Source organism: Esox lucius, chromosome 19 (assembly GCF_011004845.1).
Source record: "Esox lucius isolate fEsoLuc1 chromosome 19, fEsoLuc1.pri, whole genome shotgun sequence".
Lineage (NCBI taxonomy): Eukaryota > Metazoa > Chordata > Actinopteri > Esociformes > Esocidae > Esox > Esox lucius.
The window spans coordinates 31,969,459-32,113,637 of NC_047587.1; the positions used below are offsets into that span (position 1 = coordinate 31,969,459).

The following is a 144,179-nucleotide window of genomic DNA, read 5'->3' on the forward strand; positions in this document are numbered from 1 at the left end:
TTAAACAAACTTCTGATTTTCTTTTGAAAACAAAACTTTTGAATGGTAGTGTACCTAAAAACATAATTAAATGGCGTCACAATGCTTTTAGAAATTTAGCGGTGCATCTCTCATAACCATTTATTATCCAGTTGAGATTAATATAAAGGGCTCCAATGACTTAGAGATGTAGCAATGTTTCTTTTTTATTTGGTTATGAAAACATTCCATAACCATAGTAGCAACAGTCAAATGCATCTTTAAAACTGCTTTAGGCCACAAAAGGTTACTTTTCTGCTGGATTGAACCTACTGTCTGTGGCTTATGATTGGCTGTGATCTCCCTGGGCTTGGGTTGAAACACGAGGCAGCAAGATGTTATGTCTGCCAATCTCCAACTGCGTCTCTGGGGGTGGGCACATCATCAGAATAAACTAAGCAGTCAGTGTTATTAATGGTCACCTTCCAGGCTACCTGGGTCCCATATGGCAGAGTTCTCAAACCTTTTTGTCCAGGGACTGGCAAAGCATCGCCTTATTCCCCTGGATACGACTTGCTTAAAGAAATAATTGGTCATTTGATTCTATTAAAAACATTATCACTAAGTGGTTATACAGACACCCAGCCTAAAAACCCCAGAAGCATCCAAATAGATATTGAAACCCAGTGGCTGGAAAAAAAACTAGTAGCGTTGGAACCAAGGAATATTGATAAACACACCTAAACAAAACACTTCTTTGTAGGGTAGATAGACCAAATTGAAACCTGAAGTATTAAGGTCTGTGGTTTGTAATTATAGAAAATTAATGTAATATATTAAGATATTATTACAATTACAGTACAAGTATCAAAGATAAAAGTTCTCTGGAGATTCAAGATGTATGCAAGAGCAAAGATGCAAGCAGAAGTGAGGTTTATATCCCAACTCTGGTTTATATACCAACACTGAAGTTGTCAGGGTTGGTTAGCTATCATGAAGATACAGTTGGGAGAAAAATAATTTGATACACTGACGATTTTGCATGTAGAGGTCTGTAATTGTTATGATAGGTACAATTCAACTGTGAGAGACGGAATCTAATTGTATGATTTTTAAATAATTAATTTGCATTTTATTGCATGACATAAGTATTTGATCACCTACCAATAAGAATTCCGGCTCTCACAGACCTGTTAGTTTTTCTTTAAGAAGCCCTCCTGTTCTCCACTCACTACCTGTATTAACTGCACCTGTTTGAATTTGTTACCTGTATAAAAGACACCTGTCCACACACTCAATCAAACAGACTCCAACCCCTCTACAATGGCAAAGACCAGAGAGCTGTGTAAGGACATCAGGGATAAAATTATAGACCTGCACAAGGCTGGGATGGGCTACAGGACAATAGGAAAGCAGCTTGGTGAGAAGGCAACAACTGTTGGTGCAATTATTAGAAAATGGAAGAGGTTCAAGATGACGGTCAATCTCCCTCGATCTGGGACATCAATGATCATGAGGAAGGTGAGGGATTAGCCCTGGTTAATGACCTGAAGAGAGCTTGGACCACAGTCTCAAAGAAAACCATTAGTAACACACTACGCCATCATGGATTAAAATCCTGCAGCGCACGCAAGGTCCCCCTGCTCAAACCAGCGCATGTCCAGGCCCGTCTGAAGTTTGCCAATGACCATCTGGATGATCCAGAGGAGGAATGGGAGAAGGTAATGTGGCCTGATGAGACAAAAATAGAGCTTTTAGGTCTAAACTCCACTCGCAGTGTTTGGAGGAAGAAGAAGGATTAGTACAACCCCAAGAACACCATCCCAACCGTGAAGCATGGAGGTGGAAACATCTTTAGGGATGCTTTTCTGCATAGGGGACAGGACGACTGCACTGTATTGAGGGGAGGATGGATGGGGCCATGTTTCGCGAGATCTTGGCCAACAACCTCCTTCTCTCAGTTAGAGCATTGAAGATGGGTCGTGGCTGGGTCAACGACCCGAAACACACATCCAGGGCAACTAAGGAGAGGCTCCGTGAGAAGCATCTCAAGGTCCTGGAGTGGCCTAGCCAGTTTCCAGACCTGAACCCAATAGAAATTCTTTGGAGGGAGCTGAAAGTCTGTATTGTTCCCAGGCCAGCCGGGAATCATTGAATGTAAATAAACAGAATTAAAATGTATGATCCCTTCAGGAGTCATACCTTTACTTTAAGGGTTCATAATGCACTGCTCAAAAATTTTTAAGGAACACTTAAATCACACATCAGGTCTTGATGAAGGAAATGTATTGAAGATCAAAATCTTTACTGTACATTGTATAATTCGTTGAGAACAAAATTACGTAACAACGGTCAATGGAAACAAAACTCACCAACCGATTGAGGGCTGGATTCAAACTCACACCGAAAATCAAAGTAAACTATTCAAATCACAGTGTTCCAATTTGCATAGATTTCATCACAGCAACTCATAATTTAAGTCAGTAGTGTGTATGGCCCTCATGTGCCTGTATGCACTCCCAACAACATCTGGGCATGCTCCTGATGAGACGGTGGATGGTGTCCTGGGGGATCTCATCTCAGACCTGAATCAGGGCATCAGTGAGCTCCTAGACAGTCTGTGGTCCTACTTTGCAGCATCAGATGCACCAATACATAATGTCCCAGAGGTTCTCAATTGGATTTAGGTCTGGGGAACATGGGGGCCAGTCAATGGCATCAATGCCTTCAACATCTAGGAAGTGCCTAAACACTCTGGTCACATGAGGCTGGGTATTGTGAGGAGGAACCCAGGTCTGACAATGGATCTGAGGATTTCATCTTAACAGTAGTCAGGGTACCGCTGACTACCACATGGAGGTCTGTGTGACCATCCAAGGATATGCATCCTCAGACCACCGCCAAATTGGTCATGCTGGATGATGTTGCAGGCAGCATCGGTTAATGCCCTTCTATGGCCCTCTCCAGCTCTACTTGTGTAATGGAACGTCTCCTGGTATCTCTTCCATGCTCTTGAGACTGTTCTGGGAGATACAGATGTGCCATCCTGGAGAAGCTGGACTGCCCCTGCAGGTATCCCCTCATGCTAACTCAGTACTGACAAGGACACTAGTAAAACGCAAAACTAGAGAAGAATCAGTCAGGAAGGAAAAGGATAGAGCAATTGTCTGTGGCCACCACCTGTAAAACCATTCCCTTTTTGGGGGTTGTCTTGCTGTTGCCACTCCCATGCATCTGTTGTCACTTTCATTTGCACCAAAACAGAAGACACTGATTCACAATGGCTTATGCTTTCTAACTGGACGGATGACTATCCCTGAAGTTTAATTGACTTGGTGTTTTACTGTGATGATTACATGTTCCCTAAAAATTTTTGAGCAGTGTAGATCAAAACCTAGGGTGAATGTTTTAGGAGTGAAATGCTTGTGCCAACCACTAAATCGGGGACATCAGTGATGCGCATTTATTGGGGCAATCAGAGGGCTGAGTGGTCTCATTTGATAGAGGAGATCCAGGACAGTTCCCCAGGCTTTGAATGCTGTAAATTGGATAGTCCCAAGCTGTGCGGTGATAAACAATTGTCAAAAATGACATTTGTTCAAAAACCAATAGTCAAAAATGACATTTCACAAACTCGTTGCGTGGCACCAGTGGGGCAGACAGAAGTGGGGGTGATCTCGTTGGATAGGGGTGATCCAGGAGAGTTACCCAGGCTGAATGGGGAATATCAGATACTTTTAGCCCGAACAGCGGCCCAGGTTCCTGTATTCATAGATAGATTGTGGAGGCACACAGAATGTTTCCCAGTTTCCTGGACTAATAGCGGGGCATCCGTAGGGTATTGATGGGTGCTGGCGAAACAGGTTTCAAATGCTCCGAAACCTTTGCAACACTGCGGTGCCGAAACATAGTGTTGAAGCTAGTTTTAAAGTGACCAGGTCAAGTGATCAAAGCAAACGTGGTGTCGGTTACTCCATACTGTTTCGATCAAGTTTCAATCACCTAAGCCAGTCCCTGAAATAAAAAACAATAAAAATGGTCAGATTTCGAGAGTTGTTTTAAGTAGGAGACAGACATTACTATCAGAATGATTCAGTTGATTTGGAGAAATGGAGGGAGGACAAAAACTAACAAGATCCAATGTGTGAGAACATTTTCAAATTGTTGAACGTAACCTTGTGAAATCCACGATTTGTGAGAAACAACTGGGCTTCTCTTTTAGAGTAGCCTTTTACTGTTGCCAGACTAAGGCACACCTGTTCAATAATCATGCTGTCTAATCAGCATTTTGATATGCCACACCTCTAAGGTGGATGGATTATCTTGGCAAAGGAGAAGGGCTCACTAACAATATTTGAGAAAAATAGGCCTTTTGTGTACATAGAGAAAGTCTTAGATCTTTGAGTTCAGCTCATGATATATGTTCAGTGTATATTACAGAGGTATATTACATCAGTGGAATATGCATAATCTAGCATTGTTCTACAGCCTGATGCTGCATGGCTAGGCTGTGGTAGAGGTGTCTGCAGATGGCCCAAGATGTGCAAGGGTGGGATTCAAGTATTTCAAATGTGCATCAGAAGAGAGAAGAAGAGTATATGTGAACATTGAGTGTTACCTTATATTAATAAAAAAGCTGCTGATGGTGAAACTGTACAATAATAGCACATAAGCCACATTATAGCCTAAACACAAATAGCAAGAGTAATTACACCTAGCATTCATGCACAAAACATGTATTCAATGAGCACTTCTCTAGCATGTTGTTTGCTATAATACATATAAGAATAATCAATAATGAAAATGCAAAGGCTAACAACTATTAATTACAAAAGGGGATGGGAAAGGAAAAGCATTTTAATTGACTTTTACAGGAAGAGCTCACTAGACTTGCTAAGATGTTAATAAAATGTAGGCCTATGCCTGGTTTCCTGAAGCAGATAGTGGATGGTTCGTGCAGTACACTTGAAAGAAAGTGTATTTTCAAAATTATGCTATAGGTTAGGTTATTCCCCAAACACCTGAATAGTCTTTCCAACATTCCGTAGTGAATTTAAGGTAAAAGTAAGTGACATTAACTTTAGCTAGCTAGCTATTTAAATTAGCAAAATTAACTAGTATCGTAAGCTAGTTAGTAAGCTAGCTAGTAGTAACACTTCTCCAACAATAACTACTATGCAATTTGTTAAACTATTCATTCATCACAATGCCACGCCGAAACTAATAAAAAATAAAATAAAAAACTAATTAAAAAAAGAATGCCAAACTCTCCTGTGGAGAGTGCTTCGGGAATATGGGGTCCTGGGTCCTTTGCTAAGGGCTGTCAGGTCCCTGTAAGACCGAAGCAGGAGCTTGGTCCGCATTGCCGGCAGTAAGTCAGACTTGTTCCCGGTGCATGTTGATTTACCGGTCAATCTACGTTCCTACTCTCACCTATGGTCATGAGCTTTGGGTCATGACCGAAAGGACAAGATCCCGGATACAGGCGGCCGAAATGAGCTTTCTCCGCAGGGTGGCTGGGCGTTCCCTTAGAGAGCTCATGACCATAGGTGAGAGCTCGGTCACCCGGGAGGAGCTCAGAGTAGAGCCGCTGCTCCTCCACATCGAGAGGGGTCAGCTGAGGTGGCTTGGGCATCTGTTTCGGATGCCTCCGGAACGCCTTCCTGGGAAGGTGTTCCGGTCCCTTCCCACCGGGAGGAGACCCCGGGGAAGACCTGGGACACGCTGGAGGGACTATGTCTCCCGGCTGGCCTGGGAACGCCTCGGTGTCCCCCCGGAAGAGCTGGAGGAAGTGTCTGGGGAGAGGGAAGTCTGGGCATCTCTGCTTAGACTGCTGCCCCCGCGACCCGGCCCCGGATGAAGCGGAAGAAGATGAAGCTGAAGAATGCCAAATAAAAGTAACAAAAATACAAAATAATTCTAATTCTAATAAAGTTTTTTGGGGATTCTTTTTACTTTTGGAATATTTTTCAATGTAATTTTTGAATGAGTACTTTTTTTGCACATGAATTTCTTGTATTTTTGGAACCTTTAAAAAAATTTAATAATAATTGTTAGCTTAGGCAGAGAATTGACACCATAGCTTTGGTCTTTATCATAGTTTGAAGTAAGCTACAGCTGCTAATTTATCATGGTTCACGTTCAGTCTTCTTCTTCTGTGGGGTTTACGGCGGTTGGCATCCAGCGCTATTGGTGCATTACAGCCACCAACTGTAAAGAAGTGTGGGCCAGCTTCAGGGAGGATCTAAATTCTCCCTGCCAACCAAATTTTTCTAAGGAACACAAACAGACACCTAACCACTGCACCCGAACACCCCCTCCCCAACATAGATTCTAGACTCAACATGCTCACCCCCTCTGCCCTCAGACCCTGTTGCAACCTCTCCCTCTCATAGTGTCTGCACTGCCTCAGGACGTGATCCACCGTCTCCACTTCCCCACAGTAGTCACACAGTCCAGTCGGATGCTTCCCTATCATGTGTAGCGTGTCGTGCAATCCACAGTGCCCCACCCTCAGTCTAGTCAAAATCCTTTCCTCATCCCTACTCCTAACTGCCCTCCTTCCATCCCCAATCTCACCCTGTATCTGAAACAAGTGCCTTCCTTTGGTGTCCACATTCTACTGGTCCTGCCACACCTTCCTCACCTCATTCCACACAACCACCTTAGCCTCTGCCCTGCTCATGGCCACCACCAAGTCCACCAGTCCCCTCACCAGGGCCTGTTTCGCCAATTTATTGGCTGCTTCATTTCCAGTCCCCCCAACATGAGCCGGAACCCACATGAATGAGACCTGCATCCCATCCCTTCGTGCTCTATCCTGTGCTTCCAACACCCTGTTTAAAATGTCCTGCCGCCTAGTGGACTTAAAAGACTGCAAACTAATCAACACCTCACATGAATCAAAGCAAATAACCACCCTATCCGGTTTCGTGTCCTCCACCCACCTCAATGCAAACTGCACCGCCAGAAGCTCAGCCATGTAAACTGCCAAGTGAACCGTAATCCTTTTAGTGACACTCACACCCGCTCCCCTAACTACAAAACCTGCCCCTGTCAGACCCGTCCCTGGGTCCTTTGAACCATCCATGAACACAACTACACACTCCGGGTACCCACCCTCCAGGCGCCTCTTAACTACACACTCTGGGTACCCACCCTCTAGGGCCTCTTAACTACACACTCTGGGTACCCACCCTCTAGGGCCTCTTAACTACACACTCCGGGTACCCACCCTCTAGGGCCTCTTACCTACACACTCTGGGTACCCACCCTCTAGGGCCTCTTAACTACACACTCTGGGTACCCACCCTCTAGGGCCTCTTAACTACACACTCCGGGTACCCACCCTCTAGGGCCTCTTAACTACACACTCCGGGTACCCACCCTCTAGGGCCTCTTAACTACACACTCCGGGTACCCACCCTCTAGGGCCTCTTAACTACACACTCTGGGTACCCACCCTCTAGGGCCTCTTAACTACACACTCTGGGTACCCACCCTCTAGGGTCTCTGAACTACACACTCTGGGTACCCACCCTCCAGGCCACACCTCGGCAAAGCAGAGGCCCTACCGATCCTCTCGCACCATCTCTAATATTCAAAGATCCACCACTGGAGGCAAATGCAACCACGGAGGTCTTAATGTCAAATCCACTGTAGGACCAAATCTCCTCCCTCTGAACCCTACCCCTCTAGCCTGGGCATCCCCCACCCACCCAAAGCTCATGATCTCCCTCCCACCGTGTTCCCAGCACCCCAACAACACCTCTTTTGTAGGGTGCAAACCCCCATTTCCCTGCAAATTAACCCAGTAATTAATCAACAATTGCCTTCTCCTCAAATGTAATGGCATCTCCCCCACCTTCACCTGCAGCGCTGATACCGGAGATGTCTGAAATGCCCCACTACAAACTCGAAGCCCCTGTGCCTGCACTCTATCCAACCTTTCCAGAGTGCTCACTGCTGCTGACCCATACGCTATACACCCATAGTCCACCACCGATCTAATTAATGACACATACATGGTCCTCAACGCAGCTCTACCAGCCCCCCAACGTTTCCCCGTCAGGCAGCGCATCACATTCAAAACCTTCTTACACCTCACCACCATCTTTCTACCCCATCTACCGCTTCCTGAATCTTCCTGACAACATATGTCACATTTCTACCCCCATTCCACAATGCCCCATCATCAGCATACAGCGACCTACCTACACCTTGCTGAACCCGACAGTACACATCATTAATCATTATAGAAAACAGCACTGGACTGATCACGCTCCCCTGAGGGGTTCCATTCTCCACAGCAAATCTCCTGGACAATGCTGTCCCCACCCTCATCTGAATTGATCTACCAAACAGGAAGTCTTTAATCCAATTGTAAGTCCTGCCCCCAACCCCCATGATTCAGAGCTTAATTAGCAGCCCCTCCTTCCACAACATGTCATATGCTTTCTCCACCATTGCCTCTCCATTCATCTGTGCCTTCCTGACCTCCACCTCTAAACACAGAACAGGGTCCATAGTACCCCTTCCCTTCCTAAATACACTCTGATATGGAGCTACCAACCCCCTGCTCTACATGAAAAACCCACAATCATCCGTTCCATAACTTTACAGAGATGTGTTGTCAGTGCTTTCAGCCTATAGTTGGAAGGTTTTGTCTGATTCTTCCCAGGCTTCCTCATAGGCACCACTACGACTCCTTCCATGCCCCCAGTAGCTTCCCCTCTACCCACACTCTGTTAAACAGGCCCAAAACCTTGCCCAACACCCCATCTCTGAGATGAGCCGACATTACATAACCCACCTGATCCTTCCCAGGCGATGTCTTCCCCACCTTATACAAAGCCCTCCTCACTTCAGCCACAGTGAACAGCGCCTTCATATCTCCCTGTATATCCACCCTCCTGTCCAGTGCCCTCAGATACTCCCTCATCATTCCATCCCTTCCCTGTTGCTCACCGACAGATTAGTTGGACGAGCTATGTTCCCGTACAAACACTTTAGCCAACATTTCTGCCTTTTCTACATCCGACACCGCAACCTCATCCCCATCACCCAGCACTGGATAATCCCACTCCCTCCTCACCCCACTCATCCTCAACCTCATCCCCATCACCCAGCACTGGATAATCCCACTCCCTCCTTACCCCATACCTCCCCCACCGGCGATTCCCGTCCAATAGAATCACAAAAACTCCTCCAACAAGCCCTCTTGGCCTGTCCTCACCCACTCCTCCACCCTATCTACCTCCCGCCCCCGTCATCAGCTCCCATCAGCTGATCACTCACCTCCCGGAACCGTTTCTAATCTGCTCTACCAAACATCCACCTCCCAACTGCACTTTCCAACTCCTCCTTTTCCAGTCTCTGGCCTACTGTACACCTTATGGGGTAGTGATCACTCCCTATCGTCAAGGCCCCCAAAACCTCCCACACACAACCTCCTGCCACCCTACTGGAAGCCAACGTCAGATCCAATACCGACTCTTTCCCTGTCCTGACATCAATCCCAATCCCATCAAGTCCCACACCAGGTTGGCTACTTCCATGAACCCTTCCACAACTTGCCCATTGCCATCCGTTCGCAGCCCACCCCACAAAGTACTGTGAGCATTAAAATCCCCACACCACACCACCTTTTGCCCGGCTTGCCCCTCCACTGTTTCCAGGTCCCCCTGTGCCAATCTCAAACAGGGATTGTAATAGTTCACAACCACTAACATCCCCTTTCCCACCAACTAATTCTGTTTAACTTCCCTCTGCTCCCTCAGAATCTCATCAGTCCTAACCTCCCTGGGCCTCTCAACCCTCCTCCCCTGAACCCACCACAAAGCCTCCACATAGGACACTCTACACTCTTCCCATACTGGTGGTACCTCCACAGCCTGTTTCATTTCCACACATCCATCATACGCTACACTATGAGCACCCCCACAGCTACAGCAGGTTGGATGGACACCATCCCCACACTTCCCATAATCATGCTGTCCCCCACACCTGGCACACCTCTTCCCCTCCCTACAACCAGCAGCCACATGCCCAAATCTCTGGCAATTTTAACACCTCAAAGGCTTGGCCACATACGGCCTCACAAAATAACTCATATCCCCATGGTAACCGTAACCGTACTAGGCAGCACACTGTCCTCAGAACACAACAGAACAGACTGACTGTCCACCCGAACCCCATCCCTCAACGCTTGTAGCCTTTGCCCTTGCATGACTTGACCCTACCTTACGACCTCCTACCTGCTTCACCCCCAAGGCCCTATTTCTCTGCTCCTTTTCCTTACACACTATGACCAAATCCGCACCCTTCAACAATTTAGCCCCCACCACTTCCCTCACCTCCTTGTGGATTGCAGCCGTCACTTTCATTGTAATTATGCCCCTAACACCGCCACCCTCCACAAATGTCAACACTACCTTGTTTCCCATATCTATGTCACCTACTCCCGGCCCTTCCTTCCAACTACTCTCACCTCCCCTGTCGTCATTACTTTTCCCCAACTTTCCGTCTCTTGTTCCCCTCTTCCTCCATTGCCCTGTCCAACCTTTCCCCACCCCCTTTCGTACCTCCCTTATCCCGCTCCTTATACTCAGCTGTCTTGTCCTTACCTGTACCGCTATGCTCCATAGCAGCTCCACTCTCCCCTTCACTATCGCCCATCGCTGACCCAGTCACAACACAGCCGTGCAGAACCGCCGTCTTCCTTTTTGGATCCTCTGTGCACTCTGTTGAAAAATCAGAGTGCAAAGATCGGACTTCCTCTACGATATTTTAAAGTGTCTATTGGTTCTCTAATGGTGTACACACTTCGTCTGAAACCTCTGTGCTTTCACTATCGACATGTGTTTACTTCCTTCCCACCGCAACAGTCCTCCTACCACGTTGTCTGTCCTCCGTGATCCTTCCACTACAGTTGGTCCTGCGCAAGAGGCAAACTCATCAGCATCTTGTCTTCACATTCAGTGACACTCACTGCTTAAGATAACTGAACTCGTTCATCAGGTTAGTCTAAGAGCAGGGGGGCGCCGCTGCGGGCAACACAGAAAATATGGCCTATTTAGCTATCTAGTTATGTTGTTGTAGGGGCTTTTGCTTTTTTGTAATATTTTGAATTAATAGTATTAAAATATTATTAGTAAAAAATATATTAGTAAAACAATTGTAAATGTAAAAAAAGAAAATAAGTTGGGTATCCCTACGGATGGATGGCGCCTCTAGCATTTGCCTATCCCGCCTTTGCCACGGGCCAGCCCTGCTTGCAGTGTTGCCAACTTAGTGACTTTGTCGCTAGATTCAGACCCCCTTAGAGACTTTCTTTCAAAAAAGCAACTAGCGACAAATCTAGCGACGTTTTGTGGTGTTATTGGAGACTTGTTCTTACTCTTCTCAATGAGCAGTGGGTGCCGCCGTGGGCCCCTCCCCCATCTGAAAGCACTCACAGGCGGCCCAGTCCTCACACAGCAGTTCCTCCGAGCTGCAGTCAGAGCAGGAGATGTGAACTCCTCCGCGTCCAGACTGAAAATGAATTGCACATGCGCATGCCCCCGCTGGCTTTTCCCACCCATAATGTAAAATGTAAATATTCTTTGTCTAAAATAAATCACTGCAGTTCTTTTAATCCATGACCATGATGATATCTCCCCTTGTGTATCGTTCTAAATGAAAAAAAAAATGTCTAGCCTTTTGATTTTGACTTAAATAGCGCCCCCTTCTTTGATTTCTTCTTAGTTTTTTTGCTCAGGTGATTATTTCTTGTACATGGACAACATTTGCAAATACGCATGTATATCCTTTTCCCCAACAAGAGTTTTGTATGTTAAAAAAGAAAATCATTCATGACGCTAATGGGAAATTATGCAAATTAGGCGATGATGTCATTTAGTGACTTATAGCGACTTTTAGGACAGCCAGTAGCGACTTTCCTTACTGAGGAGTTGGCAACACTGCCTGCGAGCTATAGCTAATATTGTTCTAAATTAGATTGTTCTTAAAACCCAATATTTGCCAATTGATAGCTTCAATATCACCTCAAACAACGGTGTTGCAATGAGTTGTTTGGTTTTAAACATGGAAGTCATACACACTCCATGGCCCCAGATGATTTCACACAAACAACAATCAAAGTGATTTTCAAATGTTCTTTCTGGCACAGGACATACTTGTATCTTCTCGCTGTAACCTCCTCACAAGTTTGTGCAATATGTCCAGGAAAGAAGATTAATGTTGTTTGTATCTAGAACCATGGTTCCCCAATGTAATTTACTTGTCTACAGATGTTTAGACTGCAGACCAAACACAGTCTCCTTTCCTGGTAATGTTTAAGGACTAGTTTTAAATATTCTGGTACATTTTGAAATAATTTTATAATTATCTAGTAGAATACCAGTATATAATGTATTATCCTGTGATAGCTAAACCTGAGATGAAATGAAGATGGCTTAACAATCTATCAAGATCTTTCTTTCATTTGTTATTTCACATGACCTCACAGCTCCCCATTAGCCATATCTAATGTGGAGTGCTCACATCAGGTAATAGTTTCTGAATAACACTTTGATCTGCTTCACTTCTGCTGCCTCGGTCCAGACACATACTGAACATAGCAAGTCCCATACAGAGTAACTTGACACTTGATTTAGAAATGGAAATTGACAAGCTTCAGCTTTCCTCATACAGGATATGTTGCTCTCCAAATTCAGTGCAGAACAATATCAATCTTAGAAATACAAAGAGATCATGCATTGGCCAATTTGATCCTAACTATTTTGGTTGGCCTCTTCACAGTGACAGACAGAATATAAGCTATTAGTCACCCAACAGAGGGATTCTGTCCGTATGTGCTTGGTCTATTGATTGGTGTGATGTGTCCCTCTTCAGTGTTTGGCTTAATCAGTTCCACTGTCCCTGTTGAGTTGTAATGCCTCTTACTTTTAAGTTGTCTTTTCCTATAATATCTTTTTTGCTAGATGGCTCCCTGTTTTGAAATGATCAAAAATAATAGGTAATGTCCTAGAAAGGTCTTGTGGTGTATCTAAGCCATCCCTGTCCTCACAGGTGGACATTAACTGGAGGGGTGTGTAAGGTTACTGTTGCAGAAGTACTTATGTCTATCAACCTTGAAAAGTACTGGTAATGTACTTCGAATTTCATGGCTAATTGAGGTTAGACAGTGATTCTATTAGTTTATGCACATATTTGCGCAAAAGCCTTACTAACCATCACAATTGACTGAAAATAATTTCCATACTCTACAAATCAAAAATGTGATCAATGAAGACATTTTCTACACTCAATGACCCCAATACCACAAGAAAGAATAGAATAGAAATGTAATTAAATTATGTATAAGTGTATTAACTTTTAAACCATCGACATTTGACTGCAGTGTGAATGTTCATGTATTCACCAAAATGTCTAATTACTATGTCGTTCTGTGTGTTTTGATAGGAGTCAATATTCCAAACAGTTTGATTTTAAGAATGTAGCGATTTCTAAACATGCAATAGTCCTAATTAGCATTTGTAAATTATACCGTGTGTGATTTTTTTGCATGCAGGGACTTTCCAATTTTCCAATCAAGTCTTCCAATCAATACTTTAACTTTTCCAATCTGCTCTTATAGACTGACTTGAATTAATACTTCTCACTATCTTAACTGTTGGTTTGTGGCCTCTCTCTCTCCCTCGCTCTGCCTCCCTTTCTAACCAGTGATATTGTTATGACTGCCTCTTTCCTGCATAAAGTAAACACATACAGCACACCCCTAAATTCAGATGCTGTCCTATTATCAGAGATTCTATTCAATGACTCTGATTGATTTACATGATGACAGATCAACAGTATCTTGGTGTGGCATTTACAACTGATTTACCTGTCGGTTTGTGGCCTCTTTCACTCCCTCTTTGCCTGTTTGTTCATGTCTATCACTTTCCTGCCTTGATCATACATAGCATCAACCAAATTCTTAAAATATTGAACATATTTTTATGACCCATAGCTATATCTAGATAATTTATAACATCTAAACTGAAGAAAACTGCCAGCTGTGGTGTGGAGGCTGTTACTAAGAACCTCCATAGCTACTTACACTCCATTCTTGACTGGTGGCGGCTCGTCCATTATTTAGCTAGCTACTTGCAGACCCTATGGTGAAGACTAAGACAGATATTGTTCATATCATTTTGGCAGGTGTTCGTCCTTTTAAAGCAAGGAACTACTCAGTGTTATCTGGCAAGCAAGCTACTCTAACTTTTATTAGATAATTCTTGAAAATAAAGATAGCTAGCTACAGTAGCTACGTCTTAACAATGCTTTTTAGCCAGAATAAATGTTTTGTTCATTCGTTCTGCAGATATGAAAATGTACTGACGTTTATACATTTTGTACTTACTGTGAAAATAAAACTTATAGCTTTATAACTTAGCCAGCCTACACACACCGCTCGTTATGAAAGAAAAATAATGCCAGATTTGGTCGCGACGTGGACGTGACAGGATCTAACATGTAATTTTTTCAAAATGAATGCATTACGGAATAAACATTATAGAGTGGGACAATTTAACATGTTTCTAATATTGAGGGGGACATGTCGTCGTCGTCCCGCTGGTGGTTTTAGTGATTTGGGACCCTAGGCATGGACTGTTGGAGGCACCAACATCATCTATTTTTTACATTATTGTCCTTATCAAAGCCATACAAAGCCGGCAACATTTTGAACTTACCCTCTTTCTGTATTGTTAGATGGAACTTCCAAAGACACGCCCTTTCAGTAGAGTCAGTGCCGGTCCTAGCCTTTTGGGGGTCCTAAGCAAAATTTGATTTGGGGGCCAGCTCTCCCCTCGCAGCCCAGGGCTCACTAGCAGTCCAGGGCCCCCTAGCGGGCCCTAAGTAACCGCTTATGTCTCTTATGCCTAGGGCCGGCCCTGAGTAGAGTAAATCAATATAAAATGATTAAGCTAAGCTTCTACGGTAATGGAAACTCACACTGTTTTCCTCTTTCCTTATTTTTTTCTGTCCCACTTACTGAGCATTTCATATTTTAAAAACTTTGCTGTCCATCTCTTCCATAGTGTAGCATGCTAAGACTGACTGAATAAGCTACCTAATGTCTTTCGGCTTTCGACAGTGAGAAATAATATTGGATAAACCATTTGAGTAAGAGAGGGGGGTCGGTCTCAAACATAAATAATGTATAAGAAAGCTTGATTTAATTTGAGTATCAGTTTGAGTAACATAATCAGTTCTTAAGACAAAAAATACATATAAAATATATTATTATATTATAATGTATTATTATATTTTAATTATTTCAGTTTGAATTCACAGGGCCCTAGGCCTTCTGGGCCCATAGATGGCTGCCTACCTTGCCTAATGGTAGAGACCACCACTGGGTATGTATCAGACAGCTGTCTCACAAGAGCAATACAACTTCAATGCTTAAGAGATGTGTTGGATGGTGTTATGGATGATTAATGGTTGGTAGACTAGACTATCACAGCGTGAGTCATAATTCCTTTAAACCTGCTTGAGTGTTTTTCCACTATTCAATTCTTCCATGAGGGATTTTAGATCTACTTGAAATATGGTCTCTGTTTCATTTAGGCTTACCACAACTGTGTTTTTATTACAATGTAAATAACCGTAGGGGACAATGAACTTTATCAATATCTTCACCACTATTTAGTCATACATACAATAATGTGTATTAAATTAGACTTTAATGTGGCAAATCTTACAGGTTGATATCAACACTTAATGCAGGATGACTGTGGAAAAATCCTCCACTTTTTTTGCAACCAACAAGTATCAAGTCAACTAGCAAGTGCCCAATTAATATTACTATATTACTAAAGTTAGAATACCAAATAAATATTATTGTTGAACTAATTGATAACGTGTAAATTCTGTCTCTGGTGGCGACAAGGTGAATAGCAGAAACAATGTGTTTACAACTCAAACATAATTGATTTTGTCATGAGGATAGCTTCTGCCTCAAGACATGGGCAAGTGATGTCTGTGGTGTTTGTTTTGTTTGACACTAACACTGCTTTCCAAAGGCTTACCAAGAAACACTGGAAATGATGCATTTGACGCAAGTTATGTACAATGGACAGGTTACTCTGAGGAATAATTTGGTGTCGAAACATCAGTCACCGGGACACAGTCTACAAAGGATTAAATACAGCTCAGAGTAATACATCTGCACCTTTTTTTGTTGAGTGCTCCAAATACTCCTACTATTTATACAAATCAAGGAGGAAACAAAAAGCAGGACATTGTTCCTTACTAAATCAAGTCAAATTCATTGAATTTGACTCCAATCAAGTGCTAAAGACATCTCAAGAATGATCAGTGGACAAGGGATGAATCTAAGCTGAATTTCTTGTGTCATGGCAAAGAAAACATGAGATTTTCAATAAATGGGCACAGATTTCTAAAAAGGGGTTTTTGCTATGTTATTATGTTGTATTGTGTGTAGACTGATGCTAAAAAATACATATTTCCTCTGTTATAAATTAAATCTATAACAAAAACAGCAGCTTTTGAGTCAATTGTCCAATTACTTTTGGTCCCTTGAAAAAGAGGGGGCTACATATTAATGAACTGTAATTCCTAAACCCTTCCTCCTGTTTGGATGTGAATACAAATTAAAGCTGAGAAACTGCACTTTAAGTACATATTCATTATTAAACTGTAATCTGAAAATATTTTGGTAAACAGCCAAATAAATAAAACTTGTGTCAGTGTTCAGTCATTTCCGGACTTAACTGTATTGTAGGTAACATGTATGTAACATTGATTTAAAGTGATCATTGTTTCTACTCACTGGATCTTTTTCTTTCACATTCAGTGTAAACATTCAGTGTCATTAATATCAGAATGCAATGTTTTATTTAAAACAAGAAACGCTGAAATTAATATCATGTACACCATGGTTGCAACATTAAGCCAACCTCTTCCTGGGCATAATAAAAGGAAGATTATAAAGATATTTGTCGCCATCAAGAGGCCTTTTCTGTAGCTTACAGGGAAGTAGGGTAACATGGGACAATACGCCCGCCCTAAGATCAATGTTTATTTATTGAAACAAAAAGGTTTAGCAAGCAAGTTTATTTATATAGCACAATTCATACATAGAAGCAATTCAATGTGCTTTACAAAGAAAAAGAAAACAATACAATAGCATACAAACAAATACTCAAATGAAAACATCAAAACAACATCATTATAATAAAAAATAGAGTAAGAAAATATACAATTAATAAAAACGGTATAAAAAGTTATTTTTTTTTGTTGTAGATGGCTATGCTTAGGGGTAATGGATTTTAAAGTTAAATAAATGTCTACAGTTGACAGGCTGATTTGTATTTAATGAAATAAATTTTTTAGGAAAGGGGCATTTTTTGTTTGAAAAAATATCCATTGATTTACCAATGGCATGGGCATGGTAAAATGCCAGCAACAATTGAAAATACATAGGGTCACTTGATTTTTTTTTAGGATATCATCACTGTTTCCACTCTCCTAAACATTTACTACAATAAATGTTTACAATATACACTAAGCAACGTTGCATAATAGATTCATTTAATATTATTAATATCGCGTTTTACCGCGGACCTTTATTTTGAAGGCAAAATCCGAAAAACTTAAGTATTTTTGTTGCTACGGAAACTCTAATGTTGTGCGCGCTCATAACCGAAGCACTCTGGCCGATGCTAGCGTTGGCTATCCGAAGTGTGAACGTTGATGTTATAAAACACTACGTAAAAAAATAAAAGAAACATTAAAGAATTAGGTGAATAATATACACATACAAGTTCTGATTGTTAAATAAACTGATATTTAATCAAATTCGTTTTTCACTCGCTCGCTTCCCGTCATGGCCATGATTTGATCAGTTTATGCCACGCTACTCCCTTCCTGGCGCTGCTTGTGCCAATATGCATTTGACTTTAAGTGGCAAGCCGGAGTATATGTAACCAGTATGAGCAGCCACATGACAGATGAAAGGCGTTAATTTTATTGCGCACAATTTTACATTTGCCAAGGGGATTAACACAGACCAATGAACATTATTCACTTAATTATTAAGAATATTACCTACTATCAAATCCTTACACGGGAGTCATATTTTATTAGTTCAAATGTCAATTTTGCTGTGGGATCTCTGCGATAATACGGTCAAATATCGTAGTTGGTCGGACAGTGGTAATTAGCATATGACCGCAGCTTACTCCCCTTATGACCTTACCTAATTGTCATGCCGCATCAGACAGACAAATCTAATAATATATATATATATATATATATAGAGTTCTTTGCAAAGGCCACCCATCACTCAACTAACCCTGTGTTAATAATTGAATGAATAGAAAATGTTCATGGCTGAAAAACTCCTGCCAAATACCCTGGACAATCCTCTTGCCACAAAATTAATCTTGGTTTTCAGCTAAGCGAAAAACATCTAAATATGATGAATCCACTGGCAACTTTGGACACAGGAAAAAGAGTGAACTGGTTTGCTTACCACTTAACTTTCTATCTTTAATTGGAAAAAAATGTGCTGCAATAAGATTTCACTATTCAGCCATGTGATAATGCACTTGTTTACACCATTTTAAATTCCTATGACAGGATATGTTGAGTACAATATACCATGAATTAAAAAAATTGTCAGACAGTTACTATAGTTGAAGGGCTAGAAAAGTCAGCATACCTCTGGCATTGTAATAAATAGAAAAGTGTCATACTTCAATGGTACAATAACATTAAAACAGAATACAGACCAGAGTTATTAGGAATATGTTATTCAACATAGTTTATGAAACAGGCATGGGGGAAATAGGGAAGTTGAAACAACATAACATACAAACAGGAGTTGTTCCCCACAATAAACCATGGTTCAGAAACTCCAGCATTCTTAGCAGTGCCAAACGTTTCACAGAAAATGGCATGTATGCTTTAAACATGTTTTGAAGAAGGGAGCCTTGGTATGGGAATCTCCAGATTTACAAGTAAAAACACAGGTGGGCTTTACAGCCAATACAAATGAAAAGAAAAACACATTCAAACCCATCCAATGAAGTCATAGACCAAGATGTGAAGGGCTTTCCAAACCCGGTTTCAAAATGACAGTGAAAGCATAAAAAAGTGCACAGTCCACTGATTCTTTTCCAGCGTTTGGAGTCAGGTTTAGGTTCTGTATGTGTGTGTGCGCGGAGGTGGGAGTGCGTGTTATGTGCTCTTCATCATCTTCCTCTTTTTCAACAGCCTCTCTCTCCAGTCATCAGGTAAAGCCTCAAAGTTGGCATTCTTTCCAGCTTTTCCCCTGCAATCCAAGAGATGAAACATTAAGAAACTAGTTTACTCCAGCACTGTCTTCAAGAAACCAAAACAATCTCTCCCAACACAAAGACTGTTAGCAATAACTAGGGCTGCACAATTTGGATGAAATAAACAGGTGTAAACAGAGTAGATTCTTTAAAAACAACAGCATGTTCTATAAAACAATCATGGTAGACTGGATAGCTAACTTTACAATAAGCAGTGGCCTGTTATGATTTGTAGGGTTTATTTTTGAAAGTGATCTTACATTGTGATATTGAACTATACATGTTTAAACTGGAGTAGGCTACTGTACAACAGATTTGAAAAACAGTGGTAGGTGGATATTATTGCGATGTTTTTCCTGCTTAGTGAAAAGCCTTTAAATATGGATTGAAGAATGTATTTACTAGGGATGCAATGATACACTTTTACAGAACCATCCGGTACACCCCCTACGGTTCAATACACATAAATCGCAGTTACAATATGCCGGTCATTTTCCTATAGTTTCCAAAACATGCGTATTGCGCTGCAAACTACACACACATTGTAGATTTAGATCCACAGAACCAGATGCGTAGCTTGTGAACAGGTGAGGCAGGCAACTGCTTGGAGCTCCAGGCCGTTAGGGGGCTCCTGAGGGCTGAAACATTACTCCACAGCAATGTCTCAAAATGTGGCAGACGCAGTCACCGCAATCCCCTCCCCTTTAAACAACCAATGGATGATTTGCAATGACATCTCAGTAGGAAACCTCCCTAAAAGCTCCCCACAGGGTATCTGCCGGCTTCAGTAAATTAAATTGAATTTGTAGTGTCATTAAAAAAGTTTAAGACCAATTTCACACAAAAAATACATAAGGACACCAATTCAAGTACCCACTGTTGTTAGAGCAGTAAGGCTACTGCTAACAGGAATGTTACTGGCTGTACTTTGCGGGACTGTTGTCTGTGAAACGACCAAACAAAACTGAGAAATGCCGGCGTTTGTAAGGCACTTTTCCCACTGTTTTTATATCTCACACTTCATATGGGATTCCACAGTTTTAATTCCCATAAATGTGCCAAGTTTGAAAGACTTCTTGCAAAAAACTGTGGGCATAGTTTTCTTACCCTTCAACAGGTTATAACAGCCAATTATTTGAGCCTTGCTTACTGAAAACCAAACCTGTGGAGTTGATCTGCAGTTACTTAGCTAATATTTGAGCTACTGTGTTATTGTTTGTTGCTATATTATATAAGAGCGGTAGCCTGCATCGGTGTTTACCTGTGAGATCTGTTGTAGTTACTTATGGGTGCATTACTGACACTAAGCAAACAAAACACAAAAAAAAAAATCCTGCGTTGGATTGTAATCAATGCATGCAGGCACCAAACGCCACATGGGCATGATCAACATTGGTGTTTGAAATACAGCTATAGTTTTAAGTGTATTTTTCATATGACATTTTTTTCTCTGATAGCCATTTTCTTTTAAGGATGCGGCATACATTTTGGCTATGAATTCCAGAAATAGTGGCATTTTATGGCCAGATGAATACAGATTAAATTGATTCTACAGCAAAAAAACTGATCTGCTCGTTCAAGATTGTGTTGTGGGATGCTGTGTTATGACAAATTCATCATTGCCAATGTTAGCAATTGGATTTAGTAGTTGTGCTATGGTGAAATGCCCCTTTAAGGGTTAAAATACTTCCAAAATCTCTAACGCAGACATTTTGTTTTCTATTAATAACGAGCCCTGACCACCACTAGCATACTGCATGAGAAACCGATGTCCATGGCTCACCTGACACAAGTTTCTGATTAAAATATTGCACATTTTGAACCTAATTTGATTCATCGCATTGCCCTAGCAATCACAATATTTCAGTACAGGTCTGTGAATGTTTCAAGTTTTAGATTACGTGGTTGAGGCCTGACTTGGTGTCACAATTCAAGAAACTGATTATAAAGTACCAACAAAAAATGTCTAACAACAAATTCCACCCAACAGTTTTTTGTTGCCTAAGTGATTCAAGTGAATGGAGGGCTCTTACGTGAGTAGCTGCTGCTGTTTCCACTCCTCGATGCTCCTCTTGTTGAGCTGGTCCCTGTCCTCGTCACTAGAGCTAGACTTCTCCTCCTCGTCTAGCTCCTTCTGGATGCTCTGCCACTTCTTCACCAGGGATGGCATCTTTGTCTTGCTCTTCTTCGACTGGACACAGAAACCCGGGATGAAGTGGACCGCGGGGAGTAAAAGGGAGTGAGGGAGGTGGTCATTTTAGAGGTTTGCTGTGGTTTGAATCAGCTGGGAGAAGCTTTCCATTGAAACACAACACATCGAATTAAATAAGATTGTAATAGACCGTCACTTCTCATCAGTAGAGAGAACAGACGCCATTGTCCAGTATGGAGACACCAACCTTATCCTTCTTGAGTTTCTTGGTCTTGTCCGTGGGTAGGGTAGTTAGCCCCGTGGGCTCCATGGCCATCGGGGGCTGAGTGGGTGGTAGTGGGGGGCGGGTAGGGGGAGGCGGGAGAGGGGGGGTGGCGGGTTCAGAAGGCAGTGGAGGTGCAGCTACCGCAGACACACCCCAGTAGGCAGCTCCTGACATCACAGGGGCTGAGGACACAGGAACCAGTCACAAGGGTTTCACTGATCTCATTCACTGCCTCAACACAAAGGGAGAGTAGTCATCGTTCAGTCCGCTTTTTGGCACACAAAGACCAAATGATGATTTTATACCTGCTGTGGCAGTGGTTTGTGTGTAGAGGATGGCGTTGCTACCGATGGTTACAGCCTTAGTCAGGTGACCTGCTCCTGAAGCCTTGCGTTTCTGACCCTTACCAACAGAGGCTGTAGACTCCACAACCTGTGAAGGGAGAACACAGTCTAAGAGAAGCAAACACAGAAAGGCCACTGAAAGGCTGAAGTTCCATGGAAAAAATATGGCCTGTAATAACTGCAGATGAGCACAGGTCTGCCAAAGTTCACATTTTTTAGAAAGTGATGCTAACATGGAAACAGTCTACCACAATGAAGGGCACTTAATTAGACTAGGCTGTCAGAGAGTGTGCCATTTCACCAAACAACGGAGACCAGACAATTCCCATACCTTAATTCCCACAATTCCCTGGGGGAGAGGAGGCTCAGTTCCAGGTGCTGGAGGCTCCGTTTCCTCATCCTCCATCTCCATGTCCACCTCCTCGATCTCACCATCATCCTCCAGAGGTGGAGGTGGAGGCGGGGGTGGTGACTCTGGAGGCGGTGGGGGAGGCGGGGGGAAGTCGGAGGGGGGAGGGGGCTGGTCAGGGGGAAGAGGGGGCTGCGGCACTGACCAATAGGACGGAATGCCAGGCTGGGGGGAAGCGACGGTTGCCAAGACAGAAGCTCCTGCAAAACAGTAGAAAATGCAGAACTGTTTGGGTAAGCCATGTTGGTTTCACCTGTCAGAGGTATTTGGTTAAGTGGTTAGGGGGTTTTGAAACCAAATGCACATTGCATGTCTCTCATTAGAAAAAAAGTCTGCAATCACAGTCAAGTATAAATCTGCAAATGGTCTCAGCATTGAAAGACACGTAATCAACTAGTGGCATTTAACTAAGGCCACAGAATTTTTCAAGACTGGCAGAAAGAGGCCAGACTCCGGAGAATGGCAAGGGATTTTTCTGACCAACCTGCTCCTGTCAGGCCACCTGTGGGTAAGGGTGGAGGTTGGGGTTCCCCCTCAACTGACGCATTGGTCTTAGGTCCTTCCTCATTTTCCTCCTCCGGGAAGTCCCACTGGGAGGCACTGGTGCGGTCGTTGGTATAGAAATACCTCCTGTGCTCTCTAGAAGGGGGAGAACAGAGATACAAGGCAGAGTCTTAGCAGCTGGCCTCATAACTGGCTGAGTCACAGTATTCCCTGGGCAGGGTGGAGGGAGTAGGGGAATGGGACTGCCCCCTAGAGGACAGGTTGGGGAATGTTGGGCTGGACAGCCAGGTTAGCCATCCAGGAGAAGGGCCAGATTAGATAGGGAACCCACCTTAACTTGCTCAAAATCAAATCAACAAACCAAAAAAAAACAATCATGGGTCCTGATTGGGTCCTGCAAAGTTGATCATCAAAGCAGCTTTCAGACGATCAGAGTAATGATCCACATAATGGTTGTCACAACATACTCACACAGACAACCTTTAGCCCCCCCCCCCCCAAACCGATAGATGCCAGAAAGAGACAGCATCGTCATCATCAACTCAACAAACAAAGGCAGGAAAAAAAACAAACACACTGTTTAGATATTTTCTTTTTTTTTTGTTCTTTTTTTTTTTTACATCAGATATGTCTATCAATTTTCAGTCACTCAAGGAATAAAAGTAAAAACAGGAAACATATGAAATAGAGTTGGTCTGACCTGCTGGGTCCTCGTCAACGCTCCGTCTTCGCTTTAACTGAAGTTGTGTGTGTCCGGGGCCTCATTCTGTGTCACTCATTTCGCCCAGCAATGCATTCTGGGAGATGTAGTCCTGTAAAGTGTAAAGCTCCCACGCACAACCACCTTCCTAGCTACCATACCACCACCACTGACTGGACCCCCAAAACAGTCTACAGAGGCCCACCCCCCAAAAGACACGAGCCCCAGTGTGGGCTGTGGGCGGACAGGACAGGGGTCCTGGTAGTGTCAGGGGATCAGGCTGGCCGGTATGGCGGCTCCCTTATCACCACTGGCAGTGCAGTGTCAGCATTGCGTCACAGAAACCTTCAGGGTCTGTGTCCGTTTCATTTCATCCACTGGGATTGGTTAAGATCTCCCCCATATCAGGTAAAAAAAAGTGGCAACCCCAGCTCTGAGGGGGATCGTGGTCACACGGGGGTTGGAGGGGTGATTAGAGATGTTAAAGGTAAGGAGCGCGTACCTGTCCCAGTGGCAGGACCAGCCTTTAGGGGCGGCGTTAAGTTCATAATGTTTTATGTGCTCTGCGGCTTCCTGCAGCCTGCGTCGGAGATAGATCCCATTCAGTGCCCCCTCCCGCCAATCAGCGATTCGTGTCTGAAAAACAGAAGGACAAATTGATAACTGTTAAAATTGTAGATATTTTATATTGTAATATTCACAAGACTGATTCGAATTCATTTGGTTTCACTTTCAAAAGGAGCAAAAAAAGTTTGACATTCAAATGATAAAAATGCAATATCTACTTTTGGAATTTTCCTTACTAATTAACAAACTGCCACCAGATTAATGACTCATATTCGCACCAACAAGATATAGATATGGAATATTCACAGTAGGCAACACCATAAAATACAAAACATCTGGCTATGGAAAAGCAAAAGACAAAATGTAACTTGTAAAGCTGATTCAATTACCACAGACAACAACTCACAAACAATATTGGGAAATCTTAGGAAACAAGGGTGAGTTCGGAGCTGTGAAATGGCTTTTAGGGAGGGGGAGAGATGTGCTTGTTCTAATCCAATTGTGAAAGAAGCCCTTAACTACAGAGGGCTGTGCAAGCCAATTGAGTTAAGGTGCTCAGAAACAGAGCCCGGCAGGCGTGTCCATTCATTTTCAATTAAGACAGAATTCTATCCAGGAGTCCATGAAGGACACTTAGCTAGGCTCAAGTATTTTTTTTTTTTTAAATGTGTTTGCTGTTCTCCGGACCACAAATGCCATGTTTCCACTGGTGTTTTACCCTAAAGTACAGATTTCTTTCTGTTTCCACTGACACGGGCCAGTCGGCCACGGCCAAGTAGCCCGGCTTTCACTTGGTGCTTCAGGACTTAGGGTGGGGTTTGCGGATTGACGCGTTACGTGTTGTGAAAACACGGCATGTTGTTCTATTAGAATGGCGATGTTTAGCCTATCGTTTGTTTAGTCTTTAGGCTTCTCGTAATGGTTTTCATCTGATCTAACAAACAGATCCCTCATAAAATTAAGAAAATAAAGCAATAGTATAGGGCAGCAAAAAATGTGGTATGATACCATTGACTCAACAGAAAAACAGACCTCTGACAATGTAAAATTCCTCTGAATTAACCCAAAACCTTTATTAATCGTAGATAGTTTTGACAAAATCCAAAAAAAAAAAAAAAAAAATAGCTCAAATGCGGTATTGTAAACAAACTGAGCATGGTGTTATTGTTTATTTTACTACCAGAAAAATATTGCCTTTTATTTTTTGTAACCGGAAAAGTAAATTGCATTGATAGTTTACTCCTTAAGTCATTAATACCAAACGTATAGTGGAAACAGAAAAGTCGGGAGCCAACATTAGCATAAATCACAGGTGTGGTCTCTGCCGAACACTGCGAATCTCTGCCGAACACTGCGAATCTCTGCCGAACACTGCGAATCTCTGCCGAACACTGCGAATCTCTGCCGAACACTGCGAATCTCTGCCGAACACTGCGAATCTCTGCAGAAGACTGCGAATCTCTGCAGAAGACTGCGAATCTCTGCAGAAGACTGCGAATCTCTGCAGAAGACTGCGAATCTCTGCAGAAGACTGCGAATCTCTGCAGAAGACTGCGAATCTCTGCAGAAGACTGCGAATCTCTGCCAGGTATCGGTAAAGCCACTTAGACTATTTAGAGAGACTGACAGGTCCGTGCTGACGGCGGAAAATGACTTGACACAAGTACATGACCAATTTTACAATAACCAGTTGTAACTGCATTTGGAGAGTTCTCGATGGTAAAGGTGATTTCCCATGACTACCCTTACACTTACAATGGGCGGCTCGGCGCTCACTCAATACGCCCTGCCTCATTCAACACTGCATCAAAACCACGCTCCAAAAACATGTCTGGTCACCAGTAACTAAAACACTGTTACATAACAATGAACAACTGACGGGGTCAGGTTTTAAAAAACCAAGCCACAAAAACACTTGTACATATTTAACACTAAACGTGCATTTAACATTTTAAAAAGACTTGTTTTCACTTTCTTTCAAGTTTATTAATAGCTGCTATTATAAATGTTTCATAAAGCAAATCAAACGTTTAAATTGTCCCCGTTTTATGGAAATACTTTTTTTCTGCCATTCACTTCGCAACACACCCCATCTGAAGACGTTTTCACTACGACTGTTCATCTGACAAAGAGCCACAGTTTCACTCACCTCCGTTTGCAATAGAAGCAGCTGGAAATTAGAGATGGTTTTCTTATTGATTCCCAAAAACTCCATCTTGCTAGTTAACGTGTTGGCAAGTTCTCCAATCTGAAACTGATCAGATGAAATACAGCATAAAAATAGCATATGCCACAGTATTACTAATTTGCTTTTTGACTGTTCAAGTCAAACTGTCTTCACAACAGTTTAAGATTCAATACCTTTAGCTCTGGAGTTTCCACTTCCTCCTTCGGTGGCACTTTTGTAACCGTTTTGTCCCCAGTCTCCTCCCCGTCCTCCTCCTCCCCCCCCCCCAGCTTCAACCTCCTCCTCTTCTTCCATGGCCTTCTCTGGGACTTTGGAATGTGCTGCAAGAAACAAAAGGACAAAATGTACAACCACACAGGACAACCAAATCAAAACTATCGAATGACCAGAACCTCAATTTGCATTCATTGTCAAACCCTAACGGTATTAACTGACACCAACTAAAGAGCCCCCCCCCCCCCCCCCTCCAATTCGGGGCAGCGTAGTAATTATACTATTATAAATGTGACATTAACCTGTTTCGGTGTCTTCCCGTGCATCTGAGCCAATGCTATTTGAGTCGGAGCTAGGTGCCATTAGGAAGGCAGTCTTCCACTTGGACTTTTTCGGGAGCAGTGTAAGGAGTCCAGGGGCCTCCTGACTGGCCTCAGAACCGGGGCTGGAGCCCCCCGCACTGCCATCACCCTCCTCCAACGCCCGCAGCTCAGCCTAGGAGGTAAATGGACAAACCTTTCTTTCATTGTGAAGGACAACTCCTGACCATAGACGTTTGCATACTTTGATCTGCGGCTTCTTCAAAACTGTAATTCCTGGTGAAATAAAATAGTTAACCTTTTTCCTCTCCAGCGCCATCTCCAGTTCCACGGTGTCCTCCTCAGTCTCCACCTCCTCTGCATCGGAGTTCTCCTCCGACTGGTTCCTGCGCTGGTCTCTCAGGGGGTGCATTGGGGTGTCTGGCTCATTGAGAGGGGGAGCGGGGGAGCCTGGGAGGCTGTCCTCCAGAGTGTTGTTCCTCTCCTCCAGTCCTCCCACCAGCCTTTTTCTCCATTTCTCCTCGGCTTCTTTCACCTCTGCTGGGATGAGGGGACCAAGGAGGGAGGCGGCAACACCACGACGCTCCTCTTCTTCACTGGTCAGGGCCAGCACGCTTTCAATCACCTCCTGACAGCGGAGAGGCATCTGAGAGTTACACCCTTGCACACACTTCTGCCAACAAACAGACATCTGAGTATTTTGCTGGGATTTACAGTTAATCATTAAAAGGCACAACAAAACCACATGCCTTCTTCTTTGCCTTCGACGTCGGGACAGTGACATCAGCGGAGTGTTGTTCTGTATAGTAACCTGCGATTTGTGCGGCTCCATTGCCATTGGCCGTTGAGCTAGGGGACATAAATGCAAAATAGGTTAAACATTCAGCTTTACAGAGTTGGAACTTGAGTTATATTCTAATCGTATTAGTAGCACAGCATCTAAGACCTCACCTCTCTGCGTACTGCTGCAGGCCCTGCACCTGGTGAGCCAGGTAGTAAGGCAGCTCCCAGGCCACCTCATTGGTCTGAGTGTTCCAGTAATAGTAACAACCAGTGTTCTCATCCCACACTTCCTGCCAGTCACCCATCTCCAAACCTCCCACTGGTGGGTAAGAAGCGACAAGCAAAGATCTTAGGTTGGGTTAAAAAAAGGAAAACATGTAGAAAAAGCTGGGCAGACTACACACATTGCATCTCGGCAAAACAGGGTTTATTTATGTGATCTTCACACTGCCAGAGCTCAATAAAATATTTTCTCATGATACTGTTTTGTTCCTTCCCAAATTCTGACCCCCATAAATTGGTCAGCTACACAGCGGTTTGCTTAAAACACATTAGGACAGCAACCGAAGTGTAAAAGAATTGACCCTTTAATTCAAGTGCTTTAGCAAGAGGTGTCCGCACATTCAAGTGTGTCCGCACAACAAAAACCCACTGGATTGACAAATAGTTAGGATATCATTCTGCCAGGTAAGCATATCACACACTGAGCAAAACAGGGACATTCTCATTACCTCTTGCAAAGGTTGTAGGAAATACTTTACATGAATGCATTCTGTTCATGACTTATGGGCAAATCAATAAATTTTCAACAAAGTTGATTCTCTACAAAATGTAAGAGATTTGTTAGTGGCACAGTACCCTAAATGGGCATTCATTCCACAGGCTATAAATGGAGAAGGGGAAAACGTGCTAACATGCAATGAATAACATGAAGTCTCAACATCCACCCAGGGCATGATTTATACACCAACTGTTGTTTAAAAATATATAGATATTCCATGCTTAATGTATTTCTTGTGCGTGTTTTAGATGTGTGACTTGGCTATAGTCATGCTTATTCCCCTCTTTTAAAGTTAGAAATAACACTAGGCTACCGCTGTTACAGTTGCCGGACTTTAAAAAAATGCTATACTTTGAACAGCCTCTCTGCCTCCTTGGGCCAAAATAGGCTATATGTTTATTGTGAGAATAGCGACCCAGAATATTTTTGCATCGATCAAATCACAGAAGCATTACAGAAACACTTCACCAAGAAAATGTATATTGGAAGGAGGTGCAGCCAGCCTATTATGTTCAAAATAGATATATATTCTTCAAGGGACAGGCACAATCAACAGCAATGGTAAAATAATTCACCTCCAGCTAGTGAAGTGTGGGTATCATACTGGAAGTCCGTCCCAGTGCCGTCCAGCTCTGACCCCGTTTCAGAAGCATGTTGCTGGGCTTTGGGTTCTGGACGGGGTGGTGTGGGGGTTGGCAGGTCTCCCGTTGGCTCTTCTGAGCCTGGTTGCGTGGTAATTGCGTCAATTTCCTATTGAGACAATGGACAGTGATTTAATCAGGTTGCTGAGAGCATTCTGAACAAAGCAGGGAAACAAGCCTAAATGTGGCAATCACAGGTGTGTAGCGCACAAAGGCCAAAGATAAATTATACTTACGGCCATGAAGTTGGCAAGTGTACTGTCTATGTCTGTGGACTGGTTGTGTTGGGTTCTAACAGCGGGAAGCTGGGAGTCAGTATCCTCTTCATCGCTGTCATCATAGGCACCAAGGAGGGTCAAGCCCTCTGAGGAGAAACAAAGAGCATCTTTGAGGTAATGTCTGCAGTCAGTGTTTGTGCATCATTCATAACATGTCATGACACCTGAGGACCTGTAGTGTTTCCTCTCCCAACTAATGAATGAGCTTGACATTTCAGGATAACGGTATTGTGATGTAAGACCTAGGTCAAACCCTCGCAAACAAGTAAGTAGATAAGAATTGTTACACACGTTATTCATATCGTACCTGTGGCCTTAACTGCGGGGATCCTCATTTCTGTGTTTGCTTCTCGTGGAAAACTGTATCCATCACCGTTGCCCTCCTGTTCGTCTGCAATACACAAATAATTGAATAAGTCGTGGCTGAATAATGGTTATTTAGGTAACTACTGTATTCTAAGTAGAGCTAGAAAAAAATGTCTCATTCTCAACCAACTGTCATCATAGTTCTGGTTAGTTCATACATTTTCGCATCATACTACAGCAGGAAACCAATTCTCAAACCATAATGTAGCGTTTATTCTCAAAATCAACAATACTACAGAGTCGCGCACGGCCTAACTCTGGGCAAAACTGCTTAACATGCTAGCTGGCTAGGCTAACTACCTGGATAACAGCGTTTAGAACCCGCGGAAAACCTATAACAACGTAGGCAGTTACATTTCTACATAATCTTTAAAATAAAAAAAATAAAAACGTCGACCAACTAATTATTTAAATATAACGTCAGTGATCAAGTAAATAATACTTGCATTTACGTTACATGCATTTTGTACAGTTGCTACAGACTGTAGTTAGCTAAGCTACCTTAGCGACTAGGCCTATTTTGCTAACATAACTGGATAGTACGTTGTTGTTGGATAATCAGTCATGGAGAAATATGAGACCGGTTTTAAATAAATCACCAATCCATCGTAAGCCAAAATATAACATATGATGTTTTATGTTTTACCTTCGGATCCTGAACCTAACGTGTCTCTTCCACTGGCACCGAAGGTCCCGCTTCGAGGTGGGGAAAGCTGCAGTATTGTTCTGCGTCCTCCAGTTCCTGTGCGAGTTTTCTTTCCCATCTCAGCCTCTATAACTCGGTAGCGCGGATGGTGCACTACCCCACCGAACCAAAGGCGTTGCAGATTGTATGATGAAAAAAAAATTAGAAAGTATACACATCCGGTGTCAGGGGGTATTTACTAAAACGCAGCTTGGCGTCTTGTATTATCATTTAACACTTGGAATGCTCATTGTGTATTTTGTCTTCTATTGCATGGTACGGTAATCCGATAAAAAAGTCCAGCGGTTGTGTTGTCTAGAACAGGCCTTGTTCGTTAGGTTCTAATGCAGGCGACGGACGACTGACTGATTTACAATCACCATGTATCATAAATAACAATTCATTATTATTTTTACATTCAGTCAATCCAAATGTAACCATGATGCATTGCGAAATGTATTCTCTCAAACACTGACAATATTTCTATACTGTATTTCCCATAGCGTCAGTGACTGAATGGGAAGGTCCATTTGGGGCCATTTCCATGTTGAATTACAGTTCAATAGCCTGATTCTTAATGGCCAACCCTGTCATCAGGAGGGATCATGCGGTTACCAATCTGTTCAGAATTGATCAACCAATGAAGTTTGAGTCCTTACCAGATGACACTAAAATAGCAGACCCTGTCAATGGTGTTGTCCATGCAGAAACTCTCCCAGTTAGGTTATCTAAGCATCAATAACACTAATTTCATTGGTAGAATTACAAAGAGGTAAATTCATGGTTGCAGTATTTCATAAGTCTTTATTTGAAAATGCCTGTCAAGACCAAAATCATCATCACACATTTTGCATACAGTAGTGTACTGCCAACAAACTATTCGAAATTAAAATACAGTTTACAGCATATTTGATTACATTTGTTCTTGTAACCTTCTAACTCTGCATAATAGCATAATACTCTATCTCTGGGTGATGGTGAAAATAGTCTATGCCTAGTTTCATATATCTGGGTTTTTATCATAAATTTAAAGCTCCTGCGATAATATTAAAACCCATTAAAAGCCTTTAAATCAAATCTAAGGTTCTGTCTGACTAAATTATGCATAATTCTGGAGGAGATGTGCATAGCTTGACTTTAACCATCAATCATGGATATTAATCACCTCACCGAAATAAGCCTCGGAAGGTAGACATTTAATTTTGTAGAATTATGTGGAAAATTAAATAATTCTATGTAAAGTAATTAGTAACCTCTTGCCTAAGTAGTCTCAAAATTGCCTCTGTGAATTAACAGGTATGTGATGACAATATCTTTAATATCTTTTAATGAAAATATCTACTCAAAATGTTTTACACTATACTCACCCCAGCTAATGTTCATGAATAGGAACACCTACAGGTTTGGGGAGTAACTGTTATCACTTACACCCAATCTAATAAAAAAAAAATAATACTAGCTAAAATATAATCAGATTATATTTACTGAATTACTTTAAATAATGCAGTGAAAAATATGGCACCTTTATAAGATGTAATAAGTGTAGAGGAGAATTTTACTATTTCTCAACATGGTTTTGGATAGTTCCTCACCCTGAAAATAGTCTATGGGTCAACAAAAACTGTAATACATGTTTGTTTTTTCTTTGCACAACCAATCAAAGCTCCAGCTAACCTCAGGTCAAGGGAGGTCCGCCAGTCTAAGGCAGCTGCCTCCAGGGTACATGTACAGCTACATCAAGGGTTCAAATACATCAAGGGTCTTTCAAGAAGAACCCTCCCATCTAGCATTCCCCACAGTTTCTGTAAATAAAAAAATAAAAATGTCAGAAAAATCCAAATTAAAATGTGTTACCACCATTAGCTAAACGTCTATGGTAGTTGTAGGGGTAAACCTGTTTTTAGTGACCAAATCACCTTTAATTAAAATCAAACCAAATATGGTGTTGTTTTCTAATAGTTGGATGTGTACTTTTAAAGAAGTTAAACCATGTTTCATCTGATTTTCTTCTAGCACTGTTAAAATGAACTGACGTTTCTGATGCCTGTGTAAAGACAACTGAACCATGGTTTGCAGTTTTTTTAGGCTACATTCACGGTGAGAAACCTTTCAACGTTCATGTTGAAAAATATTACATTCAATCATACAATCTAACCATCAAATTGTACTTAATGGACCCTGTTTGTCTTTTCTAAACCCTGGTAAAGAATGATAATGGTAGCTGAAAGTAAACAGATGATTTCACTCAGTTCTTGGTCATCCTTTACAGTTTATTATTTTATTACCCATACAATTATATTATTTTGGATAGTTAACGAGGTATGTTAAATTACACTTAGAAACCTACCAACCCTGGACACTTAGCAGAATTTCCTCTTGTCTCAAAAAAATATTTTGATTAAAAAATCACCTGCAAAATAAACTGAATACTGAAGACAGACTTAAAAGTTAAATATGTAATTTAAGATTCTCCACACTATTCCATGTTTCATTACAATGGAAAACCAATTGTAACAGCTTATTATTTGTCATCTGTGTGTTTAGGTCCATATCACAGCACTGACCATATTTGGAACCCAACACCATCAGGCTTGTCTTCCTGTGTAGCATGCCGAGACATATGGCCTCCCTCCAGCAAGTGCTCCACTTGACTGGCATCCTGTCCTCCACCCTAATCACGGCTGAAGGTCAGATGCTTCCACAACTTTTTTCAAGTAGTGATTCCAACTCCCCCTCTAAGGCAATCTCTTTCACCTCAGTCAATGTCTCACACACTTTCAACCCATCCTCATCATCCTCTTCATCGTCCGAGCTGTCTGCCCAGCGTCCAACCCTCCTTACCCCCTCCGCAACCACAGGTGCGTTCACACAGGGGTTGTGGTCGTAGATTACCAGTTTTAATCCCTGCAAATGGGACAGACCGGGAAAGCGGCAGATTCTGTTGCGATCCACATCAATCACAGCAAGAAAGTGCATTTTGAGCAACACTGGTGGGAACTCACACAGTTGGTTCCCGGCTAGCCAGATGCTCCTTAGCTCCTCCAGCCCACTGAGTTCCATGGGCAGTTTGCTTATCTGGTTGTACCCCAGATGGAGGGTCTTGAGGTTGGGGAGGTTGCAGACCACACTTGGAAACTCAGTGAAGCAGTTGGTCTCCAACCACAGAGTATTAAGTTCTTTCAGCTTGCCAAGCTCCCTGGGGAGGCTCCAGAGTTGGTTGTTGCCCAGATACAGGATGTTAAGCTGGGGCAGCTGACAAACTGCTGCAGGCAGTTCCTCAAAACAGTTGAAGTCTAGAGCTAGGAGTTGCAGCTTCCTCAGGCCCTGCAGGTCTGCAGGTAGGCTACTCAGGTTGTTGCCGCTCAGGTAGAGCTTGACCAGCTCATTGAACAGGCAGGCAGCCATAGGGAGGCGACGAAGCTGCAGTTTGCTGAGGTCCAACGTCCTATCGACAGGCATCTCCTTCAGGTCACCCACCAGGAAACGCTGGCATCGCTCCGAGGGGATGAAGGCCACAGCTCCACGAATGACGTTCCCCATCATTAACAGCCTGTCTCCCAGAGATGCTGCCCCACACTCACCTCTGATTTAGCCGCAGAGCTGAGAAAAAGTCCTGAAAAGCCCATGCTTTATCAGCAGTCAAACCTGAAGTAGTTTTACAAAAGACAATAATAACACAAGAAAAACTTGAATATTTGGTTGAAAGACATATTTTTTAATTGACACACAGAAAGACAATTCCAATATCAAGCTACCAGTCTCGGCATCAAACAATTTTATGGTGACCCCCAGACAAGCAGGACATTGTACTGGACGGTTTAAATAAGAAAATACTCACTTCAGATATTCCTATGGATTGAATGGATCCTTCTCACAGTAAGACTGACACATTCTGTTTTACAGCTTTTCTCCAAGTAGCTGTATGCCGGTGTTGTGTTCCACCTAGTGAAAGTGATGTCGATACTCCAAGACCCTTGCACAGACCTTTATGTTGGCTCTCTCTCTGCCTGTGGCTCTTGGCTTTGCCTAGGCTGTTAAGCAGTAGCAAATGACGCGTAACTTACTCCTCCCCATTTGTGCTTAATGACTTTCGCCCTCGTCATAACACAAGAAAGGGGGTGGTGGGCATGGTCTGTGGTCTCTGGAACACAAGTGTGGGGATAAGTGTAAGAGGTGTTAACTGATCAGAAGGCGTGGAGGTGGTCTACATTCCCGGCTGCCTACAAGTCCTCACACAGCCTGGATGGCCATTCATTATTCATGTGTGTCTGTTAGCAGTGTCTGTCATGTTTTTGAGCTATGAACACAGTGTTGCAGGCAGCCGTAAGAGAGCCAGAGAGTGTTTTGGTCAAACTGGAAAAGCAGTAAATCATCAGGTGGTTTGAAGTGCTTGCTGCAGGGAGTGGAAAATGAAGGACCAGACTCCAAAAAAAGTTAAGAGGCATATCAGGGGCATGTAAATGCCAGAGTGGTCTGGGATTTGTCAGCTACAGGCTAGGCTGTGGCCACAGAGAAACATTGATATCATCTGTATCCTTGACTTCCAGTGCTTTTTCAATGGGAGCTGCAGGTTGCCGGACAGTGGAGATTACCCACCCCTATCCAGAAAATTCCCCTCCATGTTCATGGGCAAAAAGTATAAATTAGTTTTACTTTTAGCTGGCCTACTGATACATTAGCACCACACACACATGACCACAATCCAAAATAAATGAGTCCTAATTTGGTTTATTTTCTCAACTGCTTAGTCTACTATGCTCAGATGTTGACTTAGTGTGAACTAAGAATGTTTGGAGGTTATCACTATCACGAGGGAACCAAGCCACAGCTGGTTGATGATGCTATAACGAGCTTCCAGGAAGTGTACCATATGCAGTCTGATTCTGTTTCAATTCCTTTTTAAGAAGATTACAGTGGGACTCAATCACGGCAGAGCTATGTACTCTAGTGTGAGTTTAACTTGTTTTTGGCCATATATGTCTTAATCTGCTCTTACTGCAACGAGTGGAACCACATTCAATTATATAACCATATCAAGTAATTCTCTGTAAGCTGTTAGGTGTTATCATCCACAGTCTTGTTGGTATACTCTGAAGTATGACTTACTATGTTATCTTTTGTACTTTCATTGGTCTATTTTCTAACCAGATAAAGGGCAATAATTAAATTTCCTTTATCAGGCTTGAAGGGCTACGCTCTGTCTGCTCTGCCTTCATGTGCTCTAACAGACTGTTTTAGCTCAGGTCCTCCCTAAGCAGTCTATACACTTCACCTGGTGGCTTATGCCAGGCAGTCATACAGTACAATAAGACAACATAATAAGCAATATGTTTTTCCATCCACAGAATGTATTATGGTGAATACTGTAGGTTTAAAGGGACAACATATGTTTACAGATTGGCACAAATGAGGATAACATATAGAAACATTTAGTTAATGTTAAAAAACTATAATAATTATTAAAGATGCTAACATTTTAGAAATACACATATAGGAATACTGTTAAAATCCTTTATGGAATGAAGGTGATTCGTACCTAATGGGCGACACATCATAATGAGTTTCACAAACTTTGGTCTTGGGTGGCTTGGTAAAGCATGGTGCCTGAAAAGCCAGGGTTGTGGATTCCCAGTAATAAAAGCATATACTACTGCTTCATGTTGATCTGGATGAGAGCATCTGTTAAATTACTAACATGTTAAATATTGTGCACCAATATTTAATTCTGGTGCACAATTTACCACGTATAGGAAACTTTTAATCAACTTAGGGCTAATTTACATCGCATGAGAGAGAATCAAATGCTGGACTGACTTATCTTTTGTTGTTTGTGTTAATAACATAATTTATAATTGACTACATCATTTTTTTTGCCATTAATCTACACAGAATACTTAATGAATAACTGAAATATATCATGTACATACATATTCATACTCTTGTCTTGGCCATATCACTCCTAACTGAGCTCTGATGCATCCTGTGTCCTTTAAACATCCTTGAGATTCATTGAATTGATTGTAGATGTCTTTCTGTAGATTTCTAGATAGAATTGTGTCAAGACATAGATCTGGCAAATGAAAGTTCCCTGGAGAACGGTGGGTGGTCTGGCCAAACTAAGTAACCGCGAAAGAAGGGCTAGAGAGGCATACACAATCAATTAAAGGCCAGGGTCAGGGAGGTGACCAAGAACCCAATGGCCACTTTAACAGAGCTTCAGAGTTTCTATGCAGAGATGGAATAATCTGCCAGAAGGACAACCATCTCTGTAGCACGCCATTAGTCAGGCCTTTAGGGTGGATTGGCTAGACAGAAGCCCCTCTTGAGTAAAAGGCATTTGACATGCTGTCTAAAAGACAGGGCATGCGGAAAAAACATTAAACAATTTAAAAAAGGCATTTAGGTAAAATGTTGTGGGTGGGATGACTTGGACATTTGGATTTTACATTCCTTCATGCATGCAGGCTGAGACAAAGAATTGTCCTCATGGCAGAGTGAAACCAATGAGGTCAAAAAAGAGCTAAGCTTGATTCCAACTGTGTCTACACTGACTTGAATTGTTGGTTGATATCAATCTTGCAAGTGAGCAAAGTTGTTTGTGCGTCCCCTCAAGCTAAATCAATGGCAGAGGGGTCCGTTTTTGAAATATTGAACCAGCACTTAAGATGGCAATCAAACTGCTTTTGGTTTTGACTGGTTTTACTTAGGGGGAAAGTTGTGAGGGCTGGTGTTATGGCCCAGTCTGTTTTCATATTAATTATTGTGTTGTTGTAATGCAGGCCACATTCAAAACAATCAAACTGCAATATAAGATGGGTCAATTGTGACTGACTGATGTACAATAATAATACATATTTATGATGCAGACTGATCTGTAGATCGGTCCTACATGGCAGTCATTTTGATACAACAATTTTATCTTAGTTGCCATTTTTATGTAGTCAACTGCATGGCACTTCCAACATCATAGGCTTACCACTAACTCCAACCTGGTCATCTAGAAGGATCAGCCAATTAAGTTTAACGTTGCACCCAGGTAATTACATAAAAATGGCGATCCTCAGGCAAAAACTGCACTTTGGCCAATAGAGGCCTTTATTATTTGGATATCAAGTACATCTAGTTTGGACAAAAGGTGCAGGTTATCCCTTCAAAATGATAGAAGTGGGAAATGCTTATCACGAGTTATAGATTACATACTAAATTACCTTACTGACCATTATAGCCTGCTGACTATAATGGTTCGAATACAATATTGTATCCACTTTGTAACTACAGAAGTATAACGTTCATAACTTGTGTGCGGAAATGGTTAGGAGGTTGTAGAGAGGTCAGAGGGTAAGGCTATTCACCCAGGATTCTCTCGATTGTAGAATAAACAGCCATCTTGGATCTAAGAGGAGAAGGGAAATTAATGCGGTGAGGTTTCTCTTGATTTCCCACTAAAATTTAAAAACCCGTTTCGTCGGACTTAAATCGTTTCGCCCCAACATAGCTACGTATCACTGTAGTGCTTTCCGTTTGGTTCTGTTTATTTTGGGCCCGTTGGCGGATGTGAATTTGAACGGTCTGATGTGCTCTGTTTTTGTCTGTGGCTGCTATCGTAAATTGAGACCGAGAGGTACAGGGAACTGGATAGCAGGCCCAACCTGCACATCGCTACCTATAGGCAAGCGGACTGCCTGACAAGGGTTGATACATTTGTTGTAGCCAACTAGCTAGTTCAGTAATGCTTGTTGTTGAACTAACCAGCAAACTTTGCCGTGAACGCCAATTTGTGGTGAACGGTTTGCCGGTTAGGTATCTAACTAGCTATTAACGTTGTATATTATAGTCAGACTCGCGCTGACTGTATTGTTATCTAGCTCGCTGCCATAGCTAGGCAGCTAACTAGGATGGCTCTGGCTGGGCTATAGCTACTGTAAAAACATTCAGTTAACGTTGTTAGCTGAATAGCTTTAGCTAGCTAACGTTAGCGCTCCCGAATCCTTTTGATTCTCTATTTCGATAGTTAGGTAATCAACTATATGTAGTTCTTGTTGTTGGCTTGGTTAACTAAAGTTATCTATACCTGGTTAACTATAACCCATGTTTTGTGTTACCGACCATGGCATAGTTGAACGCTATAGCCAAAACATGCTACTGTACGGTTGAATGATAAACAATGTATCCTTTTCAGACGACTTGCCACGCAAATTGGGGGCAATTTAACTCTACAAAAGATAACGATTAAAATGTTGCCTGTTCATGTTGATACTCCTCGTGACAGCCAGTGTCTAGATTTCTAACGAACATATCAAGCCTCTTCCTTTTGTAACTACCGATTTCTAACTAATCACCAATTCAATGTCACACGATCCCCGTTTTATTAGATCCCTAATTCTATAAAATACGTGTACGGCTACTTAAATATTAGTCTATCGTCCCATTCCCCTTTATAAGGGACTCTAACTGTAGAGCATTATGCCACATTTGAAGTATTGTCCTGACTCTATGCTGTATCGGTTTTAGCGGTACATGTTCCTCATTGAACCTGCTTTATTTGTAATCGATAGACCGTCACAGGTTTGGGTGGAACGATCGTAGTTTACCGAAGAGTTTTCAAGACCGTTATAAATCCCATTGTTGCTACTATCCCCTTTTCAAAACTAAACATTAATTTATTTTGTTGTCTGTTTGGTTTTCACCTGCTTTGTCTAACTAATTAGTATTACAGTTGGACAACATGAGTCTTCAGACAGCAAGTAAAATAGCAAATACTGATATCCCTGTTTTTTTACATTTATAGTTAGATTTAAGTAATTTACCTGACAGTTATTCAGAGCGACTTACAATGTTTATTGCACAAATGTTTTGTGCACCCCCTCCCGAAACACACACACACACAAAACCCCTGCTTCAAACCCACAACTATTGTGTTGGTGGTAGAACTATTCAAATGAATACTTTCTGGCCCACTGCTGAGCAACACAAAACTATGTCCATCAGTCCTGTCTATTCAGAATCAAAAATAGTTTAAGTTTTACAACGTACTAGGAATTGATTCTGGTCTGTTGGTGCAGCAGTTTTGTACAATAGAAATAAAAACAAATAATAATAGTGGACTGAGCATTAAAACAGTAGACTTAGCATTAATACATTACTAAACAACATACAAAAAATATGCAAGTTGCAAGAATTGTCCGTTTTATTTTAAATTCTAGATACTGCCCAAAACTAAAACAAGTGCAGTCATTGGCAGAGTACTAATATTGTATGCTTCTCTGTGATAACCAACAATCTAAAATAGCTGAACATTGTTATTAACTATGTAAGCGACTGAGGTTCGTAGACTACTATGTCTCCAGTATCTGCCATGTTCACATGGTGAGAAAATGACAAAGACTTCTTGGACAAGGAAAGTTTGGTTTTGAGAATAAATGGAATGTGTTGTGAAATTGGTGCCACCTGAACAGAAGCTTGTTGATTTCGGCCATGGCAAAACGGCAGGGCCGCACAGTTTGGCAAAGGCCATGTTGCACAACAGTGGGATATCAGGACTAAAAGCTATATTATATGTGTTTTGTTGTAGGGCACTGTGTGCACTCGTTGCGCAAGGTGTGGGCGTGTTGTTGTTTGGTGGTGAGATGTGAGGTTGGACTAATTAAAACTGAAAGTGGAGTAGATCGTAGTCACTAACCGTGTGACTTTGTGTTTGGCTCCTGCAGTTCCTTAATAGTAAAAAAAAAGGGCAGTCTGGTATGACTATTGCTGTCAACAAAACTACACTTTTATGCACTTTTGTGGAATTGTGATGTAAAAACGTATTCCCACATCCCTATCTCTGCAGGTGACAAACGGCATGTTCAGTGCTACGAGAAAAAAGTTTGTAGAGGGGGTCGATAGCGACTACCCGGATGAGAGCATGTACTACAGCCAGCCGTCTATGTTCTCACATCGGTCAGACAAAGATGTGAGTGCTCTGTCTGCTCGATCGCACGTCCCGAGCACTGCTCCGTTTGAACTTGAAGTAAGTAAATCCACTTCTTGTCCACTTCTTTCTCTATTGTGAATGTGCTGGTTTGCTATATTTGCAAATATTTAATTATTATATGTTCCTCTCTTTTCCCTCCAGATGCTCTCATCTCCCTCCCCGTCATCATCAGGTCAACTGTCCCAGCTTGGTGCCAGTTTATATGGCCCACACAGTAAGCTTCCTCTGGTTTCTGTTTTTTCCTACTCTGCTTTTTAATGAATATATGTATGAACTTGGTGATGAAGTCATACCTGGATGTTTTTCTTAAGTTAGAATAAATAAATTCCAACACTTTTTTTGTATAGAGGGATTCAAAAGCACTTGGACAAATTCAGAATTTGTATATTACAGTATTCTATAGTTTGGTCTTTGGTCTCTATTACTATTTCCAGCCTGACCGTGTCAAATGCAGATTTAGTGTGTATATTTTCGTTTTTGTATGTGATTTTATGCGCAGGATAAAACAACCTCAGGATTTTGAGCACCAACCATAACCCCTCTGATTGTACTAGGCGTCAGCTCTTCCACTACTCACTCAGTCTCCTGAAACACACACAGCCCGACTAGGCATCGTATTTAAACCGTTCAGTGTTTTACGGGAATATTAGACTCTACGCACACTAGGCAGTAGCCCATTATTATGGTTTGGCTTGTAGAATGGCCTAGCTTATTACTGACAAACTCACACATCTGTCCTTTTTTATAGTTATTTTATTATAGTTTTAGTATACATTGATTGCTAGGCACAACATTTCAAGACTACAGACTACAAAGATTCAGCATACTACCCCAGCCTTGTGCTGATATCTTCTGATCGACGCCCTCTGTCCTGCTTGCTAGCTCCTTTCATCAGTCAAAGACAACATAACATCAGTTAATAAATCACTGCTGGATCACCCTTCCTCTGCTGTCCCTCCCCCTGTCAACTTCCTGTCTCTGTTCCCGCCCACATCCCCCGAATCCCACCTCTCCACATTCAGCCCCATTGGCTCCACTTACATCTCTAACCTCATAATGTCATCCAAGAGTACCAACTGTTCTCTTGATTCCCTTCCTACAGTTCTATTTAAAGCCTGCCTGCTCTTTTTCACACATTGTCAATCTCTCCCTCACCCACGACACTGTTCCCTCCAGCTACAAAAGTGCCGCAGTCGCCCCCATTTTAAAGACGCTCGGACTAGACGCCTCCATCCTCAGTAACTTCCAGACCATCTCAGTCCTCCCTTTCCTTGCCAAACTCCAAACTCACTTCCTCACCAATAACGTACATGAGCCTCTTCAGTCTGGCTTGCTTCCACTTCACAGTACAGAAACCGCGCTACTCAAAGTAGTCTGTGCCCTCCTCACCCCTGCTGATGCTGGTGCCCTAAACGTCCTGATGGTCCTGGACCTGAGTATCATCTTTGATACAGTGAGCTGTCAGATTCTCCTCCCCAGGCTCAGCGATCTAGGTGTTGATGGCGCTGCACTGGGTCCCAGAAAAAGTGCTATATAAGTTATGTATTATTGTTAATATATAACCCAAGGTTTCGAAGCCAGTTCCACTCCATTTTTTCATTGCAGCCTTCTAATCAGGCACTTATTTTTACCTTGGACACCAGGTGGGAGCACTTAATTGTTAGGTAGAACAGAAAAACCGCAGGCTCCAGACCTCATTGGGTAAGATTTGAATACCCCTGCTCTACACCAACAACTGTACTTCCAACAAGCTACTAAATTTGCAAATGGCACAACATTTGATGGTTTCAACACTTAATGTTCGCGGGTAACTGGCTGGTGTCCTGGTTCCGTCTAACCCCCACCTCTAACCCTTGATATTATGCCCTCACCTGTTAGTTTGTTGGCGCATTTTAAGTTCCTAGAGACCATGATGTTTCACAATCTCAGGTCTGGGGGATGACATCACAGCCATCACTAAGAATGCACACCAGCTGATGAACTTAACAGCAGCTGAATTAAAAAATCCTTTGGTTAATCCTGATCCGGCTGTCCATGTCAGTGGTGGAGTTCATCCTGGCCTCCGCCATCACGTCTGGTTTTGTGTCTGGCCACTGCAGAAGTAGACGGACTAGTTGTATGCTTTGCAGAACGGGTCGTTTGCTGCCACCTGCCCTCCATCCAGGTCCTACATGTCTCCTCGGCTGGATAATTGCTTATCCCTCCCACCCTGGACATCCAATGTCTCAAAAAATGCATGACCCATGAATCCAGAACATTCTGAACATTTTCTGGGGTTTTTTTCCTCCAGAAAATGTATTTTTCGGGAGGAAAAAGAGAGAATATTTTTTTCTCGTGCTGTAGATCAACCTATAGCCATTTACATGCATTCATTTCCTGTAACTGCAAAGGAGTACATCAAATGTAAATGCATTTATAGTTTAGTCTCCTCGTATCCTTTTATCTTAGAGTTACTGCCCATTGTTTGTCAGCTTTGTGTAGATGTTGTCGGTTCTGTCCCTATAGTCTTCAGATACACCTATCTTGTATATCGGGAAGGACCGCATTTTGACTTGAGTTGTTGGTGGCATGAATTCAACAACATGCTGGATATTCGTCCATGCTAAATCGATAGCTTTGCATAGTCTGCATATTTGTCGGCCACACATGCTGTGGAGCTCCAATTTCACCAGGTTGTGCGCTGACATGAACAACGCAAAAGGCTCAGGTGGTTGGATTTACAACACAATTATACTATATTAACTTAATATAATGTGCTCCATTACCTTCTCTCAATGTGCTCCACCTTATAATATTCTTTACCCTATGTAAAGTATTTTTTAAATATTATATAATCATTTGGTTTAGTTTATATTTTTCCCCACATAGATTTTCCTTTGAAAATGTGAGCAATACACAATATACACCGCAGACTTTTGTTTTGAAGGTAAAAAACTAAAACTGGAGTTCTTATTGTTGCTGCCGAATCTCTAATGTTGCATGCATGATGATAATCTAGAGTAGCCGATTGTAGCTATTGAGTTGTGACAGTTAGCTAGCTAGCTTCTTGCTTTTGTTTGCCGCACAGACGATGGCTACCTTGTTTATATCAATGTGACAACTGCCTACGGACAGTTCAACATTAATGTGCATGTTCACAGACACAGCCAGTTACGTTTCTCTGACCTCGCTTGCTAGCTTGATACTCTGAACGTCGGGTGCAGGATGTTGTTGCTCTGATGCTCATGCGATAGTAAACATCGTGCAATGGTAAACTGCGCTCAGATTGGTGAAAAAACATATTTCATAGAAATATTCAGTTTTTCTGGGGCACGGCATTGCAATTTAGCAGCAGCGGGGCGCCACTCAGATTACAATAAGAGGGAAACACTGCCAAAGTTGCTCTACTGGATTGAGATTTGTGAAGTTAATTGAAGTTTCTCTCCTGTCCCTGGAATCCCTACATGATAACGGATGCTTTGCAACATGTCACATTGTCCTGCTGGATGTATTAATTTGTAAGCTGGTAGACTGTTTCCATAAAAGATACACATGGTCATTAACAATGCTTGACAGGAAGGTAACCTGGCGTAGTCTTCTCCTGTAGCCCATCCATTTCAAGGTTCAACTCTGTGTGTTCGATGAGCACTTCTGCACACCACTCTTGTAAAGAGTGGTTGTTTGAGTGTTTGTGGCTTTTCTGTTTGCTTGAGTGGGTCTGGCCATCCTGTTCTGAACTCTGTCATTAAACACGTTTTTCTGAGATGCTGGAACCATGACATCTGGCACCTACAATCATACCACGTTTGAAGACGTTTAGGTTCGGCTTCTTACCCATTCTAAAGTTTGGTCAAACATCAAATGCACCCTATGTCCATGTCTGCATGCTTTATATATTGACAGGAAGCCTTAAGATTTGCCTTTTCGTTAACATGCAGATGTACGTACTGATGTGGCCATTGAGTTTGCCTAACATTAGCAGCGTCATTATACCAGCATCTTCACATTAAGGAACATTTCCAGTGTGCTCAACTTAGCCTACTCATTTATAGCACTTTCCCCAGTGATTTCTTGTGCAATGCAAGCTAATGACTTGCCAGGTACTGCATTGTGTGATCCAGGCTACAGCATTTGATTACTGATGCATGGCTCTTGCAGACCGTAAAACCGTCCTGCTTGTTAACCGGTCTGGTGCCTGGCTGAGTGAGTGTTCGTGTTCTCTGAAGTAGCCTACAGCAACTAGTCTACTCTGTTTCAAAAATACAAGGTCTAGCTGCATTGTTTGGCCCATAGACCTTCCAATAACTTAAAAGGATGGACCAATTCCTTTTGTTGTAGTTCCTCCGCTAGTCTAATCACGCATATCTGCTAAGCAGACTTAAAGAGTTTTACCCATGTAATATCAGAACATATATATGCAGTAATAGTGGAATCAGGTCAGTGCTGTGATGTTGACCTGTTGATTTCTCCCTCCCAGCATGGCATTGTTGCCAATGTTTCTACAGTGATCTGTTTGATGTAGTCATAATACGGGACCAAATGCTAAATACCTGACTTGTGAATTTGTCCAAATACTTTTATTTCCTAAAACGGTTGGACTATGTTTAAACATGCTGTAATTTCTGACGTGACAGCCGCCTGCAGTTTAATGACATAGCCTCCTGTACCATTCAAAGTGCTTCAGTACAGTGCCAAAACCTCTAAACATACGTCACACTCTGAGGTCCTTTTGGACCTCACTGTGTAATATATTTAATAAATATCATCAAAGAAAGCCTTCGATACTGTTCGGCTAGGCACTTTTGGTTAACCTCATTATTTCCAGTTTGTCACTTTGCAGTTGGGTAAAAGAGCCCCATTTTGATTGTCTCTCCCCTGTTTCAGGTGCGCTGGGCTTTTCGATAAGGGGCATGGGCAACAACACGCCTCAGTTAAACCGCAGCTTAACACAAGGCTCCCAACTACCAAGCCATATCACGCCCACCACGGGGGTGCCCACCATGTCTCTCCATACCCCGCCCTCGCCAAGCAGGTGTGTGAGACACAGGAGACCGAGAACACACCTTGATTGAATGCCATGGAATGGTCACTCAGCTCAGTCGTTCCAGGACGTCATTAGTTCAGTCGTCGCCTGGTTTATGTCAGCACACTCCGTTCGCCTGTCAGTTGAGCCCTAACCCGGCATGTGTCCTTGACAGGGGGATCCTCCCGATCAACTCGCGGGGGATGCTGAACCACTCCCAGGCGGGCCAGAGCATCGGGATGAGCAGCGGCAGGACCAACAGCATGGGCAGCTCAGGGCTCGGCAGCCCGAACCGCAGCTCCCCCAGCATCATCTGCATGCCCAAACAGCAGCCTGCCCGGCAGCCCTTCACCATCAACAGGTAAATCCCGGCTGTGCATGGGCTTGTTCGAACGGAACGGGTCCGATCGGGTTCCGGAAAGGAGTCGCGAGGCTGCAAAACGCTAATGTTGTCTCTGCGTTTCTGTAGCATGTCGGGATTCGGGATGAACCGGAACCAGGCATTCGGGATGAACAACTCGTTATCGAGCAACATCTTCAACGGCACGGGTTGGTGGTGTCCCTGTTTTATCACCAGTTATCTTATGCTGAGTCTGACCAGCTGCTGACGCGTCCAGCTGGTTGTCCTTAACCCCGACCTGGCTGTTGTCTGCAGGAATAGTAACATCCATTTACCTACCCATGTGGCTTTCTTACCAGTCTTACCCTCCCTCTCACAGACGGCAGTGAAAACGTGACGGGGCTAGACCTATCAGACTTCCCTGCGTTAGCGGACCGGAATAGGAGGGAAGGAAGCGGAAACCCAACGCCACTTCTCAACCCACTAGCTGGAAGGGCCCCCTATGGTAAGAACTGTCAATAGCGATCTAGTAAGCGTTTCTAATAGTGGGCTCGACTGGGTGGGCTAACATGATTTGGACTTATCATGTGCTTGGATGCTAAATTGGCACTGCAGTTGAAAACATTTCTTCATATCACTGTGGGGCCAGTTTGAATTCGTCCACTTGTCTCTCTAAATGTAAACGGTGGGGATTTATATTCATGAAAAAAGCGATTGGGGCTTCTCCAATGGTGTGTGTGTGTATATAACCCAAAGCTAAACTTCTTTCTCATTGTGGTGATTTATTTAAGAAGCCTCTTCTCTTCATCTCATGACCTCATCAGTTGGCATGGTGACGAAGCCATCGAACGAACCGACGCAGGATTTCTCCATCCACAACGAGGACTTCCCCGCACTGCCTGGTCCCAACTACAAGGACCCTACGTTGAGCAACGACGACAGCAAAACTGTAAGTCACACAGGCAGGCTTCCTGCAGCCTAGCGACTGTCCGTCTGTCTTGCCGCCGCCGTGTTCAACATGGGTGAAACAGAAACCGAAACAGACAGGCATGGCCTCAATATTTTACCCAACAAGAGCCACTGCATATTCAAGAGTTTCACCTCCGAATCAATGGAGCAGAGATCCTGTATTCAGAATAATGCTCCACAGTGTTCGTTGGGTTTTTTGCTCAGGTTCATTACATTATTTAATTTTTTTGCTTTGCGCAGAACTTAAACTCTACAGGTAAGAGCACGTCTAGTGTGGACGGGCCTAAGTTCCCCGGAGACAAGACCACCTCAGCACAGAACAACAATCAGAAGAAAGGGATTCAGGTGTTACCGGACGGTGAGTCAATTCAGCCTGTCCTGCCTCTCCTTGTGTCCCTCTGGGGACTTCCTGGGAAAGAGATCTCCCTGGTGATTGTTTCGTGTCCCTAACCTTCGTTTTGGCCGCCTCCGTAGGACGGGTGACTAACATTCCTGGGGGAATGGTGACCGACCAGTTCGGGATGATCGGCCTGCTGACGTTTATCCGGGCGGCGGAGACGGACCCAGGCATGGTGCACCTGGCGCTGGGCAGTGACCTCACAACGCTGGGACTGAACCTCAACTCTCCTGAGTAAGATCCCTCTGTGGGTTAGGTTGTGTTATCAGATGTTCTATGATGTTGTTATTCATTCATCCTCTCGTGACAGAAACCTGTACCCCAAGTTTGCGTCCCCCTGGGCATCAGCACCGTGTCGACCTCAAGACATCGGTAAGATGTTAACTTGAACGCATACACTTCTATTGTCTTAATAGAGACCACAGATGTTATTCCCATTCTAAGTATTATTTCCTCAAAAACGTAACCCACAATGGTAACTTAAGTTGGAAAGTTTTTGTGAAAATAAAGTGAAGTTTTCCTTGTTGTAATGTCCTTGCTGGTCCCCTCTAGGATAGTTAGACCTGTATACACACACAGCCCTAAACCTGCTGGTGACCTGGGTGCCTCCTCTGTTTCAGACTTCCATGTTCCATCTGAGTACCTAACCAACATCCACATACGGGACAAGGTAGGTGATGGATCAGTAGTCCAACCGCTCGAATGCCCCTTCAAAGTGGTATTGATCTGATTCTCGTCAAAAAATAAACGTGATGCGTGTTGCTGATGACCATAATTCTCTCTTCCTCTTCCTCAGCTGGCAGCGATTAAACTGGCTCGCTACGGTGAAGACCTGTTGTTCTACCTGTACTACATGAATGGAGGAGACCTGCTCCAGCTCCTGGCAGCAGTAGAGCTGTGAGTATTATACTACTGCCAACTGACACCCGAGGCTGTTTCATTTAGTGCTTTTGACTTATAATAAGGTTGTTTTCATGCAATTTCTGAACTGAAGTTGGAATCAGTTCAATAATTTGTTGCCTTGTGTTTCTCCTTTTGCCCTGGGGTTTCACCTTGCTGCAAAGTCAAAGTAAATGCCTTAAGTATTGTTCATGAAGGTCTATTTTGCAATCTTAACGATTCATTGCTTTCATTATGTCTTCCAACAACCTGTGGGAGGAAACAGCACAGCAGCCACTCCATGTGAATAGGTTTTATTAATAAATATATCTTTAAGTAGTTCCACCGGTTTCCATTTCTTTCAGACAGGACCAGTACTAGCCTGTTTAGGGCCCTCGTGCTATGAAGGTTTATGTCATAAATGTTTTTATAATGATAAATATGGCAAGCCTTTTTAACCAGCCACTAGTGCTTAGTCTTTATTTACTAATAACTATTCCAATTGATGCTTGTTGACAATGTTTTAGTTACAGTGAGGGAAAAAAGTATTTGATCCCCTGCTGATTTTGTACGTTTGCCCACTGACAAAGAAATGATCAGTCTATAATTTTAATGGTACGTTTATTTGAACAGTGAAATAAAAAACATGCATTTGCATTTTAATGAAATAAGTATTTGATCCCCTCTCAATCAGAAAGATTTCTGACTCCCAGGTGTCTTTTATACAGGAAACAAGCTGGGATTAGGAGCACACTCTTAAAGGGAGTGCTCCTAATCTCAGCTTGTTACCTGTATAAAAGACACCTGTCCACAGAAGCAATCAATCAGATTCCAAACTCTCCACCATGGCTAAGACCAAAGAGCTGTCCAAGGATGTCAGAGACAAGATTGTAGACCTACACAAGGCTGGAATGGGCTACAAGACCATCGCCAAGCAGCTTGGTGAGAATGTTACAGATGGTGCGATTATTCGCAAATGGAAGAAACACAAAAGAACTGTCAATCTCCCTCGGTCTGGGGTTCCATGCAAGATCTCACCTCGTGGAGTTGCAATGATCATGAGAACGGTGAGGAATCAACCCAGAACTACACGGGAGGATTTTGTCAATGATCTCAAGGCAGCTGGGACCATGGTCACCAAGAAAACAATTGGTAACACACTACGCAGTGATGGACTGAAATCCTGTCCGCACCCGCAAAGTCCCCCTGCTCAAGAAAGCACATGTACAGGCCTGTCTGAAGTTTGCCAATGAACATCTGAATGATTCAGAGGAAAACTGGGTGAATCTGTTGTGGACCAAAACCGAGCTCTGTGGCATCAACTCAGCTAAACTCGCTGTGTTTGGAAGAGGAGGAATGCTGGCTAAGACCCCAAGAACACCATCCCTACCGTCAAACATGGAGGTGGAAACATTATGCTTTGGGAGTGTTTTTCTGCTAAGGGGACAGGACAACTTCACTGCATCAAAGGGACGATGGACGGGGCCATGTACCGTCAAATCTTAGGTGAGAACCTCCTTACCTCAGCCAGGGCATTGAAAATGGGCCGTGGATGGGTATTCCAGCAGGACAATGACCCAAAACACACGGCCAAGGCAACAAAGGACTGGCTCAAGAAGAAGCACATTAAGGTCCTGGAGTGGCCTAGCCAGTCTCCAGACCTTAATCCCATAGTAAATCTGTGGAGGGAGCTGAAGGTTCGAGTTGCCAAACGTCAGCCTCGAAACCTTAATGACTTGGAGAAGATCTATAAAGAGGAGTGGGACAAAATCCCTCCTGAGATGTGTGCAAATCTGGTGGCCAACTACAAGAAACGTCTGACCTCTGATTGCTAACAAGGATTTTGCCACCAAGTACTAAGTCATGTTTTGCAGAGGGGTCGAATAATTATTTCACTCATTAAAATGCAAATCAATTTATAAAATTTTTGATGTGTTTTTTCCTGGATTATTTTGTTATTTTGTCTCACTGTTCAAATAAACCTACCATTAAAATTATAGACTGATAATTTCTTTGTCAGTGGGCAAACGTACAAAATCAGCAAGAGATCAAATAATTTCCCCCTTCACTGTGTTAGTGCATTAATTTGTTCATGTTTTTAATAATAAATATCTTTATCCGCTATTAAATAAATACTAGTAGTTTTTCCTCAACTATTCAAATTAAGATATTAAAACTTCTTGTTTTACTAATGTTGAAATATTATGCATTTCTATTAAATAGTGTCTGCTTAAAATTGAATACCAGCTAGTAACTCTTGAAATAGTTACTAGTAACTAAACAATAAGTACTTGTGTCTGAATAATAATAAAAACATTGCTATAATCACTAGTAAACTAAGAGTTAAGTGCTAATAATGTTTAAATACTGATTATTTAGTTCCAGGGAATGTTAAATCAGCTTGCCATAGACAAAAACATGTTAGTAGAAAATATAATAATTTAACAATAAGCATATAAAGACCAAAGTCCTGTCAGTGTCAACAGGATCAGTTTATAAAACATGAGTGAAAAAATCTGGAACATTATTGGAACCCTCAAATTACGTAATGATGTTTTAACCTCTAGGTGGAGTTAAGAACACAAACAATTTTGCCTTCTGTCTTTACTGACTTCACTGTGTAGAAATGGCATCTCTCTGTGTGTCTCCGTCTCCCTCTCTTGCCTGGTATGGCACAGCTTCAACAGGGACTGGCGGTACCACAAGGAGGAGCGGGTGTGGATCACGCGGGCACCAGGAATGGAGCCCACGTTAAAGACCAACACCTACGAGAGGGGGACCTACTACTTCTTTGATTGTCTTAACTGGAGGAAGGTAGCCAAGGTAAAGGTATTGGCTTTAGTATCTGCTACCTTTTAATCAATACACTTAACATTAATCCTTTACATTTCTGGATATTGGCCTTGATATGGATTAAGCCTAATTGAATAATACTATATTTACTGTCTTTACACATTTGTCAGTAACAAAATGTCAGACTGCTCTGGATAGATTCAGTAATACAAGAAACTTAATGAAAATGTTGGTAGGTGCCTAATAAGAAAAGTTTTTAGTGAAAAGTTGTTAATGACACCAGACCGGATAACAAGCAGGCTGGTTTTAGTCTGCAAGAGCCTAACCCTTTATGACTCATGAAAGAGCCTTTAAATTCGAGGTGCTTTGCCATTAAGGAACTGAAACAAGCACATCTGTGTTTTAATTTATTTGTAACATATGTCCTCACCATCAAATGTAATGTAGTTGGTTACCAAATGCAAAAACATTTATTAATATTTAGAAATAATATACAGACAGGTGACAATTAATAGGAAACCAACACAGTGTCTCAGTAGTGTGGGACCACCACGAGGACAAACCAACACATTGTCTCAGTAGTGTGGGACCACCACGAGGACAAACCAACATAGTGTCTCAGTAGTGTGGGACCACCACGAGGACAAACCAACACAGTGTCTCTGTAGTGTGGGACCACCACTTGGACAAACCAACACAGTGTCTCAGTAGTGTGGGACCACCACGAGGACAAACCAACACAGTGTCTCAGTAGTGTGGGACCACCACGAGGACAAATCAACAGTGTCTCAGTAGTGTGGGACCACCATGAGGACAAACCAACACAGTGTCTCAGTAGTGTGGGACCACCATGAGGACAAACCAACAGTGTCTCAGTAGTGTGGGACCACCACAAGGACAAATCAACAGTGTCTCAGTAGTGTGGGACCACCACGAGGACAAACCAACACAGTGTCTCTGTAGTGTGGGACCACCACTTGGACAAACCAACACAGTGTCTCTGTAGTGTGGGACCACCACGAGGACAAACCAACACAGTGTCTCAGTAGTGTGGGACCACCACGAGGACAAATCAACAGTGTCTCAGTAGTGTGGGACCACCATGAGGACAAACCAACACAGTGTCTCAGTAGTGTGGGACCACCACGAGGACAAATCAACAGTGTCTCAGTAGTGTGGGACCACCATGAGGACAAACCAACACAGTGTCTCAGTAGTGTGGGACCACCATGAGGACAAACCAACAGTGTCTCAGTAGTGTGGGACCACCACAAGGACAAATCAACAGTGTCTCAGTAGTGTGGGACCACCACGAGGACAAACCAACACAGTGTCTCAGTAGTGTGGGACCACCATGAGGACAAACCAACAGTGTCTCAGTAGTGTGGGACCACCATGAGGACAAATCAACAGTGTCTCAGTAGTGTGGGACCACCATGAGGACAAACCAACACAGTGTCTCAGTAGTGTGGGACCACCATGAGGACAAACCAACACAGTGTCTCAGTAGTGTGGGACCACCATGAGGACAAACCAACACAGTGTCTCAGTAGTGTGGGACCACCATGAGGACAAACCAACAGTGTCTCAGTAGTGTGGGACCACCACGAGGACAAATCAACAGTGTCTCAGTAGTGTGGGACCACCATGAGGACAAACCAACACAGTGTCTCAGTAGTGTGGGACCACCATGAGGACAAACCAACAGTGTCTCAGTAGTGTGGGACCACCACGAGGACAAACCAACACAGTATCTCAGTAGTGTGGGACCACCACGAGGACAAACCAACACAGTGTCTCAGTGTGGGACCACCACGAGGACAAACCAACATAGTGTCTCAGTAGTGTGGGACCACCCATGAGGACAAACCAACACTGTCTCAGTAGTGTGGGACCACCACGAGGACAAACCAACACAGTATCTCAGTAGTGTGGGACCACCACGAGGACAAACCAACACAGTGTCTCAGTAGTGTGGGACCACCATGAGGACAAACCAACATAGTGTCTCAGTAGTGTGGGACCACCCCGAGGACAAACCAACACAGTGTCTCAGTAGTGTGGGACCACCACGAGGACAAACCAACATAGTGTCTCAGTAGTGTGGGACTACCACGAGGACAAACCAACACAGTGTCTCAGTAGTGTGGGACCACCACGAGCCATCAGAACAGCTTCAATAAGCCTTGGCAGAGAATCTACAAGTCTTTCTCTACTGGATGGAACACCGTTCTTCCAAGATTTTCCCTCATTTGGTGTTTTGATGATTTTGGTAGAGAGCGCTGGCTAACATGTCTGTCTAAAATCCCGCATAGATGTTAATTTGGGTTGAGGTCTAGTGACCTTGAAGGCTTTACCATATCATTCACATTGATGGATTATTTGACCCATTGTTAATTCCCAGGTCATAGCTGTAAGTGGGAATGTTGTCAGTCATTTTACCTTAAGTGAAGATGAAAGGAAGGAAATGAATAAATGCACATATAGACTCGGGGGTGTGATTTGCTTGTATGACATTTCTAATCCTTAATGTTTCGTCTTTTAGAAAACATTGACTCGATTTAAATTGTTCCCTTCACTCAAACAAAAAATAAGTGCAACTTGGTATTTGGACTTTGTTGCCTAACATTTATATCCAGGATGACCAATTCTTGTTCATTAGTCATCTCATTCAGGCAATTAACTTAGCACATCTCCCATATACAGTGCTGATCGTGTGTTCTCTATCCCTCCAGGAGTTCCACCTGGAGTACGACAAGCTAGAAGAGAGGCCGCATGTCCCTTCTACCTTCAACTACAACCCAGCCCAGCAGGCCTTCTGAGGCCGAGTACAATACAGTCCCAGGGGTACGGCTGACCATGCACACCTCCCTCCCAGCCTGAGGAGGGCGCTGTGGTCCAGGCATCCATCCTGGTTTTTATTCCTTGAGGATCTGACTAAACTGACTGCAGGAGGTGCTCACCACCATGTATAGGTGGGGAAAACTGAGCCCTGCCTTTCCCAGATGATGTGCTGCCCAAACACTTATACTTGTTCTGTTTTTATTCCTTTAATTTCCTAGTTTTTGTGGTTTGGTTATTGAGCAGGGTCTGTGTTTTGTTTACGTCTCTGAATCAGAAGCCTGTTTGATCCCAGGCAGGGAAACTGGCAACACCGGCACACTTTACAGTGACAGAACAAGGGTTGTGCCTCATTTTTCCAACATAAAGTGTTAAGAATGGAGAAAGGTGGGGAAGACCAACAGGTACATCACGTGCGAACAAAGGGGCCGAAGAATTGCAATGTTCATTGTTGCACTATTTAGTAATAAAAGATCACAGATTGTTTGTGCTTTTGTGAAAACACTCCCTCATGTTTTGTTTTGGAAAGATGACGTGCTGGTCTACCCCCCCCCCCTTCCAATTCTCTTTTCAACCTCTCTTGTACATTCCCTCTCTTCTCAATCGATCCCACAGCCCTTATTTCCTTTTGACAGGGATTTTCTGTCTGGTTTCAAAATAGACCCAAATCAGAGACTTGTAGTGAACATTCTCAACCTGTGGACAACACCCCAGCTTTGTTGTTCCAGAGCAAGCAAAACACTTTCCAGTCTTTGTTACGATTTTGTAATAAACGTGTACATTTTTTTATTTTCGAACATCACATGACTAAAGATGTATGTACGAATGTGTATATATTATATATATATATGTATGTATATATATATATATGACATCTATTTTGGAAAACATTTTGCCCTGCTGTACCTCATTTTTAGGAGGTCAGCATGGAAGAAATATGTGGATAAAACAGGACATTTCTGGATCTGCTGGACAGGGCGTCACACGACACCATGGGCACTTACGGAGAAATACAACAACAAAAAAGGCAAGGAAAGGCCTAATTCTGAGCAAAAAACAAGGACATCCAACCCAAAAAACAAACTAACTAGTCAAAGTCCAAAGCAAGGACAGATGGACATATTTCAGCTAAAGCTGTTTAAACGGCAGCATTTCATAGGAAAAGGAAAAATGTATAATTTGAAAAAAATGAATACAGACCAATCTTGTATTTTCTGACATTCAAGGGTTCTTTTCTTTGTAATAAAGCAGAAAAGGCTTTCCTGAACTACTGCTGTGTGGAGCTTGATTTCTGAGGGTGGGGTTGGATCAGGGCCGGCCCTAGGCATAAGCAACATAAGCGGTTGCTTAGGGCCCCGGACTGCTAGGGGAGAGGGGGCCCCCAAATGGCTAGGGCCGGCAACCGGGGTGGATGCTTAAGGGCCATCTCTGGGTCTGTGGTCTTGGCTATGGAGGGATGGAATGGGTAGGGCCAGTAGAGAAGGACTTGGCTGATCATTTATCATTATTGGAAAGGAGATGTGCTTATCAAAATGAGAGTATTTGTCATCATTGTTTTATGATTATTGGCTAATGAGAAACTGATTAAATACATTTATCTTAAAATGTTTATTACTTTGACATGTTCTGTGTACAATACACATGATAAATGCCTTCAATTTACAAAAGATTAACCAAAGCAAGCAGGACATCCTAATCAGAATTAAGAGAGCTGTTCCTAAACTGGTCACTAAAACTCAGAAATGGACCCTCAGATTCTAACATTAAATTTTTTCCCCCTTCTCCAGTAACTTGTTTAAGAATGAAGCCAAAACAAATTTTAGTGCCTGTAGTTTGATGAAATAAGCAAAACGGCCAGATACTATTAAGGTGAATAGAAATAAAACCCTATGAGTGTTTACCCATGGCTACATTATTATTTTGATCAATAAATGGACCAATTAAGAACAAAAAACATAATTTGCCATACCACTGGTAAAATGAGTTCTACTGACACCTGATGCCATACAATAACGGAAGCATGGATCATGAAGACGTTCCAAATAAGTTATTGAAAAATAACATCTGGCATATTGTACCTCATACAAGGCATAGAGAGTACAGAAATATAAAATTAGGCATTGACCAATCAAAAAGGCACAAGACTAAAAATAACAAATCACAATGTCAATCCATTAGAATCCAAAATGTCCAACTAGTTTTGTCAACTCAAATCATGTCTAGATCTGCAATTTGAAAACATTCATTAAGTCAAATGTAACACAATGTCCTATTACTCTAGACACTACAGTGAAAATAGATCTGCTGAGAAAGAATATCCTTTGTGTTCATTCAGTGTGATGTTAAATGGATAAAGGCCAGGACATAAGTTGTGACCACAAGGATGTCAGGTTGAGGAACAGTCAACGGACCACCATCCCCTGCATCGTTGCCAACGATTAATTGGAGGCACAGACAATGTTTTTTTTACTACTATTAGCAGTTCTGTTAACAGCAGGAAAGTCAGTGAGGGTTTGTGTGATTAAGAAAGACAGTGTTCCATTAAAAACAAACAACAGTAACCATTAATGTTTTCTGTGCACTTCCGGAACATTCTGCCTTTCAGGACCATTCCAGAAAGCAGACGACTTGTAGCTCAGAGTTGGGGAACGTCTTCATCGTCGTCCATTTTCCTGCTGGGGGGAGGCTTCCACGTCTTTACGAACACACTCCGGTCTTGTCCTTTCAGTCTGGTATCACAGGACATGACACTACCTCAGTGTGGTATACTGGCCCTGCTGGTTCCACACCAGTCCTTCACTACTCTCCATACCGTGGCGTGCCCCAGTTCCCCAAATCAGTCACAGCACTGACATTTCAACTCTGTCCTAGGAACTCAGTGTCCTTTAGCTGTCCCGGAGAAGTTCAGAGCCATCTGTACAGGTGGGTACTGTTTTAGCAGCCGTTTCTAAAAGACAGAAACAAAGATGTCCAATTTTATATAATGTTGGGTCAGACGCTTTTGTGCTTTTCTAGAGCTTCATAACACTTTGAAAAACAACTTGTACAAAAAGTATTACGTGAACAGAACTTCCATCACATTGTTGAATGGAAAACAGAATAACCCCAAATATGACCTCTGTCCTTTCTCTCCTGGGTCTCCTCTGCGGCGGTCTTGTCAGCACGGAAGAAGATCCGAGCGCTGCTTAGGGAGAAGTGAAGCAGCTCAAACTCCTAAAGGAGAGAGAGGAACACAATCAGTGATCGATAGATAGACTGACAGACTGATTATTTCAGAGTGTCAAATACAAGCTGATATTCCCCAATTCTCTTTGCAGCAACCACCAGGAGCCCAGTTACCAATATCAAAGCCATTCTAACATCAAAGTCCGTTAGCAGACTCTCTTGACTGGAGTAATTTATGATGCATGAACACATTCTCATACTTTCTTTTGTACAGCCCCCCCGCCCCCGTGGGAATTCAACCCACAGGTGGTGGTATAACCTATGGTCAGTCAGGTACCTGCAGGTTGATATCCAGCCTCTTCTGGGTGAGGTTCATGGTCTGCAGGAGCTTCTCATCCTGGCAGGCGGCCTGGACGTTCTGCTCCTTCAACACCGCACTCATTTCCTTCATGTACTTCTCCCTGACCGCCTGGAACCAGTGGAGGGAGTCGAACTCAAGGTACTGGTCCAGCAGCTTCAGGATGTAGGCCACACCTGGGGAGGACAAATATAGTTGTGGAGAAAAAACAAGTCAGTATTATCCATCAAACAATGAGAGATCAATCCAACCGCATACTGATACTGTAATCTGTGAAACGCTGACTCACCCATGGCGAAGCCATCGTCTGTGAAGGCCGCCCCGCCTTTGTTCTTCTTGTTGAGCTTCTCCTTGCAACCGATGGAGTGCTCCACAAAGTTCACAGTCTGGAACAGAGGAAGGGAGGGGTTGTAGGAGAGAGGTGAGGAGAGGGGAGAGCAATGGACAGAGAGACGGGTGAAACAGCGCAGGGACTCACAAGAGGAGGAACGATCATGTAGAAGTTTCTCAGGTGCATGTTCTTGACACTGCGAAATTCGGGGGCGAACACTCCCACCAGCATCTTGAAGTACTCGGTCCCCTCGGCGGAGTTACTGGTCAGATCCCCCAGGACAGAGTCCAGCAGACTGGATCCATTCACAAATGTAAACAATATTATTTAGCCAGAGCAAGTGTTCTGGGTGAATTGAATTACGTTAGGTATATTGACGCAACTTTTACAAACACCCTAACACACAAGCACATGCACCTGGAAGCGAGCAAGCACATAAATACACACGCATGCACCTGGCTGCTTTCTGGGTCTCTTCTGAAAGCCCCTCCTCCTTTACCAGCTCCTCAAAGTTCACTATGTCCTCCAGGTCAGGAACAAACCTGGGGGTGGAAAAACAAACATGTGGGTTTTTAGTATAGCATTTACTATAGAACTACATTACCTACAAGCCCTTTACAGACCTGAATGGTTAGAACACTTGCAGGTTGTTAGATTACTACATCAGTAGTTGCCAGATCGATATCCACAAATTATAATTATTAATTTAAATCGGTCGTTCGGTTCCTGAGCAAGGCAGTTATCCCAAATTGCTCCCCGGGAACCCAATGTGACAGCTCCCTACAACTCACCAATTTGAAACGCTCACACTTCTACCGGACCTCGTGACGAACCGACAACTAGGTGAATTTAATCTTAATTTGAGTTGCGAGTCACGAGCCTGGGAAGTGCCAATGCCGCCAGGGGAAGGTTAACATGTCAATGTGTTCTACTGTTGGGGTCCAGTGCGGGTCACCTGATGGCGCTGCTGCAGCAGTGCAGGCCCCCGGAGCGGATCATCCGCACGTAGCCCATGGCGTTACCGATCTGGCTGATGAGCTGTCTGAACTGGTCCAGGTAACTCTGCCCATCGGGGGTGATGCCGAGCTTCCTGATGCCGCGGTTGAACTTCTCTGCCCTCTCAAAGGGGTACTACATCAAAGACAGCGACACACACAAAAAAAAAACCACGTGGTTACAGATTCAGTTTAAACGACTTCTCCGGACGCTGCCCGGGATATTACGATTTAAACACTGAACACCTTACTGGGAGTGAAGCTCAGTTAAGTATGGGATGTTTTAGTGAAACCACAAGACTGATGTCTTGCAAATATGGAAGAGGTATATGGTGGAGGGTTGGCAGGGAAGGTTCTGTGGGAGCTGATTGGTAGATTAAGCTAAAGTTTGGCATACTGGTCCGTTCAGAAGGAAGTGTCTAGAAACGTGGCTAGATGTGAGCATACACTTTTGATTCCACCTGGCATAAAAACAAAATCTTTCACAACCAATCTATGCGTTCTATATCTTTTGGCAATCCCGTTTTTGAATGGAGGCCTTTTTACCTTCTGGTCTGACTGGTCTTTGGTCTCCCTGAAGAAACGGATGTCTTTGATGAGCCTGGACTTGATATGCTCGTCGTACATGAACTGGCTGAAGATGTAGAACTTCTTCCTCAGGAACTGGTAGGTGAAGTTGACTGTGGTGTTCATGATGCCTGTGCCGTGGGTGCGGATGGAGTTGGCGATGTGGCGGATGTTGATGGTGTTCAGGTGCTTGTTGTTGCTCGTCTTCTCAATGAAAATCTGAGGGAGAGACAGGCCGTTATAACAGGAAGAGAGACAGGACAGCTATGGAAGAGAGGAGACGGGGGGAGACTCGTACCTGGTTGTTGAGGTTGTAGAGGTAACGGGACACAAACACATGGATGTTCCTCATAATCTCCAAAACATCCAATCCCTGGCCAGGAAAAAAAAGAAAAGAAAAAAAGACACGGTCAGGGATCCAATCAGATCGTGCCTGTGGCCTAGATAGCCTATTAACCGTTTACCCAAATTTAATGAAATGTTGCCTTTAAAAAGCTTTGTAGATAACAAAACCCAAATCGGAATTGAATCCTGGCTTCAGCAGACATTATGTAATGACACACTAAAACACACTCGCTGTTCACTCATTCACCAAAACCATGCACACACCTGCTCCAGTGTCTGGCTAGGTAAGTGTGCCTCAGTCATGGTGAGTCCGTATCGCTGGGTGGCCAGGTTCCTCATCTCACTGTAGGTGGCCCAGTCATGAAGAGCCACCGTGGTCAGGTTATAAAAAGTCTTGTCCAGGTAGTGGGTCACGTAGGCTGTGGGGACGACGCACAAACCACACACAGCTGAACAAGCCACTTCGGATTCAAAACGAAAGCTGACAGTGCTGTATGCCCGGGCTCCATCCAGTACCTACCTTTGATGTGGATGAAGCGGTTGAAAAAGCGGATGGGTTTGAGGGAGAAGAAGTGGGCCAGGTCCTTCATGCCCACCTTGAAGGGGTTCCTGTCGTCCAGCTTCAGGTGTGTGTGGACTGACAGTCGCAGGTCCTTCTCTATCTCCTTACACAGTTTGTCCAACAGGTGCTTATATGGGAAGGACATGGAGGGAGATCATTACAGTGAACTAACAGCATCACCTGGAGTCACTTATCTACGTGTAGCTCCCCTCTCCGCCTCACCTCATTAAACACCTGCATGATCTCAGTGTCATAACTCTTCAGCAGCTGGTCACATGACTCCATGTGTTTAGCGTACAACATGGTGGGCACGCAGTCCCTCAGGGCGCTGAACATGTACTGCCTCAGCCAATCAGAAACAGCCAAGGGAAGGAGTGACAGCGCGTCCAGTAAATCATATCCAACGACCACAAGACAAAACAGCCAGGTAGACCAAAGAGAAGAGAGACCAATGAAAAGCAGGACCGCTAGCAACATGCTATTAGCCAAGTATCGGCCATTCACAGCTCTCAATCTTAACAGGTGGCGAGAATAAGGTCATTGGGTGATGCTGGAGGGACGGATTTGGTGTGATCAATGCTTACGTGGATTCGTGCAGCATCTACAGCGTGATCATACACATCATCCAGATAGATGGGGAATACTGCTCTGTGCCAGTACAGGAAACTGCAGTCACACTGGACCTTCACCCTGACCAAACAGCAACAGCATATTAACCACCGCTTTGACTAATCTAAGTAAAACACAGGGTTACTTAGTCCTTCCTGGCGTTTTATAGTTAGACCTGAAGAACCGCGTGTGCTCCTATAGTGCTGAGGCCAGTAGGCTACCAGGGCACCACGTCACACACACAAGTTTGTACAGCTACCCTCATGGGGACCAGAAAATAGAAATTGCATGCTCCCTTGCCCTAACCTTAACCCCCACCCTTACCTCAATAAAGTAACATTTATGCCTAAACTTTACCTAGATGTAATGCCTAACCTTAACCAACAATACCTGGACCTTAAAGAAACCCCAATTCTAACTATAAAATCAATTGTAAGTTTGACCCTAAACCGGAAATTGACTTTTGCCTCACGGGCACCGGCAAAAGGTCCCAATGAGGTACATTTTTTCTGGTTTTACTATACTCATTGGGACATTTGGTCCCCATTCGTTCAGTAAGACCACACACACACACACACACACACACACACACACACACACACACACACACACACACACACACACACACACACACACACACACACACACACACACACACACACACACACACACACACACACACACACACACACACACACACACACACACACACACACACACACACACACACACACACACACACACACACACACACACACACACACACACACACACACACACACACACACACACACACACACACACACACACCTTTCTTTCAGCTCACTGATCAGGTCCAGCTTCTTCAGCACCAGCTGCAGAGGGAGCAACTCTTCATCTCTGAACGTTTTCTGCCAGAATGGAAATTAAATGTAATAAAGTGACCAGCTTCATGAACGTATCCCACTTAATAATTCCCTTCAGGTTCCATTTACTGTTAGATGTAGTGTTGCAAAGTTCCAGAAGCAATTCAGAAATGCCTAGGTTTTAAAGAAATCCCTTTTGGGATATTTCTAGATTTCCCACAGGTTCCAGGAATTGCTCATACCAGCAACTTTGTCAGCTTTCTTACCATCTGCGTCCCCACACTGAGAGCCAGGGAAATCACTAGGCGGCGCTCCTTAGTGCTGGGCCCGTTCAGAGCGTTCTCAGCCAGCACAAGAGCAGAAAGCACATCCAACCGCTGCTCGCTGTACTTCTTATCAGAGATCACCCTTTTCTAGAGAAGAGAAACATTTAAAACCAATAAGATAACTTACTTTCTTAAGTGAAACATATTGTAGTTTAGCTGAAAATGTTGTTTCTCTCGTGGTTTACATGTCGTATTTCTGTAATATCGTCCGTGTAGAGAGTATTTCCATGCACAGTCAAGTTGAGGAAATAGAACGGGGGCGTACCTTAGCGATGCCTATAGAGCTGAGGGCCTGAGACTGCAGCTGTTGTGTGATGTGGGACACGGAGTCGGCCACCACCATGGAGCGCCGGTGGAACGTGTGCTCCACTGCCTGACCCGGAAAACACGGCGGACATCATTAAAATGGTGTGTAATCAACAGTTAGTGATCGCAGCAGTAAATGTATACTTTCACATTTGAACACACCTTGAGCAGCTCGATGAGTCTGCAGAGGGCTTTGACCGAGGTCTTGGTCATTGGTCTTTGCATGGACATGTACAGGTTCATGGTGGTCTTGATTATGGTGCTGATACTGTAGGCATATAGTATACCCTGCACAGGGGGGCACGGACAATAACATAGCAGACTTACTACAATTACATGGCAGACTTTCTACATCCCCTGGTACCTTCTGATCAGTCTCTGAAAGCCTGGTTAATAGTGTCATTCCAAACCTGCACAAAGACGTTACACCTGCTGCTGAGGTCCTCAGACATCTTGTCGTTTCGCTGCTCCTTCGATGAGATGGCCTCCATCTTCATCATCCAGGATGTAACAAACACGTAGTAGGACTGGACATCCCTGACAGGTTACAACACACATTACATGTTAACTGAGCGGACACCAACACAGCCATTAACTATATGTCCCATGTGGCACACTGTAGTCTGTTTTAAACGTCTGCTTGCATCTTGACTGTTTGTACGGTGTTGCCAAGTAAAACCAAGTGTCCATCTTAGAGAACAGCATTTCACTGACTGACTGAACATACTTGGTGAGAGTCTGTGCTTTCTGCTGCAGGTAAGTGTCTCTCTGTGCTCTGATGCTCTGAACACTCTTCTTGTCCATCAGCTTGGCTGCAGCTGGGACCTTGGTCATAAGGAAGGTGTCTGGGAACCAAATGATGTTTGATGTCAGTGTCACAGCTGGCACCTGGGGACAGAAAGTTGAGAGGATAGAGATGTGTTAAACCAATGCAATTGAACACGATATTCACACAGGATTACTAATTAACTAAGGTTAATTATAGCGTAACCATTATAAATAATCTTAGATCAATGCCTCCGAAATGAATACTGTGATGAACTATGCAGGAACACGCTTCCAACACTGGGTTAATAATCTGGGAAAGTCATTCCCCAAACATTTTCACAATCCTTGCTATAAGAGCCACTTCATAAAATGACAGAGGCTTAATTTAATGCTTATTGGCACGCGTCATCAGGTTTTTGCCTTTCAGTGATCTGGTTTTGTATATTTGTATAGTAAAAAAAAAAAAGTTTTTATTTTTATTAATCTTCTGCACTCTCCTGGTTGCATTCATACCTCATTAAACATACCCACTACATCTCCCTCAAAGACTACACCTCTGATTCAGCTGCAGTTACGCAAGGTGTTCTCCAGGGCTCAGTTCTGGGCCTCTCGCTCTTCCTTTACCACTTCAACCTCGAATTCCTCTGCTATGCAGACAACACTCAGCTTCACTTCAGCACCAAATCTCTCACAAAACCACCACTGACACACACTGAATCCTGCCTCTCTGCAATAACCTGGGTACACCAGAGCTTTCTCAAACTCAACAGTGATTCCTACTCATAGGCACCAAATCCACTGTCTCTCCTTCCCTCAATGCATGTAACCTTGGTGTCATCCTTGACTCAACCCTACATCTACTCATCATACCTCCACAAGCTTCAAACGGTCCAAATCTATGCAGTCTGTATTCTCACCCACACCTGGGGACAGAGCTTTTTCTAGGGTTTCTCTGAGGATGTGGAACTCGCTGCGGACAAACATCTGGGAGTCTGAATCAACACCTTCCAGCACTGCCTAAAGCCCCACAATGTTTCAAATCGCATTCTTTGTGTCTTCTCAAAACATTCCATATTGTATATCACATTCCATATTGGATATCACAGACAGACCTTTTTGCAGATGTCTAGCAGGGCTTTGTAGAGCTTCTTGTCTACAGTTCTGAAAATGTGGAAGTGAAGAACGAAGAGTCCACAGACCCCAGCATATTTATCTCTCTGGTCTATCTCCGACGGCTCACCTAAAATCCGGCAACAAAGACAGTAACAAACAAAAAAATACATATCAGCATTTGCATCGTAACGCTGTCACCAACAATCATTTAGAGAAATCCTGTCACTTCTCTAGAGTCCAAAGCTACAGAATTACACATTGGACCTGTATACAGCATTGGTGCCAGGATCGTATGGAAAGCACAGAATTTCTAACCCGCACAATATCACTTTTGCTTACTGCTAACTAGTGAGGCCTGTTTTCCTCCATAGACATAGCGAGTATAAAAAGGATCAATGAAATATTAGAGCCTATTATTGTTCTGGCAAAGATACTTCCTTAGTAGATGGCTAAACTGTATTATAAATCTATAATATCAACTTCGGTCCAAACGGTTTGTGAGGTCCAACCAGGAAAACTGAAATGTATAACTCCACAATGAACTTCTACTGAAAAAGGTACAAATCGGACAGTTCATACATTATGTAGACTGCTTAACCACAACACACTTCGGCGCAACAACAGCCTTCTGACTGAACTTGGTCCGCCCTACAGCATAATGCCCACTGCAGACCGACTGTTTAACCCTGTGGACTGACCGATCTTTGACTCCACATTGGTGAATATGTTGCGGATGTTCAGGGCAAATTCCTCGGCAAAGGCAGTGTTCTTCGAGACAGAAACTCCCTCCCCGGGGTCATCAAACCTCTGCTCCACACATGCCTGGCCGACACAGAGACAGACAAGAATGGCAGGGGTGAGTTCGACAGACGCAAAATAGAACTCTTCATTCTAAGTATTATATCCCTGACTTCAGCAAGCTCTTTAGAAATGCTAATGTTAAATTACACCTAAGTCACCTTCGTCAGGAAGTAATCAACATGACACGACTGAGGGGTGAACCCACCTGGAATATCATGCTGTCCAGCAGTTGTCCCTCCAGCTTTAGCAGCAGCTTCTCAAACGGCTTCAGCTTCTCCTCTGGGATGGCAAACTTCCCTGGGTTATGATGTACTGACTTCAGTAACCTGAAGGTTGGGCAGGAATACAGGGTCAGTTTTTCTTTAACCTTCTCCATTTCAGTGTTTCACAAACTCCGTCCCCAGGACTCTGAGACATGCACATCTTAATTTTTGCCATGATAGGGTTGGGAGATGTTAAAGGTTACCTTTGAAGTGTGGACTGCCCTTTATTAAGCTGCCCACATATATGTAAAGCACCTGAAAACTAATTGTATGTGCACACAAACACCTAACTGCACAGACAGGTGGTTCTTGATGTAACTGCTTGTCAGATTCCGTTAGGACAAGTCTGACAACGCCACGGCAAATCATCCTCTGGTGAAAACGTCTCCATCGCATCTTTTAATCAGTCGTATGGGGCTGTTTGTATCTTACACTACACCTTCACCTCATTCATTATATACCTCGCCTTACATAGTTTCTGACTTTTATTACATTCAATCATTCTAGTGATTGAGATGATTTCCAGCAGTAATACCGGTAACTTGGTGCAAGTTAACTGGAGGGAAATGGCCAAATATATCTCCTGTGAGCTTCTTCGTCATTGCGAAAATCTAATCTATTTGATTAATAATAAAGTTGGTGTTGTTCATTTTTTTTCCAATCTGAATTTCAGGTATTTTATGTATATTAATGATGTGAAGAGTAAAGACTAATAGAAATAAGGGTAATTGTGGGTATGAAACTATGTCCAGGTTATAATCCTTTGGGGAGATCACCATCATCAAAACCTTCCCCCCAGGTAACCATGTCTTTTAACCAACGTCACTCAATAACACCTCTTATCAACCGAACACTACACAGCTGACTAAAATTAAGCTTAATGATGACTATTTTTATCCAACTTTGATCAAAGTCAAAAACCTATTTGTACCCATTGCGGTACCAAGGCCTGTGTTTGGGAAACGCTGCAAGATACCTGTATGTGAGTGTTTACCTCTTGTACATCTTCCAGTGGTCTTTCAGGGTGCTGTGATTCTCCATGATCTCATCCAGAGTTAACAGGACCACCAACAGCTCCCCCAGGTGCTCATAAACAGTTTGGAAATGAACTCCGGACGACTCAATTACTTTAGTAGCACTCCTGGAAGATGAAAAACTGTAAAAAAATAGAGCTGCAGTAGAGGTGTAATATGATTGAGTGTGTATGCATGTCCTGGGTGCTGACAAATGATCCCACGCTTACTTGTTGCTATTGTAGAGGGATGCCAACTGATGGACAATGCTGACCACCACCTCAAAGCATCGGGACACAAAACAGGACAGCTCCTACAGTTGGGAAAGAAGGGATATGAGAATAAAAATAACAAAATCATCCCTAGGCTATTCCTGTCTCACTACCTCACTGTGGACCAACCTGAAAGAAGGAGATGAACCGGCCCATCTGGACTTGTGACTCTCCTTCAACCACACAGCTGTCTGACACTGGAACACACACACAATATTTAAAAGCTGTGAAAAGGTAGAGAAATTAAAGGTTCACTACTGGTCTGAATCAAATACAGCTCCAGAAAAAATTAAGAGACCACTGCACCTTTTTCTGTCAATTACAAAAAAGTCAAAAAGGAAGGTTTTGAGTGAGGAACAGATGGGTTAAAATTAAGAGACCACTGAGAATTGAACGATGTTGTTCCTCACTTAAAACTTACCTTTTCAACTTTTTTGGAAAGGAAAGAAAAAGCTGCAGTGGTCTCTTAATTTTTTCCAGGGCTGTACATAAATGATAGTTGTTTACCTCCTTCACCATAGTACAGCAAGCCATTGTAAAACTTGATTTCTGCCTACAGAGGGAGACAACAGATGTCCTGTGCACTACAGTAAAACATTTTAACATCAAAACCCATCACAATGAATCACTGTTAAGTGACATTACTACATGTGCAAACCACACACCAAGTGGGCAGTTAAATATGAACAAGGCCATTTATTAAAGAAACATCCTGCTTACCTCATACTTCAGCTTCCTGACCTCACTGCAAAGAGCTGCATACACTGTAATCACTTTGTTCAGGACCTGTGGAGATCACAGGCAGAATATCAACACCACATCAGAGCTGTCAAAAAAGGCCAGGTCCCACTGGTCTAATAAAAAAGAAACCCAGGGAGTATCAAAAATAAATAAAAGAAGATTTTGAATTCCTAAGGACAACTGGAACTGAATGGAACCCCAGGGGTAATTATTTTTTGACGCCCCTCTAAATTCCATGTAAAGTACTTTGTGGTTGCAATCCACTGCCCTTCTAGGTTTCCAGCCTGGGATTAGGATACAAGCCAGCAAACTGCAACAGCAAGCCAGGGATTTAAAATGAGACTAATCTATATATACATTGTTCATACAGATTTTGACTTTTAACAAAATTTCCATTAGCAATCTCCTTACTTTAGCTACTTTTAAGGAGTTAACTTTGCAGGCTGAGTGGCATATATTGCATACATTGAATGCCCAACACAATTGAAAGTATTGCAGCACAGCAGTGATCCAAATTAAAGGCTGCATCTAATCTTTCTTCCTTTAGATTTACAAATTATTTCTTTCCATTCACATGATTAATTTCACCACAGGTAAACTAACAATAAAATGAATACAGGCAATGTTGAAACGGGCAATAAATGAATTAATGAAGTAAAATCTTCATCAGAAATGTTCCAATTACACAACAGAAAATGAATGACCTAACAAATGCTAATATTTCTTTAAACTTGCAGTTTGATAGCTCAAATTTCTGAGTGCAGCTTAATTCAGATTCTCTTACCTTGTTGTCTGTTTTAATCAGTTCCAACAACGAGGACTGTTCATATGGAAGAAGCTGAAAGTGGATGAGATTACAAAAATTGCTGAGTCTATTGTCCCAAGTGAATTTGCCAGTAATCTTCCACTCGTGAAGATCACAATCATTAGTATACATATGAAAAGGAATAATAGCAAATATTGGAATTCGGTCTAGTTTAATAAATATCTTGAAGTTGTTAGACTGTATCAAACCATGCAGCTCTCACTCAGGGACAGTGGGTTTGAGCTAGAGCAATAGCTAATATGTCACAAAGTGATATCACTCTCCCCTACAGAACAACTAAAGAAACAAACAAAAAACCTTGACAGGAAAACCAATTCTTTAACAGTGAAAACATAACATTGGGGACTGTGATACATGGAACTAATGGATTGTGATATATCAAATATGTTTTGTAATGCATTTTAGATGCAGGTTCACAATCTTATGTTTTCAGACATCTCTGTCAAGACAAGGAAATAGCTACCTGGGGCTTATTGGCAAGCCCCATGAAAGAGTTGTTGTGCTAACTTGACCACACTCCCTGAGTGAGAGGGCTGCACACTTAAGACGGTTCAACAACAATTTAGGGATTAGTGAACATTAACACATATTTGCTGGTTCCACTAAGGGATTTTCTAGTTCCATTCTTTCATGATCCCACAAGTAATGACTGCAGTCAAAACAAGCATAATGGAAAACTTACTCTTGTTTTGTACAATTTAATTTAAGCAGGAACATGTCTCTGGAAAGTTAACATGAGTGAGTTTCTGGATTAAAGGGGGAGATAATCTCACTTTTAGGGCTATGGGGTCCAAAGTGAAGTCCCACACATCCCCTATAGAGTCGTCCAGAGCATCTTCTATGCCTTTCAGCTGAGATGTGTACTCCTCCAGAAACCTGGCATAGTTCTTCAGTTGCACCTCAGTGTGTATCTCTAGAAGGACGAACACAAAATACACGAGATTAGCCACATAGCTATATTAATCTCGTAGAAATAGGACACATTTTGGATGCGGTACAGTAGCGTCTAATTTACACCACGACGTTAAAGGAAAACAAATGCACTGTACAGCTACTTGTCAACTTCACTGTCAATAATCTGAATGGATTGCTGAAGTTGACAGCAAAATGTCACGCGTTAATTAGCCAGCTATGCTACGAAAATGTTCATATAGTCAATATTGCTTTTAGCGTGCATTGCAACTTCCCTGCATAAAAAGACAGTGGACGTGAGTTCTCAAAATAACACCAGCTAGTTAGCTAGCTAAATAATGCAATCATTGACAGACAGTTGAGTTAGAACCTGGTTACAGAAACTGTTGACAGTGTTGTGCAACCTGAACCGCAACTCCTTGCAATAATTAAAACACACGATATTGCTAAATATCATTAAATTAGCTGAAGTTGTTTGCCATATACTGTACATTTATTTTGAGGACAACAGCTCAAATCGACGCTAGGCCAGACAGCTGTTAGCCACACAAGACAAGCTAAATCGTCAAAGCGAATTCAGCGGGCTAGCTAATCATTCATTTCCATTTTAGTTATCTAAAACCGGCTTACTCGTAGACCCGTCGTCAAATCGATCGAATTCCCAGTCAGGTGAAATAGCGTCCACCGCCATCGTTCCAAAAGCTTGTTCCACTGATAAAGGCGATTTAGTTTGACTTAGAGAAAGTGAACGTAAATCCCATGATCTGCCCCCTGACTTCAAGGTACTTGTGGGAAATGTCGTTTTTGTAAATTGTGTACATGTGGATATTATTGATTTGAAGAACAAATATTTCCTCACTTTAAATAAAGAAAATAAGAATGATTGTGTCATCACGACCAACCTCAGACATGACACTAATGCTCTTACATTAAATCAAACTTTAAAATGTGTAGACTGGTTTATATATTTTTTAAACATCTCACGTACCTTCTAAACTATTATACAACCAGCTAGACACCGTTTTAAGGTGTATGAAGTCTTAGTCGGTTTCTCTTATTTTCAAATGTGTAATCAGAACAAATCTATGCTGATGAAACAACGAAGGGTATTTTTATAATCGTATCAATGTTTTTTCTTCATTTTTAATAACAGAACGTATGAATGAAAAACAAGAAAGTCTTATGGTCAAATTCTCTGCTTTACATCTTCAGATTACTTCAATTCAGAAGTAATATCTTCAACTACTTAAATCTGAAGTAATGTCTTCAACCAGGCAATTTCTAGCACTGGGGGTGCACATAGGTGATTGTGCCAGGCAGCTCACAGTCACTGTCACACTAAAAATAATGATCCTTACTGTAACTCACCCAGGGCCCAACGCCCTGTTTTTACCTGGTCTGTCCTTTGTCCTGATCTTGTCCGTTTGGTCCCACGTTAGAGAGGTGATGATGATTCAAAGATACAGGTGCACACACGACTGTATGTTGCTCCGCATAACGACGTCTGATAAATGACTTAAATGTAAATTGAAGGTGATTTGATTGTGATCTGATCTTCCTGACCTCATCCAGAGGTTGTTAGGCACATATTGCGCGTTGATATCAAGCAAGTGTAAACAATATTGGATGGGCAAACTATTTAAATCATCATTGTACTAGCATCTAAAATTACTGAAGCATCATGGACGTATGGTATTAGTAAAGAATTCATTAAAAAAAATAAAAAATATCCAGCAAATAATTTGCACACAGAGACACAAAAGCTAATCTGCTCACAATGTAGTCACGGTGGACAGATAAGAGAAACATTTTAAAACAATGTGCAAACGTGGCAAACCTTGAGTAGATAGTGATTGAATCATATTGATCAGTCAGCACAAAGCGTAAAAGAGACCCGAGTGTATATATTTGTAATTTATATGTGCTCTGACTGCCTTCACTCCAAAGTAATCTGGGTAATATAATAGTATATAAAATAATCTTGTAGATATAGATCAAATAGACTAGATATTTTAAAATATTTCACTTCACCTATATCAGTCCCAGACATAAAGATGCAGTCTGTGATTTCTGGCCACTGGTTGTAAAAGTGGAGCTGCTGAGTTGTGGCCCAAGTCATCAAAACCACTGTCTTTCATTCTTGAATGTTCATAGCTAAGTTATAAAGGAGATTCTATATAAGGATTGTACACATATGAAAACGGGCTGATAAAACAACAAATATTTTGCTAATTGCACAAGTCCCAGACATTTTAAGTAAAAAAGTTTTTGACTTTTAGAGGTAAGTAGTTTACACAACTTAATTCATAGAAGATCACCATTTAGTTTATAATAACATATATTTGAAGTTTGTAGTTTGTTTTTATTTAATATCTGTTAACCTGCTAACATGATTATTAATGTAGCCTAAAATTGAGAATGTTATCAAATTCCCTGTCATAACACTATTGCTTACACTAGGTGGCATATTTAATTTTTAAAGAGTGTCACAGTGTATGTGTGTCTGTGTTTGTTTGTGTGTTTGTGTGTGTGTTTGTGTGTGAGAGAGAAAGAGAGAGAGAGAGAGCAAATATATAGGTTCAGGCATTCAAGGAGGAGGAAAACACTCATGGACAGACTAAGCAGAGTGAAAGAACAACGGTGGAGTAGGCCTATCTACTTCTCCAAAATCTATTTATATGTAATATGCTATGGTTTCACACTTTAGGTAAGTAACTTTTTCTTTTAACATACTTTAGAGTTTTATTCTTTTTACAATGTGTGTCTTTCTTCATTAGTTTTCAGTGTAAGTTTACAAATTTAGATCACATGTAGACTGCAGAATAGTCAATGACTCAAAAACAGAATTTATTAAATAGGTGTTTATCATTGTTTTTGGCTCATTCATTTTATTATAAGATCAATGGTTTGACAAGAAGCAATAGTATTGCTCAAATTGATCATTACATTGATGTGACTACATACATTTTAGGTATTTTAAGTCTTGTTAAGTATCCAAAACAACTATACTATAAACATTTCTGTGTCTTCAGTTATCTGATGTATAGTGCTGAGCACAACCTTATATCTATGCAATTAGGATTTACTACATAGTGAATTAAGTGTCTCCCTCAAGTTGTTTGGCAATTATGTGATTGTTAGCACCACGCAGCTCCAAATTGCTTCCGTGTCTGACAAGAGGCTTTGGAATTGTATAGAAAAACCCTGAGCATGTGGGAGAATGCCTAGCAAATGACTGGGAGAATGCAGGGGCACCACTTTCTGGAGTGAGGATGGGTTCTTGATGGCAGATAATTACAAGGTGTTCCTCTCCTGGAAAGGTGTTTGCGATCTTAACCTAATTTGGCTAAATCAACCCAATTTAAAATGACTAATGGATCTTCAAACCTGTTCTCTGAGAATCAAATAACATTGCCACTGTTATCAAGCCACCAAGATCAATATTAAACATGTTCAAGTAATTGATTAAATACCAAACTAGAGCAAAGGTAATTCAATAATCAACACTATGTTGCACTTTGAACAAAAGTGCCTAACAAATGAACAACTCATAAAAATCAAAGTACAAAGATTTAAATGTTGATAGTCTTTATATGTTCCACTATATTAAATGTTGTCAAACAATATTTAAAGTGTGTAGATATATATTTGATGTGACTACATACATTTTAGGTATTTAAAGTCTTGTTAAGTATCCAAAACAAAAAGTTAAGAATGTTGAATATCGCACAGATACAATATGTGAAATCTGGTCAACTTCAAATGTCACTGTGAATGAAAATGCCTAAGCTTTGAAGTGATGGAAATAAACTTGAAGTGATGGAAATAAACCCAAGGCAATTATAATATGTTTAGTTTGGATTATACAGAATGTTCATTCATTCCCCCCAGTGATTTCATGTAGGTTTGTCACAGTCCCAACCAACCTATGTGATTTCCAATGAATTCTTTAATGGGAATATGATGTGACGTTAGCAGAGATGACACATTCCTTTACAGCAGTTGTCCATCCATATTCAGAAATAAAAAATTCTGATGATTTCAACTTTACATTTGAAGAGAGGACACAAACGTATTTTTTATTTTACATTAATCCAACCAGGTTGAGTTTTAATGACAGATACATAAAATGTATCTAACATAATAACAGCACATAAAAATGACATACAGTAATAACAACATAAAAACAAAGAACTACAGTGAGGAAAGGTTTAGTGAGGTACAATGCAAGCTAGAGGTGAATGCATAATCCTACCCACCCTCCCCATGTCGTTTTCCATCGTACTGTGGATCAAAAGTAATCCGTTCTCAGTTGTTGTCCATTCACCACTAATCAGTTCGGCCGTACACTCATGTGTTTCTCGTGCTGTAGCCATGACTCTATTGTGGTTGTCTTATATGCTCAAGAGTAGTGTTGACGCTTATCTTTACTCATTAAACAGCATCTGTGAGTCATAAGTTTAAATACACACCAAACCTACATTTGCCACAAATCTAACGTAGAAGTGAATCGACCACTGTAATGTCTTGACTGGTACCATGGTAGTTTTTGCGATAAATTCCATATTACATATGCTGTAGTCGTTGACATCTTGCTGATTTCCTTTGACCCAGTCATATCAACAGATAAGTTCAGGTGGGGAAACGCTTTCTTCCAAGAAACAGAAGAAGTGTCCGACTCACTCAGAACACATGACTGTTCCCATGGCCACCAACGGGCCTCATCATGACCAACTGGTCCCGAGTGACATTGTGGACTCAGGAAAGCACAACGGACGCCACTATGGGTCCTGCCGAGTGCCCGAGGCACCACAACCGGAGGGACGCCATCAGCTCCTGAACAAAGCTCAGTCTCCATCCAGCAGAAGCCCCTCCAGTGGCCTGGGTTCGTATGTAGAGACGGCCCCGTTGCTCTCCAATGGACACTTCCCCGGCTCCAAGGTCAATGAGGACCCAGAGGATTGCGGCGCCCAGGGCGGTTTTCCAGAGGCACCCGTTGAGTCTGTTCGGTCCATGGTGCTGCAGATTCTGATGCCCTTCCTACTGGCTGGACTGGGGACAGTGTCTGCTGGGATGCTACTGGATGTAGTTCAGGTGAGGTACTGAGAAATGGTTTATTGGTTTATCAATTATAGTGTTAAGTGTTGGTCAGTCTAATGTGTTGTGCGTTTGTCAGTGAAGTGTATTGTATGTTGGTGAGTGTAATGTTTTATTTGTTGGTCAGTATAATATGTTGTGTGTTAGTCAGTCTGATTGTCTCTTAGTCAGTGTAATGCATTGTCTTTAAGTCAGTGTTATGCATTGTCTTTAAGTCAGTGTAATGCATTGTCTTTATGTCAGTGTAATGCATTGTCTTTAAGTCAGTGTAATGCATTGTCTTTAAGTCAGTGTGATGCATTGTCTCTAAATCAGTCTAATGCATTGTCTCTAAGTCAGTCTAATGCATTGTCTCTAAGTCAGTCTAATGCATTGTCTCTAAGTCAGTCTAATGCATTGTGTTATGTGGATGTGTTCCACTGTGTTTCTGCGGCAGCATTGGGGGGTGTTCCAGAGAGTAACAGAGATCTTCATCCTGGTGCCAGCTCTACTGGGTCTGAAGGGAAACCTGGAGATGACACTTGCCTCCAGACTCTCAACGGCAGTAAGAACACAAGCAACCACGCGTGCGCCCAATCATTCCACACTCCAACATTGTGGGGCATCCAATCCTCAACTTGATTCTCTCTTACATTGTGTGTTCTCTGTCCTCGTGTGATAGTCCTCACCAGCATGTAAAGAGCACAGCCCTTAATAACACTAACATGACTACAGCCTACCGTGTACTGAATATGGCTTATAACCTAGCCTCTCTAGCTCTGTGTTGTTAATACGGGATATATTGGGATTTTTCACCCGGAATTGAAAACCTGCTGACTGGCATGATGAGGGCTTTTCGGTTTCAATAAAGCATTGTAGATGGTTTATTGAGTTCAGGATGAGAGAGTAAGACATCCTTTATTACTGAGTGACACATTTGTGACACACAGCTAGAGTGCTTTGTAGGAAGTTAATTAATTAAAACACCACCTTTTGTTATTTGGGGATTTATGTACATTTGACAAATCAAGGAATCCTAATTTAACAAATATCACTGGAAAATTACAGCTATAACATTTCTATAATTATTCAATAAAATTAACAGAAATGTAATTTCCTTCTGCGGAAAAGTCAGTACACCTCTCACTTTATCATTGGAAATGTTACAATTAGTATCAAGTGTATTAAAAAAACAATAGTGGAGGAACTCTGAGTTTCCAGGCTTACGTGAAACATAGTTTAGATTGGTCTGAACTATAATAACGTTGGGCCACACCAAAGAACAAAAGAGATCTCTGAGGTCGTCAGAAGACATATTATTGAAGCCCCTGGGTATAGGAGGACTTAGAGAACCATTTCCAATAAATGTATCCCACAGTTAGATAAATTATGTTTCTCCAAGGGGGAATAACCAGCTATTTGAAATGGGGTGAATTGTTGTAGATTTATGTTAAATAAATGTGGGTAAAGCAATTATTGTGTATGGATGTAAATGATACAATATTGTGATTAGAAAATGTCCTTCTTGCAAATGGCAACAGCTTTTGTTTTATGAAGGTGAGCAGAAAAGTCAAATCCTCACAGCTAACAAAATCAGGTAGATATTGCAGCCAGATGTGGCTCTTTTCTCTCAACACACCAAGTCACTTGGCTCTAATGCATGTACATGGTACATAACAACGTTCATAACAACGTTCATAACAACGTTCATAACAACGGGAATGACACTCAACTACTTCTCCCGTTCCTCACTCCTGACACCCATGGGTGATGCATCTCTATGTCCAATCCGACTCAAGACATCTCTTACAGTTGACAACTGGTGTTCTCCCTTTAACAAATTCCCACCTCACCCACATCCACAACATGCTTGACAATGGAGCAACAAGGGGACCAACATATAATGAAACCCTACCTCACTACAGCCTCTCTCTTCCTTCTATCACCTGTGGTCTGTGGTCCGTAAAGTTGACTTATAATAATGTTAGAGCATAACATTCATTTTGAGATTGGTTACATCTGACTATTTCTGGCCTAATTACTAGATCCCCTGTTGTTGTTTTTTACCTGACGTTACCCTGCTGGGAAAATGCACGTGGAACACAGAAACTCTCCTCATTTACTGTTTCTGCAGAGCGGAAATGCATTTGTTAATGAAGAATTTTGTACCTTCCCAGCAAATAATCGTAGTTTGAGCAGAAAAAATATGGAAATCAAGCAGCTGAATTAAAGGCCCCTTTCACCAACACAATTCAGTTCCCATTTAAAAAATGTAATGCCTTTCAAAAAGAGCTGTTCATTTCCAAAAGACAATTCTTAACCACTTATGAAAAGCTTTTACTGGGCTACTGTCAGTATTTATGCCTTTACTACAATCACTAGTTCTACTGTGACAGTCCTATTTAAAGAAAATCTTTAGGACTAGGAAGGAGTAAACGTTGGATGCCATGCCACTCTTATATTAAACTATCGATTTCATATTGAATTATCAATGATAGTGCCCACCACCATAACACCACCATAACACCACCATAAAACAGCACTGTATCCTGAAAAGCATAGGCCAAGAATGAACATCTTATTCTGATCTAACAACTGATAAAATATATTAATGTTAATGATTTTTTCTTTTGCCAGGTGAATGTGGGAAGAATGGAGTGTGCCAGAGAGAAGTGGAGTTTGATTATTGGGAACCTGGCACTTAAACAGGTAAATTACAATCAATCAAATGTATTCATAAAGCCCTTTTTACATTAGCAGCTGTCAAAGTGCTTTTACAAAACACCCAACCTTAAACCCTAAGGAGAAAACAACAGTAGTGTTGAATTTCAGTGGCTAGGAAAAACATTTAGGAAGAAACCTAGAGAGGACCCAGGCTCAGAGGGGTGATCAGTCCTCTTTTGGCTGTGCCGGGTGAACATACAAATTGTAATAATGAATAAATGCATGTGGGCTGAGTCCAGAGTCTATTTAAACTTAGTCCAGGTCGGAAGCATGACCAGATGGACAAGGACAGAGACAACACAGGGGAGGGGGTCTGCACAGAGGCAGCTGAAATCGTCAGGTATCGTCTTGATCTGCAACACAACCAGGAGAACTTTGGACAGGGACAGCAACGGGTCTTTCAAGCCAGGTACTCCTCAGGTGTGGGCCAGGATCTCATGTCCTCATAAGTTTAAAACGGTAGGAGACAGGGAACATTTAGAAAATGCATATCTACAAGGATTTATAGTGGAGAAGGAGAAATGACCCTACGCCCTCAGCACAATAATATAGCAGCGTAAGACCTTGGGGCTGAGACAGGGGGTCCGGTGACATTGTGGTTCTATCTGGGGAAGGCCCCAGACAGGGCCCAACAGGCAGGAAATCAATCCACCCACATTGCCAAGCATCAACCAATGGGACACCCACCAACCGCAACCACCCTGAATGAGGGCCGAGTATTGCCAGCAGAGTACAGCCCAATTGCACAAGTTACAATGGTATGCTAATGTTTTGAGTTTATATACAAAATGAAAATCAAACATAAACCAAGAACAACAATCCTATCTGATGGGGACTAAAACATTTAACTTAAGGGCTACTCTGAATGGCATTCCATGAGAGTGTTGTGTTCCCGCGCGCACATGCTGTTCATCTAAATCACTGCCTTGCAGTACAGCTACACAATTGTAGCTAAAAGTTTGAATCCTGGTTAAGGTATACTGACAGTGCCCCTGTGCAGAAAGTGTGCCAATCAGGCTCAGCACTGGATGGGTTTGATATCTGATAGGGTGGTCTTTTCTTTTTGAGCTCTAGCAGCTCCTTGTGGTCAGGCGTCTGCAAACTCAATTGTGGCTGTCCCCATGGAATGTGCTCTCTTCCCTGAAAAATGTGCCGGCAAATACTTCCTGACTGTGCAGCTGTGTAATAAGAAGCAGAATGGCTCAGCGGTATGTTCACTGGAGGACGCACTCCGAATTCCCCAGAGCTGCTGCGGAGTTGCTGGGATGGGGCAAGGCCATGATCACGAGTTGGGCATCATTTAAATGGAAGTGGAGAAAACAAGATAAGGAAAATGGATGATAATATTTTGTTCATATTTTTATTACTGAATTTCTTTGCCGTTCCCTGTAGGTGCAGGCCACAGTGTTGGGTCTCCTGGCTGCCCTGGCAGCATTGTTCTTGGGTTGGGTATTGTCAGGAGAGGTGTTACTCAGCCACGCTGCTCTCCTCTGCTCAGCCAGTGTAACTACAGCCTTCATGGCCTCCTTGCTGCAGGGTAAGACAACCAGTTAGCCCCAACCAACTCCCCCCGCATCACCCCTACCAACCCACATGTGATTCAACTAGTACATGGACACTCCATACTATATTGACCTTGGGAGAACTGAGCCGTAAGTTACAGATCAACATATACAGTCATTAACACTGTATTTACGCTACTGTTCAAAAGTTTGGGGTCACTTAGAAATGTCCTTGTTTTCCATGGAACATACATGAAAGGACTTGGGAAATAAAGCGAAATGTAGAGGAAATAGAGTAATTGACAAGTTTAGAAATAATTATATTTAAATAATTATTGTGTCCTTCAAACTTTGCTTGAGTCAAAGAATCCTCCATGTGTAGCATATACAGCCCTGCAGACCTTTGGCATTCTACTTGTCAATATGTCGAGGTCATCTGAAGAGATTTCACCCCATGCTTCCAGTAGCACCTCCCACAAATTGGATTGGCTTGATGGGCACTTCTTGTGTACCATATGGTCAAGCTGCTCCCACAACAACTCAATAAGGTTGAGATCCAGTGTCTATGCTGGTCACTCCATTATAGACAGAATACCAGCTGACTGCTTCTTCCCTGAATAGTTCTTGAATAGTTTGGAGCTGTGCTTTGGGTCATTGTCCTGTTGTAGGAGGAAATTAGCTCCAATCAAGGGCTGTCCACAGGGTATGGCACGGAATTACAAAATGGAGATAGCAAAATCTTCAAGATCATTTTTACCATGTACAAATCTCCCACTTCACCACCACATAAGCACCCCCAGACCATTACATTGCCACCTCCATGCTTGACAGATAGCATCAAGGATCTTTTCATTTGGTCTGCGTCTCACAAATGTTCTTCCTTGTGATCCGAACACCTCAAATGTAGATCTGTCTGTCAATAATATGTTTCTCCAATCTTTCTCTGTCCAGTGTCTATGTTCAATTGTTAATCTTGTTAATCTTTTAAATTTATTGGCCAGTTTGAGATATGGCTTTTTCTTTGTAAGTCTGCCTGGAAGGCCAGCATCCCAGAGTTGCCTAGAGACTGGTGTTTTACAGGTCCCATTTAATGAAGCTCCCAGTTGAGGACTTGTGAGATGTTTGTTTCTCAAACTAATGTACTCCTCCTCTTGCTCAGTTTTACACTGTTCTACACTTCTCTTTCTATTCTGGTTTGAGACAGTTTGCTGTGTTCTGTGAAGGGAGTAGTACACAGCGTTGTACAAGATCTTCAGTTTCTTAGCAATTTCTTGCATGGAATAGCCTTCATTTCTCAGAACAAGAATAGACTGATGAGTTTCAGAAGAATGTTTTTTGTTTTGAGCCTGTAATCATATCCACAATTGCTGATGCTTCAGATACTCAACTAGTCTAATTAATCAGCATAACAGTTTTCAGCTGTGCTAACATAATTGCAAAATGGATTTCTAATGATCAATTAGCCTTTTAAAATTATAAACTTGAATTAGCAAACACAACGTGCCTTTGGAACACAGGATTAAATGGTTGCTGATAAAGGGCCTCTGTGTGCCAATGTAGATATTCCTTTAAAAATCAGCCATTTCCAGCTACAATAGTCATTTACAACATTAACAATGTCTACATTGTATTACTGATCAATTTGATGTTATTTAAATTAACAAAACATTGGCCTTTAATTCAAAAACAAGGACATTTCTGAGTGACCCCAAACATTTAAATAGTAGTGTACATGGATGTCACCTTACATTCTCTTAGACCCATGCATCCATTAGCTTAAAGCATAAAATGCTAGACAATATATTTTCTAACAAATATGTGTTGCTAATACATTTACAGTTGTATGTTACACAGTGAAATGTATATACAAATGTCACTTGGCAATTCGTTTGAATTTCATTTGTGCTGAAATCTTTCCCAGACATATATTTAAAACATAAATCCATATGTAATTAACAATTTCTCCTTACAATGATGTCATTTAACTAGGAGCTTAATGCAGGGGTAGACTGATGATATCATTTAACTAGCAGCTTAGTGTAAGTGTAGACTGTCTCGTAATTATAGGGAAGGTGTCTCCAACTTGATGCACAGTACAATAGAGCCTTTTTCTCAGGAGCAACTAAGTATTTGGTAGTATTCCTTTGGGATCAGGTTCAAACAGAGCAACTGAGTATTTGGTAGTATTCCTTTGGGATCAGGTTCAAACAGAGCAACTGAGTATTTGGTAGTATTCCTTTGGGATCAGGTTCAAACAGAGCAACTAAGTATTTGGTAGTATTCCTTTAGGAGCAGGTTCAAACAGACAGAAACATTATATCATATCATTGTGCATTATACAAATGTACTGTACATTGCTTCAACAAATAAATATGACTTAATTTAGAATAATGTATAGTGACCGCGGGTGATCCAGAGTTCTAAGCTCCTCCCTGCCGTGCCCATATGCTGATACAGCATGGCTTAAAATCCATCCCCCCACTTGTTTTTCTCCATTGTCTCTATTCAAATCAGCATAAAATGCCAGAACATCTTTAAAAGAATTGTCTGGGGTGGACTTGTCATGCTGCACTTCAGCAACTCCTTGTGGTGGTTTAGTTCATCTGCAAGCTAAGAGATGACTTTGGCCAGAAGAGTTCTCCTCCAGGCTAAAAGATGACTTTGGCCAGAAGAGTTCTCCTCCAAGCTAAGAGATGACTTTGGCCAGAAGAGTTCTCCTCCAGGCTAAAAGATTACTTTGGCCAGAAGAGTTCTCCTCCAGGCTAAGAGATGACTTTGGCCAGAAGAGTTCTCCTGCAAGCTAAGAGATGTCTTTGGCCAGAAGAGTTTTCCTCCAAGTGCTCTGGACCTAGCTTACTGAGCAATGAAGGTGACTTGAAGAAGCAATGACTTAACTTGTTTCAGACAATGCACGTCCTGATCTAACTCCTAAGCTTGTGTGTGTGTGTGTGTGGGTCCTGGAAGGTCAAAATACTTCTTCTAATCAAGTCTAATTCAAACCTGGGTTACCCTATACGTAGAAACAAAAACATTTTATTTTCCCGACCACCAAGACCAAGGGGAATAAATAAGACTACACCAAGAACTTTAGTCTCTGCAACTTGCTGATGGATCACATTAGGAGGTTTAGGTGTTAGCATGATGTGTCCCAAATACGACGCTTTTAGTAATGATGCATTTAAATCTAGCTAATTTTAACCTTTATTTTGACGGGGAGTCATGCTGCGACCAAAGGTGACTCAAGCCCTATAAAAACACATCAATATACACTATAAACATCAACATGCACATCAATATTGATTAGCACAAGGTCAGATGAGACTGGACCAGGTAACCACTGAGACCAGGTCAGATGAGACTGGACCAGGTAACCACTGAGACCAGGTCAGATGAGACTGGACCAGGTAACCACTGAGACCAGGTCAGATGAGACTGGACCAGGTAACACCTGAGACCAGGTCAGATAAGACTGGACCAGGTAACACCTGAGACCAGGTCAGATGAGACTGGACTAGGTAACATCTGAGACCAGGTCAGGTAGCTTGTATGTCGGTCTGTAGGTTACTGGCTGCACTCTTAATTAGACAATCCCTAACAACCAATGACGTCATTGGCTGAGGTTTCCTGGTGCAAAATTGTATTTAATTATTTCTGAAACAACGCTGATCACTCATAATAATGTAGGGAGGCTGAGAAAACAGCCTAAAAACTAGCTTTGGATTTTCCCTTTAACCAATTAATGTTGTACTCACTGACCAAAAGGGAAATTAGTTGTCAACAGCAATGGTTCTCACATCTCTCCCTGGGACCCCAGCTGGCCTGTGTGCAAGATGCATTCAAGAGCTAGCACCCCAAAATCAATCATCATGTCCTTATCTCAGGGGTTCTCAATCCTTATCCCAAGAGGTCCAGAGCCTGCTGGTTTTCTTTTCTACCTCCAACATTAATTGCACTCACCTGGTGTCTCAGGTTTAAATAAGTCCCTGATTTGAGGTTTGCAGTTAAAAAAAGAGAAAACATAGTGGAACTGAAAGTTCGACAGAGAGGAATAGAATATTTATATTTCCATCTCTTGTGAAACTTGTAAGTCTGCCAGAGAAATAAAAATAGAGAAATTCTCAACCTAATTCAGGGTCAGGAATGCAGCTGAGAAATCTGAGAAATACATATTATGATGAAACCCATGTGGAGATTATTTTATATATCCTAAGAGGATCCATTTATTTTTATTTGGTATGTGTTATAAATGATGAAATTAGCAAGAACACCAGTCGATAGTGTATGTACTTGTGGAAGGTATTTGTCAAAATGAGATAAATCAGCATGCAGTTTGCTGGGTTTCTTTTTACAAACCATCCATTTTAAACAGGACAGCATCTCTTTGTTGCAGTAATTTCAGTTGCTTTAGTAGCAACTAATGTTGAGTACACACCCAGGCTTTATACAAACTTATTAAGATGTTCTTAGCACAAACAGAAAAACAGGGCTAAAACAGCTGCCTTGAGGTCTACCATACCACCTGGTTGACATTTGTTTTCATTAAAGAAAACCATATGCGTTGTATTACCATGGTAAAAGGAAGGTAGATGATGCCAATTAACGCCATTTTGGTCTCCAGTATTACCTCCAGGCTGTCTCTTTCCCCAGCTGTAACCACATTGCTTTCACTTGTGCTCGTTCAATTCATGCACCTTGACTGAACCTTACTTGACTCTGTCCCCCCAGGGATTATCATGGTGGGAGTGATCACTGGCTCCAAGAGGATGGGCATCAACCCAGACAACGTGGCCACGCCCATTGCTGCTAGCTTTGGTGACCTGATCACCTTGGCCATCCTGGCAGGCTTCAGCCAGGGCCTCTATGAATGCATTGGTAAAGAGTGAGAGTGATAAAATGAATGATGAAGTGATAGATAAGGAGAGCGATATTGATAGGGGGATAGGGCAGATACATATTCAGTAAGAGAGAAAGAGTGGTGGGGTCACAGAGAAATTGCTAGGAAGAAACTATTGCAACTTTCTGCACTTTTTTGTAACACTGTACATATCCTATAATATAACAAAGAAATGCCTTACACAAGTTGTGCCTTACTTGTGTGTAGTGTTAATTCAATTCATTTTAAATGCGCTTTTGTTATTTTTGTTTTTACTGAGGTTATTTATTATATGTTCTTTTTATTTCACTTGTTTTGATGCAGTCAAGCCCTTTTTGCATGGGACTTGAGACTAAAGCTGTGGGATTTTATGTTCTTCCACCAGGGGGAGTTGTGGGACTACCTACAAGAGTTTCATGTTTACATTCATGGCTTTGACTTTCCTCTCTAGCTTTCTTCAGCTGAATTCATACAGCTAGTGCGTGCCTGTCCCTCTCCTTGTTTCCACAGAGTTGTATCCCTATGTTTCATACCTGGTGTGTCTGTTCTTCCTCTGCCTGACTCCACTGTGGGTCGTCATCTCTTCCCGAAACCCAGCCAGTCGCATTCTGCTCTACACAGGCTGGGAACCGATCATCACTGCCATGGTCATTAGCAGGTCTGTTTACACGTTGGTCTCCCTGAAGTCTAAGTACAGCATTCAAACAGCACTTTATGGAAATACCAACCTCTCATTCACATGTTTCTACAGTCTTGGAGGGCTCATCCTGGACACAACTGTATCAGACCCAAACATGGTGGGAATGATACTGTACACACCGGTTATAAATGGTAAGACACTGGGCTGAGTTTTTAGGAGCTGTAGAAGGAGACATGGGGACACGTGACAGACGCACAGCCAATATCTGAGCCTTTCTTGAGTAGGTCCTCATATTCCTTATATCCTCAACATGTCCAGAGCCTTATGTTAGCAGGCCCTTATGTCATTAATACATTAGGAGCTTTCCTTGAGCTGGCCTTTATATCATCAACACAATGTTTTGTAAGAAAAGAAGACATAACACACTCACACTGTCTTCCCAAAATACAACAACAACCAGTGTGTCCTTGGAACTGAGCCCTTTAGGATGAATTCAATACATCATAGCCCCATATAGCTCATCTCTGTCGTTTGAATGGCACTTAAAATGCCAGTGGTGTGGGTTTGACTCCCACGCGGGGCCCTGTTATATGATTTTGGTTATGTAATACCTAAAAAGTGTGTATCAGTGATAACACTTTTACATCATTGGTTAATGTTTAAGTTACGTTAAAACATTTAAATGACAGCGAGATCCTTAAGGTTGAGAATTTAGAAAGAAAAAACACTGTTTATCGTCTTCTTCAAATAAATCATAAGGCACATATCACATGATGATACAAGATGGAGGAAGCACCTGTGAGCTATAAAGGGACCAGGGGAACAGGAGTTAGCAACCAAGTCGTCACACACACACACACACCTGGTATACTGTGTGATATTTATCGTCTCTTGTAAATACATTTCCAAACTGTCTTGACTCCACTGGTAATCAGTTTTCTAAATCTGAACGTTCAAGAAACTTCACGGAAATGCTATGTCACAGGATCTCTTTCAAAATGTATGGTAATGATGTCTCTTCTCTTTATCTCAATGTAGGTATTGGGGGAAACTTGGTTGCCATCCAGTCCAGTCGTATTGCCACAGATCTGCACCTCCACTGCTTACCGAGGCAGGTGCCTGAGAATCGCAGAAGCTGCTACTACCCCTGCCGCACCTTCTTTGGCTCAGGTAATGACACACGCAGCCACATACCCAACCAGGCCCTTTAACATACTGTAAACAAAAAATAAATAGACCTTTCTGTGTATTCATATGTATTCGACCTGTATGTTAAACTATCTCTGCCTTTCTGTCAGGAGCCAATCAACGGTCCGCCCAGGTGCTGCTCGTTTTGGCCATCCCTGGTCACCTGATCTTCCTGTACACCATCCACCTGATGAAGGGCAGCACCGTCGGCCCAACATTTGTCTTCATCACCTTCTTCTTGGCTGCCGCTCTCCTACAGGTAAACCACGAAGAAGGGGAGATCAGCTTGGTCGAAGGCTGGGTCTCCATAGTCTATAGTGGATGATTTCTACTTTGAGCTTTGTGATGCATCATAGAGTCTACTGTTCACATCTTTCTCCCATTATTCGATCTCACTGTCTTCTGTCAGGTCCTCACTCTGCTGTGTGTTGCTGACTGGATGGTCCATTTTCTGTGGCGGACGGGGAGGGACCCTGACAGTTACTCCATCCCCTACCTTACAGCTCTGGGGGATCTATTGGGAACTGGCCTCCTGGCCCTGGCCTTCTTTCTGCTGTGGCTCGTAGGAGAGCAGGTTTCCACTGGAGATTGACAACCTGGTTGCTGCATCTTCTCCACTTCTTCTTTCTTTCTGCCTGGGTGAAGACATTTTCGATGCTTTCACCAATCCAAACTTTTCAGACTTTGATTGTTTCAATGAATGGTTGGTTTCATTTAGATAAAAACTGTGATAAAGCAAAGCATTAGGAAGTTGCAAGCTCTAAATATGGCAGCCAAATTATTTAAAATTTCTCAGAGTGGGTTCTCTTTAGAATTTATTTCAGTTACTTCAATTGGCATTTTGGATATTAAATGATGTGCCTTTTCAATGAAGGGGATGTACATGCAGTTATATATTGTCAGCACGTAGCATTGTTACATTTCTTTATATAAAAAATACTTTCAAACCACATACATTGGTGTCTTTTGACAATATGATGAAAGAAGATTGTTAGTTATTTTTTCTGTGACTTGCTGTGTTTGTTATTGCATTGTTTTGTGTGAGTTACAAATGACTGAAAAGGTCTTATTAATAAAATAAATGTGTTGATCATGAAATGCACGATCCTTTATTTTCTCCTGCATCCACAGATAACAACGTAACTTTTCTGCCCCTGCAGGCTCACTGTAATTGACTGATGAATAGTCTACCTTTAGATACAAGTGACGTCCTGTGGGAATGCTTTCCAGAATGAAAGCATTGCGCCCCTGGCGGTGGAGTCTGGTAGTGCTTTTGGGACGCACTGCTTCGCGCTGGGACTGGTTCTTTCGCAGCCATTTTCTGTCCAACCACACGGCCGTTTTGAGAAGCTAACCAACCAGGGCTGTATCGGAGGTTTGTGCCTGGCTCCGGCCAATGATTGCTATCCGATTTCTCGTTACCTCGAATCGAAATCTCCGCGTTTGACTGATTGTCTTTATTTGAAGCTAGTTTGAGTGGAGATTAGCTGCGGAGAAGTAGAAGTGAATACTGCGAATTGCAGGACCTGCTAGTATTGTCTACTATCTAGTATGGTTCTCACACAGGCCCAGATTACTTTAGCTCAAATGCATACAAAAATAATCTGTAACATGTACATAGCTCGGCTAATAGTTTTTTCCCCGTTTAGACAGGATACTCAACAATGTCAGACTGGTATAATTGACGGGGTGTGTTTTTTTTCTTCTTGTAAACATGATGATGAAGAATTTGCGAAATCGTAAGTTACTACTCGTTTTGATTGACAGAAATTGTGCCTTTTTGCTATTTGCTTTGGCTGGTTCGAGCTAACATAAGCTAACTAATGCACGGTTAGTTCCCTAGCTAATGACAGTGTATATCGTTGTCACCGATAGTACTAATTAGCAGCAAGTATGTAACTGAAACGACATTGCAAATACACGTGTTTACCTCGAACTCGATGCCATTTGTGTTTTGATACGTTTACTTCGTTCATTGCATTAGCCTGTTCGCTAACCGTATGCTAGCTGCCTACACAATACAGCTAGTAGCTAGCTGTTTTCTTTGCCCGCTGCCTTTTTGGTCAACGCGGGAACAAAGGGATTGGTTGGTGTCGAGTTACTAGTATGGATAATCTATCTAGACGTTACAGCCGGGTCATTACCACCCCCCATCGAACTAACATATTTTCATTCGCCTATATTGTACTTTCTAACGTTTAATACTGTACAACTTCAAAGTTACCTATGACTAAGTAAAACTGTCTTCGGTTAACGCTGTAGTACAGTCCCACTCGTGGCTTTTCAGCTAGCGTGGTGTGCTGCACACAGCTAGTTAGCTAACAACAACCGTGACTCAACTGAGACCTTTTGTCTTTTTTAGGTTCACGCATTGGCAATACATTAGTAGCATATTGGAGAAGTGTCTTCATTTTGGGTTTGACAAAATATAAACTTTTGAAAGATTTTACCTGAGCACCAATTATACAGAACTAACCTCTCTGTACTGTTGTAATCATGCACTTGAAATCAAAAAATAAATGGATTCAAATGTTATTTGTCGGTGTTTACAGATGGACGGAGACGGTTCAACCACAGACGCCTCTCAGTTAGCCATGTCGGGGGATTACATGGCCAGTAGCCACTATGTTCTTCAGTCACAAGATGGTAGGTAGTGGTGGAGAGTCGAGTCCTTGTTGCTTGATTCACATTTCTGCGTGTAATGCGTAGATTTCATTTGAAATTCAGTCCTAAAAGATTCAATACTTTCCTTTCCTACTAAAGACAGAGGTAGGCAGGTTTAGGCGCCAGGAGTTAGATGTGTAGTGTGATGGCAATTCAATTGATTGAATCTCTTAAAGGAGGGAGTACAGAGACCAAATTCTCTTGGCACAATTAATAGTTTATTTGCAAGAGTCTCTGAAGTAGATATACGAACAGTCTACTTATTACCAGAGATGGGGACAAGTCACACATGGTCAAGTCCAAGCAAGTCTCAAGTCTTAACCATCAAGTCTCGGGTCAAGTCTCAAGTCACAGTTCAGATAAATCAAGCAAGTCAAGGGTTCACCCTAAGCAAGTCAAGTCGAGTCCTTATAAGTTTCAAGTCAAGTCACTAAAGAGATGAACACACACACACTGTCCTCTGATTTTGACGTGCGCTCGGTGCGAAGCTCGATTTCAAAATCAAATATTTTTCTCCTCCGCAGTACAATTTTGGGGGGGGGGGACGAAGCGGAGGGATCTTGAATCAGCCTGAAGGGGTTGTATTCGCTATAACAACCGCCTCGCTATACCTTATCCCGCTTATTACATGGCTACCTACCAAATAAATCTATAATTTGACACAAAATATTGATTTCAAAAGGAATTTATTGATTTAAAAACGATTGTATTGCTTCCTCTAAAGAAAATAGTCCGTTCCGTCTCTGGTTAGAATCCTGCTGCGTCCATAGCAACGCGCTGTTTTTAATGGCAACGGTCTGTTATCAAGAAATAACACGCATTCTGCACTGGAATTCAGCCAATCCATGTAATAAGGGCTAATAATAACAACCTTATAAACTAATTATTGTGACTGAAAAACTGCCTAATATGTAATTACGCTGTAATTATTCTTGTCTGTATGAGTAAAAAAAAAAAACTCTTCGAAATGTTTAGGTGCTAGTAATCACATCGGCGCCTCCATGTTAGCCTTTCATGCAGTAAAGTTAACTGTTATGGTGTAAGCACAATGCTTTTTAGTTTCCACACGCAGTCCACAAACACTTGAAAATGCGCACATTTAATACAGACATTATGGCCTACGTGTAATAATATACATGCCTGCTCATTTTAAGATGCCCATCAACATTAAAATTCAGGCTATGCCACTTATAGTCAAATTCCCTTACATCTATTTACCAGATATATTCTGTAATGATACACATTTCTAACGAGAAAAAATAAAATATGCAACCAAGGCCAAATTATGACAAACACAAGATTAATCCATTACTTAATCATTATAGATCTTAGTGAAACTGAATATAAAGAGATTACTTTCTTACCTTTCCTTGTGGTTCTTAAAATGACGAATGAAATTTGACGTTGTTGCATATTTTGCATCTGGCAAATCTTTTTTTTATTCACACGGTCCAGTTCAAAGTCCTTGTATCCAAACGATACTATTTGTGGAGCTCGACTAACGTTACTGTCTGCCATGTTTGGCGTGGTTTGAATTGTGCAGCGTTAAAGGCACATAAGCTGATTAGTGGTGCTGATGTCACAACATATAAAATCATTTTATTGCTGTTTGTTTATTATAAGTTCAAGTCATTGTCGAGTCTTCCACTTCAAGTCAAGTCTCAAGTAACTTGTTCTCAAGTCAAAGTCAAGTCATTTTCATACTTTAATCAAGCAAAATTGTGACTCGAGTCAGACTCGAGTCAAGTCATGTGACTCGAGTCCCCCACCTCTGCTTATTACAGTTAAAAGGGGTGTGGTAAGAGGCTGTCCTATGTCAATAAAACACATTCCCTTTGTTCTGTTAATGCCAAGGCTCCACACAAGAGGCAAGCTGTCCTACACCACATGGGTAACCTCTTGAACTCTAAAGAGCTCTTACAGCATCCAGACAGACAATAGATGCCCTGATGAGTTATACAGATGCACAGATTAATGATTAACCTTGTGACTGATACCAGTCAATGATGCCCCCTAGGCAAATACCAGATCCCCCTCCCCTACATTCCTATAGAACAAAGGACAGTTACCGTATTGTTCTAGGCAGAGGAACAGGTGGCCAGAGTACCTAGTGATGCTCTGATATTTATACAGATGTCGCAATCAAAGAAAATAGTTACATACCAGGCTATAGAAAAACCGACATTTCTCAAATCCACCTTAGTTCAAAAAGTCCATAACGGTAGGTAATACAAAAGCTGCATCTTGCAGCTGGTAATATGTTTACTCAAGTAGGGGCTGTTATCTGTTCTATATGCAAGACTTAACACTTCTTTTATTGCATGATGTAGTCTGGTGGGCATGGCAGCCGGACATTAATAAACCTTTGCATGGGCTACAATGTGGCTCCTTGCACTCTGATTAGACTCCCCTGTCTTTAGAATACCTGCTTCTTGTACTGTAGGCTATGTGGTTTGTCTGATGTCGGTGGAACGACTTCTCTCTTTATCAGGACATGGCTGATTACAGATTGGACACAAACTTTTACATCCCTAGCTTTGGAAAAGTGGGCATTGCTTATGATGAGTTGCTATTAACACTCGCCTAATAGCTCGTAGGCCACTGTGAGAACTATTTGTTCTTGGTCCGCATTATGTGAGGTGAACTGCGTTGTGGTCGTTTTAGCTCAGTGTGGGACTCCTGTGTCTCTGTATGGAGCTGAATGTTTTTGGACGGGCAGTATTTTCCTGTTAACAGTGAGTCAATGGACATTTCATTCACTTCAATTGGAAATTGACAACATCATTAACCAAGTGTTACTTAGTTGAACCCGCCAGGTACGCCAACGATATCTGCCACCATTTCCCGAGCAGCGTTGTTCTGTGTACTGTTCAACCATGTTCATAAAACAGTTGCATCATGCAGTTATTCTCTTAGATGTTTTTTTGTGCTTTTTGTATCAATTACAGAATGGCAGAGTAGATGGTTATTGCTTAGATACAAACGAAAAAGTGTAAATGGTGGAATTGAGTAGGTGTTTAAATGTTAGGTTTGCTTGCCAACGCTGGGAATGTTAACCCCAGACCATGGGATATGTTGGTGTCGTCCGCAATCCCCTGACGCCTCTGAATGCCTTCTGTTTCTTTTCCCCCAAAAACATCACATGGACAACAAACCATTGATGAATGGAACTGAAGTGTATTCCTGTGATTTCCCAAGTTGCCCTGCAGCCCTAAGCATTCGATTGGAGTGTCCTCCTTTGTCATTTAAGTCAGCTCTTAAGCAGCAGTTATGTGTTGATTTGGGTTTAAACATTTGTTTGACTGTTGGCAGGAGGATTTAAGATGCGCCATCACTGGTTTCACAACACCAAAGACATTCCAGCAACACACTGACAGCCACCCCCATGACTGGTTATCGCAGAGTGTTCACAGCTGGGGTTTTCTATAATGATGGCTTGTCTCAAATGTTCTCTGCCTCCCACACCAAGAGTGCACAGCTCAACGTCTCACTGCCCAAACCGTTTGTCAGTGCTTTGTTGTCGTTCTAAATTAATGGTCGATTCCAACACCTTTGGCTGCGTTAGGTATTCTGTTACACTCAGAAGTCTTGACTAGCAATCACATAAACGGGCTGTTCTCATCAACGAACGCAATGTAGAAGATATGTTTTGCACCCACTCAGGAAATACTAAGTCTCACTTGCTTGTTCACTTCTACTAGCGGTTTCTCCTACCATGTTTTCTGATTAGCTTAGGGGTCATTAAGTGTGTAGCTGTTGAGCAAGGCCACAGCAGGAGGTTTGAGATTAGAGGTCAGATGCACACCAAGTCTCTGGCCTTCAATTTCCCCTCACATTAACTACACCCTCTGCACATACTGTGCAATAAAAAAGTATTTCTCCCATTAATTTTTCAGAATGTCAACCGAAACGTTATGTTGGATGAATTAAGGAAGGAATTGTGACTCAACAAAGAACATGATTTTATCTTAATTTATTAGTGACACAAAGTAATGTGACACCCAGTGCTCCATTTGAACATGTCTTCTCCCTCACACTCAATTACTGGTTGTGTGGTATGACTGCAACCAAGTGCTTACTGTAATTTGTGCTCACATCACTGGAAATGGTTTTGCTGATCAGTGTAGAGAGGCTTTCAGAACATTTGTTGTTAGCCTGCCAGCAACCTTTTTATTTTTTACTAGTGTAAGATCTTGGACCCATGGTACAGAACTGACAAAACTGTGTTTTATTCAGCATGCATGTGTTCAAAGCCTCATTACCTATGTAGACACACAGACGTTATTTCCTTTTCTCAAAGGAATGGTAATGGCTGAGAGAACATGAGAAACAAGAACAGAGTATACTTGAATACTTGCTGTGTAAACTCCCAAAGACTAAATGAAAAACTACTGGGAAAAATAAAACCAAGCTTACAGATGAATTATTTCAATTTGTTGGTAAGTCAAAAGCAAGTTGTCCCGAATATGAACATAGGATGGAATGCTTTGCTGTCATGAAAACCATCATTCTGGGTCAGAGTTCATAGACAGCCTGACTGCTACCATATGTCTCTGTTCATCACCAAACAGAAGGGCCATAAAAGAAACCATAAGTCACAGGTGTCAAACCGGTTCCACAAAGGGCCGAGTGTCTGCAGGTTTTTGGTTTTTCCTATAAATTGGTTCCTAGTTCATACCTACACAACCAGGTGAGGGTAGAAACTAACCAATCAGTGACCTAATTAACCAATCAAGTACAAGGAGAGAGCAAAAACCTGCAGACACTCGGCCCTCCGTGGAACCGGTTTGACACCTCTGCCATAAGTTATCTCGGTGCCATCTGCAGCTGTACCCATAGATAAGATGAGCCTAGTGCCTTGTGTTGCATCCACAACCACATCTAGGGAGAGGGCCTACTGACGCCAACATCCTCTCCCTACTCTGCCATTAGTATACTTTGTATTTCAGTGTAGTCTAATATTCTGTAATTCACTGGATTGGGATAGTATTTGAGCTGGCTTCTGCTCAATACGCAGAATACAGTTCTTAGAGAAGCTTATTGTCGTTCATAATACGGTTATTAAACAGACCATGTTCTAGATGTCTTCTGTGCTACCAAATAAGAAACTGAACTATGCCTGTCTGAAGGACTCTCCTGCGATGATGCCTCAGTTCACCTCTGGAAACCAGCTTCTTCGTGAACTTGTGTGGTAAACATTTCGTTACAAGTAAGGGGCAGCAAGGAAACCACGGTGTCCAATTTATGTAAATATCTCATTGCTGCAGCAGGAAGTGTAGGAAAATAGTTTATGGATGTCTTCTGATGAATATATGCTATGAATCTAAATAATATAAATAATAGTTGCGGCAGTTCAAGTATTTGTTTCCTTTTCCTCTGTTTTTCTATGAATTTCTGTGCAATTTTTTATTTAATGCGGAGTTTGAAGTTTTCCCCATTTTGTCCAGTAGAGGGCCCCGTTAAGCAACACAGTGGCTCCTATTGGACATAAAGACGGCGGCTGCTTAAAGGAAAATGCAATAAAATGTCTCAGTAAGGTGTTGGGCACCACATGCTACCAGAACAGCTTCAATGGGCATATATGGTATAGATTCTAGAAGTCTCTGGAACTCATAGAATATATGCCGAACAGATGAGACGAAGCTGCGCAGTGTAGCGTCATCTTGTGATCAACAGGAATGTTAACATATGTTGAATCTTAAGTGCTTGCAACATGTTGGCAAATTTGTTTCCATTCCAGATATCCTTGATTTTTGTATTCATGCCAAACCTTGGCACGGCCTGATTTAATGTGTGTTGGCGAAATGGCTGCCATCTGCTTTTAAGTGCTAATCAAAAAAGTTGCATTGAGGTCTTTGTGCTTTGATACTTCATAGGTTTAATGCCCATGAGTCATTTCCCGTCTTTTTTGTTTTAGACATATTTACTCTAGCCCTTCCCAATTTTGTAATCCCAAGTTCTTTCTGTTTTTGAAAAAAGGGTTCCCTGTCAGACTCCCTCAGGGTCTGCCAGCGAGCGTGACCGGGGGTGTGGTGATGGGTGACGTTTTCCCATTGAACTGAGAACAATGGCCCTGCCAACAATGCTCACACATTCAGCATTTTAGAAGTAGCTGTCCTATTTAATTTTTGCAACAAATTTTTCTGACCATAGTTTTCCATCAGCAAATGAAATGTCACACTGTTATGGAATTTTGGATGTCAATCGTCTTATATCAGTTAAATGTAAGTCTTATAGCAGATGCTGTTTTCCAGAGTATTTCAATCGAAGGCAAATTCATCCTTGAAATTTGCTAAAATCTGAAAATATGGAATGGACTGATTGGGTGGTATTCATGAAACTCTCCTAATTACCTGTCAGCGTCTCTAGAGTAGGCCACACATAAGTCCGGAAGCCTTCTCATGGAGAGGAATGTTAGCTGCCAGATTTAACCCAGCATGTTCTGTCTGGTAAAGTCGTTAGACTATTATTCCAGACATTGCTCTTGATTGAGCGCTATATTGGCAGAACATGATGTGATCATAAGGCCCCTGGCTGGCATTCAGATTTATTTGCATGTGTTACACAAGAAATGTGGACTTGTAAAGTTAAAGTTTTGCTACTTGACGTCTCATTAGATAACATGCTTTCTTTGAGTAGAAATAGATGTGCTGTTTTACAACTATGGTATTAAATAGGTATGTTCTTCTCCCTGACAGATGACGGAGATGAGAGCCTACATGACCATGAGGAAGGCAACGGCAGCAAGGAAAACTTCCGTGAGCAGGACATCTACCTCCCCATCGCTAATGTAGCTCGCATCATGAAGAACGCTGTGCCACAGACAGGAAAGGTATCAAACCTGACTATTAAGTGTTTTTTATTTTAGACAGGAGCCCTTTCCAACTTACATGGGGAAAATTGTCCATCATTCTTGGCAACTAGGTTTTGCTTTTGGCCATTTTGGTTCTGGGATAACATAATTATGACGAATATTATAGCCTTCTATTTACACCCATACAAATGTAAATTTGTTTGACTTTGGAGAAATCAAAACAATGTTTTGTTTGCAACAACCACAAACAACTGTTGCTGTTGGCAAATAAGACGTTCTTATGACTTTAAGAATGCTTGCCTTATGAGTGGATTCACAACAGCAGATGTGCTTATCCCACTTCGAGCCGCGGCAACAGGAAGCCAAGCGGTTGCCGTCCACGGGAGCCCAATATTTGGCTAACAAGTCTACCGGTTTGACCGCTCGTGTGGTCTCGTGGCGAGTGCTGTATGTGGGCTTATTTGACCAAGTCTTGTGCAGATGTTTCCTGAACTCCACTTGCACCAGCTATGAAAAAAAAAAAAACGAACAGTTAAAAATCAACAGTGCAATCAATGTTAAATTAACATGATGACATGCACATGTTATTTGTATCACTTGTACACCGCATTGTTTATTACATATTTACTGTGTATAGATTTGTTTTGAGTCAATGGAATCACAGTTTCACGGTGGAGACTGAGTCATGTTATGCCTGCACAACTGTTCAGCTCAATAGCCTGCCAACATTCACTCCCACCCGTTTCTTGGCTAGGCAGAATTAGCCAAATAGCTGCAACACTTAACTATCACAAAAGAGAAGCTTTAACGTCCCCCAAAGGAATTAACTGTGTTCTCTTTCAATTCAACCTGAATGTGGCCTCTAAGTGGTTTTTTGGCTATTAACCAGGTTATCAGTGTTTGGAAAGAGTAGTCTATAAATGATAGGCAATAATTCCAATAGGTGGCATAGTTGTCTTTCATACTGATAGGCTCTTTTTTAAATATGAATAGGCTTACAAGTAACCCTCTTGTAGTCACTTGTTGAAATTAATTCTTCCTACTCAAATGACTTTCAGCCGCCTGTTGCTGATGCCTGGACATTTTCTGCATTTTGTGAAGCAAAAAATATTCAGCCGGTGTTTTTTTCTACAAGGTTATTGCCGGGTCTTTTTCTGCCAGACAGTGGGAGTTCTGTGTCCTTTTCTTTCATACAGTAAATCTGTTCTTGAGACTCCTGGTCCCGATGGGAAGGCTGCTTGTTAGCTGCCCTAATTTACAATTCACATTGTTTTCCCAGTTTTGGTCCCTGATGAACAATAAACAATGTTACATTGACCAGAAGACCTTGCTGTGTTCAGACCCTTTAGTTTTCACATTTAGTTGTTTAAATCTTGCAGTCAAAACAACAAAAAGATTACCAAACATATGAGCCTCCTGTGCACCTACACTGCAGTGGTGTGGGTTTCCGTCTGACTTTTCTGGCAAAGATTCATTTCAACCATTTCCGGTGAACTGATGGTATATGTAAAGTGTTTGTGTGTACAGAGGATATGAAATCTACACACTCCGTTAACATGCCAGCTTCTGGTGATGTCATAGAATGAGACAAAGAGAAATAAAAATAATAAACAGAAATCTTTGTGGGGGGGAAATAGTGTGTGCGTGCTGACAATTTCTAAGGTCGAAACGATTTATGGAAATGGTAGGTAAGACAGAGAAACTCAATTGCACAATAAACTGTTTTGTTCTTGCAAGGAGAGAGTACACAGGTTACCAAGTAACCGTGAATAGTCTCTAAATTAATACAGGACAATCAACAGTATTTAAAGGGGAAAAAGGGGGTGTGGTAAGATGCTGCACACACTCATTCCCTTTGTTCTATCACTACCCCGGTTCCACCTAAGGGGCAAGTTGTCCTCCCACATGGGTAACCTTCTCAACTCTTGAAGAGGACTCGCAGCATCTGGACAAACAATAGATAGACCCTGATGGGTTATACAGATAAGCAGATTTTACGAGTAACCCTCCAATCTGCTGATAAAAGTAAATGATGCCCCCTAGGCAAATACCAGAGCCCCCTCTCCCACATTCCTTTTCTTATCTAAACATGGGCACTCAGTCATGTAATCAGTAAGAATACATCCGGTGTGTGTGTGTGTGTAATTTAGTCAGTCTTTTATGTTGTCCCATCCACTACATCTGCACGTTTTGGATTTTGCTGACCCCACAGCTGATTGAAAAACAATATCTTGTTCTTCTTAACGTATTGTATAGTAATTGGTATGAAAGAATAATTTTCACACATTTCTGTGCATAAAATATTGCTGATTATAAAAAAATATATAAATTCTACAGCCTCTTTTTCTAATCCTGCATATAATTCTGGTGTGGATTGTGAGGATGAACTGTCACAGTTTGAAATGCATCAACAACACATCAAATGTTGAACTTCTGGTGAAGTTCTGAAGGTTTTTCTAATGATCATGCTTTCTAAAAATCTTAGTGTCATGCTTTGCCTGTATGTGCAACATAAAACCTGTTTAGACTGCATGGTGACCCAGACCCCCCCCCCCCCCCCCCCCCCCCCCCATACATATTGTGTGCAGATAGCGAAGGATGCCAAGGAGTGTGTGCAGGAGTGTGTCAGCGAGTTCATCAGCTTCATCACGTCAGAGGCCAGCGAGCGCTGCCACCAGGAGAAGAGGAAGACCATCAACGGAGAGGACATCCTGTTTGCCATGTCCACCCTGGGCTTCGACATGTACGTGGAGCCCCTCAAACTCTACCTGCAGAAGTTCAGAGAGGTGAGAAGGGAGTACATTTCTGTGGTGTGGTTGTCCCCCCTAATGGCTTTGAAGTGATTGGTGGTGGACTAGTGTGTCGGGGTTGCCAGGAGTTTACAGTCCTTGGCACGACAGGGTTTAGTGAAGGGATCTTCCCGTTTTCCAAATTAATGTGGTTTGTTGTACTTTTGACTGCGGTGAGTGAATGTGAAACTTGAAAGCATTAAAACAGATGGGGATGAAAATACCCTTGAGTAAAACAAGAAATGCCTTCTACCCCAGAGCTGGTCTTCCCTTGGATATGCACATGAGAGTCTGTCAATAGCACCTCTTAAATTTGTCTACACTAACAGGTCAATATCCTTATTAGTGATCGCAGCTACATTTTCAATTATAATTTCTGTTCTGTCATGAGCATTTGACCAGGAAATTAAATTGCTTTCAATATGATCTGTGAAATTGAACTAACTTTGTTGCCATTCCGGTTGGCTCATTAAACTTTTCAGTAACATTTTAATATTGACAGCGAATGTGCATACCAGTATATGAAAATGCAAATCACATGATTTGCTTTTACATTTTCTTATTGACTGAAATAATGCAGGCAAATGTGGGAAATGAAAATGCAATGTTGGATTGCGTTAACAATTTGCTTCCATACCTTAGTACCATAATAATATCGTATCTTGAGGTTCCTGTCGATTCCTAGGCCAAACCACTATCCTGCCCAGGAGGAGGCACTGAGAGCTCCCTCTCACCCTGTTCTAGTAGGCCAGCCTGGGAATGGCCAGACTGGCCTCAGAGAGAGGGTTGTGGTAGTGTAGCAGACTGACAGTGAGGTGGTCCAAGGAAGCTCCGAGCATGTTGGAATGGGGAAGGGGTTAAATGCCCTGCTATTTTAAAAGCAAACAGACACTTCGTGGCCTCACTGTTCCCCATGGGTGCTCCCCAAAACTGACCTGTGATTACACAAACATACTTGTAGGGCTATGCTTGTGAGGACCTTTCAGTAGTAACATAGGACTTTAAATGTAAATTCTTTCTAAGTCTGCCATAAGCCTAATTGCCTTTCTAAATACCAGAACTGGACAAACGTTCTTCATTGGCCTGCGTTTTCTGTGGTTTATTACACTTCTTTTAACCAGCCGTAGTAGGAGCCCCAGGCAGAGACGAAACTGACAGTGCTGCCGCCTTCTCTGTTTTCAATGCTTGCATTCTCAATGTGTCTTTGTACAGGCAATGAAAGGAGAGAAGGGAATCGGGGGCGTATCTGTAACAGAGGGTCTAGGAGAAGAACTCACAGATGAAAGTTTTGGTAAGTGGGTCCCAATTCCACTAAAATCAATTCTTTAATTATACAGGTAGTGGTCGACTTACCACCAAGATACGTTCAGACCTACTGGTCGGAAGACGCTTTGGGCGTAAGTTGTCCGAGGAATACTAACTTAGTATATTGAAGTTCCCTGTAGCCATGTTTGCGTTTTCTTTTATTACGCTCGTGGCAGTAACTGTCGTACGCCCAGCCTCTCGCGCCCAGCGCCCTGCACACAGCCTCTCGCGCCCAGCGCCCTGCACACAGCCTCTCGCGCCCAGCGCCCTGCACACAGCCTCTCGCGCCCAGCGCCCTGCACACAGCCTCTCGCGCCCAGCGCCCTGCACACAGCCTCTCGCGCCCAGCGCCCTGCACACAGCCTCTCGCGCCCAGCGCCCTGCACACAGCCTCTCGCGCCCAGCGCCCTGCACACAGCCTCTCGCGCCCAGCGCCCTGCACACAGCCTCTCGCGCCCAGCGCCCTGCCTCCCGCATGGTACCGCGCTGACTGGCATACATTTTTATTAATTTTTTTACTTTGGTCGTGGACAGCTGTAAGTCGGCGTGGACTTAAGTGGCGTAGGTCGTAAGTCGACAACTAACTGTAACTAGTGGTTCCTCCAGCTCTCCCTGAACACTCTGGGAGTAAAGAATGTGATGCGCTTCATGGACAGTTCTACTCCTTTGTTACTAAAAAGGTAATCTGTTAGTTAAGTCTAATGGCCATTTTAGTCTTATAGCAGTATTCCCTCTGGGCCCCTATCTACTGCCCAGGACATTAGTAGATCAGCTGTGAGCCTGTCTTCTCATTTGCCCTGGGGAAAGCGATTAGACCTCAGCCTGTGAGCCCTGGGCTTCAAGCAGCATCTTTTCGGCTGCTGGTTCGAGCCCCATGCAGGGCAAAACAAAAAAAGGGGATGAAACTGAACTAGCAGCGTGAAGCCTGCTGATCTCTGATACCATGTCAAGTCGTATTTGATGTATAGCGGAAACTCTGTGTGAGACGACTACTACAAAGTCTTGATCGCAGGATTGATGCATGTTTGATCTGGCATTATTCAAGCAGTGCCTGTGGCTGAAGTTGGCTCAACAGACCCCTGAACAAAGTGATTTGGGAATATTTATAGATTGATCGTAATAGGATGTCCAGAACATCTGCCACACATTAACTGGGAGAAAGAGGCCCCAATGTACATATTACATATGAAAAACACACAAGGTAGGCCCCAATGTACATATTACATATGAAAAACACACAAGGTAGGCCTCAATGTACCTATTACATATAAAAAACACACAAGGTAGGCCTCAATGTACCTATTACATATGAAAAACACACAAGGTAGGCCTCAATGTAAAAGATATTCCTGGACCGTTGCGTTGTTATACATACTGTGGATATTTCCTCTCATCAAACACAAAAAATAAATGGTTACAAGTTGAAAGGTTTCTTAAAATGTGTGGTTAATGGTAACATAGCTAATAGAAAATCTAAACATTTTCATTGACACTTCATGGTGTAAGGGTTGTTGGGAATAATTGCCTGTTATTAGACTGTTTAGTTATTATAAATTGAACTTAATAATTTTCTTATTCGCCCCCATTAATTCATGGAAGCACCACTAAGACTTTCAGAGATATTTAAGTTTAAATATCATGTGATTTATTTCGATTAAAGTCAAATAATTAAATTCAGGAGTTATCTTATCTGAACCACTTCATACATACAATGCAACTGATACCGAGATGAAATATGAACACTTGATCTGTCGATGATGTGCTTTTGGAAGATCTCTGCCTGAGATTACGTTAATCCTCATGTTGGAACAAACCTTTTCAAAAATGTTTTCTTGGTTTCGCTGCAGGAAAAGGATCCATAGCAGGTACCAGGAACAACATGTTTAAAAAAATAATAATCGATAATGGTGAGCGATAGACTAGAGCGAAGACATTACTTGGTTTTAATCTTTGAAATCAATCTTTCCTCTCGCAGCGAACCAGTTGCCTGCTGGAATAATAACTGCTGATGGACAACAACAGAATGTCATGGTTTACACCACTTCGTACCAACAGGTAGGGGCGCTCTTAATTTTACTGTACACGCATGCTGTATGTGGTCCTTAAGACCAGACGTGTGAGAGTGATGAGTTGCACCGTCAGTCGGGGCGCTGGTTGCAGTGGCACAAGCGCCCTGTCCCGGATCTCCCTGGGGACAACCCAATGTGCACAGGGGCCATCTGACTCACCACCACAACAGTACACACACACACACAGAACATGTTAAACATTTGCACTAAACACACAATAAAGTGTCTGCCAGAAACTATGGCTTTCAGCTGATAAAGTAGTATTTAAGGTCTGTATGTGTTCTGCTCTCCTCCAGATTCCCGGAGTACAGCAGATCCAGTTCTCTTGATGACATTCCAGAACTCCCCTTTCAGAATTGGAATGCATTTTTTTGCAGTGGGGACGTGATTACTGCATTACTGAACACTCAGGTCAAAATGGAAATATGGCTGTGGGAAGATGGAAACATCCAGTTGTGAGTGAACGGGGGGCATATGCAGAACTTGACAATTTGCATCAGATTTATGTTCTGGTTATTCATAAAGAACAGGAGTAGAGCTGATCTGGAGCCAGTTATTTGGCTGTTTTTCCTTTGTTTATTGATGATTGATATTCCCTACATTTTGTGTATTACTTGTTTGGAGATCTATACTCATTTAAGGGGAAGGGATTGGGGTGGGGTATGAACATGCTTAAACAAGGTGTCAATGTGTCTTGGCAAATGGTGACCTCTTTGACATTGTAAAACAGGACTGCAGAACCCAGTTCCTGGAGAGCTACCACCCTGTGGGTTTTCTCTCCAACTGTAATTTACCCCACCTTACTCTTAGCTGGATGAAACGCTTGACTTAAGTCACAGCTTGGGTTGGAGGGAACCTACAGGGTGGTAGATCTTCAGGAAATCTTTTGGGGAGCCCTGTTGCAAAGCAATAAAAGTAGTGGAAGTTTGACCTCTGCACTCTAAATTCAGTTGTGCGTAGCATGCCCTTATTTATGAATTAGTCATGTAACTTATAATTTCTGTAAAGTTATTTTATATCTGTCCTTTTAATAAAATATTAGTGTGATGCTAGTCTTCTTTTTTTGCTCTCTTTTTTTGCTGGGTGGACCAAACATTTGGCACTTATGGCATATTGTACTGTATGGCCTGGTCCATTCTTCCCCCACACAAATGATCATTAACACTGGTTTCTAATAGTACAAGTATACTCTGGAAAACCTCAAGGTGGTGTTTTTAAGGTAAGACAACAAGGAAGAATAAAGTCAGTAGAAACCTCAGACTAGATACCAGTTGATTATTTTATTATTAATTCACATTGTTGCTTTTACCTTTTTACACAGCCCTTATCCGTTCCCAAAAAATGACATGCATACAAGAAAACATGTCATCGCAGAAACCTGAAAATGGGAGAATGCTAAGCTTTTTTTGCAACCATAGTTTCCTGAACTGAGCTACCACCAAAAGAGAGGCAATCACCTTCACCTTAGAGCTGTAGCTATGCCGTAGATAAGAGTTGGTGATTTGGCGCCTTCTGTTGTGGTCCTAGGCTTACTGACCAAGGTCACTGCCTATCCTTGGCTTCTGTGAACAGTGAAGCAATTTGGGCCAAGTGCAGCACAGATTATTAATTACACTGGATTTAAAATGGAATTTAACAGGTTTCTAATAAAGCGAATACAACTTCCAGAAGTCGACTGGTGTTAACGCTACTACATACGCAGATCAAGACACAGATGGTTATACAGGGGTACCTGTCTTAAATCTGTTGTGATGGTAATTTCTAAACAATTTATGAAAATGGTAGACAGAGGAAAGCACAAACTTTTATTCTTGCAAGGAGAGCACAGGTTGCCAAGTAACGATGGATAATCTCTAAAACATTTGGAAGTACATTCAATACTTAAAGAGGAATGGGTGGGGGTAGGAATCTGCATGGCCATACCATAAAACATGTTCCTTATCCTTCCTACCCCCTGTTGTGTATCTTCCTCTATCCTGTCCTAAAACCCTTTGATCTGCATCTACCCCCGTCCTGGTGATGAATTACGTTTACCTCGACACCCCATACTTCCTTCCCCACAGCACAACCAACATTCATTTTCCCATCTAAACATGGGGGCTCAGTCATTTAATCAGTAAGGATACATCAGTTCAAGAAATGTCCGTAACTGTCACTGTCCTCAACAATACAGAAGGCAACATCTACAGCACTGGTCCCCATGAATTAAGGCCTTTCAAATTGCAGGAAGGTGTAGTGTAATCAACATCAACATTTTTAAAATGAATTCCGACATTTCCACATTTCTGCCAGGGTATGCAAACGTATGAGCCCCACTATGTCCCCGCAGTCTGTCTGTGGGTCTTCTGGCAGTCACATGCAGGTTTTTGAGTTCTTGATTACACACCCTTTGTGTAGTTTCCTATCAGAACGGAATGAAAATCTCATAACAGGAAGCACTATTCGTCTGAAATCTGTTCTTTAAACAACTCAAATACACAGATTATCAGAAAAGGTAACACCACCCATGACATTGAAATAAATATGTAATAAGTCTACATAGCATGATTACACTTTCCATGAAGCAGGAAATTAGTCAGCACTTACAAAATAAAAGTTTTAATTATTCATCTCACATCCCAGTGACATAAAAGGTTGACGTGCTGTTGAAAATGTATACGTTTTTTAATTAGAGAGCGATGGTTCGGGTGGATGTGCTCTGTTTTACAACACAAATTGGTTGGCACAAATGTCATAGTCACCCTGGGAACACTGACCACAGGCCAATGTGATGGTGATGGTGATGGTGATGATGATGGTGATGGTGATGGCCATGACAGCTTGATCCCCAAACCTTAGAACACCCCTTACATTTGTCAAACTGGTATGGGCACGGCCTGTGCTTGTGAAAGTCCTGTGGGAGCATACGCCTTTGTGCGACAGATGCTTGACGATAGCAAACTTGGCAAGTTGGACTGAGATAAAAAAACCACTGCTGTCGTTATCATATTTAGCAGAAAACCTCCCAATTTACCAAAAGTAGAATACAACCATCTAGAGAAGCCTAAATCATCAGGATTGTAATTAAGGGATTTTGCACAGTCCTCATGGATCTTACCAGCTAAATGATTTTTTCAGAACCAGGCTCGGCAACAGAATAAAGTGACTAAGGAAGCTTATGAAATTAGCTGGGGGGTGAATTTATCTTCAATTCTAGCATTGAAACTTAGTTAAATTCTGCTGATGTTCAGCCTACCAGAGCAAAGTTCAACGTCTGAGACCACTGAGTGATTTTGAAGTGACATTTGTCATGATATGTATACCTCAGCCAATCACCATAGACAGCGAAAAAACTAATCAGAAATTAGGTCAATATTGGTCACAAGATAGAAAGGGCATTAATCTATGAAAAACTATGTAAATGCAGCTGGCACAGCTGTCTTACCAAAATAATAAACAAAATTTGGAAAGTAACGTATTCATGCAAACAAAAATAATGAATACCAATTGATTTCTGCAAAGTGTGGCAATATAGCAGTGGTTCCCAACCAGGGGTACTAGGACCCCTGGGGGTACTTGGCCTATCCACAGGGGGTACTTGAAAACACTCATTTAAATACAGAACATTAATGGAGATATTGTACATCTGATACCGGCGAAAAATCTGCATTTGCTGGCTAACGTAAACCCTGCAGTGAACAGAAAAATCTATTGAATGAACTCCATCCATTTTATTTTTAATTCACAAGTTTTGAATGTAATGTGACAAATCAAAAGTAAACTAAATCTGGATAACATGGTCACAGACCCTGTTTGAAAAACTGAAAATGTAGAATATAATTATCACCCTGCAGTATAAAAGATGACGTAACTGCAGTGTTCTGTTAGATTAAAGTGTATACACCTCACAACTCAACACCAACACATTTAAAACAAACTACATAACCCCTCCATCTCGATTAAAAAGTATAAATAATCGCCGGCTATAATACCACGCCGACTGACTCAAGAGTAGCCTACTGTACACAAGGCAGCGTTTATACTGTTAGTTGCGAGGAAGCACGCGTGAGCAGTAACTTTGGTCTTAATACATTGCAGACTGCAAACGTAGTTAGAAAGATTGATAGGCTGCTTCTGTTTGGCCTGATATTACTATTTTGACCAGTGCAATGTATGCCAGATAGCCTATAGAAAAATCCAGGATGAAAAAGTCGAAGTTACAAAAACAGCAAGTATTTGTGGGTCTCTCACAGGGATAAGGAGTTGATTTCAACGCTAGTACATAGGTCCAAACCAAGAGGAGTTTTGGGGAAATACGATGGTTCAAATTATGAGTCAGGACCTATGCAATGGCACTGAAATTAACCCATTTCAATGCAAGGACTCCTTTGACAGACCTTTCTTTGCATATAATCACTGTATAGAGTCTCCTGAACATTTCCTACAATACATTCACTGCGGCGTATAGAATAGTTTTTTCTGTATGAGTCAATATGTATTTCATATCCATTGAGTTTGTGGCCAATGGGGTGGGCGGAGTAAAATGCCAGCAACAATTGCAAATACACAGTGGCCCTTGATTTTTTAGCATATAATTACTGTACAGGTGCTAGTCATAAAATTAGAATATCACCAAAAAGTTTATTTATTTCAGTAATTCCATTAAAAAAGTGAAACTTGTATAATGTATACATTCATTCCACACAGACTGATATATTTCAAGTGTTTATTTCTTTTAATTTTGATGATTAATATTATCAATATCAATAATGAAGACACCTGGTGCCACACTAATCAGCTAATTAACCCAAAACACCTGCAAAGGCCTTTAAATGGTCTCTCAGTCTAGTTCTGTAGGCAACACAATCATGGGGAAGACTGCTGACTTGACAGCTGCCCAAAAGACGACCATTGACACCTTGCACAAGGAGGGCAAGACACAAAAGGTCACTGCTAAAGAGGCTGGCTGTTCACAGAGCCCTGTGTCCAAGCACATTAATAGAGAGGCGAAGGGAAGGAAAAGATGTGGTAGAAAAAATTGTACTAGCAATAGGGATAACCGCACCCTGGAGAGGATTGTGAAACAAAACCCATTCAAAAATGTGGGGGAGATTCACAAAGAGTGGACTGCAGCTGGATTCAGTGCTTCAAGAACCACCATGCTCAAACATATGCAAGACATGTGTTTCAGCTGTCGCATTCCTTGTGTCAAGACACTCTTGAACAAGACACAGCGTCAGAAGTGCCTCGCCTGGGCTAAAGACAAAAAGGACTGGACTGCTGCTGAGTTATGTTCTCTGATGAAAGGAAAGTTTTGCATTTCCTTTGGAAATCAAGGTCCCAGAGTCTGGAGGAAGAGAGGAGAGGCACATAATCCACGTTGCTTGAAGTCCAGTGTAAAGTTTCCACAGTCAGTGATGGTTTGGGGTGCCATGTCATCTGCTGGTGTTGGTCCACTGTGTTTTCTTAGGTCCAAGGTCAATGCAGCCGTCTACCAGGAAGTTTTAAAGCACTTCATGCTTCCTGCTGCTGACCAACTTTATGGAGATGCAGATTTCATTTTCCAACAGGACTTGGCACCTGCACACAGTGCCAAAGCTACCAGTACCTGGTTTAAGGACCATGGTATCCATGTGTCTTAATTGGCCAGCAAACTCGCCTGACCTTAACCCTATAGAAAATCTATGGGGTATTGTGAAGAGGAAGATGCTATACGCCAGACCCAACAATGCAGAAGAGCTGAAGGCCACTATCAGAGCAACCTGAGCAGTGCCACAGACTGATCAACTCCATGCCACGCCGCATTGCTGCAGTAATTCAGGCAAAAGGAGCCCCAACTAAGTATTGAGTGCTGTACATGCTCATACTTTTCATGTTCATACTTTTCAGTTGGCCAACATTTTAAAAAATCATTTTTTTGTATTGGTCTTAAGTAATATTCAAATTTTCTGAGATACTGAATTTGGGATTTTCATTAGTGGCCAGTTATAATCATCACAATTAAAATAAATAAACATTTGAAATATATCAGCCTGTGTGTAATGAATGAATATAATATAGAAGTTTCACTTTTTGAATGGAATTACTGAAATAAATCAACTTTTTGATGATATTCTAATTATATGACCAGCACCTGTATAGACTCTCATGAACATTTCCTACAATACATTCACTGCGGCGTATAGAATAGTTTTTTCTGTATGAGTCAATATGTATTTCATATCCATTGAGTTGCATTCTGGCCAATGGGATGGGTGGAGTAAAACACCAGCAACAATTGCAAATACACAGTGCCCCTTGATTTTTTTGCATATAATTACTCAATCCACTCTCCTGAACATTTCCTACAATCCATTTTAACAATATACACTAAACAAAGTGTCAAAATCATTTAACATTTAATATTATTAAAATCTCGTTTATTGTTGCTACGGAATCTCTAATGTTGCCAGCATGATGCTACTCCTGCAAAGACGCGTCGTTCTCATATCTGAAACTGGCCTGCAAACAGCAGAACAGCTTGTTTCGCTTTGCTGCACGCCTTGAGTCACTCTTGTCCAGTCAGAGGTCTGCTGTGTTTCCACGTCACTTTTGGTATCGCCTCAGCTCGCTTGGAACCTCTACGAAGCAGGTACAAAAAAAGTATCTGGTACCAGGTACTATCCCAACTTTTGGCCTGTGGAAAAGCAAAAAAGGCGAGCAGAGGCGAGTTGGTAACACGCAGTGGAAAAGCACCAATAGACTTTTGTTTTTTCCATCTTGATGCTTTATTATTAATAATAACAATAATCCACAGGTCTCACTACAGCAAAAATCTTGTTTCTCCCTGAAGGTACACACACACTTCACCCTTTGCCTTTTATACATTCTGCAATTTTAAATACTTCTAACTAGTCCCGTTCTGCCACGTTTCATCATCCTTGATGTTTCTAGAACTTCACTGGAGTCCAAGTGTGGTAAATACAATTGATTAGACAAAATTTGCAAACACCTCTCTATTAGAGGTTCCACAGTTCACAGTGCATGTCAGTTCAAAAACTAAGCCATGAAGTTATTTGTCTGTAGAGCTCAGAGACAGGATTGTGTCCCAGAGATCTGGGGAAGGGTACCAAAACATTTCTGCAGCACTGAAGGTCCCCAAACAACAATGGCCTCCATCATTTTAAAATGGAAGTTTGGAAACAAAACCACTATTCCTACAGATGCTTGCCCAGCCAAAAAGAGCAAACTGGGTCTGATAGCTTATTTTTTGCTATGCAGGGCAGGGCCCTTGGGTTGTGAGGGGCCCCCCACCTCACGATGGCTGCAGGGGTTTCCCAGCCGCCAGTTGTAGTTACAGAATAGTTACTAGTCAGAAGCAAATAGTTCATATCTAAGTTTCAGTATAACAACTAGTATCTATTTATTGTGAGATATCTTCAAAATTATTAGAAACAAGTGAGAACCTAGTTGTAGATATCTTAATAAGGAGATGTCTCCATTCAATTTGATCAATGCATAAACATGAGGCAGACACCCAGGGCTGTCCTGAAGTTTGCTTTATATTCAGAATTCTGAATTTGATCGTAAATACTGTTGAAGTCAAACACTTCCCAGAGTTGGTTTGTTGGAAAGGAGAATAACACACCAGGAGTCAGGTCAATTACTGTACCGTATATTCCATTTATTACAAAAGCTTTGGAGACAGAGTGTCGCTGCACAATGTCTGAAGATCAACAGTCACATCAGCATTATTTATACTTCAAACACGCCTAAAAGTGGGGGGTTGAGGTAGCCAAGCATGTGTGCCATTGGTCCAGTTTATGTTTTATACCTTATATGTGTAAATGCAGCACAAACGTCATCTTGCCCTTTGTGGTTTCTGTCTTGTCTGTTCTTAATTCAGCCCTGCCCACAATATGTGTGTGCGTTGTTAATCTGCCCCCCTTTTATTTCCTTTAATATGACACAAAAGCTCAGTCTGCTATTGTTCCCTAGAAACAGCCTAAATAAGATTTCCTGTTTTCTACTTGCAACTTTCAGTTTCAGCGTATGCTACAAACATTCAACATTTTGCTTCAATGCTCACAACAGTTTGACATCCCCAGAGAGATCACCCCTATTCGCAAAGCTCCAGGTCTCCCGGGTCGTGCTGCTCCAGTAGAGGCATCATCATCCCTGGTGGCGGTCCTGGAGCCTTCTCAATGGCTGTAGAGATCACTCTCATGGCGAGCCCTCTTATGCATGGGATACAACAACACCCACACGTAACCATTATAGCACAAAATGTAGCAAGCGATAAAAGAACAGACATTATCAAACCTATCCACTGGCCGAACATCGATGTCATCCATTCCTCCAGCAGGTTTTCTATCCCAGAATGCTCGTATGTGACCCAATGACAGTGTCCAATTCAATGCCCCCGCCCTTCTTCAGGCAGGCGTCCTTTTTTTGTGTCACGTGCCTCTTCGCTGTGGGAGTGGAGACCCGATGCCAACCGTGGAAACCTGTAGCAATATACAACACACATATAATTATTCCACAAATGCCCATGTACCACTTCATTATATTATCATCTCCCCAGACCATTCTCTGTAACCCTGTCATCTTGGTACTAGTGGTAGGAGCCACTCTGTGTCCTATACCCCCTTTTGTTACAGTATTCTTCAGTTCCTTCCCCTAAAAGTCTATTCCCCTGGCGCCGTCCTTTGTCTCCTTCTCTCGCTCGTAGTCCCGCAGTATCCTGGGGTCCGCTCCTGGCACCGGTCCGGCTGGTTTTGGTCCTCCTTCCGTCCCCACTGGGGCGAGCTCCTCCTTCCCGGTTTGGAGAAGGTCCGTCAGCGACCTCCCTGGCCCCTGCGCTGGTTTACACTGGCTCCAATGGTACCACGTCTCTCCTTTGTCCCTCAGACGGACCGCATGGCTCGTTCTCTCCACCACCTAATGAGGACCCGTCCACCTTGGCTCTGACCACTTTTGCTTGATGACCTTCAGCAGCACCCACTCCGCCTGGGGCAGGTTCTGGTCCAACGGGTGCAGGTTCCTCCGTTCTCCGACTCTGTTGGTGAATTCTGAAACGAGAGCTCGCAATTTATCAGAAATACACTCTGTGATCTTTGGGCCACTTTTCCCCTTCCGGGACCGCAGGCCCCGCGGCTGGTCCTGGAAACTGTCTCCCTACCTGGCCCTACATGACCCAACCCATGGGCTTCTGCAAATTTATCTCCTGGCATAGCTGGTGGAAGTATTACTCTACCGTCTGGCCCTCTCCAGAGCCCTCTCGTTTCTGTTGCTCCTCTCTGTCACCAAATTTTTTTCTCCTGTGGGATGTCTCACTAGCTCATCTCTCTCAGGGCCTTCTCCCCACCCCACTTCCTCCTCTGCTCTTACCACCATCACAACAGTGTACCTGTTTTGCTGCTGTGTCTACTGCTTGATTTCCCTGAGCTACTTCACTATTTGAGTTACCGTGTCCTTTGCATTTTATGATTGCTACCTTTTCGGGCAGGTCCAGGGCCTCGGCTAGCTCTCTCATCTCAGCCTCGTGTTTAATCGGTTTGTCCCCTGCTGTTCTAAACCCGGCTTTTAACCACTGTCCTAGTTCCATGTGCGCCGCGCCTACCGCGTATGCCGAATCTGTGTAAATGTTTACTCTCTTCCCCTTGGCCTGCCTGAGTGCCTCTATCTGCTCTTACTTCTGCTCTCTGGGCTGACTGCAGCCATTGGAGTCTCTCTGCTTTCACCGTGACTAGACCCTCTGGTGTTAGTTTCACTACCGCAAACGCTGCCCTCAGCCCATCTTGTTTGTGTCTGAAACAGCACCCATCAGTGAAGAGGTCCTCTGCCCCTTGGAGGGGTTCTGCCTCCAAATCAGTTCATGTCTTACTCTCCCTCACTACCTCTTGCGCGCACTCATGTGGCAGTCCCGTCCCCATCTGGTCTGCCATATTTATCCCCTCGTGTGTGAAAGTCAAATTTGGAGCCCCGAGAATTTTGCTTATGTGTTGTTGCCTGAGGAAAGTCATGGTGAACATCTGTGAGTTTACATACGCCACTACACTGTGTGTTGTGAGTATCTGAAGTTGGTTGTGCGGTGTGCTGGTGAAAGCCCCGCTCCCTTCTGCGAGATTACTCTGCCCAGAAAGGAAACCTGTGTTCTTACCAACTGTAGCTTTTCTTTCGACATCTTGAACCCTTTCTCAGCCAGTCTGGTGACATGGGGGCGTCCCCACGAGAGAAAACAATTTGGCGACAGATAGGAGCAACAGAAACGCGAGGGTTCTGGAGAGGGCCAGACAGTAGAGTAATACTTCCACCAGCCATGTGGGGAGATAAGTTTGCAGAGGCCCATAGGTTAGGACATGTGGGTCCGGCACAGATGCTAAGAAATCTGTGCCACAGGTGGCACCCGTTTATGGTAGACATGGTACGCAACTACACTAAGACGTGCACCTTCTGCACTCACCACAATCTGACAGTAATCAAGTGTTTAATAAACCAGTATATCCCCAGACACGGCTTCCCAGAAAAAATCATGACTTACAGAAGTTAGAGAGGTTATTGGGCCTAAAACATGCTTTTGGCACAGTATACCACCCACAGTCCCAGGGAAGGGTAGAAAGGATGAACCAAATTTTAAAGAACAAGTTAGCTAAGATATTTGCACAGACCAAATTGAACTGGGTAGATGTACTGCCACTGGCACTCATGACGATTGGCACTCATGACAAAGTCGGAGAACGGAGACCAGGACCTTCCCAAGGCGGAGTGGGTGCTGCTGAAGGTCATCAAGCGAAAGTGGTCGGAGCCAAGGTGGACGGGTCCTCATCAGGTAGTGGAGAGAACGTGACCCTTATATGCTGTTATTGTTTTCCAAAGACACAAATCCGCCATGGAGTAATTGGAGTCATTGTTTTCGTTATGAGTAGGATGTATAGCTATTGGCTATATAGTCTCTGTGCAAGACTACTCTTTAGTTCCGTTAATAAATGTTCTTTTGTCCACGTTAATTCAGCAAAAATGTAAAGGTTGAGGTAAAAGTATAATTTTGCTGTTTAAATAGTATAATGATTAAAGACAGTCTGCCTCATAGAAAACCAAGGATTGAAACCTGCCAGCGACAACAATATTCATCCCTCCTAATGGGCTGAAAGGATTGCCTGGTTCCTTTTCTGGCTTTCATTTGTTTTATTTTGATTTCCTCTCCTTCGATTGGTCATCCTGACTACTAGCAGCATTGGGCATTTTAAAATAGCAAAACATTTCTCTAGTGAGAGCATGCAGTGAGATGCTTCCGGTGCCTTGTTTGGCCCCCTGAAACGCTGCTTGCAGCTTTAATAATTTTTATTCTAGTATGAGTTTTTGTATTTCTCTTTTTCTTTATAAAGCCCATTGAATTGCCTCTATGTATGAATTGTGCTATATAAATAAACTTGCTGGCTTGCATGCTAAAGCACTAATTTGGGCCCAGGAGTAATTGTCTTAACCTCCATAAGTTATATAGAATGATAGATCTACAGTTTTGTTTTTTTCTATAAACTACTGAAAACATTACTCCCAAATTCCAAATAAAAATATTGTCATTTAGTGTATTTATTTGTAGAAAATAACAACTGGTCAAAATACCCCGAAAAAGATACATTGTTTTCAGGCCTATTAAAGCCAGAATCTAACCCTTATTTTCCTCACCCAAAGCTTTTCTTTTCAACTCTTTTGTCATGCTGAATAGTTATTTTTAATTCAAATTACCTTTGAGGTACTACTTGCACTGTTTTTGCCATCCAGCTGGTACTATTGTAAGAGGATAGTGATGACCACAGCAATGGTTTTTATACTTTAGATTTATAAATTAGATTTGGTTCAGGTAATCACCTAATCAGTACCTCATTAAGTAGAATGAGGTGTGCCTGGGTTGGAATTTAACAGACACAGAAATGGAATGGCTGCCTTACATGTAGACATGCTGATTTAAGAAATATTTGGAGTGGTGTCTTCATTCTTTTCAGAGCTGTATGTGTAAATTGCCCTTGCCACCAACATTGCGGTAAGCATTTCTATCTTTAAATGATGACCATATACAACATTGCAAATTTCTTCCCTGAAACAATCCCACATTCTCTGTGTGAAATTAGTATTAGTTTTGAAAGTATTGCAAAATCCACTTAATTCAGTAGAAAAGGTGCAACTTAGTGTGTGCTGTCTCTAGGGTGTGTAGGTTTGTCCACATTTGTTAAATATCCTAACTATCTCATAGCAATTCTTGTAGACCACCAGACAATAGAAAAAAACATATCCATAGTCTTTTGAGAAAGCATGTCTTTTCCTGATAATATAAGTGTATTTTATTTCTATAATCTTTTAAAAGAACACAACACAGAGAAGTGGTGCTTTAAATATTCCTTTGAACAATGTGGTTAAAGGTGAATAACAAAACATATCAAAATGTATCTAAGTTCATGTATCACTTACAGTAATTATTGAACCGTCTGTCTTAACAAGCAACTCTGTCACTCGGGGAGAGCAGGGCCGAGCTAGCATGAGTGCAGTGTCAGTTGATTACTTTCGTCAGCCCTCAGCTGAAGTGATACGCTTGTGAAATAATGATGATTTCCGTGTGAACACGTATTTATGAGTGAAAACACCAAACAGGGGAAACTCAATTGATGATGGTGCATATTATATATTTAATCAGAGAAATGTCAGTTGTGGGTTTTAAAGTTTCCCAGTTGACGTTGCATGGTTTTACCGCACATGTCAACAAGACGTCTTTGTAGGAGTGACTGTTGTGTGCAATATATTTTTTTTTAGATATGGCTTTTCTTTGCCTCATTTCCTGTTGACTTTTTATGTCATCTGTTGCTTTGCGAGTTGTGGGTTATTCAGTGCCTGGATGGTTGATGGCTGTTGTCTTTTAACCAACATCCCCCTTCTACAAGTCACCCAGTATCCTCAAGCTATTCTTACCTGTCATGGCATATTTACTGTTTCTTATGTGTTTATATGTTTCAGGGTCATTGTTCAAAGGCCTTCCTCTGTTACTACTGATATTTGCTTTATGGTGAGCAGTTCCTTGCAACTTTTTTCTCATCACCTCTACCACCTCAAAATTGCCAGGCCAATACTTATCCCCAGAAATACCAAAATGCGTTTCTGAACCTTTGTTATATGAGTTTATTTCTACAGGATTGTATGCAGTGTCCTTTACTAAGTATTCTGTACATTCTGTACAAAGCCCACCTCATATAACCATCTTGAAATGTATTTTCATTAAATTATGTTACAGTGGGCCCTTCTCTCTCAGTAAATGCAAACCAGACATCCTGGACATCCTGTTATTTCCATGCTATAAAAGGTCACTGAATGTTTTTTTCAGGGGTCTGTTGAGCAAACTGTGTAAACAGGCACTGCTTGAATAATACCAGATTTGAAGCTAATAAATACATGCATCAACCCTACAATCAAGACTTTGTAATTTTCTTCTCACGTCTTGAGTTTCCTTGATATACCTAAATAATCATCACTACACCTTGTCACAACCACCTTGCCCACTTATCTATCTTCCTTGGTATCTTGTCTTGCCTTGATGTTCCATTTCATATTATCAAACATATTAATCCACCACCCTCCATAAATTCCCTAAATCCAGCCATACTGCTTTGTCTTTGACTCATTTACCTGCTTATGATACCAGTGTCTGTGGTACTACACAATTTTTTTTTTATTGAATAATAAAAAAAAACAGACAACCTGGGCCTGGTTGTACAACTGTTTTCATATAATTCGATTCCTGATCTTGTTTCCAGCCAACCAGTAATCACAGCGATGGACTCGGGTCCCATATTTGCATTTCTCTGGATCTTATTTTACACTGTGCCAGTTTACTCTTACAGACATCAGGTAATGTGCTAGGCTGTCGCTTGATTTGCTGGAATATTTTGGCAATGACTGGTTTAAATGTGTTATTAATTTTTTACTAAATCTTCCAGCTTCTACTTGGACATTCCTAATTTCCAACAGACACTTCATGAATCCTTGCTTATCACCTCTGCACCTTTCCTTGTTTAAATCATTCGGCTGGCTGTCCAAGTTCTGTTTATATGATTGGGCATCTTAGTGCCCCTAATTTGAGCCATCACAGCCTTTTGTTCAATCTCATACAAAACTGCTTGAAAATATGTGAACTTGTGCAATTACAGATTTATTTGTGTGTTCACCATGAAATCTGTTTTTAATTGTGTTAGAAATTGGCAGTTTCGTATAGTGGTCAAATAATGTAGAAGCCGTATCAAATCGAGGGAGAAGTTCACTCACGTTTATTGGAAAATTGCAGCACAGATTCGGTGAACGTTCCATTATCTTCTCACTGTAATGTTGGTTGCCAGCTAGCCTATACATTAAGGGCATTTCTACATAGCAAAGATCAGGTTTCCAAGACAGTAACCCCCATGCCAAATGGTCAATGTAAAACATTCCTGGGGTTAGTAGAGTGCAACCTACAGAGAGATAATCTAAACAGAGAGGTTTCTGTTGTTCTCATTATCTAGGCACATTCACTTCCAATGAAACGTACATTCATATTGTAATTGTTAATGCTCAAATTCCACAATTGGAACCAGTCTTTTTTATCTAACATTATACAGTGGATGTAAAAAGTCAACACACCCTTGTTAAAATGCCAGGTTTATGTGAACAAATATAAATCATGTTAGACATTTTTCCACATTTAATGTGACCTATAATGTGAACAACTCAATTGAAAAACTAAATGAAATCTTCGAGGGAAAAATAAAATAAAAATAAAAAGTGTGCACACCCTCATACAACTGGGGATGTGGCTGTGTTCAGAATTAACCAATCACATTCAAACTTTAAATATAAGTCTTTACACACCTGCCATCATTTAAAGTGACTCTGCCATCATTTAAAGTGACTCTGATTAATCACAAATAAAGTAGGATTTTCCTGACATTTTCTTAGTTGCATCTCAGAGCAAAGGCCATGGTGCCCCACAGAGCTTCCAAAGCATCAGAGGGATCTCATTGTTGAAAGATATCGGTCAGGAGAAGGGTACAAAATAATTTCCAAAGCATTAAATATACCATGGAACACAGTGAAGACAGTCATCATCAAGTGGAGAAAATATGACACAACAGAGACATTACCAAGGACTGGACGTCCCTCCAAAATTGATGAAAAGACGAGAAGAAAACTGGTCAGGGATAATTCTTGTACTGATTATTTGATTTATTTTAATATTGTTAAATCTTAGTGTACAGAATTTTGGTCAGCATTGGGAATTTATAAATAAAATAAACTTTTGCACTATTGCTTGTGTAAAGGATATTTGTGTAGACATGTACAGTAAACACATAGAAACAGCCGTCTCTCGCCATTGCTTACCATAATATTTTCCCGAACTAATGGTCATTTTCCACTGCATGGTACCGGCTCAACTACTCGCCTATAGCCTCAACTTTAATTCTTCATGGGAGACAGTTCTTTACTGTGCTTAAACACTGCCGTGTCCGTAGATGGTGCTAAAGCACATATGTAAGGCAAGACAATCGCCATTTGGAATCCCACGCTGTAGTACCGTGAAAACTAGTGAGATTATTCATTTTAGTGACTTGGTTCTTTCGTCAACTCTTGTTCACAATGTGTAAGGTATAAGCTATATGCTCTGAATTGGACAATACAACATGAGGATTATAACATTGTTTTACTACTACTTGATGAACTTCCGAAACAAACGAAGATCAAGGATTTTTTGGAAATCGTCAGACTGAAAATTGTGGAACGCAGAGTCACCTACATAGCTATGGTGAGTTCTGTTCTATTATAAATAACTAGCTTTAAGTGTTGTTAGGTTACTGAGTAAGAACATAATGACTGTTTTATATTAAACAAGGACTGTTTGCAATATTCTATTAACATTAAAATTATTTAGTCAAGTTACTGTTAGCTGAACGCATGTTCTAAACCATTGGCGGGAAAACAAGTTACAGAAACTGAGTTTGAAAAAAAACCGCGTTGGCCTGAGATTAAATACCTCATAAAATACCTACAGTAACCCTACAGACACCCTTCGTGTATCCACAAGTTTGGTTGCTTACTATTTTCTGTTTCTTAGTTTTCCTCAAGTTCAGATGTTTTGTGCTTCATCGCATATCAACAGTTGAACAGGTGTGGTAACATTGTTAGCTAACTTGTCTATATCGTGTTTCTTAGGGTATCAACAAGCCAGAATGTTATAATATGTGCTTACTCATTGTCATTTTTATCAACTGATACATAATGTTAGCTAAATCGTGTTTCTTTGGGTAACTCTTGGCAGTAAATTTAGATAGTGTCGAAGTCTAACACTTCCCCGAGTTGGTATGATGGAAAGGAGAATAACACACCAGGAATTAGGTCAATTACCGTACCGTATATTCCGTTTATTACAGAAGCTTATGGAGACAGAGTGTCGCCGCACAATGTCTGAAGATCAGCAGTCACACAAGTATTATTTATACTTCAAACACGCCTAAAAAGCAGGGAGGGCGGAGGTAGCCAAGCATGTGTGCCATTGATCCAATTTATGTTCTTTACCTTATAAGTGTGCGTGCAGCCCAACCATCATCTTGCCCTTTATGTTTTCTGTCTTGTCTATTCTTAATTCACCCCTGCCCAGGCTATGTGTGTGTGTTGTTAATCTGTACCCCTCTGTTTCCTGTTAGTCTTACACACAGGCTTAGTCCACCCCAGCAACAGCCTAAATAAGTTGTCCGGTTACACCCACAAGTAACCATTATAGCACAAAATGTAGCAAGTGATAAAAGAACAGACATTATCAAACCTTTCCACTGGCCGAACATCAAGGTCATCCATTCCTCCAGTGGGTTGTCTATCCCAGAATGCTCGTATGCGACCCCTTGACATAGTCCAATTCAATGCCCCCAAATTTCCACAAGCAGGTGTCCTCAGGTGGGGTCGCGAACCTCTTCACTGTGGGAGTGGAGACCCGATGCCAACCTGGGAAACCTGTAGCAACACACAACACACATATAATTATTCCACCAATGTCCATGTACCACTTCATTCTATTCTCATCCCCCGAAACCTTTCTCTGTAACCCTGTCATCTTGGTACGAGCCACTCAGTGTCCTATACCCCCTTTTGTTACAGTATTCTTCAGTTCCTTCCCCTAAAAGTCTATTCCCCTGGCGCCGTCCTTTGTCTCCATCTCTCGCTCGTAGTCCCGCAGTATCCTGGGGTCCGCTCCTGGCACCGGTCCGGCTGGTTTTGGTCCTCCTTCGGTCCCCACTGGGGCGAGCTCCTCCTTCCCAGTTTGGATAAGGTCCGTCAGCGACCTCCCTGGCTCCTGCGCTGGTTTACACTGGCTCCAATGGTACCACGTCTCTCCTTTGTCCCTCAGGCAGACCGCATGGCTCGTTCTCTCCACCACCTGATGAGGATCCGTCCACCTTGGCTCCGACCACTTTTGCTTGATGACCTTCAGCAGCACCCACTCCGCCTGGGGCAGGTTCTGGTCCAACGGGTGCAGGTTCCTCTATTCTCTGTTAGTGAATTCTGAAACGAGAGCTCGCAATTAATCAAAATACACTCTGTGATCTTTGGGCCATTTTTCCCTTTCCGGGACCGCAGGCCCCGCGGCTGGTCCTGGAAACTGTCTCCCCGTCAGCAGCTCGTATGGGGTGAACCCAGTGGTCTGATTTAACGAACATCGATTCGTCATGAGTGCCAGTGGCAGTACATCTACCCAGTTCAATTTGGTCTGTGCAAATATCTTAGCCAACTTGTTCTTTAAATTTTGGTTCATCCTTTCTACCCTTCCCTGGGATTGTGGGTGGTATACTGTGCCAAAAGCATGCTTTAGGCCCAGTAAGCTCTCTACCTTCTGTAAATCACTGTTCTTAAAGTGAGTCCCGTGGTCTGACCTGATTTTCTCTGGGAAGCCGTGTCTGGGAATGTACTGGTTTACTAAATACTTGATCTCTGTCTGACTGTCCTTTCTTCTTGCCGGCCAGGCTTCTGGCCACCCCGTGAACATGTCCACACACACTAACATGTAATGGCACCCCCATACTGTTTCCCCCATGTCCGTGTAGTCTATCACTATCTCTTGTCCAGGTCTGGATTGTGGTGAGTGCAGATGGTGCATGTCTTAGTGTAGTTGCGTACCATGTCTACCATAAATGAGTGCCACCAGTGGCACAAATATCTTAACATTTGAGCCGGCCCTACATGGCCCAACCCATGGGCTTCTGCAAATATATCTCCTCGTATGGCTGGTGGAAGTATTTCTCTACCGTCTGGCCCTCTCCAGAGCCCTCTCGTCTCTGTTGCTCCTCTCTGTTGCCAAATAGTTTTCTCTTGTGGGGATGCCCCCTTTTGATGTCTCACTAGCTCATCTCTATCAGGGCCTCGGCTAGCTCTCTCATCTCCGCCACGTGTTTAATCGGTTTGTCCCCTGCTGTTCTAAACCCGGCTTTTAACCATTGTCCTAGCTCCACGTGCGCCGCGCCTACCGCGTATGCCAAATCTGTGTAGATGTTTACTCTCTTCCCCTTGGCCTGCCTGAGTGCCTCTATCACTGCTCTCACTTCTGCTCTCTGGGCTGACTGCAGCCCCTGGAGCCTCTCTGCTTTCACTGTGACTAGACCTTCTGGTGTTAGTTTCACTACCGCAAAGGCCGCCCTCAGCCCATCTTGTTCGTGTCTGAAACAGCACCCATCAGTGAAGAGGTCCTCTGCCCCTGAAGGGGTTCTGCCTCCAGATCAGTTCGTGTCTTACTCTCCCTCACTACCTCTTGCGCGCACTCATGTGGCAGCCCCGTCCCCATCCGGTCTGCCATGTTTATCCCCTCGTGTGAAAATCAAATTTGGAGCCCCGAGAATTTTGCTTAGGTGCTGTTGCCTGTGAGTTTACATATGCCACTACACTGTGTGTTGTGAGTATCTGAAGTTGATGTCCCATCACTATGTGTGCGCATTTTTGAATGAGTCTCGCCACCCCCGCGGTGTGCTGTGTGCAGGTGGGGTGCCTTTTTTCGTTTTTGTCAAGTCCTACGCTTATGTACATAAGGATGTTCCTATCTCCCCCTTTTTTCTGAAACAGTACCCCGTTTATTTCTTGTCCTGTTTCAGAAACATCTAGAAAAAAGGGTTTTTTGTAGTCGGGAATGGCCAGATCGGCTGCGTAACTTCCCCTGCTTGTGATCACGTGTACATTAAATTTTTCGTCCTTTGTGCCGATTCTACTGCTTCATGGTGTAGTTTTTGTTCTGATGGGGGCGAACGCGGCAGAGGGTCTACATCTACGTCTCCCTCCCCCCAGTCTCAATAACTGTCTGAGTCGGTGTCTTCGTCTGAGTCAGTCCATCTCCCTACTGCTTTCCCCGTGAGTAACACCTGTCCCTTGTGTGAATTTCCCTTTTTCTGCTTATTTTTTGTCTTTCTCACTGTGAAAGTTTAATTATTTAGAGAGAGTGCTCTGGCTCGACTATTGTTCCCATGGACAGTGCAATGAGTGGTTATTGTTATCTCATATTGAGGACAGAAGGACCTGTAGCTTGTCCTTTGGCAAAATCTTGGGAGAATGAGAGAAATCACATCACCATCACGCCACCACCAGTGGTTTGGGGGGCTGATAGGAAATGGGCATGAGAAACTTAACACAACACAGATGTGCTGACTTACTCTGAAAGAAGGACCATAGATAGGATGTGTTGCCTGTTACTGATTGGCCCCACACATCCTGTCCATACATTCTGTCCATACCTCCTGCTAGGAGTTGCCCATGTGACTGACATAGGCTGTATGAATAGGTCCATTGACCATAGGTTGGAACATACCATACAAGGGTCTGTTGTAGGATAAACCTTTCTTATTGGAGGGTATTGAAATGTGTAATGGTTGGTTATGACCACTGGCCACCTCCTATGTATCTTGGCATAAAAGACTGTGTTGCCTCTGTAGTTATGGAAGAGATAGAAATGAGAAATGGAAGGTCAACATCATAGACTCATGCTGAATACAGATGGCACTCCCCTGACTTCTGGTTGCATTTATTTTGTTCATGGATCAAACTTGGACAGAATCTAACACGACGGATCCCAGAGGATTGGTGGAAGATAGGAGAACGATCCATCTGGAAATTAGCATAATGGGAGGACCTAATATCATGGTATAACCATACTGTATGAAAATGTGTGTTTAAGGTTTGGAAGTTGGTTGTTCTGCAGACCAACATGGCTTGTTTTCTCTACAGATCAGCACGGCTTTATGACGTCTAACGTCTACTTTTGGATTCGAAGGCTCCTGAGTCTTTGAATCTTTTTTGTCTGGAAATCTGAAGTGTTTTCCATGACATAATCTTGGCGCTGCGAGCAGGGTTGGCATTGGGCTGGTTGGCTGTCGACTGCAGAAGGTGCCGTGGGTTGGGTCACACAAACAACACATGGCCACTTTAAGAGGTAAGCATGTTCTTACTTTAATTTGGTGGCTTGTGTGACTTGAAACACCTGGCCTGGCAGTTTGGCATCACGTAAGGCCTTACCAAATTTAACAAACTAAACCTTTTTTGATTGATGCAATGGGGAGCTTTTGAATAAAAAAATTGGGGGGTAAATGGCATGCTACACATTTTAGGTAGGACACAGCACAACAAGATAGGTCATGAGGGTTGCAACCAGTATAAGTCCTGTGCTCCCATCACGGTCTGTTAGGGCCAACCGTGAGAGATCAGGAGGCAGGCAGGATTTGTGATACCGGCTCGACAGCCTGAGTGACTGCATGGACGAATCCACCGCGCAGAGTCACCCTCAGCAGGAGAAGAAGACTGCTGTGGGACAGGACCGGGCGGCTTTGAATTTAGCTGTATGAGTGGGCCCCGCGAGTACCACCTCATAAACTTTAGGGGACAGCACGGGTGGGGGCTGAATGAGTAGTCGCCTCTCACAGGTGTGTGGGAGTCCGCTGCTGTGTGATAGTAGAGCGTGAATGGTTAGGGCCAAGAGTGGGAAAGTATAGCACTCTCCTGCTAGAAGGAGTATAGAGGAGTATGTTAAGGGGTGTGTAGGCGCAGAGAGAATTGTTGAGAGAAGTGTTGAATTGTTTGTTGTCAAGGAGAAGTGAGTTAAGGGGTGTAGGAGTAGAGAAAATTGTGTTTTAAGAGAATTGTTGAGTTGTTTGTGAATGGGATGAAGGTCAATATTCGAGAAGACAGGCTGAGGTCGAACAGGAACTTAGTTCCAAGGAGGTATACGATACGTTGTGTGCACACCCCATGGATACCGCTCCCATGATGTTGGATGTCTGAATGGGTGGAGTTGTAAGAAGACCTGTATGGTAACATCCTGTGGACCTGGAAGCAGGCGAGGACCAGTAGACTGTGTGTGTGAATGTGTGTGCGAAAGAGAAAGTGTGTAAGGGAAGAGAATTCCTGTCTGTAAGGAAGTGTGTGAAAGGAGACTCATTGATGCGCATATCGGGTAAATTGATAGGAGTAGATGAAAGTGATATTTTCCCGAGTGCTAGAAAAGGGACGTGTGGATAGATGGGAAGAAAGGTAAATGAAGAAAATAGCCAGATGGACAAAGAATTTGTGGGAGATGTGCCACGAGAAAGTATTCAACAGTGGACAAAGGATCTGGTCAAGTTTTGGGTATTTATTTATGTAAACATAGTTTTCTTTAAAGTGGTTTCATTCAATTGTTTGAAAATATTGTATAGGTGGTCTGTTTGTCCTTTGTCTGAATTCAAGTTTGACTGAGTTCAGACAAAGGACAGTGAGAGGAGTCATATAGATAAGACGACTCTTGGCTGCCGTCCCAGAAAGTAGGGAGTAACGCTAGGCATCCCAATCCAGAACACAGAGACACTCTAGGAGAGAGGTGCAAAAGATGACAGACACACCAATTGAGATTCTGGGAAGTAGATTCACAATATTAAAATAGAGCAAAATCAGGTTCTATATTGCAATATTTAAAAGGCAATTGTTTTCCCATTCCAGTTGGAGAACTCTGTTTACATGAAATTGTAGGAAAATTGAGCTAATCTAAATTATGAAACATGACAATGACAAGTCAAATTATAATCAACTGGCCAGTGTTAAATGTATTGTTTGTGTATTTGTAGGTCATGTGTTCGTCATGTTATGTATCTATGTTGGAAACTAATGCCATGCTTGCTTATCTGTGTTATTTGTTCTATATGTCTACAAAATCAGTGATTTGAGGTTCACTCTAAAAGGAGAGAAAGAAAGTCAGTGCTACTTTTATGGAACATTGCTAAAATGGTAATTCCCAATTTAGGACATTAAGAGAGAGACATAAGATTGGGGTTTAAAATTGTTGATTAACACACCTTTAAATTCAGAAAGGTAATGCTATACTCTCCAGTCAAGGTTTTAACTTTGTGTTGTGCGAGATTCCATCTTTGTTTTTCACAAAGTAGGAGTCCTGAATCCTGCAACCCTGATACACCTTGTACAATGAAGGGGTACCTCACACAGATGGCCCAGATAATTCCAAGGCCAAACTAAGCCCCGACCTGTGAGAGACCTGTGAGAGACTGTTCAGAATAAGAATATTGGACACTGATGGTTCTAGCTACACCACAGCCAAGGAGAGGTTGGAGGAATGGAGAGACTGATGGTTCCAGCTACACCACAGCCAAGGAGAGGTTGGAGGAATGGAGAGAGGCACGCAGAACAAAGAGGCTTCTACATCCATGACTGTAACAGCCAGGAGCCACTTGACTGGACATGGGGGAATCACAGAGGAGAGTTGTATTAAAATGCACTTTTATATCAATGTTATGTTTGGGTCTTAGAAATTTTCTGGCAAATCCTGTTTAAATTGTTTATTTGGTCATTGCTATTGTACTTCCAGCTAGTTTTAGTCTTTAGTTTTTTGCCCATTTTGAAATTTATGTGAAACCAGTGTTTTGTAAAATGATACCCCTATAGCACCAAGAAAACCGTTTTTACTGATTTTGTGATTTGGAATCTATTGACCAGAAAACATTCACATGGGTGGAAACATAACTTGGACAAAAGGGAAAGTTTTTATTAAGGCATTAATAATTCATATTGTTATTTTAAATCTAAATTGATCATTGTTTTGGATTTGTTGTGAATTATTTGTGATGATTTTATACAACAAGATTCGTTTCTTTGTCTGACATTTAAGTAATGGTCCCACCAGCTCTCATAGTTGAGTATTATTATAGTATGGTAGTAGCCCATATGTTAGGGCCCAGGAGAATAGGTAAACTGATGTAGTGTTTTTGTCTTCTCTTTCTCCTATGGGGATGGTGTCATGGACCTCTGACTCAATGCATGGAGACGATTTGGGAACAATGATGTGAAGTGAAACCTCCTGCAACCATTCCCTTCGGCAATTTCTGGGTTCCAGAACCTGATTCATGAACGTTTCTTTGGGGGAGATGGCGGAAGGCCTGACCTTGTTATGTCTGGAACACATCAACGGTGAGACAGAAGAGCAACAGATCTGAGGCACAGAGTGGCTCACTGCAAAAGAAGATGGGACTGAGTATTTACAACATCAAGACCAAAGAAAAGAGGCCTTTGGGTCAAAATGTCAACAGACAAGAACAACAAAAGGAAAATGTGCCAGGTGAAAGGAGAGGAATAGGGAGTAACTTCCCAGTTAAATTCAGACTTTGCCATGTATTGGGATAGAGGTTGTGACACATAAAGTCTAAATGGAGCGGGAAGTCAAAACTAAATTGTAACTCTTTTGTTATAGCCCACCCAGCAACTATAAGAGAAAGGTGTTGTAGAAATAAAAGAAAAAATTTGTGGAAAAGTATGGGACAGGAAAATGACCAGTGAGGAATTAGATACTTTCATATCATGGAAACAACCCAGAAAATGAGCAACTAATAGGTAGAATAGGGACACAAGCAGTACCATGGCCCAGACGGTGAAACGGGGGGAAGTGAGAAGAAGGACAAGGCAAGTGAAATGAAGGATAGGAAAAGTGGAAAGCAGGGAAAGAGAAGTGAAATATGGGAGAGGAGAAGTTGGTACAAGAAGTACAATGATGGTCAGAGAAGTGGAAAAGTAAATAAGTGGTGAGAATCAGAGATTGATAGGAATAGGAGTCCAAGATACAGGAAACCTGTGGAGGAAGGTTTAGAGATCTTGGGCAGGCATGAATGTTTTTAGGCCAGTGGTATGGTTGTAGGGAGAAATTTTCCAAAGTGTAAAACCATTATTAATTTGGATAAGATAGGCATAATAATAGGGTTGTGTTAGCTGTTACCCTTGCCCTTTTTGGGGATATAGGTATAAGTATTGCAGGAAAACAAATATCCTAGGAAGATAGGTGAACAAATGTTTCATGATGATTTGTGATTTCTGTCAGAGAAGGATTGTAAAGGGGTTTCAAGTTTCTAGGTGGCTAGTAGCCAACCTAGTACAAAGAGAGTACTGCTTGGAGAATTAGATGGTTTATTATTTTACTTATATTCTCCTACTCTCTTTGACTGAAGTGATTTTCATTCAAATGATGTATGATTTACCTTATGCAATTTATACTCATTGTTTAATCAGTTTATATTCCATTCATATGTAATTGTTTGAGACAACATATTTTGCAAGGCTCTGAAAGAAATCTGCACATTCTTACACAAACTGACTTGATTGGTCAGGTTGGAAGTCTTTTACTTCCTCCCAGCCAAACAGGGAGGGAGAGGTTTGTCTTCCAGCCTATGGAGCAGTAGTTGACAGAGGAGATTGTTTTAGGTAATTGGGTTGATATGGGTTGACAATTATTACAAAAGACTGCTGTGGAATCTGAGCATTAATAATTACAATGTGAATGTATGTTTCACTGGAAGTGAATATGCCTATAATGAGAACAACAGAAACCTCTCTGTTTAGATTCTCTCTGTAGGTTGCACTCAGGAATGTTTCCATTGACCATTTGGCATGGCGGTTACTGTCTTGGAAACCTGATCTTTGCTAGGTAAACATGCCCTTCAATGTATATATCAGCTTGTAACCAACGTTTACAGTGAGAAGAGATTGAGTGAGATGAGATTGAGGTTGTGTAAGGAAGACCAGGTCCATAACCTCATGAACAAGACTATCTAATGCTGAAAAAAATTATTGAATTACTCTATCCCTTGACAACCGGGCATGCAATAATTATTACAAACCCTATACGAAACGGCTGATTTCTAACACTGCACACTGTCATTGATGCTAAAGGGGACAATACACAGTATTAAGAGATAAGTGTATGCAGACCTTGGAACAGGGGTCAGTTCATTTTTTTCTTTGGTGCCATGTTTTGTTTTATGATTGTGCCATTCTGTTACCTACAGTTGAATGTGAATGTCAGGTTCAAAATCACTAGTCAGAGGTTGTAAGGCTCTGGCTTATTATTTGTAAATCAAAAGAACCCACTAGAAACAGTGAACTGGTCTTAAGCGTTTATTCGGAGAGCTCTGATACAATTGGAAAAACACATACTTGATGACATATACTTGTCATTAGACAAATCTGAATACCCGCCCTGTCCTATTTTTTTCTTCCTTCATATTGGTTACACATGTGCTAAGACTGTTTTAATGTGACACCTGGGGTTGCCCTGTGTCTGGCCTTTTTCTACTCTGCAACATACATGGAAAACAGGAAACACAAGTGAATGAAACAAGAACAAGTATATGCAATTTTTTTCACCCTTAACCACAGCTCTATTATTCTAGACAGTTCATCAGACAGTTCGTCTGGTCATTTCTACTCTTAGTAACACTTAGTAAATGTCAATTCTTGCAAAATTCTTTATCTATGGGTGACATTAAGTTCCTCACAAAGGTTAATCAAAGGTTAGTCATGTAAGCACAATTCTCTAGTAATATTGATAAATGCATACTATATTACAATTTTATCCAACAGTGAATCCCATAACAAATAAAAGACATGTTTTGCTTGCTGACTCATGTTTTCTTTACAAATGGTACATGTATTACCAATTCTTCAAGGGTATGCACATTTTGAGCACAATTGTATGTTACCATGCAGTTTTTGTAGAGAACAAAACTGAAAAGGAATTAGTTCAGGTTCAAAAATAAGATGCAATAAATCAAGTAGGTAAGTAGAAACAGGTGGAAAAGTAACTGGGTACCAAATGAACCAACCAAACAATCAAAGGAGGGATCTGTAGGAAAAAGTTTGGGCTGGACTCTGATCAAAAGAGACAAGAAACCTGATCAGCTTGGTGATACCCATAGAGGAGAATGCAAAACAGACCATGCCAAGACAAAAAGAGATCTCAGAGCACATCAGTACGAGGGTAGTGTGAGCACGTCAGTCTGGGGAAAGCTTAAAGAGAAAAGATTAACTTTAATAAGGACAGTGATAAGGAACACAGGTCAGGGCAATGACAAGAAATAGGTGTCCATGCTCCAAATGAGGGAGAGGGTGTTGGATCTCAATACAGTTTGACTAGTCTGTATGTTTTCTCCTCATGCACATGAAATAAAAGATTTCAATAGAATTACAGACTCCGAACGAATTATTCTAGTACAATGTAGCATTGTCAGCAGGGTGATTGCCTGGTTCCATTAAACTTTCTTTTCCTGGGACTACTGTTGGCATTTCATTAAGAGACGAGGGAAATTGCCCATTCTCCTGAGTGAGGGACCCATTTCCTGACGAGGTCCTTGGAGAGGCTGTGTCACTTTTGAAAGGACACATCATCCTAAAATGATGGTATGAATTCCCATTAGGATTTTCTGTGTGAATTCCTAGGGACTTTTTGTGTGAATTCTCATTAGGATTTTCAATGTGAATTGTCCATCTGTTGTCTTATGTGGACTAGGATTTTCAGTGTAGTTTGTCGATCTGTTGTCTTATGTGGACTAGGATTTTCAGTATAGTTTGTCGATCTGTTGTCTTATGTGGACTAGGATTTTCAGTGTAGTTTGTCGATCTGTTGTCTTATGTGGACTAGGATTTTTAGTGTAGTTTGTCGATCTGTTGTCTTGTGTGGACTAGGATTTTCAGTATGAATTGTCCATCTGTTGTCTTGTGTGGAATAGGGTTTTCTGTGTGAATTGTCCATCAGTTGTCTTGTGTGGACTAAGATTTTCAGTGTGAATTGTCCAAAAGTTCAAAAAGTTTAGGCAATGAAATGCTTGGTTTTCCTACTCCCGACAATGCAGTTAAAGTTAAAAAGTAACAGTAATTATAATTTAAAACCAGTTACTTCTAGTTGTCCCAAAAGCCAGGCTAAAAACTAGAGGGTGTTGAAGTCTAACACTTCCCCGAGTTGGTTTATTGGAAAGGAGAATAACACACCAGGAGTCAGGTCAATTCCAATTCCGTATCATCCGTTTATTACAGAAGCTTCTGGAGACAGAGTGTCGCCCCACAATGTCCAAAGATCAACAGTCATACGGCATTATTGATACTTCAAATACGCCCAAAAGATAGAGGCGTTAAGTTAGCAAAGCAAGTGTGCCATTGGTCCAATTTATGTTCTATACCTTATATGTGTAAATGCAGCCCCAAGCGTCATCTTTGCCCTTTGTGGTTTTCTGTCTGTCTATTCTGAACTCAGTTCCAAACTATGTGTGTGTGTCGTTAACCTGTTTCCTGTTTCTCAAACGCAGACAGGATGTCTGCTCCCCTAAGACTTCCTGTTTTCTGTTTTCAGTTTCCACTTATGATTCAGACACTGCTTTATTGCTCACAATAGTTCAACAACTTCAATAGTTCAACAACAATCAATATATCTACAATTCCCCCTTTTGATCTCTCCCCAGAGAGATCACCCCTATTCGCCAAGCTCCAGTTCTCCCGGGTCATGCTGCTTCAGTAGAGGCATCAGCATCCCTGGTGGCGGTCCTGGAGCCTTCTCAATGGCTGTAGAGATCACTCTCATGGCAAGCCCTCTTGTGCATGGGATACAACAACACCCACAAGTAACCATTATAGCACAAAATGTAGCAAGCGATAAAAGAACAGACATTATCAAACCTTTCCACTGGCCGAACATCGAGGTCATCCATTCCTCCAGCGGATTATCTATCACAGAATGCTCGTGCATAGTTCGCGAGAGAGTCCTAAGGCCCTGCAGCGCCTTAGCAACCGATCCGTTCGGAGCTGTATGATTAGGAATGAAAGTACAACACATGTCCCCAAACATCGCACAAACCCGCCCTTTTCTGCCAATAACATATCGAGGGCTATGCGATTTTGCACCGCCATCAACGAGGTGGGGCCCAACTGTTCTGACAGGCCCTCAACCGCATCACGGGACAAATTAGAGAGACGTAAGACATTATAATGTACATAGTTAATGCGGTCTACATTCTTGTTTGGAGTGACGGGGAACAAAGCGGACAGAATAGGAATATTTTCAAAGCCTGACCCAACCTGGTCTGCGAGTTTTAATTCTTTGGGGACCCCTCTAGGGACCCCTATCACATCTATATAGGTTGGGGAGTCCACAGTGAGGTCGAATGTATCAATTGAGCGACGGCCTATTACATGTCTACGCCGGCGCCAGGTAAGAGCGCCGCTCCTTTTTGCCTGGAGTGATTTAACTCGGTCACCTATAAGTACTAAGGGTGCTGCTAACCGTACCATCGCACATACCCCCTGGGTGCCTTTTGGGATACTTACCAGGAGTCGGGTGCCCCCACAATCATAGGCGCCAATACCGTGGGTGCTCCGGGGCTCGAGCACCCACGGAAAATAGCGAGCACCCACGAAAATACCGAGCACGAGCACCCACGTGTGTCAGACCGCCAGACCGCCAGTAGGCTACATTCATTTAAAATTAAACTTGCCGTTGGTGATATGTAAAGCGTCTGTCACACTGTGATTGGTTATTTCGATGTTAGTGACAGCGACATAACCAGTCGCCTTCTCCGGGTGCTCCCTATCCACCAATCACAGCGTTTCTCAGATGAAAACGCTTCTTTTTTTGTGACCCCACTCCCATCCCCCACTATACAGTGCCGTGCGACGTTCGTGTTTGTGCGTACTGCTTTCTGTAATCAATCCGTACTGTAATCAAACTAAAATGGACAGATTTGTTATTAAAAAAACAAAACCTATTAATAATTATGCGAGTGTATTGACATCCACCACAAGTGCCCTGTCAGAAGCACATAACAGCGAGGCTAGAAGCAGCGAGACTAGGAGCAGCGAAGCTAAAAGCAGCGAGACTAGGAGTTGCAGTGAAGATGGACGACGACATAAGGGAAGGACATATCAGGCTAGTTGGAAAGAAACATTCTCATGGATAACTTATGACTCCATAAAAACAAAGTGTTTTGTAACATCTGTACTACAGCTAAACACAATAGGTGTGTGTATATATATATATATATATAAATGGCGTGTGCCTATGAGCACCCATGGAGGAAAACATAAATCGGCGCCTATGCCCACAATAGTAATACAGGCCAGACCGGGCCCAGGGTCCGATAATAGATCTGCTCTGGATCGTAACATTACACCACTGCGAGGGGTTTTCTCCAACGTTCACTACGGGTTTCTGACTGGTGAAGTGGAAACAGGTATATCCCCCTCCCCCTTTATGGGGAGTGAACGGCCCCGCCCTGGTGTCGTTAGGTATCGGAGGGAACACGCTTGCCAGGGTGGTGCAGTTCACAGGGGAAGCGCTATGTGTAAGAGCTAACATGCACTGATATCCCCAAGGGTCCTCTGAATACAAAGGAGCCGGCTCAGTGTATAGTTGAGGTCGGGCGGCGGCACAGGCCACACAGTCCCCTAAATCTTGTTCTTTGGCATTTTGCAACATCCAATCAAGCCAGATATTACTCTTGTGATACCCCGTGGCTCTCTCGATCACCTCTAACGGTTTCAATTTGGTATAGTCAACCTCTACCATTTCCCCAGATTGCACCTTACCTGCTGAGGTGTCCACAGTCCCCGTGACTGCCACAACTGGAGAGCTAGTGGTCGGCACCCTAATGTTAATCTTAATAAACGCTTTGGTGTCAGTTCCTGCATTCTCCACTCCGAGAACCAAATATATTTTGTCCGCTCCTCTGTAAGGAGAGCTGTCCCAACCTCCGATAGACAGGGTGAGTGGATTCTGGGAGGGGCTGAAATCTCATTGGAGCTTAAACGAGCTCCACATAGTGGCATTTGGTCCCCGCGGGAGTCCGGGCTGCCACTGTCCAGTATACGCTCGGACCTCGTCCCACCCCGGGCACCACCCATCAACCGGCGGACATCCCCATCCGGCACACATCATATCTACTAATGGAGTGTGACTCACATACAGGTTGTAACCCCTCCACGAGCCATTATATCTCCCGCAAGCTATGACCGAGCATAAATCAAACGTGAAAGCAGTATGAGACCCTTTGATATAATCCAATTCAATACCCCCTCCCTTCTTCAGGCAGGTGTCCTTTTTTTGTGTCACCTGCCTTCTCGCTGTGGAAATGGAGACTCGACGCCAACCAGGGAAACCTGTAGCAACATACAACACACATATCATTATTCTACCAATTCCCATATACCATTTCATTCTACTATCATCTCTCCAGACCTTTCTCTGTGACCCTGTCATCTTGGTACGAGTGGTAGGAGCCACTCGGTGTCCTATACCCCTGGCGCCGTCCTTTGTCTCCTTCTCTCGCTCGTAGTCCCGCAGTATCCTGGGGTCCGCTCCTGGCACCGGTCCGGCTGGTTTTGGTCCTCCTTCCGTCCACACTGGGGCAAGCTCCTCCTTCCCAGTTTGGATGAGGTCCATCAGCGACCTCCCTGGCTCCTGCGCTGGTGTACACTGGCTCCAATGGTACCACGTCTCTCCTTTGTCCCTCAGATGGACCGCATGGCTCATTCTCTCCACCACCTGATGAGGACCCGTCCACCTTGGCTCCGACCACTTTCGCTTGATGACCTTCAGCAGCACCCACTCCGCCTGGGGCAGGTTCTGGTCCAGCGGGTGCAGGTTCCTCTGTTCTCCGACTCTGTTGGTGAATTCTGAAACGAGAGCTCGCAATTCATCAAAATACACTCTGTGATCTTTGGGCCACTTTTCCCCTTCCGGGACCGCAGGCCCCGCGGCTGGTCCTGGAAACTGTCTCCCCATCAGCAGCTCGTATGGGGTGAACCCAGTGGTCTGATTTAACGAGCATCGAATCGTCATGAGTGTCAGTGGCAGTGCATCTACCCAGTTCAATTTAGTCTGTGCACATATCTTAGCCAACAAGTTTGGTTCATCCTTTCTACCTTTCCCTGGGACTGTGGGTGGTACACAGTGCCAAAAGCATGTTTTAGGCCCAATAAGCTCTCTACCTTCTGTAAATCACTGTTCTTAAAGTGAGTCCCATTTTCTGACCTTATTTTCTCTGGGAAGCCATGTCTGGGAATGTACTGGTTCACTAAATACTTGATCACTGTCTGACTGTCCTTCCTTCTTGCCGGCCAGGCTTCTGGCCACCCCGTGAAAATGTCCACACACACTAACATGTAACGGCACCCCCATACTGTTTCCCCCATGTCCGTGTAGTCTATCACTATCTCTTGTCCAGGTCTCGTCGTCATGGGGAACGCCCCCATCTCAGGTTTAATTGTCGGTTTTGGATTGTGGTGAGTGCAGATGGTGCATGTCTTAGTGTAGTTACGTACCATGTCTACCATAAACGGGTGCCACCAATGGGACAAATTTCTTAACATTTGAGCCGGCCCTACATGACCCAACCCATGGGCTTCTGCAAATATATCTCCTCACATGGCTGGTGGAAGTATTACTCTACCGTCTGGCCCCCTCTTACTCTCCCTCCCTCACTAGCCCCGTCCCCATCCGGTCTGCCATATTTATCCCCTCGTGTGTGAAAGTCAAATTTGGAGCCCCGAGAATTTTGCTTAGGTGTTGTTGCCTTAGTGAAGTCATGGTGAACATCTGTGAGTTTACAAACGCCACTACACTGTGTGTTGTGAGAATCTGAAGTTGATGTCCCATCACTATGTGTGCGCATTTTTGAATGAGTCTCGCTACCCCCGCGGCGTGCTGTGTACAGGTGGGGTGCCTTTTTTCGGTTTTGTCAAATCCTACGCTTATGTACATGAGGATGTTCCTATCTCCCCCTTTTTTCTGAAACAGGACCCCGTTCATGACTTGTCCTGTTTCAGAAACATCTAGAAAAAAGGGTTTTGTGTAGTCGGGAATGGCCAGATCAGCTGCAGTGGCTAGTTGTTGTTTCAACAGAATGAAGGCCTGGTCGGCCGGGCAAGTCCAATTGAGTGTGGCTTTAAGTTTACGCATTCCCAGCTCTTTAACTAGCGCTCTAAGTGGCTCTGTGAGCCCTGAATAGTTTGGGATGTAATTGCGGCTGTATCCCGTGAGCCCCAGGAATCCTAACATTTCCGGAACAGTAGTGGGTTTGGGATGGTGGAGAATGGTTGTGCGGTGTGCTGGTGAAAGCCCCGCTCCCTTCTGCGAGATTACTCTGCCCAGAAAGGAGACCTGTGTTCTTACCAGCTGTAGCTTTTCTTTCGACACCTTGAACCCTTTCTCAGCCAGTCTGGTGAGGACCGTCATTGTAGCTTGGATACAGGTGGCCACCGTCGGGGCCACCAGCAGCAGGTCGTCTACGTACTGGACCAAAGTTACCCCTGTCGGCAGGCAACATACCTGCAGCGCTTCTCTCAGTACCTGGTTGAATATACCAGGGGAAAGCGCGAACCCCTGTGGTAGTCTCGTGTATCGCCATTGTCGACCCCTATGTGTGAAAGAAAAGATGTCACGGAGTTCCTCTGCTAGTGGGAGACAGAAAAAAACATTAGCCAGGTCAATGCAGGTGAACCATTTATCAGGGGTCAAATTAGTGAGTGCTACATATGGGTTAGGTACCGGTATAGTGGGTGTGAGTAAAATGTGGTTAATGGCTCTGAGATTATGGGCCATACGGTATTTCCCTGTCCCTTTCTTTTCGACTGGGAGGATTGACATGTTCCATGTGGAACATGACTCCTCCAACACCCCTGTGGGCCACAAGCCGTTCAATGTCACATCTAACCCTTCCTCTGCCTCTGGTTTGTGTGGGTATTGGGGCAGCCATATGGGCTCTCCCAGTCAGAGTTTAAAGGCGACTGGTGGGCAATCGGTGAGCTCCACGTCCGTGGAGCCATTGGACCACAGTGAGTCCGGCAACTTATTGAGTCTTGCCGTGGCTACAGGGTGATCCATCTTTACCCTCCCATGATCCCGAGTTATCTCCCTTTGCTCTAAATATACCCAATCGATCCCTGGTACCTCTAACCGATATGTCTTACAGCTGGGTGAGTACCATACGTTTGACGCCTGAGTGGTTGTCCAATCAGTGCATTCGACTGCCCTTTTAACCATGGGCCCCAGGTCTTTTGCTTGGTGTTTAGGATGCAGGGCCAGTGACACATGCGGGACGGACTCCTCCGCCATCATGTACCACTGTTCCTGCTCGTCAGTCAACTGTACATCTGCCGCTACCCCTTCAGGGCCTACATATATGAATTTAGACCCGACCTGCCACGTGTCCCCACACACTGCATCCCCAAACCCCTCTCTATACACCTCGTCGTCCTGTCGATCATAAAATAGGGTCACATGAGGGGGGTCTGGCGGAGGAAAGTACGGCTCGAGGAGGGAGATCCACGGCCTCCACTTGAAGTACTGTGACAAAATGTCGGTATCAAAAGTCCCCAGTATATCTCCGCTATTTCACCCTTCACCGGTTGTACCAGGTACTGCCCTTTGCGTGTGGTTTCAGGTCCGCACACCGCCGGCGTCCCGTCTGGTAACGTGACAGTTAGTCCATCTGGAGAACATAAAATATTAGCCCCCAGTTTAATCAACAAGTCTCTCCCCATTAAGTTCACTGGTGTATTTGCCGACACCACATACGGATGGCTGAGGGCCTGTTTACCCAGTATCGTTAAGAGGAAATGTCACTGGCAAAGTCTGTCCCACCCCTTCAAACCCCACAACCTCCACTGTCTTGGAGGATAGTAGTCCTGTGGCGGGAGGGGCGGTGATGGTGGAAAAAGTGGCACCTGTGTCGACCAGAAAGGGGAAGTCCCTCCCGTTGACATTCAGGGACAGCATAGGGTCTGCCTTTCCCCCGCTGTCCCCTCCCCTCCCTGTAGACCGTCATTCCTGGTCCCACCCTCCGTCATAAGAGAGTTGGTACTGGCCAGGTGCACTAGGTGGTGGGACGATGTGTGGGTTGGGAACTGGAGCTGTCCCTTAGTTTGGGTATCCTCTGCTCCTTGCAGCGTTCTGTGGGCATTCTTTGGACCAGTGGTTCGGGTCACCACACGTAAAGCAGTCTCCGTATGGGACTTGGGCTCCTGGAGCCCCTCTGCCTCTACCTCGCCCCCTCCCCCTACCGTAACCTCCCCTCGGAGTCCCTGGTCGATAGGGCGCGGTGAATGCCCTCTGGCCACCGTGAGGTTGGGGTGCCCATGTGGGAACAGGGTATAAGTCGGGTGTGTCAGGTTCTCCCGAGCCTAGGGCTGCCATCTGTCTGTGTTTCTTTTTCCCTTCATTGAACCTCACTTTGGCCAGCTGTAAGCGCAGCAGTCTCTCTTTCAGTTCCTCTCTGTTTCTCTTTTTCTATCTTTTCATCTTTAGCCCTCTGTAAATGATGCACTACGTGTCTTTCCCATACGTGTGATTCACTGCCCGGCAAATCAGGATTTGCCATCATTGGCTCTTTTATTTTCTCAGGAAGTCCCTCTAAGACCGCCCATCTAAACCACTCCTGCTGCAGACCTCCCTTCCCCGGGCGGTGCCCTGTGTGTTTGGTCCATGTTTCTTTACATGCTTCTAGATAGTCTAGGGTGTTGGTCTTTTTCCCAAGGTAACTTGGGCATCGGGGCCCCAGCTGGCAAGGGAAATCATTCCCTCAGGGCCGTGGCTATGTGCCCGACCACCTGACTGAAAGGGGTGTCATCAGGGATCTGCCTAGTGTCGGCCCCAGTGGTTTATACTGCAGTTCGCCGCCTCCCACTCTGAAGAGAGGCAGCTAAAACCCAACGCAACTAGCTTCCCCTGCTTGTGACTGCATATACATTTCTTTTTTAGTCCTTTGAACCGTTTCTAATGCGTCATGGTGTAGTTTTTGTTCTGATGGGTGGCGAATGCGGCAGAGGGTCTACATCTACGTCTCCCTTACTCCAATCTCCACTACTGTCTGAGTCGGGGTCTTCATCAGAGTCAGTCCATCTCCCTACTGTGAGTAACACCCTTCCCTTGTATGAATTTCCCTTTTTCTGCTTATTTTCTGTCTTTCTCACTGTGTCACTCCCCTCAGACCCCGACCCTGTGTCCTCACCTAACCTGCCTTTAGCACTGCCTGACCTTTTCTTCCTGATTCCTTTAACCTCACTCTGTTTGTTCCCTTTCTTGCTCCTCTGCTGATACCTTCCGTACTCTCTCTCTGCCCTTGCCTTAAACGGTTTCACTTCCTCCTCAGTGTCTGTCTCGCTCTCTGACTCTGCCTTCCTACTCAACTTCCTATTGTCTTGCTTTCTAGTCAACTGAGGTACAGGCTCGCTGTTCTCTGTGTCTAGGCTCAACGTTCCTTGTTCTATGCGCAGCAATGGATAGAGTGGTGCAGGTGGTGCACTGGGCGACACCGGGTCATCCTCATATGCTGGGGGTTCTATCGCTCCTTCTCTCCTTAATTTTCTCCTCCTTTTTCTCCTTATTCAGATGCTCTACTCCCTGACACCACACTGCAAACTTACACCATTCTTTTCTGTGCTTTTTTCCATTCTTTCTCCTCATCTTTATGTCTCCTTTTCTTGACCAAATTTGCTGTTTCCTTCTTGTCCCTAACTCTATCTCGATTCTTAGCACAATCCTTCTCTTTATCCCACAAAATTACATGTAATGGTCTCCTTTCATCCATCCTTAGTCCTGCCTCACTCACCACTTGTCGCAATTTCTCTTCTATCTTTCCCTTTTCTTTCTGAGTTGGGTCCATCCTGCCTACAACTGTATACCCAATTTCTTCCATTTTCCCATGCCTGGACCCTACCCATCGTCATCTACTTCTCTCTCAAATTCCCCGTCCATTTCCTTATTAGTCTTTACTTATGTGTGAGTTCCCAACTCACCCGTTATATTCGAGGTGTCCCTATCTCCTCGGGCCGTTCACCCGACTGATTGTCAAGTCCCTTACTTACAATCTCCACCGTCCCCGTCGGGAAGTGGTCTGGGGTAGTCAACCCGAGAACAAAAATCAATTACCTCGCCCTCCTGAATTTAAACCAGTCCCACTATGTTCTTCACAGGTTCACAATTTGGTTCACAGCCAATATGCATATTTAGATATAACAGGCTCTGCTTACCTTTTTGATGCGCCGGTGCTGGAACCTGTGAATCCCATGTAGGTTAACTGGACTTGATCGAATTCCTTCTACTTTATCCAATCCCTGACGAGCCCCCAAAATTGTTGAAGTCTAACACTTCCCCGAGTTGGTTTGTTGGAAAGGAGAATAAAACACCAGGAGTCAGGTCAATTACGGTACAGCATATTCCGTTTTATTACAAAAGCTTTTGGAGACAAAAGAGTCGCCGCACAATGTCTGAAATTCAACAGTCACATCAGCATTATTTACACTTCAAACACACCTAAAAAGTGGGGGGTTGAATATGCCAAGCATGTGGGCCATTGGTTCAATTTATGTTCTATACCTTATATGTGTAAATGCAGCACAAGTGTCATCTTGCCCTTTGTGGTTTCTGTCTTGTGTCTATTCTTAATTCAGCCCTGTTCCAGACTATGTGTGTGTGTTGTTAATCGGTTTCCTGTTTGTCAAAGACAGACATGCTAAATCTTTCTCTGCCCAGCAACAGCCTAAATAAGATTTCCTGTTCTTCTACTTGCACTTTCAGTTTCCGCTCATGCTACAGACACTTAATATTTGGCTTCATTGCTCACAACAGTTCAACAACTTATACCATCAGTATATCCACACTTTCCAGGTAAGGAACACTACATACATTGCATTGCAAGCTTCTCTTGTTGACTCAAATTCTACGAGCTGGAAAAGTTGGTTGATGTATAACTGTAGCTAGCTAGAAAATGTCAGCTAGCCACTAACAAACGTCAGCTAACCGCTAGCTAACAAAGCGTGACCAGTAATTCAGTGCAGTGAAAATGAATAAACTATATAAAAAGCATACAACGGGTAACATAACTTCTAGAAGGTTTTTACAATGGTTTTGATCGGTTGTCAGCTCTTCCAGGAAATGTTAAGATGCTCTATAGTAGTCGCTAATAGAATTAGTTGTGTATTAGTGTTGGCTGTCTGTTGGTACATAAGTAACACTTCTTGTCCCGATTTGAATGCTTTCTACCTGGTTAATATCATAGTGTGGTCTTTTAAACAATTACAATCAGGAAATAAAGTTATAAACATTGTTTGAGCTAAATGTGAGTAAATAACAGCGTGGTCTGACCAGCCATTGTTACGTTACTTGTAGCTAGGCATGCTAATGGTGCGTTCTAAACAAGACGTTCTAATCACACCGGTGTGATTGTACGCTTCAGGGACCACTCTAGCCTGATCACACCGGTGTGATCGTACGCGTCAAACGGTTAATGAGACTCATGCATTTCAAAGCCACAGCAGAGCATGCACCAGGCAAAACATTAGCGGTAGCAGATGCGCTCTCTAGGAGCCCAGAGCAGTGTTTTGGGCATGGAGTCTATCATGAGGAGGTGGCAGCACACATCGAAGGCTGTCATGAGTCAGGTTCCGGCCACACCACACCGGATGGTGGAGTTAAGACGGCACACTGAAAATGACAGGCAGCTCCAGACTTCATCAGAAATGGGTGGCCCAATTATGTAGGAATGGTGCATGAGGTAGTCAAGGACTTTTACCCAGTGAAAGGAGAACTATCTGAGATAGATGGGTTAGTAGTTTAGTTTATTGGTTTATAATAATGTGGACAACCTCTTTCAATAAAAGAGCAGCTTTAGCCTCTACGGCTAATTTCCAGCTGTAGTCCCCAGCCAGTTGTTAATAGGCATACATCAATAAATACATTACAAGTAAAACAGATGTAAGCAAGAGCTTAGACATACAAACAAGATAACACAAAATTGAGACAAACAAGCCAAAGGCTTTAGTGATGAGCTGTTAGTTTGTCCCCAGCTTGTCAGACAATATGTTAGATGTGACATAATCATTGCATCCATAAATAATTTGGCAGCATTAAAAGTAAGGGCATTTCTAATATATCTAAAGTTAGCTAAACTAAACTTAACCCTATTGCAGACTTTCGTAATATGTGTTTTAAAAGAGAGATTAGAATCAATAATAACGCCCAAATATTTAAATTGTGGCACAATAGTAATGTTTTGACCCGAAATTGATATATTTGACACACTATTACATTGCCTTTTTGTAAAAAACATTCCCACAGTTTTATCTACATTTAATTGAAGGCATGAACGATTTAGCCAATCGGTTATCTGGTCCATGGCTTTAGTCAGTTTTGCGGCTGCCAGATTTTTTGTCTAGGCATGCACATAAATTACAGTGTCGTCCGCATACATTATTGTATTAATATCAGGGCAAACTGATGGCAAATCATTAATATATAGACTAAACAAAAGCGGGCCAAGTATTGATCCTTGTGGCACCCCTGTGCATAAATTAAGAGCTAGTGAACAATGGGTGTTCACAGAAACAAATTATGTTCTACCAGTTAAATATGACTCAAACCATTTAATTGCAGAAGTGGAAAAATTTAAAGTAGAGAGTTTGGCAATAAGGACCTGATGGTTGACTGTGTCAAATGCTTTACGGAGGTCTAAAAACACAGCGCCAACAACACCTCCCTTTATGGCATTTTCGAGTCCATTCCATAAATATCTTTTGTTGATGAGATTTTTAGAGAATTAATAATTGCCTGAGTTTTTACTTCACAGATAGGTTGAATGCTAAAAGAAGGCATGCTTTCATCTATTGTTACAACATTTCCAGTTATAGGGGAAAAATTGTGCGATTTCATTCACAGAATTAATAAAATATTAATTAAAAGCTACAGCTATTTGAGCTGGGTCTTGAATTAGTTTACCATTCAGGTTCAATTCTAACTGGTTTCTAAGCTTATGGCTAATTCCCATCACATTCTTAATCTGTTCCCAGATCAGTTTTGTGTTACCTTTTCCCTCATTAATAATTGTTATAAAAAAATTGGCTTTAGCCTTTCTTATCACTTTAATCACTTGATTACGTAATGAAGTGAACCTATGCATCTCACTATTTGATTTTGTTTTTAATTATCTTTTTAAAGCGGAGTCTCTTTCTTTCATCAAATTAAATATTTCAGTGTTGAGCCAGGGGAGTGCATTTGCTTTTTTCTTTCCTTTTACCTTTCTAGTAAACTCCTTAACTAGATTTTGTAGCTTGGTAAAAAACATTTTGCTAACTTCTATGTTGATCCCGTTAAATATATCTATCCAACTAGTCTGCTGTACTGCCTTTTGAAAATTATCCATTTCATTCTTAGGAATCCTAAGTTGCTCCACGGGTTTATTAGAATGATGAAATCGCTTTTTTGTAAGTTTTCTCGACAGTAGAGTCAGATTATGATCAGACAGTCCAGTAATAAAATGTTATGTTTTTACAATTCTTTCAGGCTTGTTACTGAATATTAAATCTGTGTCTGAGACGATGTGGTTATTCTAGTAGGACCTTCCAACAATTGAGTAAAATCCAATTAGAAGCATCCACATTGTCATTCCCACAGAAATGAGGAAGGTCATCTTGGAGAGAATCCATGACAGACATCAAGGCCTGCTAAAGTGCAGAGAGATGGCTTACCATTCCATATGGTGGCCTGGAATGTCTGAGGAGATAGTAACCACAGTACAGCAGTGTGCATTTTGTAGAGAGAACAGAACCGCACAGAAGGAGCCGTTAATGCCCAGTGAGCTCCCATCTAGGCCATGGCAGAAAGTTGGTATAGATCTGTGTGAGTTTAAGAAGCAAAACTACTTAGTAGTATCAGATTATTACTCTAGATATCTGGAGATTTTGAATTTGCCTACAACTACTACCAGTCAGGTTGTAGCTAAGCTGAAAGCCACATTCGCACGTTTCGGCATCCCTGAAGTGATAGTGAGCGATAACGGGCCCCAGTTAGCTTCAGCGGAGATGAGGGAGTTTAGTGAGGAACATGATTTCGTTCACGTTACTTCCAGCCCACACTACCCTCAAAGTAATGGACAAGCAGAGAGGGCAGTTCAGGTAGCGAAATCTATACTGAAACAGGAGGACCCCCTTCTGGCCCTGATGGCGTACAGAGCCACACCCACCTCTTCAACAGGCGTCAGTCCCTCAGAACTGCTGATGGGCAGGAAAATCAGGATCACCTTGCCCACCCTGCAGGACAAACTGAAACCAAACTGGCCCAATGAAGATGTGATCAGACGGGCTGACGCTGCAGCCAAGCAAAGACAACCCTGTTACTATAATCGCAGGAACGGAGTAAGGATCCTACCCCCACTGAGCCCGGGGGACCCGGTGCTAACAAAGTTGGATGGACAGAAACAGTGGACAATGCCTGCTGTCGTTCACAGCTCCAGTTCTACTCCAAGGTCCTATATCGTGGAGACCGCTCAGGGGGAGCGTTACAGGAGGAACTGCCACTTGCAGTCCACACACAAGCCGATCACACCTGTCAGTGAAAGCCCTGACCGGGTTGCTCCAGAAGTCAGGAACACTGAGGACACACACCATACTGAGACACAACACACTCCCACACCTACACAAGGGACTGTGACCATCACTCACTCTGGCAGAGTGAGCAAGTCCCCAGACAAGCTGGACTGGTGATTACGGACTGTGGGGTGTCTTCGGGGGGGGGGGGACTCGATCAAGGAAATTGATTGTATATAAAAAAAACAAAAAGGGATGTTTGATGTTTTGCTGCTTTCATGTTGCAGGAAAGGCACTTTGCTGTTGGAAACAGACAAGACAGAAGTAATGTTTAAGTTGAAACAGTATGAACAGGAGGGATGGTTTTCATTAGCCACCACCAAGGTCTGATGTTAGTAAGACAGTGGTGTTTACAAAAAGAAAGGGTGTTAAGAGTAAGTGTAAAGTGTTTATTGGTTATACTAGGAAGGGCAACATCTTAGGGGGAAGATGTAGTGACAGGTAGTGACATAGAGGGGCTATTGTTCTTGCCAGGTTCAGGAAGAGAGAGCCGAAGAAGCAGCAGAGCAGTTGTTGTGATTCACGCTGGAAAAGCTAATAAACCGAACACAGAGAGAACTCACGTGTGGTCGTCTTCTTGGTATCACTATGTCTCTAAAGAATACGTATAGACGTTACACTGAACATAGTGCCTGAAGAGCCTGCATGTGTAACGGGTACCGTAGCAATGGCACCGTGGAGAACAGATTGATTCCTATAAACCGGGAGAGAAACGAGGAGACAATGTATCAGGTTAGAGCTCTCTGCAGTAATTTATTTTCTGAAATCTCTATTGTTAAGAGTCATTTTATGTTTCACATATTACATATTCAGTGTCTTTTTAACATTACAATGAATTTTCAGTGTCCATGTCAATACAAAATCCATAATAAAATAAACCTCTTCCCACCAAATGCATGTTCACCTCTCTTCATGCTTGTATTTGACACTATTTATCAAAATGAAATGTAGACAATGGTAATATTCACCAGCTATTTTTAAAGATACTGATAAAATACTGTGAATGGAAGATTCTAAGTATCATGTCAATACAGTACTGCAAAATAATGCTCAAAACTAATAAAGTGCTTAAAGTGTACCTTTAAATTTCATTTTTAACTGCAAAATTTTTTGTCGAAACTCATTGAGCAAAAAAACATTTCCAACCAATGGTGGTGAACAAACATACAGTGAGTTAACCATACCTGTTAACATTGCAAACTCAAAAACTCTCTAAAGTAATGTGCACGTTGTCAGTCGACCGTTACTCTGCCGGACTTTCTCGTTTCAAACTCGTTATAAACAAAATCATAAACAGACCCTAACAAAAATGATTTCACTAAAACCGTCCACTCATATCGCACATACATTTCAGCATGGCCAAATTCTACCTCTGAGGTGTTTTTGTACATTTACCCACCTGTAAACCAGGAGAGAAACAAGGAGATAGTGTATCAGGTTTGAGCTCTCTGCAGTAATGAGAAACTCACAACTCATGCAGCTACAGTAAACCCGTCACCAGACCCTGCCCCAGCTGGCCCGGAGCAACCACTACACAATTAACTTTGAAGAAGAAAATTCACATAAAAATAGAACCCTCGGGATACTTATTTTTATTTTTAAATACTATAACTTGTGCTCAAATAAAAGACAATTGTGAATATTCTTAAAACACAAATACGACACTTGTGGTCATCACACATGCTCTGGTGAAACCACAACCACAGATCTGTCCTTCAGATGTTCAGGATCCATTGAGACAATGTTCCAGCTACTGTCACAACAGGTGGTGTAGTGATGTGTTGCGAGAGCAAGGAACCAGGTGCAGGCAGGGGTAGTCGGTGTGGATTCTCTAATATATAAGAAATAAACAAACACCGAGCACAAAACACACAAAAGCAAAGGGCTGACTAAAGCAGCAAAAACAACAATAAGAAATGGTACAAGTACTTACAATAACGGCAACACGCACAACATCCAAACATGACAAGAACAATGAGCCACAATGTGGGGAGCAGAGGGGAAACATACATACACATACAAATTAGCTAGATTGGGACCTGGTGTGGAAGATTGGAAACATGTGACAGTCCGGGATGTGTTCGTGAGAATATGGGAACTTGTGAAAATATGGCACGGTGGCGCTGCTGCTCACCGCACCATGACAGCTACACCTTTTGTTTGGTAAACAGTTGCATTACATTTATGTAATTTTGCAGCTTCAATTGCAACTTGGAGTATTTTGGGCATATTGTTTTGTACTGGGCCCCTGCAGAAATTGTTGAAGCTCAACAAATGTCTCTAAGTAATGTAATATTTAAAATCAGTCTTCAGATTTAGATAGCTTTTGGTTGTGTTCATTTATTTGATTCTCTGGGAGCAAGTGAATTGCAAATCAGAATCAGAAGATACAGGAAATGCAGGATTATATGCTGAAAAATACTACAACGCTGTTTCCCAAAAAGTTGGGACGCTGTGTGCGTAAATTGCAAATGAAAACAGAATGCAATGATGTGTAAATAATTTATCCCTGTATTTAATTGGAAATAGTACAAAGACAACATATCAAATGTTGAAACTGAGGAATGTTATTGTTTTTGAAATATATATGCCCAATTCTACACTTTTCAAAAAAGTTGTGACAGAGGTATGTTTAGCTCTCTGTTGCATCACCTCTTCTTTTTTTTGGTTTTCAGCATGTCTTTATTGATTTTTCAAAATGTTCTTATAAACATAATACAATAGACCAGAGGCATCGGTAGGATCACAATACATTACAGAAAGTACAGGGTTTTTAATGGAAATGCGGACACGCTAGCGTCTACATTGTCATAATGTGTGATCAGAATTATAGATTAATAGATCAGGGGATATTTTTTTATTATAATAATTTTTTGGTCCGTTTGAGAACCAGGGCTATTCCTAAAAGAGCTGGGGCTATAGCCCCGGACACCCAGGGCTAACGACACCACTGCAATAAACCCTTTTTGTGTTAGTTAACAGTGATGATGTATTTTGTGGGCAGAGC

At 42.5% G+C, this 144,179-nt stretch overlaps 6 protein-coding genes and 1 non-coding gene across 16 annotated transcripts; 4 read left to right on the plus strand and 3 right to left on the minus strand.

The window, feature by feature from the left end:
• Nucleotides 1-18,501: 18,501 nt before the first annotated feature.
• Nucleotides 18,502-30,908, minus strand: fnbp4 (formin binding protein 4). Its single transcript, XM_029115191.2, is given in 18 exon segments — nucleotides 18,502-19,306; nucleotides 21,344-21,501; nucleotides 21,710-21,909; nucleotides 22,033-22,159; nucleotides 22,403-22,680; nucleotides 22,965-23,119; nucleotides 24,187-24,320; nucleotides 26,401-26,505; nucleotides 26,613-26,615; nucleotides 26,617-26,759; nucleotides 26,955-27,147; nucleotides 27,271-27,600; nucleotides 27,722-27,821; nucleotides 27,924-28,074; nucleotides 29,112-29,286; nucleotides 29,414-29,541; nucleotides 29,763-29,846; nucleotides 30,468-30,908. Coding segments are annotated over 18 exon segments (2,676 nt in total). The 5' UTR covers nucleotides 30,586-30,908; the 3' UTR covers nucleotides 18,502-19,212.
• A 375-nt stretch (nucleotides 30,909-31,283) lies between these two features.
• Nucleotides 31,284-34,830, minus strand: lrrc10 (leucine rich repeat containing 10). 2 transcript variants are annotated; one of them, XM_010884180.4, is made up of 2 exons: nucleotides 34,345-34,830; nucleotides 31,284-34,119 (listed from the first exon to the last, which is right to left on the minus strand). In XM_010884180.4, exon 2 carries the CDS (start codon nucleotides 34,047-34,049, stop codon nucleotides 33,195-33,197), a length of 855 nt encoding a protein of 284 aa, XP_010882482.1. In that variant the 5' UTR covers nucleotides 34,050-34,119; nucleotides 34,345-34,830; the 3' UTR covers nucleotides 31,284-33,194. The 2 variants fall into 2 exon arrangements, with proteins under 2 accessions (XP_010882482.1, XP_010882480.1); XM_010884178.4 differs by having other exon boundaries at nucleotides 31,284-34,151; nucleotides 34,345-34,829.
• Nucleotides 34,831-35,428: 598 nt separating this feature from the next.
• On the plus strand, nucleotides 35,429-54,970 carry cnot2 (CCR4-NOT transcription complex, subunit 2). 5 transcript variants are annotated; one of them, XM_010884171.4, is made up of 15 exons: nucleotides 35,429-35,455; nucleotides 40,336-40,515; nucleotides 40,621-40,693; nucleotides 45,343-45,490; nucleotides 45,657-45,842; nucleotides 45,951-46,030; nucleotides 46,201-46,326; nucleotides 46,613-46,770; nucleotides 47,031-47,148; nucleotides 47,265-47,421; nucleotides 47,498-47,559; nucleotides 47,808-47,857; nucleotides 47,984-48,084; nucleotides 50,745-50,895; nucleotides 53,595-54,970. In XM_010884171.4, exons 1-15 carry the CDS (start codon nucleotides 35,444-35,446, stop codon nucleotides 53,679-53,681), a joined length of 1,689 nt encoding a protein of 562 aa, XP_010882473.1. In that variant the 5' UTR covers nucleotides 35,429-35,443; the 3' UTR covers nucleotides 53,682-54,970. The 5 variants fall into 5 exon arrangements, with proteins under 5 accessions (XP_010882473.1, XP_010882475.1, XP_010882474.1 ...); XM_010884173.4 differs by having other exon boundaries at nucleotides 50,745-50,889; XM_010884172.4 differs by having other exon boundaries at nucleotides 46,616-46,770.
• Nucleotides 54,971-55,293: 323 nt separating this feature from the next.
• Nucleotides 55,294-69,594, minus strand: washc4 (WASH complex subunit 4). Its single transcript, XM_010884177.5, has 30 exons — nucleotides 69,449-69,594; nucleotides 68,680-68,819; nucleotides 67,865-67,918; nucleotides 67,060-67,125; nucleotides 66,847-66,892; nucleotides 66,469-66,536; nucleotides 66,298-66,380; nucleotides 66,049-66,195; nucleotides 64,997-65,117; nucleotides 64,689-64,812; nucleotides 63,990-64,117; nucleotides 62,837-62,997; nucleotides 62,520-62,646; nucleotides 62,272-62,397; nucleotides 62,069-62,176; nucleotides 61,744-61,890; nucleotides 61,443-61,522; nucleotides 60,608-60,713; nucleotides 60,246-60,362; nucleotides 59,982-60,150; nucleotides 59,726-59,880; nucleotides 59,415-59,489; nucleotides 59,096-59,335; nucleotides 58,510-58,685; nucleotides 58,010-58,096; nucleotides 57,702-57,849; nucleotides 57,513-57,609; nucleotides 57,203-57,399; nucleotides 56,817-56,913; nucleotides 55,294-56,647 (listed from the first exon to the last, which is right to left on the minus strand). Exons 1-30 carry the CDS (start codon nucleotides 69,507-69,509, stop codon nucleotides 56,586-56,588), a joined length of 3,513 nt encoding a protein of 1,170 aa, XP_010882479.3. The 5' UTR covers nucleotides 69,510-69,594; the 3' UTR covers nucleotides 55,294-56,585.
• Nucleotides 69,595-71,438: 1,844 nt separating this feature from the next.
• Nucleotides 71,439-85,880, plus strand: slc41a2a (solute carrier family 41 member 2a). 2 transcript variants are annotated; one of them, XM_010884169.3, is made up of 11 exons: nucleotides 71,439-71,525; nucleotides 73,433-73,912; nucleotides 74,352-74,459; nucleotides 76,532-76,603; nucleotides 78,011-78,155; nucleotides 82,846-82,992; nucleotides 83,504-83,651; nucleotides 83,745-83,824; nucleotides 84,672-84,803; nucleotides 84,932-85,080; nucleotides 85,231-85,880. In XM_010884169.3, exons 2-11 carry the CDS (start codon nucleotides 73,511-73,513, stop codon nucleotides 85,411-85,413), a joined length of 1,566 nt encoding a protein of 521 aa, XP_010882471.2. In that variant the 5' UTR covers nucleotides 71,439-71,525; nucleotides 73,433-73,510; the 3' UTR covers nucleotides 85,414-85,880. The 2 variants fall into 2 exon arrangements, with proteins under 2 accessions (XP_010882471.2, XP_019912214.1); XM_020056655.1 differs by lacking the exon at nucleotides 71,439-71,525 and having other exon boundaries at nucleotides 73,881-73,917.
• Nucleotides 85,881-86,088: 208 nt separating this feature from the next.
• nfybb (nuclear transcription factor Y, beta b) lies at nucleotides 86,089-101,514 on the plus strand. 4 transcript variants are annotated; one of them, XM_010884168.5, is made up of 8 exons: nucleotides 86,102-86,196; nucleotides 86,548-86,560; nucleotides 87,374-87,467; nucleotides 94,184-94,317; nucleotides 96,888-97,085; nucleotides 98,301-98,379; nucleotides 100,369-100,448; nucleotides 100,759-101,514. In XM_010884168.5, exons 3-8 carry the CDS (start codon nucleotides 87,374-87,376, stop codon nucleotides 100,789-100,791), a joined length of 618 nt encoding a protein of 205 aa, XP_010882470.1. In that variant the 5' UTR covers nucleotides 86,102-86,196; nucleotides 86,548-86,560; the 3' UTR covers nucleotides 100,792-101,514. The 4 variants fall into 4 exon arrangements, with proteins under 4 accessions (XP_010882468.1, XP_010882470.1, XP_010882469.1 ...); XM_010884167.4 differs by having other exon boundaries at nucleotides 86,105-86,196; nucleotides 86,471-86,560; XM_010884166.4 differs by lacking the exon at nucleotides 86,548-86,560 and having other exon boundaries at nucleotides 86,089-86,196.
• On the plus strand, nucleotides 100,509-100,622 carry LOC114829624. The gene has a single exon (XR_003777510.1). It is a non-coding gene; the product is annotated as a small nucleolar RNA SNORD67 (small nucleolar RNA).
• Nucleotides 101,515-144,179: the final 42,665 nt, after the last annotated feature.

Excerpts from the sequence above, each read along its gene's own strand:
- lrrc10 (XM_010884180.4), bottom strand. The coding sequence starts at position 34,049 with ATGATGGGGAACGTCATTCGTGGAGCTGTGGCCTTCATCCCCTCGGAG.
- cnot2 (XM_010884171.4), top strand. Across the intron at positions 40,516-40,620 it reads CTGCTCCGTTTGAACTTGAA|ATGCTCTCATCTCCCTCCCC; the intron begins GTAAGTAAATCC and ends TTTTCCCTCCAG. Across the intron at positions 47,560-47,807 it reads GTGTCGACCTCAAGACATCG|ACTTCCATGTTCCATCTGAG; the intron begins GTAAGATGTTAA and ends CCTCTGTTTCAG.
- washc4 (XM_010884177.5), bottom strand. The coding sequence starts at position 69,509 with ATGGCGGTGGACGCTATTTCACCTGACTGGGAATTCGATCGATTTGAC. Across the intron at positions 67,919-68,679 it reads TGGACCCCATAGCCCTAAAA|CTTCTTCCATATGAACAGTC; the intron begins GTGAGATTATCT and ends ATCCACTTTCAG. Across the intron at positions 66,381-66,468 it reads GGTTCATCTCCTTCTTTCAG|GAGCTGTCCTGTTTTGTGTC; the intron begins GTTGGTCCACAG and ends TCCCAACTGTAG.
- slc41a2a (XM_010884169.3), top strand. The coding sequence starts at position 73,511 with ATGACTGTTCCCATGGCCACCAACGGGCCTCATCATGACCAACTGGTC. Across the intron at positions 78,156-82,845 it reads CATGGCCTCCTTGCTGCAGG|GGATTATCATGGTGGGAGTG; the intron begins GTAAGACAACCA and ends CTGTCCCCCCAG. Across the intron at positions 83,825-84,671 it reads GTACACACCGGTTATAAATG|GTATTGGGGGAAACTTGGTT; the intron begins GTAAGACACTGG and ends ATCTCAATGTAG.
- nfybb (XM_010884166.4), top strand. The coding sequence starts at position 87,374 with ATGGACGGAGACGGTTCAACCACAGACGCCTCTCAGTTAGCCATGTCG. Across the intron at positions 94,318-96,887 it reads CTGTGCCACAGACAGGAAAG|ATAGCGAAGGATGCCAAGGA; the intron begins GTATCAAACCTG and ends TATTGTGTGCAG. Across the intron at positions 97,086-98,300 it reads ACCTGCAGAAGTTCAGAGAG|GCAATGAAAGGAGAGAAGGG; the intron begins GTGAGAAGGGAG and ends GTCTTTGTACAG.